Here is a 120,809-nt window from a genome sequence, read left to right on the forward strand (position 1 = left end):
TATATGACCAGACAAGGTACTGTTCACGGATGGGAGCAGTTATGTTCAGGATGGGATCCGATATGCAGGGGCAGCAGTAGTCACCCTGGACCGCACCATTTGGGTGCAGTCCCTGAATAGGGGGGCATCAGCACAAAAAGCCGAACTTTTGGCCTTAATCCAGGCCCTCCGATGGGGACACAGTGCCATCCACCGGGAAAGAGGGTTACCAACTTCAGCCGGAAAGGACATTAAAAATAAGGCTTAGCCTTATTAGAGGCCATCTGGCTCCCAAGGGCAGTTGCAATAGTGCACTGCACAGGACATCAGAAAGGGGAGGCAATTGAAGCCAGAGGAAATAGAGCCGTAGACCTAACTGCCAAGGAAGCCGCCCTAAAACCAATGGGGCCTTTACAAGTCTTAGTAACCCTGCCGGACCTTGACCTACAGCAGACCCATCCTACACCAAACAAGAGGAGCAATTGGCAGAACAGAAGCAAGCCATCAAAGGACCAGATGGTTGGTGGACCTTACCAGATGACAGACTGTTGGTCCCAGAGGCTCTAGGTCAGACGTTAGTTGCCCAGTTACACCAGGCTACCCACCTAGGCGACACCAAGACTTCTGGACTTCTGCGAGGCAGGTACTACATACCAAGCTTAGATAAGATAATTAAAAGCATAGTCACTAGAAGTACTGTCTGTGCACAGGTAAATGCTAAGCAAGGTAAGAGGGTCCCCCTGGGAATTCGGGCCTGGGGGAAATTCCCCAGGAGAGCATTGGGAGGTGGATTTCACAGAGATTAAGCCACCAGCGTCAGGGTACAAGTACCTGCTAGTTCTTATAGACACCTTCTCGGGTTGGGTTGAAGCATACCCCACTAAGACCTAGATTTTGGCTACCAGTATCAGATAATGGCCCCGCCTTTGTAGCCAAGGTATCTCAAAGTATAGCTCAAGCCATAGGCATAAATTAGAAACTCCATTGTGCATACCAGCCACAAAGTTCAGGACAGGCATGAGCAGGACTCTAAAAAGGAGTTTAATTAAATTTGTCCTAGGAACCGGTGAAAACTGGACCAACCTCCTGCCCTTCGCCCTCTTATGGGCCAGGTGTACCCTCCACCGGGAGGGGTTCCCCCCTTTTTTGAGATCATGTATGGTAGACCTCCCCCCATCCTTCCCAGGGTCAGGGAGAAACTGAAAGCTGTAATTCATAACCATTCCTTGCTCAAGTCCTTACAGGCTCTGCAGTATACCCAGAGAGCCACCCATAAGCTTGTTTGAAACGCCCTGCCAGTGCCCACCGCGGACCCTGGACATCCCTTCCAGCCCGGGGACTCGGTGTGGGTAAAAAAGTTCACTGCCCAAGGACTCACCCCAACCTGAAAGGGACGCTACACTGTTATCCTGAGCACGCCCACGGCTGTTACAGTAGACGGCGTCCAGACCTGGCTACACCACTCCCAGCTCCTGCAGCAGGAAACAGCCTGGATCCTGGCAACCAGCAGCCTCACCCGTGAGATCCCTAGCCTGGGCTCCACACAGGCCAGGAGGAGACTCGACGCCTGCAGGAGGGGAACTGGACTTCAGTGAGGACAGTACTGACGGGGACCGTGGTACTAGGGGCCTTGGTAACTGTAAACATTTTTGCTAGCCAGTGAGAAAGTCCAGGGCCAAGTAGGGCTAGATGTGCTAGGGGACAGAAGAGCAGAAACAGAACAGAGAATGCCCTTAAAGGAGGTGGGGTGAGTAAATAGAAAACTAATTGTGCCAAGTAGGTAGTTTAGAAAAATTAATGCAGTCAAACTACTTGAAGTTAGGGGGCAGTACAATCCCCTAACCAATGAGGGTGAGTCCATGATTTGACTCATGCACATAAAACCAGTGGGGAATGAAGTATGGTAGCAACCATACTTGGGTAAAAATTGCTGTTTAATATTTTAACCTTGCTGTTTTGGGTTCTGTACTCATTTAAAAGTTATGTTGATTTTCTGAACTTATGTATGATTGAATACTCCCTTGATGGCGGTTTGAATATCCCATTGATTGTGATCTCACTGGTCATCGAAGCACATTCTTCTGGGACCCAGGACAGATAGTGATCCTAAATTGTCTCAGTAGCTACAGATAACTGAATTTCGGTTGACTCAGTGGTCCCGGAATCTGGACAGCACAATTATTCTAAATCGTCCAGGTGGTCCCAGATAATGTGTTTCTGTTGATTCAGTGATTCATAGATACTTTAGATAACTAAGTTGCTCAAATTCTGCTTCTGTAAAAATGCTTTTTCATGAAACAGGTTCCTCATTCCAGACCCAACGATGTAATCAATACCTTTGTGATATTCTGTCAATATAAGCCAGATGTGGCAAACTGTTCGGGGCTGCGAGGTCTGGAGCACTTTTGCTCCCTCGTATGCCGCTGGCTTTTAATAAATGACTCCATAATTCGACTTTTTGAGGCGTCCTTTGTAAGATGGGGGTTACACTACAACACCCTCCTCATTGGAGAATTGGGGAAAGCCCCCAGTCAGGAGTGTCTGCACCAGGCGTCCAGACCCTGCTGCTTCTCATCTGGACTTTCTGGCTGTATCTGAACAGCCTGACCTGAGCCCCTACCCTCCGCCCCACCAGGAACAGGACCTTCTCTTACACCTGGGTTTGGTCCTGGTCCAGAGCCCGACCTGCCTGTGTGCCTTTCACAGGGCGGACCCTTGTTCATTTGTCTGGGTCCCACCAGCCCTGGTTTCATCGAGGGCAGGAGCTGTGGCTTTGTCATGTCCGTATCCCGGGTGTCTAGCAGGCACACAGAACAGTCACTGCCATCACCAATGCTCCTCGGGCCGTCGGCTGTGGCTCGGGAACTGTCTGCTCTGCGGCAGGCACGCACACCTCAAACAGCAGGTAGCCAGCGAGGGTGAAGAGAGCTGGCTTGGGAGTCAGCCACCTAAGGGTGACCTTGAGAGGATGAGTTCCTCGTCATTAAAAAGGGGAAATAATTGCTCCTACCTCATTGGATGTTTTTATGGGGATTAATCGAGAAAATGCAACTAAAATGCCCAGCCTGGGGCCTGGAACATAGTAAATGCTCAGTAAATGCTAGCTGTGATGTTGGTGACTGCTAACATCTATTTGACTCTTTGTTAACCACTTAAATTGCGTCATTTAATCTCTTTTTGAGATTGAATGCTTTCCACTGTGACCTCTGTAAAAGCAAATCAAAACAAAAACAAAAAAACCTCCTGAAAAAGTAACTACAAAATGGGAATTCCCCAGCAGCTACTGAGGAAGCGGTGTCGGCCCCCTGCTTGGGAGAAGATGCCTGAGTGTATCGTTTCTCCTCATTTATCCTCCGCCCTTGCTTGTGAATGTTCCCAGACTCTAAAATGTAGTCGGGAAAACCTGTCCTCTCATTGATGACCTTGGGTCCGTATTTTTCTCTTTCATGCACACTGACATTTGACTAACAACCATTGTCCAGGTGTTTGGGGAACAACCTTGACCTTGCTTATCCAGAGGATGTTTTCCACGTTTCTGGGACAGTCCTTGGCACATACAGGGACACCTTGACAAATACCTTTTGGATTAAATATTTGTCAACAGAAACATAGCTACGACGCTTTGGAAGAGTGGTCCTCCTCTTATTTCAATGGCTCAGGAATATTAACAGGAAGGGGAAGTTGTCTGCGGGTCAGAAGGCAGGATTTCATGAGAAGGTGTGCGAAAAGCCAGCTTCACATTGGGAGCAAAGACGAGGGCCTGTGAAGCAAACCTGACTGGCTCCGTGGTTAGGGGCAGAGATAGAGTGTCGGGGACCGGCTAGAATTGTAAGAAATGTGAATCCTGCTCTGTTAACCGGGATTGTTTTGTTCTGATTAAAGAAGGCGCATTCGGACCTGGCTGGGAGTTGCAGTGGGACCTGGGAGCTCCCCTGGAAACGCAGCTCATCCTCCCCATCAGGGAGCTGCCTGTTATCCTGGAAAGATGACCAACTTTGTAGTGGAAAGGAAACAATGGATCCCGGATGGCCCTGCCCTTTGCAAACCCTCAGCCCACATTGTCCACCTTGCCTGTAACCTGTAACCATTATATCCCTTCTTATTCCTTTTGCCACTTCCCCATGAAATCTTTGTCTTGTACCCCATATAAGCAGCTGGCTTATGGGGGTACAGGGCAGATTTTTGTGGATGACATGCTGCCCTCCATGCTGCCAGCAGGATTGGAATAAACGCTCATATATGATTCCACCCTGCTTCGGCTGGATTGGCTCGAGTAGCGACAGGCAGCTCGGACCCCTTCCTTGGTTGTCCGGTTTCACAGGGACATACCCTAAACCCATGGGGACAGAGCCTCCTGCCTCCTGGACCTCATCCTGTGTACCTCTTCCCTGTCCATCTCTATCCTCGATTATAGTCTTTACTAGAGGCCTGGTGCATGACATTCATGCACTGGGGGCAGGGGTGGGGTCCCTCAGCCCAGCCTGCACCCTCTCACAGTCCGGGACCCCTTGAGGGATGTCCGCCAGGGATCGGGCCTAAGCTGGCAGTCAGACATCCCTCTTGCAGTCCAGGACCCCTTGCTCCTTACTGTCCCCCTGCAGCGGAGGCGGGAGAGGCTCCCGCCACCGCCACTGCACTCACCAGCTGTGAGCCTGCCTTCTGGCTGAGTGGTGCTCCCCCTGTAGGAGCGCACTGACCACCCAGGGCAGCTTCTTCATTGAGCGTCTGCCCCCTGGTGGTCAGTGTGCATCATAGCGACCCGTCATTCAGCTGTTCGTTCAATTTGCATGTTAGCCTTTTATTATATAGGATAATAAACAGGTAAACAAAGGGTTTCCCTGAGTTCTGTAACAAGTTATCAAACTTGGGGTAGGGGGTCATGGGAACCCTCGGTTTGTAGCCAAGCTGGAGAGAGGGTGGGTCACCGAGGGGCCCATTCCTTTTGATTGACATCTGAAGTGGGGGCTGTCTTGTGGAACTGAGCCCCTGACCTGGGGGGCCTGGGCTAACTCCAGTAGTTGGCGTCAGAGTTGAATGTAGACCTTGGTTGGTGCTGGAGATTGGGGAATTGGTTGATGTGGGAAAAACCCTGCAAATTTGGTATCAGAAGTGTTATGAGTAGAAGAAAGTTTTCCTTTAGCCATTGATGGGGGGGGGGGGGCGGTGGGAGGCAGGGTGTGTGTGTGAGAGAGAGAGAGAGAGAGAGAGAGAGGGGAGGTGGAGCAGAGCGATGGGGGTGGGGCACGTGGACTGACCTGGTGTAACTACCACACCTCATTGATCACTGTCTCCCCGTCTCCTCCCAGAGCCCTTCTGCCAGGACCTCTCCTGACACCACTGCCCTTGCAAGGGCACCTCGGTTTCTGCTGACCCTGCAGATGCATCTGTGGGGGCCACAGTGGCGGGCTCTGATTCCTGGCTGGGGTCCCTGGACATCTTCTGTGACACTGGGGCCCCATTTGTTTCATATTTTTTTAGATAGAGGCTGTGAGGACACTGGACCGAGGGTCAGCAATCTCACACTCAGCGCTCTGGACACACGAGGGCGCTGTGCCCCCAGTTTACAGTGTTCACAGTGCAACCACGTCTGTGGAACTCAGAGCTGAGAGCACCGAAGGCTTTGCTATGAGTTCTCGGCTGGTCGGGTTTTGTGGAACGGACGGGACACTTTCTAATGTACCAAAGGAACAATGACAAGGGTGTTGGAGCCTGCGAGCTGGCCTCCTGGCCACAGGGCTGCCGCTTGGAACCTCGCGGAGATCAGAACAGCTGCATCTCGTCTGTCTCGGAAGGACAGTTAGCACATGCAAACACCAGCTTTGGAGTCTGACCTCGAATCAGAGCTATGACCTGGAGCCAGGGGTTTAAACTCCGTCTAAAACAGGCCTGTGAGAGGAGCAAGAGGGGAGCTTCTATCTGAAACAAGTAACACAATGTGGCACATAGCGGGGACTCAATGAATAGCCACCGACGCTGTTTGTGACTTAGCAGTGCCGACAGGTGGCAGTGCCCAATACCTGTGTAAGCGAGCGAGTGGAAGAATGAATGCGGCTGTGGAACAGACAAGGTTATACTGGACTGAGGGGAACTAACATTTCAGAGCCTCCGGTGTGGAGTCAGCTGACTGACTCTCCAGGGGACAAAGTGTCCAGTCTGTCTGCAGGAGCACTCTAGGTCTGTCCGTCTGTCTGCTCTCCATTTGACCGGGGGGAAGGGAGGTCAGAGAAAAGCGCTGTGCCCAGGACTCAGGTCCTGAGTCAGTGAGCCCCTCGGCCTCAGGAAGCTGGGCCCTGGCACCCGCCTGCGGAGCTGGAGCTGAAGGGGGAGGACTGGGAGCCTTAGAGGACCAACCCTAGAACACAAATGGGCTCTGGGCCTGGTTTGGGGGTGCTTGTGAGGGGCACCCTTACCCAGCAGTGACCCTCGCGGGTGTGGAAAAAGCCAGAACCGCAAAGCCTGTTGGCCTGCTCCAGGGCCACCGGTGGTTGGCCTTGAAGCTGAGCGGATCTGCAGGGAGAGGTCTCACTTCCCCAAACATGCCTCTTCCGGTGTCACAAAGAGCCTTGGGTCACCTCCTTCCTTTGTGCAATGAGAGCAAAGCGCAGTTTCTGCCTCTCCTCCCCCTTTCCTGTCCCACTCGATTGTCTTTTCCTGACCGATTCCCAGGACGCAGTCCTGCGGCTGGCTGACCCCTGTGTCAGCAGCTTCCCCGGCTTCCCGCCTGGCCCCCGACCCCAGGACCCTCCCTTCCCTCGGCGGCACAGGCAGTCCTGGCCGCCCCGCTCTGTTGAACCGCCCGCAGGAAGCAATAAAAGGCCCTGTCCACGTGCCTGCTGGAACCGCATTTTCCAAATCCAAGAGCAGGACTCATTACCCAACCAGGACGCGAGCCTGTCTAAGGACTTTCAGTCAAAAGGCATGAAGCCGGACCACGCCAGGATGGTGGCAGCCAGGCACGCATCTCGTGGGAGTTCTCTCCTCTGGGGATGTCTGCCAAGGTGCCACCTGCATCTGCCGGACGCACTGCTGTGATCACGGCCCCGACACCACCCACGGGTCACCGGGAAGCCCTGCTCGGGCCTGCGGGGAGCCATGCGCAAACAGGAAACCTGCTTCGGTTCTACTCGCTGTGTTATCTCCACGGAGACCCTGCGAAGGCTTTGCAGGGTGCTCCAACTCCATCTCCCATGAGTCCTTAAAAATATGAGCCTTTAAAAAATACCGATACAACGACTTAAGTGTCTCCAGTTTCACAGGACAGGGGCCACGCTGTGCTCTGCCAGAGATAAATGATGGAACATGCCACTCGCGCTCACACCTTTGAGTCCCTATTGTGGGCATGAAATTATGAAGTGCTGGGGGAGGTGCTTGCCCACTCGGGCAGCCACCCACTCCTCAGCGATCAGTAGGAAGTAATAACACCTGCCTCCAAGCTGGGTGAGGGGTAAATGCTGGCTGGTTGTCTGTGTGACTTAATAGATGCTGATTTCCCTCCCTCCCTCCCTTCCTCCCTCCTGGAGCTTGGAGGCTGGCAGATAAGAGCAGGGTCTTCTATAACTAACATGTGCTGCAGACCGCCATACGGGCTCAACCAGGGGTGAGGTACGCCTTCTGTGGTTTGTGGCATACGGGTGGAGCGGAACTCTTCGATTGGCATCACCAGGGGCTGCTGGCCAGTTTCCTTCCTGGGCTCCACCCAACCCACTTGGCCAGGAGTCAGTTTCAGGGCCTTCATCAGCCATAAGTGATAGGACTCAGAAAGGTCCGTGGTCGGGTGGCCCGTGACCTCCCGCACCCCCAGGAGCTGGGCACAGGTGATTGGTCACAGCAGGCTCCCACCAGGGAGAGGTAGGACTGGGGAGTGGAAACACAATGCAGAGGAATTTCAGGAATGCGGTTTCACCCTGACCCAGCAGGCTCACAGTTTTAAAAATTCAAACAACAAAACGCACCTCTACCAAGCTTGCTGCCTCCCCTAGGCCCTCACAGAGAGTCTGGGCTCCTGGCATCCCAGCAAGGAGCCCGGGCAGGCGGGGTGGGGGTGGGGGAAATGGAGGTTCAGAGAAGGCACACAACTTGCCAAAAATCACAGCCAAGGGTCTTGCTGTGGGCGAAGCCAGGTGATATGACTCGCAGCCCAGACTTCTTAAAGGAAACACCGATGGCCTTGCCCCTCATGCAGAGCTGCCCAGCGCTCCGCGGCAGTGCTCTCTGCTCTTTATGGTGGTCCTCTGTTTCTATGGCAATGGGAGTTTTACTGCACATGTGGCAGCTCAGCTAAAAACTAGATTTCCCAACTTCCCTTGCAGCTACAGTTGCTCGTGCAGTTACGTTTGGGCCCACGTGAGATGAGTGGAAGTGATATGTGTCCTTTTCCAGGTAGTTACAATGAAGGCGTGGGAGGATCTATCATTAGAGATCTATCTGGCCTTGAATTCAGCACCTAGAGACACCTATGTCGCCAGAATCCTTGAGACCCTGGGTAGATGCCCCTGACGACGCCCCCTCTCAGCAGGAAATAACTACGGAAAACGGACCTTCACCCCCTGACCTTGCCCGGACTCTCAATTTTTTTAATATCACCAAAAGCCTGGAATGATAGATCCTCCCTTTCCCCAACTGGTGGGCAGAGTAATGACGTAACTGGCATCTGCCGCCAGGACATCCCCGAGACATTGAACCACCAATCAGCGTGTGCCGAGTGCCCTGGGCCCCACCCCTTCCCGTTCCTCCCCTCAAAAAGCGTGTTCACTGCTGCATGTGTTGCTGTCTCCCCGGTCTGCGAGGCAGTCCAGCTGGGTCCTCCTTCTCTTCCTCCTCCTCTAATCCTGGTTTTTCTACCCTCCTCCGTAATGAATCTCACTCTCGTTAGTGCGGAGTAAACTTCCTCTTTAACATGCCTTGGTCTCTGACTCCTGTTTCTTGCACCTTGAACCTTACACCCAGGAAGCCATTTCGGGGTGTGCCACCTCCCAGCTGCTCACATGGCATTTCATGGGAGAGAGAAATGAACCTAAGTTTAAGCTATTTCATGTCTCTTTGTTACAGCAGCCTCTATATCTGATAACAGTCACAGTAAGAAAAGATAAAACAGAACAAATGGAACGTAAAGTAGAGCATTCTTAGGCCTGTTACCAGCGGGTTTTGTCTGATGCAAGAGGACACACCCTTAGGCACACAGAAGTGTCCCCAAGTACTATTGCATTGAAAGGAGACCGTGATTGGCCTTCCCCTCAAAAGGATTTCAAGTGGCACAACTTGAAAGGGCCTGAGGTCTGACTCTAGCTGTTTTTTCTGCCTTATGTGAGTTACTTAATCTCTCTGAGTCTGAATTTCCTCTTCTGTAAAATAAAGAGGATGGGGCCAGCCTCCGGGATGCCTGTGAGGCATGGCTTAGCATAAGTTTGGCACATAAGAGACATTCACTACTGCCTCCTGCCCTGACCCCCCCACCCCAACAGCCTTGCGACCCTGGAGCATTGGATAGAGTGTCTGCCCCTCCCCGACTGTCTGTCTCACTGTCTCTGCAAAGAAAAGTACACAGGAGTCCATTGGCCCGTCCCACGGGGCCTGGCATTTGATGGGCACAGAGAGAGCGTGGCCTAACGCTGGCATAAAGGGGGCTTTCTGCAAGCCGGCTACCCATGAAGCCTGCAGGGAAACGCAAGCTGTGGCCAGGATGTGGCTGAAGTGCTGAACAGGACCACAGCCTCCGTGCTCTCAGCATGACCTTTGGGGTCAGAGGTGCCCAGGCAAGAATGGCCGGGTGGTTTGAGTTCAGGGCACCGCCATTGTGGGGGCTGCAGGGAGAGCCCTGAGGACAGCCCAGGACTGACATTGACCTGGACGGGGCGTGGCCAAGTATCAGGAGAAGCTTCCTTAACAATCGGGGTCAATGAGACACCCTCAGACAGGGAGAGAGCAGTCCTGGTCCAAACCCCTCAACTAAGAAATTTATGTCCTTGGTATCAGGGCACAGCCCCGGGGACAGGTGCTGTCCCACTGAGACCAAAACACCTCAACCCACCCTCCAGCCAAGTTCTTGGCCCCCACCCATCCTCATGCAGTGAGGCCCCACCACACCCAGCCTCTGCTCCTGGGGCCCCACTGGACCCCAGAGGCCCTCCCACCAATGCCACAGCCAAGGACAACTGTTATTCTGATGACCGGCGCCCTAGACAGTTGTGTCTGTTCTAAATGTCAGAGCATGGGTCTGGCTTCCGCTTGGCATTCTGGTTTGGAAATTCATCTGTGCAGCTGGGTGTGTGGCTGGTTTGTTTCTGTTTATTGCCGAGTGACGTCCTTTTGTACAAATGAGCCATGCTTTGTCTGTTTGTTGGTGTTTGGGTTCTTTCTAGTTCTGCACTCTGATGAATAAAGCTGATGCGGACATTCGTGTACACGTCTTTTGATGGGTTATATCCACCCATTTCTCTGGGGAGTGGACCTTGGTGTGGGGCTGCTGGGCCCCGGAGCTGACACTCAGAGTTTTGAAGAAATGAATGAAGTAAGTCTCCCACCACCTCGAGAAGAGGACGGCCGTGAAGCAAACCTCCAAGCAGTTAAAGATGTATTTATTCCTCTCCAGGCTCTTGGTGCCCTCCCCTCGGCACCCATCACCCTGTCTCTCCGTGTCCCCATTATTATGGAAATGTCTGAGAACACGCAGAGACCAGTGCTGCGAATTCCCACCCGTCCACCCTCAGCTTCAACAACCATCAATACATGCCCGTTCTTGCCAAATCTATCCCTCTAGCCAATTTGTCTTCCTGGAATATTTTAAAGAAAACCCCAGAGGTCACATAACAGCTGTGAATGCTTCAGGGTGTATCTCTGACAGATAAGAACTTTCCTGTTTAACATAAGCATGACAGCACTGCCCTGCGTCAGAAAGGGAACATGGTTTCTTAGCATTTTCCCAGTGTCTCAGAGACATCGGTGTTTGCACGAGGACCAGCAGTGAATTTGGCTCATACGTCTCTTGACGCTCCTTCTTTGTCTTTCTTTCTTTTTTAATGTCATTTCAGTTGAAGAAACCAGCTCCTTTGACCTATAGAAATGTCTCACATTCCAGGCTCTGCTGACTAAACCCTCCTGGGTCCTGCAGGGAACGCGTGCCGTGCTTCCTGTGAACTGGGACGTGGAACTGGCAGCTGGGTTAGACTTCGCTTTAATGTACCTATTTTTTCACTTTTGCAAAGATCACAGCCTGTGTGCGCCTCGCTGTCTCCTTGGGGAGGCGTGGGATTTGAAAGATGCTGAGATTGACAGTCGGCCTCCTCCCTCCCCTCCCTGCCACCTTCCCCCAGGGCTCTGCCAGCTTCCTGCTCTATTCCCGCCCTTCCCTCCACGGGAGTGCTGTGCACCCCACCCCCACCCAGCTCACCAGACGCCTCATGGAAGCTATCACACCCCTTACCCACTCAAACGGGCCTTCACCGTGGCTTCGACAGTTCATCGCGTGGCCCAATCGCAGAGAGTGAGATAAAAGGCCTCTGCCCCTGCTATCGCCACTCCTCAGCCCAATTCTGTGGTTTAATCTGAGAACCTCCCCACTGGAAGTTACTTTGAAAGTCTAGCAGTTCAACCCGAGGAGAACGGAGGCTTCCGTCCCGTCCCGAGCCTGCCCGAGGCTGGCTGTGCGCGCCTCTGCACCACGCCACCCTGCCGGCCGGCTCTCTCGTAACAGGTGCTCCCTTAGTTCATGCCAAATGGGCTCCTCTAGAACTTGTCACTGTTGCCACGGCGTGGCCTCTGAAGGAAGCCAGAGGGCGGTGCCGGAGGTCGCTGATGGTCTGGCTTATTCAGCGTTTATACTTTTACTTTTTTCTTCCTTTCCAGTTTCAATTGCGGTAAAACACACACGCACCATGAAAGGTCCCCTCTTTGCCATGTTTAAGTGTGCAGCTCGGTGTTCCCTGTGTACGTGCGGCTGTAGCACAGACTCCTGAACCTCTCCATCCTTCAAAACCAAGTCCGGACCCCCGACAGCCGCTCTCCTCTCCCCTCCCCTGCAGCCGCAGCCCGCTCTGCCTCCTGTTTCCCTGCAGTGGACCATGCCCCACCCTCCTGTCCGTGGGAGCACGCAGCATTTGTCCTTTCGGGACTGGCTTATTTCGCTCAGATGTGTAGCCTGCGACAGGGTTTCCTTCTTGTTTAAGGCTGAATAATACGCCACTATGAACAGGCGGCAGGCATGCACCACCTTTTCTTCGTCTGCTCATTTGTCAATGGGCATTCGCGCTTCTTTACTCTGGGACTTTTATAGTTTTAAGTCTTATGTTTAGGTCTTCAGTCCATTTTGGGTTAATTTTTGACGATGGTGTAAGGCAGTGGTCGGCAAACTGCGGCTCGCAAGCCACATGTGGCTCTTTGGCCCCTTGAGTGTGGCTCTTCCAGAAGATACCACGGCCTGGGCGAGTCTATTTTGAAGAAGAGGCGTTAGAAGAAGTTTAAGTTTAAAAAATTTGGCTCTCCAAAGAAATTTCAGCCGTTGTCCTGTTGATATTTGGCTCTGTTGACTAATGAGTTTGTCCACCACTGGTGTAAGGTCAAGGTCAAACTTCGATCTTTGGCACATGCTATCCAGTTTCCAAACCCTGCTGAAGAGAATGCCCTTTCCCCGTTGTGTGGCCTGGGACGCTGTTGAAGACCCTGCGACCGTGTTCACGAAGGGTATTCTGGGCTCTCTGTTCTGCCCCACTGGCCTGTCCACGTGTCTGTCTCTATGCCAGACCTCGCTGTTTTGATTACTGTAGTGTTGTACTATGTTCTGAATCCAGGAAGCATGAGGCCTCCAATTTTGTTCTTCATTTTTAAGGTTTCTTTTTTCTGGCAATATTGGGTTCTATTAGATTTCATACAGATTTTAGAGCTGTAAGCTTTTCATTGTTGAATATGCTGCTCACTGTGGCTTTATATAGCTTACCTTTTGAAAAATAGAATTCCTGGACTAATGTTGAAATATAATCTGGGCAGACACTAGCTGGCATCTGAAACCAGAGCCCAGGGTTACTCATGTGTAGATTTTTCTGGACGTGGCTTCCTGGAGACATGGCGCCACACCTGCCTTGAGGCTACGCTAGCTCGGATTTCCGTTTCAAACGCGCTGGCTGGAAGCGCATCCCACCCGCGTGACGCTCAGTCACTGCCTCCGGTGCTCCTTCAGAGCCAGCCCCGCAGCTCGCGCGTGTGAGTGCAGCGGGCCAGCTGCTGTCACGAATGGGGCACGCATCTGCCGGGAGGACTGGAGAATGACCACCGCTTTCCTTCTAGCCACTGGGTGGCTCGCGGGCCTCAGCGTCTCCACGTTTGGAGGTCTTCTCCTCCTAGACTTGAACAAGAGGCCGTAGAAGAAAAAGCAATGAAGACAGACCCGTGTGCTGTGAGTGAGAGCAGACCTCCTGGGTCCTACGGGCCCGGCATGTGAGCGGCTGCAGGGACTAAGGCATGTCGCCTCCAGGGGGCCAGCGGCACGTGGGAGCCGCGTGGGCTTCTTAAGTGACAGTGACTTGGGACAAAAGGACGGAGAGAAGCCGCCTTACCCACCTCTTCCCCAGCGAGAAGGTGCGAGAGTAAGGCCCCTGGTGAGCAGGCACCATGGGTACCGGCAGGAGGAGGGCTCACTCATCCCTGAGGCAGGAGGTCGGATAAGCACCCGGAGGGGTGAGGAGGGGTGGCAGTGGGTGAGGCACAGGCTTCAGGACTCAGGACTTGTCCTGAGCATCTCCTCCGTGGCCAGCCCTGGGCCAGCCGTCACCCTCCTTCGTCAACAGCTCCTGGCAGCCCGAGAGCTTCCTTACCACCCAGTCCTTCTCACCAGCCAGGGCCCCCTCTGGCCCACTGGGCTCACGGGGACCATGGCCTGTACATGCATGTGAGAGGCCAGGCCGACAGACAGACCCAAGACACACAGAGCCAGAGACACACTCATGGAGCCGAAACACAGCTGCAGAATGAAAACAAGAATGTCAGGGAACAGAGCGTTCTGGCTAACAGCTTCCTGTTGATAAGTCTCTGGGGCGGCGGGGGGAGGTCTGGAGTCCTGGGGCTGGGGTGGAGGGGGGCCTGGGCCCGGCGGGGTGGGGGCTGAACTCCTGCGCAGGCACAGCCTCTGGGGAGTAGGGGTCCATTTGCGAGGCTGTTGACCCTCACGTCCGAGCTGGCCGTGGTCAGGGGCGCTTTCTGTCCTGTGAGGGTGCCCCTCACAGAAAAACAGGATGTTAGCTCTCAGGCTGGTTTGGCCATGAGATGCAAATGCCCTCCCCATCGCCCCCACGCTCCCCGCCCCTGCCCCCACGCTCCCCGCCCCTGCCCCCACGCTCCCAGCACACCCACACATCCCCTTCCCCGCTGAGCTGCACCATCTCGCCTCCCTGCCTGACCTCCGCCAGGGCCTGGTGGCGGCATGCCTTTGGCTTCACTGCCAAGTGGGCTGTGCAAGGTCAGCTTTAGTGCTTAACCCGCTTCACGATGGTTCAGATTTATGTTCGTTCTGATTAGGAGTTCCTCACCACAGCCCGGGCCACGAGCAGAGCCTCAAAGAAGGAAGCAGAGCGGGACGTGACTTTGCCTTAGGAAGCGGGCGTGGCCCCTGGCTCCCCGGGCTCAGGGGCCCCTTCGGCAGGGCTCCTGCTCATTCCCACCACATCTCCCTCTCTTGTTGCTGCTTCACAGCCCCGCCATCTGCAATGAGGGAAACAGAAACGGAAAGTACAAGCCAGAGCAACTCTGCTCAAGGTCAGTGATCTTCAAAATGCAAATGTCATCTCTTTCTACAGAGGCCAGGACCGAGCATGAACATTCCAGAACAGCCTTCAGGGAATGAGGAGGCCGGGTGGGTTCCGAACGTCATGCCCCTCGCACAGACTAGCGTGTGCCCTGCTGGAGGGGTGCAGGCTGGGGACAGTCGGAGCTGGCCTCTGACAAACCCCAGGGCCCCTCTCCACTCCATCCTCAGACTCCTGGAGCCCTTTGCTCACGTGGTTCTTCCAGCTAGAGCCCCATCATCTCGTCTCCACCAAGCATGCCCGGGTCACTTCCTCTTCCCCTGGCCCCAGCCCTTCCTGAACCCTCCATTGGGGTCAGGACCCAGCAGCACCCAGTCTTACACGCTCAGGACATGTAGCATTTCGCTCGAGTTATGATTCAAACGGTCAAGGGTCTATAATTGCTCTATTGCCTTCTCAGATAAATGACACCTTATAAGATAGAGACCCCTTTCTTTGTGGGTCTAGGAATAGTCCCCAAGAAGAGGAACATCTAAAAAAGTCTCAGATGCAATCACAGGTCAGAAAGCAGGAAAGGGGAATGAAGATACACGTGTGGAGATTAACAACAACTCCAAAACCGTACAGAACCTGGCCAGACCTGGGCACCAGGAGGTGTGAGGGCACACACCGGCTGAGGGCTAGGGACCTGCTGCTAGGTGGTGACATTCAGGAAGGAGGTCAAACCCTTGCCGATGCCGGGAAAGCCCCATGGTGTCTGTACATGAAACCTATGCATTATTTAAATCAGAACAACTTAAAACTGGTTTCCAAGATTTAAAAAACACACCACTCAAGAAAGTGAAATTTATTCAGAATTGAGATGTGAAAGCCCCCTCCTCCCCTTTCCTTTGCGGCATGTGTGAGAAAAAACGCAGAACCAATGCGAACTCGGAGAACTCAGGACTGTGGGTGACGTACGGATGAGAAAAATGCGATGAGTCTTTGCTCCAAGGCCAGGCTGCAGCCAACTGAGAAACGTACAAAGTAGGTGGGATTCACAGGGCGGGCCTGGCAGTGAGATGAACAAGAGATCGCGTTGGCTGCTACCTAGACTATTCCTGTTGGAATCGTGGGACGTAATGGCCCGGCATTTATCACACTTACTGTTCGTTAGTACTCTTCTAAGCTTCACGTGTATTAACTCGTTTAATCCTTAAACGCTATGTGGCAAGTTCCTACCCTCATCTTACAGATGGAGGTACTGAGGGGCAAAGTGGTTCAGTACCTTGACCAAGGTCATGTCGGATCCAGGAAGTCGGTTTCAGGGTTGATTGTTAAGTCTGCTCTCCTCTAGGCTCCGAGTCTGTTTGTACTGCATTTGCGCCATTCGAGAACTGGATCGCAACGGGAATTCTCCATGTGGAGCCAGGGTCTGTTCATTCATCCACGTATTTACCAAACTTGAACCAGGAGCATAGAACATTGACCGAGACAGAAAGGAATGTGCCCTCATTAAGTTTAATGTTTGGAGGGAGGATGAGGAGTAAGGGACATATAACGTGCCCTTCGCAATGACGAACATCGCAGGCGCCGGTGCACGTGGGGTGCGCGTCTCTCCCGGGGCCTCGGGCAGGACAACACTGTGGGTCTACAGGGCACGTCTTCCTGTGCGTTTCCTCGTCAGAGGGAACACGTTTCCTCTCTGGTCCCATGGGCCAGAATTCCTCACTGACTTATCCCTCCCTGCACCAGCTTTTGGCAAGGGGAATAGTACCCACAATCGGCTTGGACTATTCTGGACGTGTCCCTTCACTGAGGCCAAAAAGACACTGACAGCAGGGTGCGTGTGTCACTGCCCATTGGTCTGGGGCGGGGCCAGGCATCGATCCCCGTGCTCTTCTACGTCATAGCAGGAGAGACATGCCCAGGGCTCTGCACAATGCACTCTGGGTTGGAAAGGTTTGAATTTCCTTTTAGCTGTGTCTAATTTTACTCCTAAACCTGGGATATGCCTCAGAAGGAGAAGGATGTCTCTGGGCATCCCCTTTGGTTTTTTCATCAACACTATTCCTTGTCCTCGGTGACCGGCCAGTGTTCTCCACCACCAGGTCCTCCCCACCCGAGCCCGTCCCAGGAAGTCCCTGGCTGGCCCTCCTCTTAGCTGTAGATGCCAGCTCCTTCCATAGGGTGCCTGGCTCGGTGCATGCAGGCTCCTGTTTCTGTCTCTCTCTCTCTTTCTTCCTAAATTAAAACTCTCCTCCAAAATTACGAAAATGCATGTGTTTATTGCAACCCCTGAAACAACACAAAGATATTTGTACAAAGAAAGATTTGAATAATCTTTTCTTTCTGTCTCCATTCTCCATCATCCCAAGAGACTGGGCCCTCTCTCAGCCTGCTGTCCCCCATGGTCACCAGCATCATCAGGCCTTGCCCATCCTGTGGGTTTCTGGGGGTGGGGGTGGGGTGGCAGGAACAGGTGATAAAGGGACGGGGGCAAGGAAGGGGTCAATCTGGAATCAAAGAAAATCAATTCTTACCCACACCTTTTTTCTTAACTTTTTAGTTTGATGTCATGTTAAACTTTAAGAAAAGTTGTAAGATTTATACGAGGAACTCCCATGTACCCTTCACCCAGGATCCCTTACAGTTTTGCCAATTGCCCTCATAATGTCTCTTTTTTCCAGGTTTATTGAGGTATAGCTGACAAATAAACTTGTCCTATGCAGTGTACACTGTGATGATTTGATATATGCATATATAATAATTCCCTTAATAGAGTCAGAGAACCAAGCCAGACCACACGTGGAACCCAATCATCATGTGGCTCTGGTCTCTAACCTGCACCCCCTCCCAGCCTTTCTTCGACCTTTCAGCATTGATGCTCTTAAAGATCACAGACCAGCGACTGGGAGGAATGTCTTCCCACGTGGCTTGCCCAGCGTTTCCTCACGATCAGGGACAGGTTGTGCACTTTCGCACAGAGTACCTTTCATTCCCATTCTTCAACACAAACCCCAAACCTGGTCGCTTCCCTTTCCACGTATTTGACTCCGCTCCTCAAGGACAGTCACTTGCAACATGGGTTGGTTTTTGCCCCATTCTCGGGATGTAGGGCTAAAGCACTGCATATATTTGAAAGTTCATATTTGTAGTCCTGAAAGAATACACTGAGTGGCCAGATTATTATGATCTCTGAACGCATAATAATCTGGCCACTCAGTGTATATCCTATATAATAAAAGGCTAATATGCAAATTGTCCCCTCGACCAGGAGTTCAATCAGCAAGCAGGCTGGCCAACCACCCATGTCCCCTCCCCCTGGCCAGGCTGGCCGGACCCCACACATGCACGAATTCATGCACCAGGCCCCGCCCCCCCCCCCCTCTCTCTCTCTCTCTCTCTCTCTCTCTCTCTCTCTCTATATATATATATATATATATATATATATATGTATGTATCTCCTATCTAATAAAAGAGTGATATGCAAATTGACCATCACTCCTACACACAAGATGGCTGCCCCCATGTAGACATAGATGGCTGCCACAAGATGGCCAGCAGGGGAGGGCAGTTGGGGGCTATACAGCCTGCAGGGGAGGGCAGTTAGGGGTGATCAGGCCAGCAGAGGAGGGAAGTTGGGGGCGACTGGGCCTGCAGGGGAGAGCAGTTGGGGGGGACCAGGCCTGCAGAGGAGGGCAGTTAGGGGTGACCAGGCCTGCAGGGGAGGGCAGTTAGGGGAAACAGGCTGGCAGGGTAGCAGTTAGGCATCAATCAGGCTGGCAGGGGAGTGGTTAGGGGGTGATCAGGCTGGCAGGCAGAAGCGGTTAGGGGCAATCAGGAAGGTAGGCAGGCGAGCAGTTGGGAGCCTACCGGGATCGGGCCTAAATGGGCAGTCGGACATCCCTTGAAGGGTCCCAGATGGGAGAGGGTGCAGGCTGGACTGAGGGACACCCCCCCATGCACGAATTTCGTGCACCGGAACTCTAGTATATACACACACACACACACACACACACACACACACACACACACACTGAGTGGCCAGATTATTATGCGTTCAGAGATCATAATAATCTGGCCACTCAGTGTATTTGCTTCTTGCTCTGAATTTTAACGCTGGATGGTCATCACAGTGTGAACGCTTACCAGGAGCTGACTGAAGCTCTTGGCAATTCTGCCTGAAAATGAATTAAGTTCCTGCCTAACTTATGGGGCTCTTTTCTGCACATTGGAGACTCCTCAAAGCCTCTGCCTTTGATGGAAAAGCAAAAATCCTACCCGTTGGCTTCAGTCAGTCAGTCAGTCAGTCAGTCGTCACCCATTCACCGAGTGTTTACTGAAGGCCTGCCGTGTGCTGGGGCACAGGGTCTCCCCTGCGGGGAGGGCTCCCTGCCTGGTGCCCGCACTGGCCTCTGTTCACTGCTCGTCTGGTTCCGATACCAGGGTGTGAAGGAGAAGTGAGGAAACGGGTCCTGGGGAGCCACCCAGCCCCAGAGAGGGCGAGGAGCCACCCGCTAGAGGCACTGTCCCTTCCCCTTGGGTTGGCTCCTCTCATCCACAGAGCCAGGATTCACACCCCAGGTGCCCCAGCAAAACTGGGTGTTTACCAGCTGTGTGGTCTCCATTCTGGGTTCTGGGGTCTCCTGGAGGGGCAGGAGGGGGGATAATGCCAGCACGGCCCCCGGCCTACCTGTGGCGGGGCTGCTGAAACTGAGGGTCCAGCCCTCTCCCCCATTTCCTCTCCTTCCTGCCATGAAGGTCTCTGCCCAAACAGCCCGGTGCAGCCGGGAGCAGGGGAGGCGAGCTGCTTGCCTGTGGGTGGGTCTGGTCCTCGCTGGCTGAGGGAGGGCCTGCACAGGGTGTGGGTGCATCTGCAAGCACCCTGGGTGGCGGCGATGCTATCTGGGCCTAACGGTTTCCTCTGGGTCGGCACTTCCGCCTCCCGTTGGTGAAGCCAGAAACCTGAGCTGGGGCAGCCCCATCTGAGCAGAAAGGACTCTGCGGAGGCAGAGAGGGAGGCCCCAAGAGTCAGGGCTCCGAGACGGGCGAGAGGCCAGGCTCCCGCACCAACTCAGTCCGCACCTTCACGAAAAGAAAGGAAACGAGACCACAAATGCAAGCACGCAGTGCAGGGTCCTAGGAAAGGCCTTCCTGCCGCCAACTCTGCCTGGCGCCCTCACCTCTGGCGCCCTCACCTCTGGCACCCTCACCTCTGGCGCCCTCACCTCTGGCGCCCTCACCTCTGGCGCCCTCACCTCTGGCGCCCTCACCTCTGGCGCCCTCACCTCTGGCGCTGTGCCAGAGGGAAGAGGACTCAGCATTAATTCCCAGCGTTGGGGACCCCAGAATGCCCAGCTCTAAATAAGAAAAATACCGGGTCCCTATTCATTTGAACTTGCACATGGGGCTAAGCATTATAAAAAGTTACTCTTTTCAGAGTGCCTACTAAACTGCATAGGTGAGGAAAACGAGGATCAGAGAGGTTAAGCGACTTGTCTATGGAAGCACAGCTAGAAAGTAACAGCTAGAATTCAACTCTCCATCTGTTTCTGAAATCCAGGGTCTTGGCCCATGCTCAGCTGAGTTCAATGAACGTGGGAAACACTTTGGCATTAGGGCTGTCTGTGTTCTAGAAGTTCAGGCCTTGCAAGGCTGTGTGACGGGAGGGAGGCCACGTTTCTGAGGCTGATGCTCAGAGCAGCCAGAGCCTGAACGTTGACATAGGAGCAGCATCCAGGCAGGGCTTTGTAGCGGGAGCAGCGCTCAGCACAGCGCTCAGCGTCCCCGGGGCCACTGTCAGCTCTGGGATGGCTCTTCCTTGCTGGGGTGGTGGGGGGTCAGGGCTTGGGGATGGGGGTGGGGTCACCGATGGCTGCGGGACCACACAGAGGCTTCCCTGCCAGCCCCCCTTCACCCAGTCTCAGAGGCGAGGGCTGGTGGCCAGTCTATACCCTGGTAGCAGGGAAAGAAGCTGCTCCAGATCCCAGGAGGGGAACCCCTTCCTTCCATGCAGCTTGCTCTTCGCCTCTTCGCTACCCTTCCGTCTATTTCACAGGCACAGCGAAGAGGCCCTTCAGCCAGCAGCCCACGGGAACTGAAATCCCCGCATCCATCAAGAGTCACTGCTGTGGGAGCTGGATACCTTGTTTCTCTCCCCTTCCTCCTCCTCCTCCTCCTCCTCCTCCTCCTCCTCCTCCTCCTCCTCCTCCAGTCCCTTCTCCTCCCCCCTCCCCCTCTTCCCTCTCCTCCTCCTCCTCCTGTCCCTTCTCCTCCCTCTCCTCCTCTCCCTCTCCTCCTCTCCCTCTCCCTCTCCCTCCTCCTCCTGCTCCTCCTCCTCCTCCTAGCATGCAGAAGAGGGATGGACAGGTTGGCTGTGAAAATGTGAGGCTGGGAGGCGGGGCGGTAGAGCTGAGAGGGGAAGGGTCCTGTCCCTCCGCACAGTGCGGGGCTCTGTGCACTGCTGTCTTCTGGGCCCGGGTTAACGCAGGCATCAGCCTCGCGCAGGCGTCAGCGGGCAGGGTCCTGCTCTCCAGCCGGGAAAACCATGTGTGACATGAATGCAATTAAAGGGAGAAAAGAGACGGAAAGGAAGCAGGAAGGATGTCCATAAAAGAGGGGAGATCAGAAGAGTGAAAGAACAACTCTAACTTTCGGAGCAGGAAAAAGGAAGAAGGCGCGTTGAAAGAGGGAGAGGCGGAGAAGGCTGAAACCGTGGCAGAGACCAGGGTCCGGGACACACTTCTCCAGAAAGAGGCGCCGGGCGGCTGTCCCATCCCATGTTTGGGCACATGAATGGAGCGAGGTGGCTCCCTCGCTGGAGCCCTGCCCTGGGAGGGGACAGTATCTGTTTAGATTTGTGTCTAAATTTAAACCCCGATGGCCGGCCTCCCTCCCCTGCTCCTCCTCCTCCCCCGCCCTGCCTCTCCACCTCCTCCTCCCCCTGCTCCTCCTCGCCTTTCCCTCCCCCGCCCCCCCACCCCCCTGTCCTCACCCAGAGGCCGGAGGCCGGCTGTCCCGCAGCAGCTTGCGAAGCGGCAGCCCACTAGCCCTGCCGCTGAGCGGGACCCGGTGGGGCAGGAGCGGGGACAGCGGAACCGTGAGCGTGGGCAGAGGAGTGAGGTGGCACCTGGAGGACATGGAGGTAACGCCGGGCTGGCGTGGTGGGCGGGCGCGGGCTGAGCAGGGCGCGTGGGGTGGCCCCACTGCCACCGGGGAGAAGGGCAATGCCTGCCGCTGGCCACCCCAGAGCATGCCCAGCCCACCTGGCAGACCCCTGGGGCAGGCGGGGCGGCGGGAGGGCCGCCAAGGGACAGGGGACTTCTAGGCTGCAGGCACTTTGGAGAGGAACTTACCCGCTCAGGACAAAACTCCATACGCGGGCGATCTGCGAGCCCAGACCTCAGAAAGCAGAAGCCCCTGAGTGTGGAGGCCGTTTTGAAAGAGAAACGGGGCTGGCAGCGAGGCCCTCCTCCTCCCGCTGCCTCCCGCGGAAGGTGGCCTGAACTCGGCTTCTCCGTCCCACAGTCACAGCTCTCAGAACTTTCTGCAAAGCTCCCTCGCGGGCAAATAGCACTGCTGATGATAAAACCTGAGACTTCGCTGCATAGCCCCGGGTGTGTGTGGGGGGGTGGGGGGGTGCTGGCCACCACTGTGGGGCGCACGGGGCGAGGCCCGCCCTTCTCAGCCTGGGATTTTCCTGGCACTGTTCCAACCAAAGGGGGTCCAGGAACCACCCTGCAGCGGAGGAGTAGCTGGCTGTATGCCCAGGAGTAGCGGGCTGTGTTCCCCTGCCTCCTTTCTCCAGGTCTCCAGGCTCCCTGGATTTCTCCCTTGAAGCTGAGACCTGACATTTAGCCCAAGTCCATCTCAGCAGGACCTGGGACTTTTGAAAGGAGCTTCTAAGGTGAAGCTCTGGGAGAGGAGACCAGCTCCCCCACGGCCGTGGCCATCACGTCTGCTTGTCTCCTCCCCACTCCAGCTCTACCCCGGAGCCCTGGTTGACTCGCTAAGCTAGCCCCACGCGTGGCCTGTGGCTCTGTGGATTCCCTGCAGGGCCCACGGTGTGTCCTGGGCAGGCACCCTGCATTCTTGTCTTCAAGGGCTGGGGGTCGCCTGCAGGGAGGCTTTATGAAGTCTGGGGGACTATGGGATCCGCAGGAGTCTGAGCTGGACCCTCTGTAGACACTTTGGTAAGTCAGGGAAACTGAGGCAGGTGAGGGCTGGGTGGAGTGGGGGTGATGCACAGACAGCAGCAAGTGGTGTTCAGAAGTCCTCTCAGAGGTCTCCAGGTGCCTCCGGCTTCAGGGCAGGAGGTGGAGATGCCAGGGATGCCCGCCTGGGGGGTGAGGCTGCTCTGGAAGTGGGTGCCCTCCCCTGGGAGCGCGGGCACCTCGGGCCCCAGGCCGCAGGTTCAGTCTGCTGTGCGCCCGCCTGGGCTCCTGTAGATGTGGGCGCGGGAAAGAGCAAAGCAAGTGGAACCAGGCTGCTGCTTGAGGACCAAATGCCAGTTTGACTCTTGTTCTAGGCAGACACAGAGAGACCCCCTGCGCCGGGCACTTCCTTCTCCCTCATTGAGGAAGGAAGTGTGTGTGGCACAAACCCTGAACCGTCACCCGAGCTGCTTCCGGGGGGAGGGAGGCCATGAAAAGCCCAGGCCGCAGGTCTGCACGGCGGGGGGTGTAGTGACCGATGGGCTCTACCAGGAGGGCAGCGGGCACGGCGGGGTGTGTAGTAACCGATGGGCTCTACCAGGAGGGCAGCGGGCACGGCGGGGGGGTGTAGTAACCGATGGGCTCCACCAGGAGGGCAGCGGGTGCAGTGGGCAGCCTTTGCCTGTCGGGGCGCCCCGAGCCCCACAAGCACAGATCTGCAGGGGCAGGGACTGCTTTTGAAGTTTCTTTGTGAAAACACCTGAGTGTGGAACAGCCGAGCCCGCGCCAGGAAGGAGTAAAGAGGAAACCAGGAGCCGGGCAGTGGGGACTCTTGGCAGGAAGTAACTCTCTGTGGGACGTGATAAGTGGGAGTGGGGGTTGGGAATTCCTGGACAATCTCAGAATGTCACCCTTTTCTGAGTGGCGAAACCCACTTTGGAGACATGAAGGGACCTCGACATTTGGGGAGGAGCGGAGTCATATTGTTTCCCACTGATAGGAACCCCAGTCAGGCCAGAGCGTCCCTTCCGGGGACCCACGTACCCGCCGGAAGTCTGGGACATCTTTTCTGCCCTAAGTCACTGTGACCGTGATGGACAATATTAATCTTCACTCAGCCCCATGGAGCCTCTGGCGGAAACAAGGTGCTGCGTGAAGGCTCACCGTCCCGCGGGGAGCGAGGCTCACTGTGTGCCATGGCACGGGGCCATTCTCAGTTGTGTAAGTGCCAGATGATGGCCGGAGTGGACCCTGAGTTCTTGCTATCGCAGACTCTCAAGAAGGAGGCCTGGGAGAAAGGAGGGTGGCGAGGAGGGGCAGCGGGTGCCGGGAGAACGCCGCCTTCCTCCGCGGAGCAGGCCGGGCTGGAGAGGGGGGTGGGAGCCGTGGAGAAGTGAACCGCAGGGCCTCCGCGTGGAGTGGACGCTGGCCAAGCGGCAGTGGACTCTCCGCCATTCGGAGGAAAGGGTTACTTTTTCTTCATGCAAAGTCTCCTTGCCTCGCTGCGCCCCAAAGGGGGGTTTTTTTCTGATTCAGACAGAGGCCAGCTCTAGTCTTCAAAGGCCAGATGGCGGATGGCCTGGACTCAGCTCGTGGGCAGCGGGCAACGCTGAGAGAACTCTGGGACCACGGCGTGGCCAGAATGACGCGGCGGGAATGCCAGTCATAGACCGAGCCAGGGAGCCAGGCAAGGTCTGACTTTGAGAGTTCGAGGGGAAGGTGGGAAGGAAAGCCTAGACGTGGTAGGAGGGATGAGAAATGACCTGTGGGTGGAGCTCGCCAGGAGCCCGGATGCTAGGGGGAGGGCGGTGCAGCCTCTGTGGCAGGGATGCTCACTGGTCTTAGGTCTCCAGAGAGCAGCGTGCCTACACGACAGCCATCAATCTCACCAGACAAGGCTGGTTGACAAATGAATTAACAAACAGGAGCTCCTACCCCTCTGTCCCTGGCCCCACAAGCCTCCCAGGCGTCCTCCGGCTCCACGGCTCCACGCCCCTCGGAGCCCTCTGTTCACACCAAGTTAGAGCGCCGGCAGCACCGTCCGCCTGGGCCTCTCCTGAAGGTTCCTTGAGTTTGGGAGCCGTAGCGCCTGTCCCCATGGCCTGATGGGCACACGATACTTGCTTGTTGAATGAGAAACGAATGCTTAAAGGTGGGAGAAGGATCGGGTGCTCTTTTTGAAAGCCAGGCTTAGATCTGTTGTTTTTGATTGCCCTTGGTAGGCATGTCCATGGGAAATAGGCCCCTGAGGGCGCAAATATGAATTCTCTCCAGCAGAGGTGGACGGTGACGCTGCTACGGCAGGCACGGAAGAGGGAAGTGTGTAGCAGAGAAAGGAGACTTAGGGCATGGAGGTTAAAGGGCACTCTTAGTTACTTACGCATGGGCGCCGAAGAGCCGGGGAGCACTTGCAAAAAGTCTGATTCTTGTGGACTAAGTCCTTTATTTGCTCAACAAAATAGTAGACACGTGAAATCGGTTACTATTTAGGTGAACAAGTGGGGGATTCAGTCGGTGAAAATTAGGTTTCATTGCCATTGGTTAAACAGTGTCTACTTTAGATGGGAAACATTAGCGAGCCCTTTCCTCTGAGGCAACTCCAAGTCCCTCCCAGCTGTTATCTGTCCTTCACCCATTTATTCTGTATTTATTGAGCACTGGTTACATGCTAGCGTTCGTGTTTCAAATGGCACCAAAAGATTATTGGGCTATCATATCTGTGTATCCTCAGACTATCGGTATCACTGATGAGAGAGAGAGAGAGAGAGAGGGGACATGTATTAGTATATATAATGTGTTCATTTTACTTCATGAAGTATTTTCTACCCCAATCTCACCAACAACCTTTGCTGTTTTGGGGTCCCTCCTCTCGCTGAGCCCTGGGTCATAACTAGGGCCTGTGTGGCCTCTGGGAGCTGCAGTCTGTGGTGTGGCTGCATACCCCTTTTCTGCCTGCCTCCCAGGCACTCTGAGGGACCCTCAGTAACAGTGGCTTCCACTAGGAGAACCTCCCATTGGCTGTCCGCAGTGACGGGGGAGTTTGGGGTAGAGGGACTGAAGGGCCCGGGGCCTGTCACGGAGGCCGGGCTGTTCTGGAAGGGGTCGGGTGTCAGAGCCTGCTGAGGCGTGGCCCCTCGCAGCCAGGCAGCCAGAGCTTGGCCGGTGCGTTGGTTCCGTGGGAAACCTGAACACTGGCAGCTCAGCGGCCCCGTAATCTTATCGGGGCCACAAGAGAAAGCATTCTGATTCCAGAGAAATCCGCAGGCAGCTCCGCCTGCCTCCAGTAATAGCTTCAGGTTTGCAGAGCCAGCTGGACCAACCCTGCTCACTCCCCAGCACGTAACAGCGCACGCTCTGGGTGGGAGGAAGCCATAGGGTCGAGGAGAACCTGAGACCCTGGGAGGGACACCGAGGCCCTGGGAGGGACACCGAGGCCCTGGGAGGGACACCGAGGCCGCAGGGACCAGGCTCCGTGGGCCTCTGCAAAGCTCGCAGCGTGTCTCTCGTCTGGGCAGTAGCTCAGCCTCAGCCCTGAGAAATGAGATTGTCAGTTTCATCACAAAAGCAGCATTCACTCCTGGTTGGCCTTCAGGGTGTACGTAGATATTTCCATCTCCATGGAAACAGGATACCGTCTATCACTGAGCACAGAAATGTAGCGGCTGCCAGGGCCCTCCTGAGCCAGACCAGAGAGGACACTACCTCATACCCCGGACTTTTGGGCAGTGAACTCCCCAATTTTTCCCTTTAGGCTTCCTGAATGCCTGTCTCCTGGGATTGTGGGACATGAGTGGGGAACCTGGGGGCTCAGCTGTGAAGTCCCACGTGGAGGGCAGGGACTCCCCAGGAAAGGTGAGGTGGACATGCAGGCCCCCCTCCTGGTGCCATCAGGGCCCATCCTCGATGGTCAGCGTGGGCCCAGGCTGGAATCCCTGAGAAGTCCAGACATTGGAGCTGGGCATTCTCTCCAGCCAAGAAGCGAAGTGTCGGCCTCATCGGATGCCCAGCCCCTGGTTTTGAACCTGCTTGCTCCAGGTCACGCCACCCTCCTGGAAGTCACAACCCTCCCAGGCAGGGTCTGCTATAGCGAGGCAGCAGCACGTCACAGGCCCCACAGACACGCATGGAGGGCCGCCCGCCTGCAGCCCTGGGGACACACAGGTGAGCGTGTCCCCTCTGGTCCTGGAAGGACTCGGGTTTAGCAGGCAGGTGCAGAACAGGGACTGAGCTCACCTGGACAGAGGGCTCGCCCTGCTGGGCCTCAGGCAGGGATCCCTGTTGCAGATGACTCTAAGTTGAGTCTTGAGGGAGGAGTGGGAGTTCAAAGACAGCTTCTCTAATGGGAGCTGGGGAAAACGCGCTTCCTCTGCGTGGGACTCCCCCATGCGAGGCCTCCTGGCAGCCCTGGGGGTGCCGGATCTGACCTCATCCTGATTTCAGCCCCCCACCCAGCCCCACACACTCTGCCTGTGGCCGACCTCCAACCGCAGCTGCTGAGGGGATGTGTGTGAAACAGGCCCAAGGGATTGCCTGTGGCCAAGCTCACCAAAAGCCACCCCAAGTCCTCCCACCTGCTCCCCTGGAGAGAGGCCCCTGGGAATAAACCCCACGGAGAAATCGCCTGGGCCCCCTCACACCTGGACCTTAGCCCGCTCATTCACGGGCACTGTGCTACCAGGTGAGACCGTGGACAGTCCCTGCTCTCGAGATCCATGCAGCTGGGTGGAGAGGTCCCGAACTGGGAGGACCGCTCAGCAACAGGCAACTGGCTCCATCCAGGCTCCATCCAGACTCGGTCCAGGTGGGAATAATCAGTCTAACGAAATAATCAGTCAAATGAGGACCTGCGGCTGCAAGGGGTCAGCTGGTGAGCTGCTGTGAGAGGCAGATCCACAGTGTTCGTGATGAACCGGCAGAGGGTTATTTCTACTCGGGCTCTGTGTCCGTCCCGGGTTGGCAGGGGCTCTGCTCCACATCACTGTGTCCCAAGGAATGGAGCAGCTGCCATAGGGAAGGAACATTCTGGAAGACTTGCCCCGCCATGGCCCTGGCCTGGGAGGGTCAGAACTGGCCAGCCACATGCTCCGCTCAACCGCATGGATGAGGAAGTCAGTCCGGCCAGGTGCCATGGCAGCAGCTGGAGACGCTTGGTGAGCATCGCTGGTGTCCTGGTCAGGAGACCTCGGAGCAGCGATCTGGGAGCTGGGTCTCGGGTTAGACCGCGTCTTTCAGGCCGGCAGGGAGACCGAGGGAGAACACGCGTGTCTGTGCACTCGGGACTCACTCACAGAGACTTGTGCAACTCGTGGTCAGGTTGCTCAAAAGCTGTCACAATGTTTTCAGTGATTTCCGTGGCTCTTTGTGCTTCGGGGTGTGACTAGGATGGGCAGGTAGGTTTGAGGGGAGTCCGGGGGTGCAGATATGCCCCATTTCTACAGGAAAGGTATCAGCGAAGCATAAACCTAAGCCATTAGAGGCAGCTGCTTCAAATGTTTCTCATGCATCTTAGCCCCAGAACAACCAATTTGATGGATCGAGCCATCCTTTCTGATTTGGGAATTTCCCCAAGTGAATAGGGAACTGAACCTTTTCTACATGGAGTTTACACAACAGTCAGAATTGCCCTCCCCCCACTAAGCCTTGGACAGGAGCCCTGCTCCTGTGCCTAAGGAAGTGGTGAGGGAAAGTGGCCTCAGGTAGCGTAGGAACCAGGGTTGGGTTTGAGGAAAACGGTAGTGACAGCGGCCCTCTGCCCCCTCCCTCTGGGTTAGTCTCCTCACGGCCTTTAGGACAGGCCAAGGGGGCTGCCTTGCAGAGCAATAAACCCAGAGACCTGGGTTCCAGGTCCAGCGTCAGGCACTCGCCTTGGGGTCCTGGCTGGCCCCTCCATCTGTCAAGCTGGCACCTGCTTCACTCACCTTGTGAGGCTATTTTGTGAGGAAGTAAGATCATGCATGCTACATGAGATAATCTATGAAAGTACCTTGGAAAATGAAAATATCCCATGAAACCATGGTGGTGTGGTTTTTAATAATAAGTGGATTTTGTGAGAAATTGTAACAACCCGGGGTGTCTTGTGTAAGAAAGTTCCAGCGTTCTCTGCCCCATGGAAGGTGGCAGAGGGTGTGCAAAGAAGGCGACGTTGATGAATATGAGCAAAGCTAAGGCTTCCATTACAGACCAAAGAGGATGCAAGGAAGAGGCTCTGAAAAGGAAAAGACTTCCCAATCCCAGCTCTCCTTCTCAAAGCGCTTTCCCTCATCTCAGAACCGAAACAGCACGTCTGAAAACCCCACCACTGGCCCTCTGCCTGCCACAAGCAGAATTCAACACACCCTTTCGAAGGAAGGCTGGGAGAAGGACGCAGGAGTTAAGAGCACAGGCCTGGAGCCAGACAGCTGGGCTTGCATCCTGACTGCCCATAACCAGCCTTGGTTTTCCCGTCTGTAAAATGGAATAGCAATAGGACCTTCGTGATTGGGTTGTTATGAGGATGAAATGAAGTCATCGTTGTGTGAAGTGTGCAGAGCTGTGCCTGCACATCACAGGCGTGGTAGCGTGTTTGTTGAGTAAGAAGGCTTTATAGTCATTTAGAGGGGAACGCCCTCCCTTGCTGTGGGTGCCGCTTTGACTGGGACCCAGGGTGGACAAGGGGACATCTGAGGTCCGCTTCCTGCTGAGAGTGTGGGGAGAGGGGTGGTTGGTGCACCTGGCGTGCAGACCTCTGCGGGGAAGCTCGGGCCTCCTCCAGGGGCTGGTCCTGGGGGCAGTGCTGGGACCACCACGTCCAGACGAGACCCTGGGAGAGGGGGAGCTAGGGAGACGGGGAGCTTGGGCCCTGGAAAAGTAGGTTCGAGCTGTAGGCCCCCAGGCAGCCAAGGCCTGGCTCAAGCAATGTGCTTTAAAGAAAGGGAGGGAGAGGTGTGTGTGGCTGCTCCCAGGTGGAGCCACGACATGAGCAGGTGGGAAGCGGCAAGGACATCAGTCCAGCTCACCTGACCCTGACGGAGTGCTTCCCTACCTCTTCCTCTCTCCCCGCACCTGGTTACCTCCTCCCTGCCCTGTGCTCGCCTGTCATCCCTGCAGGCGAGGCCCTGGACAGGTGGGATCCTGAGACAGCCGCAGGATTGAGAGCGAGACGCTAACCATTCACACCCGGCCCCTCTCAGCGGACATCCCGCCTGAGCTTCTCTAGGCTTACGAGTTGAGCGCTTTCATATGCCAACAGGGCGTTCGGATCTCTCAGCCACGCACGTTACTTGCGTCATGAGGATTTTTTGGCGAGATGCACGCAGCAGGTTGAGCCACCTGGCCCACAGGTAGCTGTGCACCTGGGAACGCAGGTCTGTCCCGAGGGCAGTCTCCAGGGACAGCCGCAGCGATCTGTCCTTGGCCCTCCCTTACTAAGTGTTTTTGTTAATGACTTGGTTGAAAAATAGAAAGACTCCAGATGACCCACAGCTGGGATGTTAATACGCCACATGACATATTCAAGTTCGAATGATTTACAGAGGAAGGGATGCTGGGCCAAAACCAACATGATGAAATTAAACAGGGACGGATGTAGAGTTCGCCGCTTAACTTTAGGAAAATGTCCTACGCCAGTGTAGGGAGACCTGCTGGGAATACATACCCACGCGTCCAGTCATTCCACAAATATGTACTGGGCCTCCTGATGGATTCTCGGAGGAGGTCAGATCTAAAGATGCTGTCTCCACACGCTGAGCGTGATGCAAGTGGCCTCTTATCTCCAAATCAGTGCAGGCGTCCTAAGTGGCAGGCAGGCGACAGCTGAGGGGCTGACGCGCCAGGGAGAGGTGGCCTGGATATTAGAAGGCACGGAGGCTGTGAGGAACCAGGGGAGGGTCCTCGGTATTTGGTGTCTGCCTGGAGGCTGCTGCGGGCGGTGGTGACACGGAAGGAGCCTGAGTGACTGAGTCTCAGGCCGGAGCAGGAAGAAGCATCTGCTGGTTTGGGACCAGAAGGGCTGAGTTTGATTGAGGCATTGGCAGGATGATCAAAATTGGGAATTCAGAACTGGAGATTGGAGGGCATTGGGCTGGAAGGTGGTCCCCCAGGCGGGGGGCGGTGAGAGGTGCCCAGAGAGAGACGGATACGCTGAAAACAACGCTGCGGACGTCTCTGATGTTTGAGGAGCACCAGGACAGCAGAGGACAGCGAAGGGCGCTTCTGTTTATATGCAAAGGGTTGGGTGTTTGTTCAGCTGACCACACACTTCACATAAACTAACACTTTTCAAAGAAAGATTCCATCTGGGGCTTTATCCCTGTATCCCACAGATGGAGGACGTGGGGTTTCTCCCCTGCCCACGCGCCCTCCCCACGACCCTGCCCCAGAATTCTCTCTCAAGCTCTAGGAGCACGGGCTGCGGGGGAACGGGCCTGACTCAGGGCTGACCTGAGCTGGGACTGCAGCCCAGGGGACAGGATGGCGGGAGGCGGCAGCATTATGTGTCCAATAGGCAAAGGTCTTGTAGGTGCTTTTCGTGGGACCAGGCTGTGGTCCCCATCGATCCCGCGTAGGCCCCCAGCCGCGCACGTCGGGAATGGTCTGCACCAGGCACATTCTGATTGTTTCTAAAATGACAAAACCCCGACGGACCAAAACTCCTCTCAGAAAACCCACGACTTCATGTTCTGGGTACTCTCCATAGTCTTCTAATATAAATTTATAATTCAGCTAACAGTAAACCTTCTAGGCAAAACTGTAAAAATGTATCATCCTAACACAACAATTTCTTTCTTTCTCACTTCTGATCCTCAATTTTATCCCTTTTGTCGTTAAAAAACTGGGAGAAAAAGACAATTCCGCTTCATGTAACTGCTTCCCATTTTGTGTGTCCTTATTATTTGTAGCCACACAGATCCTTCTTACAAAACTGTAGTCATAGCACACCGTAACTCGGCGCGCCACCTCTGCCCTCACGTCCGCAAGGCAGCGGCCTGTAGCCCTCCGCTGCTTCTTCGTGTGGGACGTCCGCATGGTATTCTGTTGTACAAATATGCCCGGAGCTACTTGATCATTTTTCTATTTCGGGGAATGGCCTTTGTTTCCACTTTCTCCGTATTATAAATAACATCGCTTTAAACAGTCCGTGGGTTGTTTCTTCTTTTGAATTACTCGGTTGGAAGCAATTCCCAGGAGCAGGATTATAGGGTGAAGGGTCTGGATGTTTTGATGGTTCTCAGTGAAGGCTGCCACATCGCCCGGCCTGCCTACCTTCCTTCCACAGCGTCTCAGTCTACCTGGTGAGCACAAATCTCAGGGTGCCTGGAAGGGACGTGAGGTGACAGCCATCGGCCAGGTCCAGCACAGAGCCCATCCTCCCAGGGCCCATGCTGTGGCCCCCTCCTCCAGCAGGGAGGGGTAGGGGTAGGAAAGGGGTGTGGACACCCTGGGAAATGAAGCAATCTGTGGCACTTCCTGCGGGACAGATGCAGATGGCGGGGGAGGGGGGAAATGACATACCAGCGGAGGGGGCAGGGCAGAGTGATCCGGGGACATGAAGATCGCCCCCCCCCCACCCCCGCCGTGGATGGAGGCAGAACCCTGAGAGTTTGCCCTGGCCTTAGGGAGCCACGGACTGGCGCCTGGGAAAGCTCTGGGTCACGGGCAAGAGTGGTCTGTGTGGTCACTCATCCGCCTGCTCACTGAGGATACATTTGATGAGTGTGTCCAGCTCTGTGCTGGGAGTTCTGGACACGAAAGGGAATAGAGCTTGGACCCTGCCCTCAGAGCTTGCAGTCCAGTCAGGAGTCAGAAGGATGATGGTGATGACCACAGGGTGAGCCAATGTCCAGTCACCTGTGCTCAGGACCCAGCTCAGGCCATGAGCCGGGGAGGAGGTGATGTCTGAGCTCCATCCAGCAAGGAGGGCGTGAAAGCTGGGGCGGGAGAGAGGAGAGTGTGGAGTAGGACAGGAGCAGCTGGCAGACCACGCGAGACCTGGGACTTGGCCTTGGAGGCGCCAGGATTCGCACCCCACAGAGCTGAGGAGCTCAGTCTCACTGCGGGGAGCATCCGAGGGGCTCAGTCTGACTGAGGGGAGCACCCGAGGGGCTCAGTCTCACTGTGGGGAGCACCCGAGGGGGTCAGTCTCACTGCGGGGAGCACCCGAGGGGCTCAGTCTCACTGCGGGGAGCACCTGAAGGGCTCAGTCTCACTGTGGGGAGCTCCCAAGGGGCTCAGTCTCACTGCGGGGAGCACCTGAGGGGCTCAGTCTCACTGTGGGGAGCACCTGAAGGGTTCAGTCTCACTGTGGGGAGCTCCCAAGGGGCTCAGTCTCACTGCGGGGAGCATCCGAGGGGCTCAGTCTCACTGTGGGGAGCACCTGAGGGGCTCAATCTCACTGCGGGGAGCATCCGAGGGGCTCAGTCTCACTGCGGGGAGCACCCAAGGGGCTCAGTCTCACTGTGGGGAGCACCCGAGGGGCTCAATCTCACTGTGGGGAGCACCCGAGGGGCTCAGTCTCACTGCGGGGAGCACCCGAGGGGCTCAGTCTCACTGTGGGGAGCTCCCAAGGGGCTCAGTCTCACTGTGGGGAGGACCCGAGGGGCTGGCCTTGAGCTGTGTCTTCCCGAAGCATTCGTCCAGCTTTAGTTTGGCCTGCTGGTGCGATGACGGGAAGTTAAAGCTCTTAAAAGCTGCCCCTGTGTTCTCAGAGCAATGGTGGGGGAGTCACGTGATCAGATTTCCACTTTAGAACAATTGCCGTGGCTGTGGTTCAGAGAATGGATTGGAGAGACATGTCATGGAGCTGTTAGGGGCTATTCGGTCATCCAGACTGAGGACCAGGCCAGCTGGGCTGCAGAAGGGACTGCGAATGCAGAGCAGAGCGGAGTCTAGAAGGCCCTTCCTCTGATGGCCGAGAACTTTCCTCCTGGGGCCTGGCTGCGGACTAAGGGAAAGGGCAGCGGGGTTCCCAGGGACCTGTGCTCAGGGCACGCCCTGGCGCAGCCATAGCCTCCAAAGGGCAGGCCGCCCTGGGAATGGGTGTCTCACATCCACAAAAGCAGCTCACCTGCGCCCCCGGGTACCTGTGCAGGTGCAGTGTGTGTGTGTGTGTGTGTGTGTGTGTGTGCGCGCAGGGGGCAGGGGGAGGGAGGTTGGAGCGAGTGTTCTGTGTAGCCAGAAGAAGCCAGGCATGGCGGCGCGGGAGTCTGGGCTCGGGATCAAACGCCATCGCCCGAATGCTGCGGGATCTTGACTCAACAGCACAGGATCTGGGGCCTCACCAGGACGGTAATTCCATCCGTGCCCGGCTCAGGGGATTAAATGAGATAACGTTCATAGCCAGGAGCTTGGAAAAGGAAGAAAGGACTCGACAGATGCAAGGTGTTGTCACCTCTGTGTTGGGAAAGCGCAGGGACATATCTGAAGTGACTTTCCCTTGGAGAGGAGCAGGCGCCCCGGAGCCGGCGTGTGGAGGGGGAGCTGTGGACACGCTTCCACCGGGCCTCTGCTTCCTCCTGCCGGCGTGGCCTCCCTTTGAAGCCGGAGCAGCTGCGTGGAGGACAGCCGGGCTGGGCCGGGCCCAGATCGCTCTGCTCAGAGGCAGAGGCTGTGTTTGAAGCCGCAGAGAGGAAGCCAGTGGTGGGCGGGCAGGACTTCCTGACTCTAGTGCTCGGGTCTGGCCTGAGGCCCCAGGCCCACCAGGAGGCCTGCTGTCCACACCAGGGGGCCCTGTCCCTCCTGCCTGGAGCCTGACTGTCCCAGCTACAGTCAAGAGTGAAATTCAGGAGCTACAGGGACGCCCCACCTGTCCAGCGAAGTGTTGCAAGTTTCAGAGACAAAAGCACCAATTAAGAACAGAGCAGGGAGGTGAGAGGCCGGGTGCCTGCCGGGCCCGTGGGCATGGCAGCTTGGGCAGTGCTCCCCGAGGAGGGAGAAGGATGCAGGTGCTTTCACCTTGCCACCGTGCCTGAGCACAAGCAGGTGTGGCATGAGGCGGGGTGGGGACGTGGGGGCGGCCCAGAGGCGGCTTCCACAGGCCAAGCTCAGCGCCTGCATCCAGTGCTCGAGCTGCCACCAGAAGAACCACAGGCTGGTGCTTAAACCACCGAGTCCCGCTCCCCATCCGAGGCTGGACCTCCCGAATGGGTGTCGGGGGGGGGGGGGGGCTGGCTCCTCCTCTCAGCTTTACGATGGGCGTCCCCCAGGGTCCTCCTTTCATGAGTGTCTGTCTCCTATAAGGACACCAGGCACACGGATCGGATCAGGGCCCCAGGACCTCGTTTGAACTTAACCACCTCTTTAAAGACCTTATCTCCAAATACAGCCTCACGCTGGGCTCAGGACATCAACACTGGGGACACAGTTCAGCATGTAAGAGCCCCAGCCCCGGAGCCTCACTTCCGGCCGTGGGTGAGAACAGAGAGGCCGCCCACCCTCCCCTTGGCGCCTGGCTACTCTGTCTGCCTGTCCCGGCCACATCCTAGCAAGAGCCCCAGGCGGCAGGGCGCATGCACCGCTGGGCGGCCTCCTGCAGGCCTCCTCACTGTCCCGCCCTCCGCACCCCACCGGTGCAGCTCCATCCCGCTGGGTGGATGGACTCAGGCCACCATCCTGCCCACTCAGAGCTCAAAGCCACGGACTGCGGCCACGGCGTCCCGGCCACTGAGCTACTTCCAGCCTCTGTCTTGGAGGCCTTGCTCTGCCGTCCCGCAGCCTGGAGCTGCCCTCTCTCCCCCTCACCCTGCGGGTAGTCTTGTTGCTATGGGGGTCTTACTCCTCACTCACTATTCCATTTGGAGGGCCACGTCTGCCCAGCCAAGATGAAGGGGGGAGACCTGGCAGGGACCAGCCCGCTCCCCATCTGCCCTCTGTCACGGGGGCACCAAGGGCCAGGGAGGGGGGAGGCTGGGCCTGTGACTGGCTTCCCACAGTTATTCCTGAGAGGGACTGCACTCCCCCGCCCCCAAGCCTTATCTGGGGGAGGCCCCAGATGTTTCCTCTCACCCAGACAGCCCCCTTCTCCCCCGAGGGAGGTGCCTGCGACCCGGCCCTGGGAGGTTTCCCACCGGCTCCTATCTCCTGACTCGTTCCTCTTGGAGCCTGGGAGCCAGCTTATCTGGACTGGAGAGCCTTTGAGGTGATCAGCAATGGGGCCCTTTAAAGCTGAACCAGCTCGGAGGTCGGGGTAAAAGTACAGCGGTGTCAGGGGGAGCCAGGCCTGCACCTCGGAGAGGCCCACCATCCCCGCCGGCCGGACACACATGTCTAATGAGGAAAACTCTGAACGCCCTCGGAGTTGGTGAACCCTGAGTCTTTGCCCTCCTTCCACATTCACTACCGGCTCTGTCACGTGTGTTTCTGTGTCTGTGCGGCCTCGTCACTGGCCTCTTCCCCCTTCCGCACGGCTCCAGGTGCTAGAAACGGGCCTTCGTTTTCAGTGGAGCTCCTGTGGCCTCCACGCTCCGCAGTTCCGCCAACTTGCTCTCTGAAATGTAACATTCAGGCCGTTCCTGATTTTCCACCTTTAGGAGACCAGTGATGCTACAGATAACCTTGGGTCAACTGCCTTTCCCTTCTTTATTTCCTTCGTGTCTGTTCTAATAATAGAGCAAAGCGTTTCCGAGCTCCCGTGTGTGGCCCGGCTCAGAGGCGGCTTAGGCGGTGCGCCATGCCACCAGCCGTGTGCGGGAGCGACGTCCCCACCGGCCTGGCAGCCCCGGCTCTCCCAGCGTTAGAACTTCTCCTCTGCTTCTGGCGCAGCAATCTCACAGCCACTGCGTTTTACTATTGACTAGGAAGTCCCATGTCTGCCCAAAGCGTAACGTCGGCTGTTGTCGCCCGGGCTTTGGACGTTTATCTGCTTTGTCACATGGGAAGTCATTTAGGCCTCAGCTCTGATTCTGCCATCTGCGCGGGATCGTAACGCTTGCCTGGCTGTTGCTTGGGACGTGACACCGTCTTCATTAAGACGTAAGGCCACCCATGCAACCTCCTCTCGGCACTTCCCTTGCCACCTGGCGCTGTCTGTCCTCTCACCAGAGTGTGAACCCCGTGAAGGCCTGTGCCATGGGCTGCACCTGTTTCCCTATTCTGAGCACAATGGCCAACTCATAATAGGTGTGCGATAAATATTTATTGGTTTAAACACATCAGCCACTGGATGACACTGAGGCTCCGGTTTCCGGACCAAGTCTCTGGGCCTCGGGGTCTCCATCTGTTGATGAGACCAACAATCTGCTTAGCACCTTCGTTTCCAATGAGGCCCCCATGTTAGTGGGACGCTAACATGCACCCAGGGTTCTGACCTAGAGGAGGCTGCCATGAACCCCAGGAAGCAGCTAAGCTTGGGTTGAACAGGGGGTTCTACATACAGCAGGTAAACCAAGCAAGGACATGCCCACACAGATTTCAGACATGGTTTGGGCAACAGCGGGGAGAACAGATGAGGCAGAGAAGAGCAGCAGCAAAGAAACCTCTCCCCACAGATCGAGAGAGGTGACAGGGCCTTCAAGCGCAGAGACCACAGCGAGGACAGAGGGGCCAGGCTGGAAATACGTGGAGAAGACGGAGTGCCTGGGCGTGGTCACCTAAAGCAGCGGTCGGCAACCTTTCGGACCTCACGGACCACCGGTTGGCAACCGCTGATCTAAAGGATGTCAGAAGGCGGGGGAGAGAGTAGAATCCGATGGGTGCTCATTCCACCAACTTCAGAGCTGCTCTGTGCTCGGCCCGGCCCCACAGACCAGCCATCACTCCTTCCTCGGTGGCTCCCGGCCTGGCTTCCTGGGACCGGAGACTGTGGAGGAAGAGCACAAGGACCCCTTGTTTCCAAAGTCAGATGGAGGCTACACCTCGCCCCGAGGAAAGGACTCAGCTTCCTCACGCCCTCCCTCCTGCAAAAGAAATCTCCAGCTGGAGACGGAGCCTGAGCCTGCTCGGGACCGGCCTGGCCACCCCTCTGGCATCCGCGTGTCCTGGGCTAGTGAAGCATGTGGCCCAGCCGTGTCTGCCGGGGTGGGTGCCTGCAGAGAGGAAATGGCTCAGACCAGATATCGCCTTGTTTGTTTTCCCTGTGAAGAAAAAAGAGTGCTTTGCTCATTTTGGGGGGATAAGGCAGATATTTTTAATCCCTCTAGTTTCCTGCCGCCTACAGGTGTTTCCTCTGGTGTCACTGCCCGAAGGACAGAGCCATGACATCATCCGCTTTGTCCCTGAGATTGCCAAAAAGTGTCCCTGCTCCGACCTGTGAGTGCCACCTCAAGTCCCTCAGGACAAGGTGAGGTGAATGCCATCCATCACCTGCCTGTTCTCCACGTTCACCTGTGGTGCAGGTGGGGCTCACTCCGAGGACCGGGTGGCCAGAGGTGCCCCTGGGCAGAGTGGAGAGGAGGAAGGCTCTGGTCTCCCGCAAGAATCCTCCGTGGCTGAGTCCCTCGCTAAGTGACGTTAGTGATAGCAGCTCGGTAGCTCCAAGTCATATACTCTACTTCTCACACGTGGGACCCACCCCACAAACAGTCTCCACAGCCTGTAGAACAGGCGAGGATGCCTGGGCCATTTAAAAGGCAGAATACTGTTTGTTTTTACCCCAAAAGTTACACATAAGCGAAAACTTTGGGGAACATCATGTTTTGCACGCCCCAGAGAATCCCTGGTGGGAGGTCCTCCATAAAGTGGAGAAACAGACATACCTCTCTCCGCTTGTCTACTTGACAGTCATGTGACTCCGTGGAGACCTGCATCTGTCTGCTAGAAGGAATGGAACATTTATTGAGTACGTTTGTTACACGGCTTACCTTAACTCTCAGGCCATTCATTCTGTGAGGTGGGAATTACCGAGCCCTTTTACTACGTAGGAGACCGTGGCTCGGACCAGGTGAGGGGTCTGGGGGCCGTGGAGCAGCGGGAGCTGAACTTGAACCCAGGTCTTCTCATCCCTTCTGGAGTCCTACCCCACAATCCCCATTAGAATTCGATGAGGGGGTAAGAATACCTTTGCTATTATTTAATATTCAGAACAGCGATCTAGTGTTGTACATGTAATAATTAAAAATAAATTCATCTATCACACCGCAGACACCTCCTGGGATTACCCAGGAAAACAGGTCAGACAGGATAAACACAGTCTTCACGTAAACACCGAGTAGCCAACCGCTGGCCTTCCGGACGCACTGCCGCAGGCAGGCTTGACCGAGGTTTGCCTTAAAAACAACAACACTGAGTTGGTGTGTTCAAAACAAAATCGATCTATTTTACCTAAAAATATGAATTTTAATCTTCTCTTGAAAAGTCAGATCATTTGGTGATGCTGGGCCTTGAGTGACCCTTTGAAAAGTCACCCCACGTGACCCAGTCTGTGGCTGGAGTTGAGTGGCAGCGGCCCCTCCCATTGGGGTGGGCAGGGTTCTCCCACCCCCGCCCACTGCTTGAGGTGACTGCTTGGCCTCTGAAGTTTGCAGCGCCCGCCCTAAACGATGGGGCAGAGGGAGTGGACACGGGTGCGAGGTGCCGCCAGGATCACGGCCTGGCACATCGGGAAACTCCATTTCCCAAATAGGCCCGAAAGCGGTTGTGGCTTCCAAGGCCAAGCGGGGCTCTTCCCTCCAAAACTGCCGCGTTGACATGCAGAGCTGAGAAGGATTTCACAGCAGGGAGGAGGGCTGTGCCGTCGGGAATGGCTGAGTCTGAGCCCAGCTGCGCGGCACCACGTGTGACGATGGGAAAGCTCTGCACACGTCCTTGTACAGCAGGATTAGTCACATAACACTCTCCCCCCGGGCTGCGGACAGCACGGAGCGAGCTGCACCTGTGATGTGCGTACACAGAGCGAGCTTCAGTCACTCCTTCCTATTATCCTTTTCCCTTCCCAAACGACCAGAGCTCGACTCCTCTGGGGGCACAGTCAGCTCGTCGCCAGGGACATGTGATACGTGCTGAGCTGTCCGGGACCTATAGAAGGTCAGGGCATGGGCCGACAGGAAGTCGCCCCTGTCTTTCTGCTTTCACGAGTCTCGTGATGTTCTTGTTCTAGAGTAGATGCTGAGACGGAAGGGGACGTGTTGGCTTTGAAGGGATTGTTTCCTGGAGCAGAGAGCAGGATTTGGGGAGTTAGAGCTTGAAACTCTCATTTCAGTGTCTTGGCAACGTGCTTTCTTTCCCTCGAGAACATGTCATGGCGCTAATTCGCTCTCTTAAACACATGTGCACAATCTCACATAACGGATGGAGCGGGCATGCTGGGGTTTTACAGGCACATAAAGATCTTTAGGTTTGCCTCCCTCAAACCAGCTCCCATCCCTGTATTATCATTAACATATACCCTCTGTAGCATATGCCATATCCTAGAGCTATATACATTCTTATATGTGTCATATACACACTCACATAGATACACACGGACATGCACATATAGGGGGAGGTGGTTAGTTGTTGCTTTATCAAACTGGGGTCACATTACATACACACTTCTCTGCATCTTGCTATTCTGACTTCACAGTTTCTCATGGAAATTTGGAGTACTCTAGTTCATTCTTTGTCATGGTTTCATCAGAGCCCGTTTTGTGGATGGACGGTAAAACCTCCCCCTGGTGCTGGGAGCTCACTGTGTTTCCGGTTTTTGCTGCTGTGCATGCTCCGTCGCTTCTGTGGCAGTGCACCAGGCTCTGTGTCTAAGGAGTGGGTTCTCAGGAGCATGGGGCTGAGTCAAAAATGCTACCAGGTCCAAAGGCTGCAACAACTCACATTCCCCCGGCAATATGGGGAGGACCATGGTTCCTTCTTCCTGTTTCCCAATAGCAAGAGCTGCTTCTCTAGCCCGCCCCTCCCCACCCCCCGCCTGCTTGATAAGCAGAAAGAAAAATCTTAGTGCAATTTAATTTGCATTTCCCTGACAACCTAGTGAGTTTGAGCATCTTTTTATGTGTACTGACTTTTTGAATTTGCTTTCCTATGAATTGCTTATTTATATCCTTTGTTATGTATTGTGAGAGCGCTTTATATAGCAGATACTATCTCCTTTTCATCTGTGTGACAACTTTTCAGATCTGCTGTTTTTGCTTTCCGTCATTTATAGTATCTTAGCCAAAAAAATGTTTTCCATTTTTATACAGGGTTTTTAAATATACGTATAAAGATATATATCTTCTGGGACCTCTCTTAGTTAACAGGAAAATGTTTCACGTTAACACTCTCTTATCCTGTACTCTGCTATTACATCTATGTTTTGGTTAATCTCAGTTTGCCTTCAAAATGTCATGAGCCAGGCGTGGGAATTCAGCAAAGCATGCTGGGACCTGCTATCACAGGCTCCCCTTAGACCACGTGTCCTTCCTCTCCAGATCCTAGACCTGATACCAGCCTGGAATTTTTCCATCTCCAGCTCTTAGCCTCCGTCTTTCTTCCCTCCCCCACAGCCCCCTCCTCCATTTGCTCCTTAAATGGAAGTTTTCCTCCCATTTTCCCAGCTTTCTTCTCTGTCCTGTCCTTCTTTCTGGCAGGATGATGTGGAATGTCCCTGAACTCTCCATGCCTGGCTCCAGGGCCTCCCGGGGTCACAGGGCCCTTTCCTGCCTTCTGAGCTGAGACGCCCACCCTTCCCGAAAGGATGCGTGCGGCACTGTGGGACTGCCTCCGTGCCTCTCCGCATGGACAGAACTCGGGACAAAGTTTCCCTTTAAACACCTTGCTGGATTCACCCTCAGGATAAATCCAAATACCTTGGCTTCCAGTCTAATAATCACCTGCGGCCCTGGCTGGTGTGCGCAGTGGTTAGAGCGCCAGCCTGCACACCGGAGGGTCTCAGGTTTGATACCCAGTCAAGGGCACAAATCTGGGTTTGGTTCTATCCCCAGCCCTGGTCAGGGTGCATGCAGGAGATAGCTAATCAATGTGTCTCTCTCACATAGATGCTTCTCTCTCTCCTCTCTCTCTCCCTCCCCCCCCCCACACTCTCTCTAAATGGAAAAAAATGTCCTTGGGTGAGGAGTAACAACAAAAAAACAAAAACAAAATCACCTGCATTTATTGAGCACTTACTATGTGCCACACCTGCGCTCTCTCACTGGAGCCCACACAGCCTGCGATGTCCATGTTGCCGTCCTCACTTTATAGACGAGGCATCTGAACGAACGTTCAGTTACCTGCCCACGGTCACCTGAGGAGCAGAGTGGGAGATGGCGCAGACATTCTGTCTCCGGGGCACTGTCCACACCTCCCTCTGAGCTGGTCTTCTCCGTCCTCACCCCGTGGCTCCTCCTTCCTGGGTCCTCCAATGCAGCCACAGGGCAGCCCACACTGCTCCTTGGGCCATTAATCACGCCCCACATGGACACAACATCTGAGCCACTGAATCCTCAACTCGCGCTTGAAGTGGTTGCTGGGACGTGAACCAGGCTGACCCTTAGCTTCCACAGAACAGGGACTGAGACTTAATTTCCCTGTAACCGCCCCCCAACCCCCAAAGTTGCTGATTGGTTTTATTTTCAGGAACTCCTCTGTCACTAAAATGTTTAGCCAAGACTTCCTACGTCACCCTTGGCTTTAAGATGCCTGCACCCATGAACCCACAGAAATTCCTGCTTAGTTTAGGGTCTCAACTACCAAACAGGTTGTAGCCCCAACATGGGCCAGCTGTTGGCCATATTAATTTAAAAAAGCAGGAAAGGGAGAGAGAGAATTGGCTGCTAAGGCACATCCCCCGCACATTTCACTCGCTGTGATAATGACCCTGTGTGGGAGGCATCACCCCCATTTTACAGACGAGGAAGTGAAGCCCAGAGGAGCGAGCCTGGGACGGGCCTAGCTGGGACAGAGTCCTCCCTGCCTCTGTGTTTGGGTGGCAGGCCGATTGCAGACAGGCCAGCCTGCCTCATCCCCAGCCCCACACTGCCCAGGGATGGGTGACCATTTCTACTCTCTACATTCTGTGTGGTTAAGGAGGTCCTTGTGCAATCCCAGGATCCTCTGTGGGAAGTGGCCCGGAAGCCAGGACGCATGGAGCCATATCCCCCTGGGAAAGGCCCAGCCGCCCCCGGGCAGGGCTCCCTGGAGGCGCCCGGGCTCCCCAGAGGCACGGGAGGTGTGCGGGGGCAGCGAGGGGGGAGCACTGCCAGGGCTGAGCACGGCTCCTCTGTCGATAAGAAAAGCAAATCACCTCTGAGTCATGGCCAGGCGCCTCCCAAGAGCAGCTGGCTGGTGCCCAGTGAGGCTGTGCCAGCACAGATGCTGCTGAGAGGGCGGCCAGGGGCAGCCGGGCTCCTTGAGGCTGGACCTCGCAGCGGTGCGTCCGGCCGGGGGCCAGGATATTTCTGTGCTCACTACCAGGAGGACCTTGCTTGGGTTTCCTGGGAGGAACGGCTGCTCAAAGGTTGGGAGCCCCTCCCATGGGGCCTCTAATCCTCACCCTGCCGAGGTGAAGAGCCGACTGTCCCTCGGGCCCCTGGTGTCCCCGAGGCCCCTGGTGTCTCTGAGGCCCCTGGTGTCCCCGAGGCCCCTGGTGTCCCTGAGGCCCCTGGTGTCTCTGAGGCCCCTGGTGTCTCTGAGGCCCCTGGTGTCCCCGAGGCCCCTGGTGTCCCCGAGGCCCCTGGTGTCCCCGAGGCCCCTGGTGTCTCTGAGGCCCATGGTGTCCCCGAGGCCCCTGGTGTCTCTGAGGCCCCTGGTGTCCCTGAGGCCCCTGGTGTCTCTGAGGCCCATGGTGTCCCCGAGGCCCCTGGTGTCCCTGAGGCCCCTGGTGTCCCTGAGGCCCCTGGTGTCCCTGAGGCCCCTGGTGTCTCTGAGGCCCGTGGTGTCTCTGAGGCCCCTGGTGTCTCTGAGAACCCTGGTGTCCCCGAGGCCCCTGGTGTCCCCAAGGCCCCTGGTGTCTCTGAGGCCCCTGGTGTTCCCGAGGCCCCTGGTGTCTCTGAGGCCCATGGTGTCCCCAAGGCCCCTGGTGTCCCTGAGGCCCCTGGTGTCTCTGAGGCCCCTGGTGTCCCCGAGGCCCCTGGTGTCTCTGAGGCCCCTGGTGTCTCTGAGAACCCTGGTGTCCCCAAGGCCCCTGGTGTCTCTGAGGCCCATGGTGTCTCTGAGGCCCATGGTGTCCCCGAGGCCCCTGGTGTCTCTGAGGCCCATGGTGTCTCTGAGGCCCATGGTGTCCCCGAGGCCCCTGGTGTCTCTGAGGCCCATGGTGTCTCTGAGGCCCATGGTGTCCCCAAGGCCCCTGGTGTCTCTGAGGCCCATGGTGTCTCTGAGGCCCATGGTGTCCCCGAGGCCCCTGGTGTCTCTGAGGCCCATGGTGTCTCTGAGGCCCATGGTGTCCCTGAGGCCCCTGGTGTCCCTGAGGCCCCTGGTGTCTCTGAGGCCCCTGGTGTCTCTGAGGCCCCTGGTGTCTCTGAGGCCCATGGTGTCCCCGAGGCCCCTGGTGTCTCTGAGGCCCCTGGTGTCCCTGAGGCCCCTGGTGTCTCTGAGGCCCATGGTGTCTCTGAGGCCCCTGGTGTCTCTGAGGCCCCTGGTGTCCCCGAGGCCCCTGGTGTCTCCGAGGCCCTGGTTCCCGAGCCCCTCCTGCTCCAGGACCGTGTGGCTCTCAGGCTGAGCACCCAGGGCTGAGCCTGTGCCTCAGAGGCCCTCCTGTCTCAGACAGCAAAACAGTAACATGCCCAAGGGTGTGAATGAAAGACATTCCTGCAGTCACCCCTTCTTCGCGGCATCATTCCCCATCATTCCCGGAGCCTGCAGCAGGCCAGGGGAGGGGCCCCGCCCCCAGCTTACTTTTCCTGTTTCAGTCACACTTCTTTCCGTCTAGAATCCCGCCCTCCAGCGTGGCCGTGGCTCTTTTTCATTCTTTTTCAAGTAGAGTTGGTATGCAATATCCGGTTGTCTTTCAGGTGTGCAATATAACGTTTGACAAGGTGCTCACTCCACTAAGTCTAGTAACCACCTGTTGCTGATGCAAACGTATCACAGTGCTATTGACTCCATTTTCCTTTGTTACCCATTGTCCCGCCTGTTTGCCTCCCTGCCGTGCGAGCTGCGCGGTCTCCTCGCCTGAAACTCGGCTTCTGAAGAGGGGCTGGCCTGGCGGCTCCTTTGGAATGAATGTTCATTGGATTCGAGTTTGAGAGTGGGTCCGGGTCACATATCATCATGTGTGAAGATGCTGGGGTGTAGGGCCGCATTTCCTTGGGGTTCCTGAGCTTCCCGGCAGAGCTTCCCCAATTCTGTCAGAGCCTAGTGACCCACCTCGGTGTTCTACACAAGCCAGAGAACCACAGTGTTGCCAGTTTCCTTCACCGGGGTGTCAAAGTGAAAAACAGAGTGAGCCAGCGGGAAGAGCCTTGGGCGGCATCTCTGCAAGCCCAGAGCTTCGAAGATGAGGACAGAAGGGCTGAGAGGGGCGGGAAGTTCACACAGCGCCCCCACCCCCACGGTGGGTCAGTGGCCTCCCCACCCCGGCTGCTCAGCTCTTGAAATAGCTCATCTGGATCTTCCCTCCTGACTCGGCAGGACAGAGCATGTTTGCCCAGAGGCTTAACCCCTTAGTCCCTCTGCCTGGACACATGCCTTTCCCTGGAGAGCTACTCAAGCCATCCGCCCCCTGTGGCCCCTGAGGGCCCCTGCCCCCACTTGACAAGCCAGCCTGGTCAGGCCTGCCGCAGACCAGCCTCAGGGCTGTCCCTTTATGACCCCTTCATGCCACAGGGCCCGGGGTGAAAGGCAAGACCCTTCCCCAAGCCAAAAGCAGTCCTCCCTCTCTGGCTGGTCCTGTCCCTGTTACCCCGCCAACAGCCTGAGACACACAAATGACCCCAGGGCAGGAATGGCCCTGCTATGAATTAGGCCACTCATATCTGGAGTCCAGAGTCACACCCCATTGGCCAGCCTGCTCCTTTGTGTGATGCAGAAGGTTCCCATTTGTAAATTGCTTCGAGTCTGAGTGCCCTCCCACCCAGCTCATCTCTGACTTGCTCTGCAGGAGGAGGTGAACAAGCCTGGCAGCAACAGACCCCTGCGCCCCCCTTGCTAAGTCTTCAGAACCGACTGGCAACAGCCTGAGGTCCCTACAAGGTGCAAGGAGCCCATGCTCCATCTGACACCTACTGGGTGGCGACCAGTCGTAGGTGGCAGCAATGACAGATAAAAGGGGAGGGAAAGCTTGTCGGGTGCAGGGCCATAGGTGCGTGATCTCATTTGGCCTCTCTGACAATCACAGGAGATAAGTGCTCTGTTTTACAAGTGGGAATACGGATGCTCAGCAAAGTTAAGTGTCTTGCCTGAGATCACACCTCTAGGAAGAGGCAGGGTTTGGATTTGGACCCACAATGATCAAACCCTGTCTCTGACCATCAGTAATAAAGATTTTTCTAAAAATCACTTGTATGCAAATATTTAGAGCAGCGTTACTAATAGTCCAGATCTAGAAACAACCCAAACACCCATCCCCATGGTCCCTCTCCACCCCGTTCCCGCTCCACCCCAGGCCTCACCACCCTATTGTCTGTCCATAGGTAATACATATATTCATGTAAGGTCTTTGGTTAATCTCTTTCTACTCCCTTTCCCCCTTCCCTCTGCGATTTGCCGGTCTATTCCATGTTGCCATGCCTCCGGCTCTATTTTATTCATCAGTTTATTTTGTTCATTAGGTTTCTTGTTTGTTTATTTTGATTTTTAGATTCAATTGTTCATAGATGTGTATTTATTGCCATTTTATTGTTCATATTTCTTCTTCTTCTTCTTCTTCCTCCTCCTCCTCCTCCTCCTCCTCCTTCTCCTCCTCCTCCTTCTCCTCCTCCTCCTCTTCTTCTTAAGGAATACCCTTCAATATTTCATGTAATACTGGTTTGGTGGTGATGAACTCCTTCAGCTTTTCCTTGTCTGTGAAGCTCTTTATCTGACTTGCAATTCTAAATGATAATGATAGCCTTTCTGGGCAGCGTAATCTTGGTTGTAGGTCCTTGCTAGTCAGCATTTTGATTATTTATTGCCCCTGCCTTATGGCCTGCAAAGTTTCTGTTGAGAAATCAGCTGACAGTCATATGGGCACTCCCTTGTAGGTAACTAAATGCTTTTTTCTTGCTGCCTTTATGATTCTCTCTTTGTTTTTAACCTTTGCCATTTTAATTATGATGTGTCTTGATATGGGCCTCTTTGGATTCATCTTGTTTGAGACTCTCTGCACTTCCTGGACTTGTAAGTCTATTTCGTTCACCAGGTGAGGGAAGTTTTCTGCCATTATTTCTTCAAATAGGCTTTCAATATCTTGCTTCCTCTCTTCCCCTTCTAGCACCCCATGATGTGAATGTTGTACACTTGAAATTGTCCCAGAGGCTCCTTACCCTGTCTTCATATTTTTTTATTCTTTTTTCTTTTGGCTTTTCTAATTGGGTGTTTTTTGCTTCCTCATATTCCAAATTGTTGAGTTGATTCTTGGAATTCTTTACTCTATTGTTGAATCCCTGTAAATTATTCTTCATTTCTGTTACTGTATGCTTAATTTTTGACTGGTGCTTTTTCATGTCTTTGACATTTTCACTAAGATCCTTGAAAATCTCACCAAGTCCCTTGAAGCTCTCATTAAGATCCTTGAGCATCCTTATAACCATTGTTTTGAACTCTGTATCTAGTAGTTTGCTTGCTTCCATGTCACTGAGTTCTTTTTCTGGAGATTTCTTCTGTTCTTTCATTTGTGACATGTTTCTTTGTCTCGACATTTTGGCTGCTTCCCTGTGTTTGTTTCTATGTATTAGGTAGAGCTGCTATGTCTCCTGGAATTGGCAGGGTGCCCTGTAGGGCCCAATGGCTCAGCCTCCCCAGTCACCTGAGCTGTGCACTCTAGGTGCACCCCTGTATGGGCTGTGTGCATTGTCTTGTTGTAGTTGAGCTTTGATTGCTGTTGGTGTCACTAGGAGGAATTGACCCCCAGGCCAATTGGCTGTGAGGACCAGGTGCTGCTACAGTGGAAGAGCTGCTGTGCAGGAGACGCCCCTATGGAGCAGGACTTGCTTCAGTGGGGCTTTGGTGCTCTCTGAGACTGCCCCTTGAGTGTATCACTCATGGATGGATGTGTAGAGTTGTAATCTGGTGTGGTCTGAAGCTGCCCAATGGGTGCACTGGCTCTGGGGCATCCCAGGAGGTGCAAAGTCAGCCACTGCCTGGGGCCACCCATCAAGAGCTACAGAGCCATCTGCAGATGGCTGCTACTTGTATTGGGCTTGGACATGCCCAGGAGAGGCCAAGCTGTAAAGCAAGTCAGGCTGCTGCTAGTGCAGGGTCTTGGGCCTCTTATTGATATGCATGGGGCACGCTGACACCAGCTGCTGCTTGTTTAAGAGATTTTGGGAAAGTCTAAAGCCTGAACCAGGACAGGCCATTCATATGGAAAAGCTACTGCAAACAGCTTGGGTGGGGCTGCAGATTGGATGGGGTGAGATCTCAGGGAGTCACTAGGACAGAGGGGTGAGCCAAGCTGATGGAAACTCAGATATGGCTACCAGTTAGCTCTGCTACAGGGGAGGTCCCAACACAGGAACAATGACCCCTATGAGCACCCCCATCTGGGAGAAAGCTGCCCCCAGTGCTTACCCTGATGCCAGACAATCCATTTTCTCCCTCAGTGTCCCAGGTTCCTTTCAAGCCACCGCCCCAGTGCTGGAGCTCAGAGGGATTGTGTCTGAGTAAGTCCATGTGCTGGCCCTTTAAGAGGAACTGCTGAGATTCCTGCAGCCTCCATGTCACTCAGCCACAATCCCTGCTGATTTTTACAGCCTGAAGTTTTACAGGGATTCTCTTCCCAGCTCTGGAACACTGGATGTGGGGCTGGGATCCCTTGCTCCTCATAGATGGCCTCTGCAGCCATGATATCCCTCCTGATTAAAAAAATGCCACATGTGGGTGTCAGACCAGCCCATTCCTCCTCCGCCCCTTCTACTGATATTGATGTGCTTTCTCCTTTACTTCTCTAATTGTAGCACTTCTTTTCAGCCAGATTTCAGTGATTTGAATGATGGTTATTCTGTATTTTAGTTCTAATTTTGATGTTGTGGGAGTCGGCAAGTCCACATTTACCTACACCACCATCTTGGTTTTCCATGCATACAAGTCTTCATGGAGACATATGTCTTCCTCTCTTGTGCAGATACCTAGGGGCGGGATTGCTGGGTCATGTGCTTGGTGTGTATTTAACCTAATGAGAAGCTGCCAAAATAATTTTCCAAGTAGTGTTCCCACCAACAGTGCGTGAGCATTCCAGTTGCCCTGCAGGCTTGCCAACACTTGGTGTTGTCAGTTTATTTCACTGTTGCCATTCTTGTGGGTAGGTAGTGGTATCTCTTTGCAGTCTTAATTTGTGTTCAGCTAATGACTAGTGTGCCTATGAGCCATTCCTATTATCTTCTTTCATGAAGTGCCTGTTCAAAACCTTGGCCCGTTTTTCTCTTGGGTTGTTGGTCTTACTGTCACTAAATTTGATGGGTGCCTTTTAACCCAAAATGTGACCTCCCAGTGCTCTGGCTTCTGGAGGCAGCGTGAAGCGGTGTTTAGGAACACAGCCTTTAGCAGACCATCTGAGCGTGGAACTAGGGAGGGCGGGCGGGCGGGCGGGCGTGGGGAGCCATTGTAACAGGAGAGTCCACAGCTGACTGGGAGGCGGGCCCAGGTCCTTGGGCAACTTGTTCTAATCTTAGAAGTTATGCCTCAGCTTTCTGCTGTGGCCTGAAGGACAAACATCCCAGACCTCAGGGCACAGACAGTCACTCCCACTCAGGAAGCAGAAATGGCCCCTGGTGACGGGGATTCCTCTGGGGCTTCCGGCAGTCACCACAGCCCCCAGGACTCTGCAGCCCTGGTGCAGTGGCTCCCTGGGCCCAGCCCACCCCTTGGACTCACAGGGGCCTTCAGTGGTACCAGGTTTCTTATGGGACTGACCTACATAAGAGGAGCACATGACAGGGAGCCCTACACTGACCCTGAAGAGCAATGGAGGGTCGGTTTACCTGCTGGCCTCAGAGCCAACCCGTCTCCATCACCCACCAGCCACACAGGGGCACTTTCCACACTCTCCTCTTTTCCCTAAAAAAAAAAAAAAAAAAAAAAAAAGCCTAGCCCAGCTGGAGTGGCTCGGTTGAGCATAAGCCTATGAATCAGGTCACATGTCAGAGCACATGCCCAAGTTGTGGGCTCGATCCCTAGGAGGCAGCCAATCAATGATTCTCTCTCATCACTGATGTTTCTATCTCTTTCCCTCTCCCTTCCTCTCTAAAATCAATAAAAATATATTTTAAAACAAGTTTTAAAAAACCGAGCTGTCCAGAGGCTGTCCGACTGACCAGGCTGACTTGATCGGCCACTCCGCCTCTGCGCACCATGGGTGGGAGGAGGGAGGAGGAGAGAAAAGCGGGGTGAGCAGCCCCAGCCCAGCAGAGTGGGGGCGCACCCAGCAGGCCCTCCGGCTCCATGCGGCCTCGCTCTCAGCCTGCACTTAGGCTCATCCTCACTCGAGCTTCAAACCCAGGTTTGTCTGCGCTTCAATCCCAAGCAGGTGCTTCAGGGTCCATCCTGGGCCCTCTGCTCCGTCCACTCGGTGAGGGCTTCCCGCACCCGGGGCTTTGTGTGAAATACTTGATGGGCCTCTTAGGAACTGGGAAAGAATGCGAGTCCTGGGGAAGCTCAAGGATCCCAGGAAAGTCCAGGGAAAGGCGGGACACAAAAGTCCTTCTCAGAACCAAGAGCAGAGCCCAGGTGAGAGCAGTGCTTAGCAAACCAGTCTCGGGACTGAGCGAGCTCCCAACACCTTAGCTCGCCAGCCTGGGGCCGGGATACTGTGCCCTGGGACCTCCGGCCTGGGTGGGGTGTCCTGGGACCCTGGGGGTTAGAAGTCACACCTGTAGGAACTGCAAGGCAGAAATCCATGCAGCGCCTCACACAGGCTGAGCTCCCCCACTCCCCCCCAGGCTTCTCTTGCTATGCCAGGCAACCCAGCGGCTATAGTTTCACTAGTTGTACAGCACTTTACAGTTTGCAAAGCACTTTCAGCAATCACACTGCTTAACTGGTGTGCATTGCTAGGCTATCAGGGGTTGAAGTCAGTTATTTCATAGATTATTCCGTTTGGCTTTCCTGTGTGACTCTGCCTAAGTTACTTGCCCTCTCTGGGCTGCAATGAGCCCAGCTGTGAGCAGGCAATACTAGTCCTCCACACAATGACTGAGAAGGGTCTGGAGAGTGGACTTGCTCGGCTCCAGCCAGCTCTGGAATCTGCAGACATTCTAAAGGAAGCCCATTCACTGGGCTCCAGCAAAGCAAACTCGGACGACCTGTAATCTTTCTTTCTTTAAGCCCTAAATGCTTCCAGAAGCCTCTCGTTCCCTGGCCTCCAAGCCCCTTGCCCAGCCCCATTCGGGACAGGGAAGTCCAGGAGGCCTTTGATCCCTGCGCGGCTCTATTTTTATCTGGAATGTGTCTCCCTGCACCGCAGCCCTGGGCGCCTCGAGCCGAGGTGAGGTGCACGGTCAGCAGGATCCGAGCAATAAATAGCAGCAGACAGAGAGACTGATCCCTGATGTGGGCAGGAAGTTAGGCAGATGCACAGACCGATGGGCGGCTGTGCCAGGAGCGGCTCAGCGAGTCTCACCATCCCGCAAGCCGCCCTTGTTCCAGGACAGGATGTTTGCCTCCTGGCGCTCCTAACGTGGGAGTGCTCACTGGTGCGGTCCTGTGAGCTCTGCCCCCGGGCCCTACCCCAGGCCTGGGGCTCCCCGCCTTCAGTGTTCTGGGGAACTCCGGTGTCTTCACTGGAGGTGACTCCCTTTGTGTCCGGTTTGCTGTTCAGGCTGGGACGGGTGAACTTGAACAAGAGCAGGACACAGTAAGAGGACCATCTCTTCTCCAGAGCCCGCTCCCAGGTCTGATGGCCCGTGGCCCCCGCAGTTTCTCCCCATCTCTGAACAAGCCTCTTCGCAGAGCTTGGTCCCGTGTGCTTAGCATCACTGCGGGAGCTCAGTGGGGTGGCATCTGCTCCCCCGCTCTGAGGCGGCACCATAGCAGGACCCCTCACATTCACTTTGGAGGGACACCCAGATCAGAAAGCGTGGAGAGGCCGTGGGGAGGCTTTTAGCATAAAAAGAGGGCCTAGGAAGTGAGTGTGTGTGTGCGTGTGCGTGTATGTATACATCTGTGTGTGTGCATATGTGTGCATGCACGTGTGTATGTGTGCATATGCATGAATGTGTATGTGTGTGTGCCTGTATGCACGTGTGTGTGCGTGTGTGTGGTGCACAGGGGGCGGACGTGCTGCTGCAGGGGTAGCCATGAGCCAGGGAGGGGAAGACAGAGCCGCCCAAACCCTGTGTCTGGGCAGCAGCTTGCCCGGAGGGAGCCTGACGTCTGTGCAATAAATGCCATCATCCTGGTCACAAAAAAGGCCTAATGTCTCTGAGACCAGACGTTTAACAACATGATTAAAACCAGGTGGTTATGTGACCTCACAGACGTGGGGTGGCACTTCCAGCGCTCACCGACTCACCCCGTGTCTGTGACAATTGGCCCAGGGGAGTGAGCTGAGTCCAGGGTGCATCTCGGCCTCTTCAGGGAGCCTGCAGGCCCCTGTGGGGGGACGGTCACTGTAACCCGAGGACCTCCCTGTGGGCAGAGCAGGGCAGGGACCAGCCTGCTTCCTCCCAAGGAAAGGAACATGGTGGGGGAGTCTCCCAGTGAGGACTCTGTGGAGGGAGTGGCATCGCATGCAGCCCCACCGGCCTCACCGAGGGCTCCGGGAAGGGCCCCGTCGCCTGAAGTGGTGACAACCCTTCTAAAGGCCTGTCCTGCACTTTCCATAGGAAAGCACTTCATCCACAGACCCTTTCGGGGGCTGCACTGCCACTGTCCTTGTCACAGCGCAGAAGGCGAAGGCCGTGCCTGCAGCCACTGAGCTAGCAGCACGCGGGGCAGCTCACGGTCGAGTGCAGCAGACAGGGCCTCCTCCGCCAGGCTGCTGCGCTCGCGCTGGGCGTTTATTAATTTGAAAAATGGGTACTGAGCACATCACCACCTGCACACCCTGTGAAGTGGGGGGACGAGGCCATACACATGTGAGAAGCTCAGCGGAGGGCACTGGTCACCCGTTTCATACACTTAAAGGCCCCTCTCTCCAGTGCCTGCCACCGGCATCCCTTCCCACAGCCCCCTTGGCCAGTGCTGCCAGTGATACAACAGAATGAAGGCCCGTCTGCACCCCAGACCCCTGGGCACCCTCCCAGACAGGGCCCGGTTTTATTTCCCTCAGCTCCCCAGAGCCACCCAGGGCCCAGCACATCTTAAAGATTCACTAAATGTGGTAGATTGAGTGTTATTGTTTTAATCTTTGCATGTAGGAGCCAATTGCAAAATGCAGTTCAAAGATCTCATGGTCACCACCTCTGGCTGTGGCCACAGAACAGGTGCCGGCATGGCCCCACCGTGGATGCTGAGCTGAGCCAGTGCCCGGCTCCCATTAACTGCTGCTTCCCCCTGTTTTGCCAGGAAAGACCCGCAGAGACCAATGCCAACGTGGACAGCTCGGCGTCCCCCTCGGTGGCTCAGCTGGCCGGGCGGTTTAGGGAGCAGGCAGCGGCGAAGGAGGTGAGTCAGGCGGCTCGCAGCCCTGCTCTGAGAGGGGCTGGCGGAAGGGGAAGTCTGGGTCAGGCGCAGAAGAGAGGGAGGGAGGAAGCGTGGCAATTACCAAATTAGGAAGAGAAGCCACAGAGGGTCCCCTGCATGTGAGGAATGTCATGGCCACTGCTGGGCCAGGCAGGATCTCCCAGCAGCAGCGAGGCCTCCACTCAGGGCGGGGGGAGCAGGGCCAGAGCCAGCTGCTGGCCAGCAGAGGTGGGGTCTGGGTCCCAGGCCGCCTCCATCACCCACTGATAGAGACCTAGTCGTGCGGGTCGGTGCCAGGCCTAGGCTGGCTCAGAATGAAGACCTCCCGCTGGCTCCTGCCTGGAGCTGAGGAATCCCAGCAGGGAAGCAGGAAACCAGGACCAGGAAAGGGAAGGGACCCAGGGGCCAGTGGATTCTAGAAGAATCCTGCTGGAGAGGACAGTGTGAAAAAGTGTCGTCAGGTGGAGATTCAAGCTAGGTTTTCCCGAGCGCCTGGTCTCACGTGCTCGCTGGAAGTGGGGAAGGGCACCGAGTGGGGAGGGTCTCAGGGCCTGGGGTCAGCGAGAGCGCTCTCCTCAGCCTGGTTTAGGCGCATTTATTTTGCTTTTATTTTCTGGTCTGAAAAAGCCGTCCATCGTTTCTAGACACATGGGAATGGCATGAAGGGCCAGGAAGATGGTATTGGTCAGAGGTGCTGGCGGTGCCGGGGGCTGGACGTGTGGTTTTGAGACATTTCAGGCCAGTGGCTGCAGCAGGCGGGCCCCACAGCCTGGAGGGAACAGGAGCCGGGGCTGACTGCATGTGGGTGGCGGGGAAGCGGAAGTCACCGATCCAGCTAACGCCAGTCTCACGGACATACCACCCCTGCCTCCATCCTTTCCTCCTCCCTAACATCCCTAAAACCACTTCCACTTCCTTCCTCCTCCTCCTCCCTGTTGCCTGACTTGCTCTCTTTTTCTGTGTGTCTGTCCATCACTCTCCCGCCCTCCAGATGCCAGCCAGTAAGCCTGCCAGGAGGAAACCGCCCTGCTCCCTCCCCCTGTTCCCCCCCAAGGTAGAGCTGGGCCAGAACGGAGAGGAGGTAAGTGCTGGGAGACACTGGGTATGTTTTCTTCCTCCTTCTCATAGGAAGGGGGGCAAAATCATCATGCTTAGACACCTGTGCAGGCAAGGTCCCCATTGTAGGCTCAGGGATGAACTTCCTGGATCCTTGTCTGACAATGAGGATTGGTCCATGCCCCCCTACTGAGCCTCATTTGTGGTTGGTCAGGGGCAGGGACGCTGTTTTTCAAGCCTGGGGATTTCAGCAAAGAGAACAGGCCCTGTAGTTTCACCCCACCCCCGCCTGCATCCAAGGGCCCGGAGAGTCATGCTTGCCCCCCAGGTCTGACCTACACGGTCTCGCACGCAGAGACGCACCTGGAGGGAGGGCTGTGCTTACCCTCCGGCCGAACTGCAGCGTGGGAACCACGACAGGCCATGTTCTGGATCACGAAGCAGCCCAGAGCGCACAGCAGGCTCACTGCCCTCAGAGAGAAATCGCCCACGTTACCAGCACAGGAGAGGCCCTCGTGTCATAGGTCATGCCAGCGTTGGAGGCCCAGGCAGGAAGGCAGGACCCAGTCGGCCCCTCGGTTCCTAGTGTGCAGTGCAGAAAGGGTCTCCCACCTCTCGCACCCCTGCCTCTCCCTGTGCCTGCGCAGGCCTGAGACCATGGGGTTACCCCCTCTGGAAGGCACAGCCAAAGGGTGTCTTAATGTGACCACAGACCCTGCCTTGTCTGCCCAGAGAAGGGCTGAAAACACTTCCATCTGAACGATCAGGTCCCTAACTTCTAGACATCACTAGAATGTCCAATATGGACATAGAAACATCCATATTGAGGGTGGACCCTGGCTTTTCTCCACCACCACCTCCCCCCACCCCCACCCTCACTTCCCTTCTCCAACCACTTGCCTGGAGCCACTTAAGTGGTAAAGGAAATGCTGCCCCCTGCTGCCGTTCGCAGGAACTGCATTAGTGGCGGATGTATTCCTAGAGCGGTCTTTCAAGGGCACTTGCGTCCTGAATTAGTGGCTACTTAGAATCCTGCTTTGCAGTTCAATTCAAATCAACAAGGATTTTGTGGATCCTGAGCTGGGTTCCCAGGCCTGTGCTATGGCAAAGGGGCCAGGTTTATGAAATTTCCACTCTTCAGAAGGTAGTGGTCAGCTGGGGAGGAGAAGGGTTCCGAGTACTATGTAAGGGGAGCTTTGTCAGCAGCATCGTAGCTGCCGTTTCTACAACAGCATCTTCAGAAACACTGGCTCCTGGGAAATGTCACCTTAAAGCACAGAGATTAAGGACAACACAGTCTGGGCTGGAAGCTCTTGTACTCACCATGGACACAAGTTCCTTGAAAGACCACTCCTGGAATACATCTGGGTGTGAAGTCACCGGGCCAGGGGCACCCTGGAGTTGCTCGGTGGAGCCTTAGACTCACTGACTCCACCTGCTGTTAGGCCCTGGCTGAGGAGGCTGAGGCGGGGCAGTCGGTGCTTCTGTCTGAAGCAGAATGAGAAGGGGCGGGGGCTCCTGGGTCTCAGCCAGTGACTGTCCCTCGCAGCCCCTCCCCTGAATGCTGGGCCTTACAAAGGTCCCAGGAGCTCAGAGTCCGTCTCCTCCTTCCTTCACTGAAATACAGCCATCTCACTCAGTACAGACCTCAGAACATTCTAGGGGCTGGAGTTATTCTTCCTATGATGCAGGAAAATTAGATCATGGGGGTGAGGGGTACAGACTAGGTGTTGGGCCCCCTATATCTGCCTCGGCCTCTGTTCAACATGAAGTGTCTCCTCCTCCTCCTCCTTCCTTCATTTTTCTTCTTCATCATCATCGCCATCATGCCTACGTGTGAGGATGAATATATCTGTGGAACCAGACTCAGTGGTAGGGATTTTGCACAAAACAGAAAGGAGTTCATCCTTTTGGATAACATCAAATCAAAGCAAGATAAGATTTCTACCTCCATTCATCACAAAAATATTTTCACCTAAAGAGTGCAACTTCGTGCAACCAGCACAAGGCCTGGAATGTGGTACATGTTCCATAAATGTCTGTTCACCAAAATGAATACTCAGTGCTTTGGAAAATAATAATTTTTTGTGGGATTTTCCAGAATACCACTAGTTCAAGGGGGGATTTCCAAAATACCTCTGTCAGGTTTCACTCCTGGTCTGTGGTTTCTTGTTTTGTTTGGGACCCACAGAATGGGATCATTTTGTCCTTTCTCTTTGAAATTCCCTCCGAGTGTTGTTGACGGTCATGAAGTCAGAGAAGTCCCCTCTCAGACACCGTCTGTTCCCTCAAAATGGACATGAGATCATCTTGCTGGTACAGGAGACCTCCTGTATTTTGGGTGTCTTTCCTGCCTGCTCTGATCCTGCTAGGGGAGAGATGGGGTGGGGGGAAGTCCGCCTCACCCAGGCCGTGGGGAGGAATGTGGGCCTCCAAAGCTGAGTGAAACCAACTCGTTCTCCTTCTCCACCGTGGCTTCTGGGTTCCCAGAACCCGGCCTTCCTCCACCCTACTCATTCCGTGGTTTTGGTCCGTTTGCTCCGCAGAAATCACCACCCAACACAAGCCACCTTCCCAAGGTGAAGGTGAAGAGCTCGCCTCTGATCGAGAAGCTTCAGGTGAGTGCAGCACCATTGCCCGTCTCAACCTCTTCCCCAGCCCCACCTCTTCCCAACATCTGCACGTCCCTGTGTCACCTGGAGAGTTGACCTCTGACCACCAGCTAGTGACCACACTGCCCTGAAGGACAAGGGCTCCGCCTGGAGCCAAAGGGCCAAACAAGGTCCCTGTCAAGAATGCGCTCAGGTGTTGACACCTAGCAGTGGTGATGGACAGTGGAGCGCCGCAAGAGTCCTCCGGAGAAGAAACACCCCGGGAATCGCAGGCCCTCTCCCCCAAGGCCTGAAGGCAGCCACCAGCCATGCCAGCCTAACACAGGCTGAAATTCGGCTGCTGGCCCTGGGATGGCCCGACCCCTCCACCGATCACAGTGTGCCCAGAGCCGAGCAGACTTCCCTGGGAAGTAGATGAAGCATACGTCGGGGCAGTGGAGCTCACAGTCTTGTTGGGAGACCAGATTTTCCCATGCGATACAGCAAAAGCCGTGTAGGAGGGTAAATACCGGAGATCTCCATTGTAACTGCCTGGCTCCTCCTGCCCAGACCGGGGTCCTCAGCCGTGGCATTGGCTGCGCTGGATCATTGTCTTTTTTATTTTATTGATTAAGGTATTACATATGTGTCCTCATCCCTCCATTAACCCCCCAACCCCCCCACTCATGCCCTCACCCCCCTGGTGTTCGTGTCCATTGGTTAGGCTTATATGCATGCATACAAGTCCTTTGGTTGATCTCTCCCCTTTCCCCCACCCTCCCCTACCTTCCCTCTGAGGTTTGGCAGTCTGATCAATGCTTCTCTGTCTCTGGATCTGTCCCTGTTCATCAGTTTATGTTGTTCATTATATTCCACAAATGAGTGAGATCATGTGGTATTTATCTTTCTCTGACTGGCTTATTTCACTTAGCATAATGCTCTCCAGTTCCATCCATGCTATTGCAAATGGTAAGAACTCCTTCTCTTTTACCGCAGCGTAGTATTCCATTGTGTAGATAAACCACAGTTTTTTAATCCACTCATCTGCTGATGGGCACTTAGGCTGTTTCCAAATCTTAGCTATGGTGAATTGTGCTGCTATGAACATAGGGGTACATATATCCTTTCTGATTCCTGTTTCTAGTTTCTTGGGATATATTCCTAGAAGTGGGATCACTGGGTCAAATGGGAGTTCCATTTTTAGTTTTTTGAAAGAAACTCCATACTGTTCTCCACAGTGGCTGCACCAGTCTGCATTCCCACCAGCAGTGCACGAGGGTTCCTTTTTCTCCGCATCCTCGCTAACACTTGTCGTTTGTTGATTTGCTGATGATAGCCATTCTGACAGGTGTGAGATGGTACCGCATTGTTGTTTTGAAATGCATCTCTCAGATAATTAGTGACTTTGAGCATGTTTTCATATGTCCCTTGGTCTTCCTTCTGTCCTCCTTCAAAAAGTGTCTATTTAGGTCCTTTGCCCATTTTTTGATTGGATTGTTTATCTTCCTTTTGTTAAGTTGTATGAGTTCCCTGTAAATGTTGGAGATTAAACCCTTATCGGTGATAACTTTGGCAAATATGTTCTCCCATGCAGTGGGCTTTCTTGTTGTTTGTTGATGGTTTCTATTGCTGTGCAAAAGCTTTTTATTTTGATGTAGTTCCATTTGTTTATTTTATCTTTAGTTTCCATTGCCCCTAGGAGCTGTATCGGTGAAGAAGTTCCTTCGGCATATGTCTGAGATTGCGCTGCCTGTGGATTCCTCTAGTATTTTTATGGTTTCCCGTCTTATGTTTAAGTCCTTTATCCATTTTGAGTTTATTTTTGTGTATGGTGTAAGTTGGTGATCTAGCTTCATTTTTTTGCATGTGTCTGTCCAATTTTCCGAACACCATCTGTTGAAGAGACTGTCTTGACTCCATTTTATGTTCATGCCTCCTTTGTCAAATATTAATTGAGCATAGTGGTTTGGGTCAATTTCTGGGTTCTCTATTCTATTCCATTGATCTATATGTCTGTTCTTGTGCCAGTACCAGGCTGTTTTAAGAACAGTGGCTTTGTAATACAGCTTGATATCTGGTGTTGAGATCCCACCTACTTTGTTCTTCTTTCTCAGGATTGCTGCAGCTATTCGGGGTCTTTTTTTTATTCCAGATGAATTTTTGGAAAGTTCATTGTAGGTCTGTGAAATATGCCATTGGTATTTTAATGGGGATTGCATTGAATCTGTAGATTGCTTTGGGTAGTATGGACATTTTGATGATATTGATTCTACCAATCCATGAACACAGTATGTTCTTCCATCTGTTTATGTCTTCCTCTATCTCTTTTTTCAGTGTCCTGTAGTTTTTCACATATAGGTCTTTTACCTCCTTAGTTAAGTTTATTTCTAGGTATCTTAATTTTTTTGGTGCAATGGTAAATGGGATTGCTTTTTTAGTCTCTCTTTCTGTAAGTTCACTATTGATGTAAAGAAATGCCATAGATTTCTTGGCATTAATTTTGTATCCTGCTACATTGCCAAATTTATTTATTAAGTCTAATAATTTTTTGATGGGGTCTTTAAGGTCTTCTATGTACAATATCATGTCATCTGCGAATAAGGACAGTTTTACTTCTTCTTTTCCAATTTGGATGCCTTTTATTTCTTCTTCTTGTCTGATAGCAATGGCTAGTACTTCCAGTACTATGTTGAACAGGAGTGGTGAGAGTGGGCATCCCTGTCTTGTTCCTGTTCTTAGGGGAAATGATTTTAGTTTTTGTCCATTGAGTATGATGTTGGCTGTGGGTTTTTCATATATGGCTTTTATTATGTTGAGTTATGATCCTTCTATTCCCACCTTGCTGAGAGTTTTTATTAAGAAGAGTTGTTGGATTTTGTCAAATGCTTTTTCTGCATCAATTGAAATGATTATGTGATTTTTATCTCTCAATTTGTTTATGCGATGTATCACGTTTATTGATTTGCGGATATTGTAGCATCCTTGCATCCCCGGGATAAATCCTACTTGGTCATGGTGTATGATCTTTCTGATGTATTGCTGGATTCAATTTGCTAAAATTTTGTTGAGGATTTTGGCATCTATGTTCATGAGGGATATTGGCCTATAATTCTCTTTCATTGTGTTGTCTTTATCTGGTTTTGATATTAGGGCGATGCTGGCTTCATAGAATGAGCTTGGAAGTGTTCCTTCCTCTTGAATTTTTTGGAATAGTCTGAGGAGGGTAGGTTTTAGTTCTTCCTTGAGTGTTTGGTATAACTCCCCTGTGAAGCCATCTGGCCCCGGGCTTTTGTTTGCTGGGAGCTTTTGGATGACTGCTTCAATTTCACCCATAGTTATCGGCCTATTGAGATTTTTAGAATCTTCCTGATTGAGTTTTGGAACGTTGTATTTTTTTTTAATATATTTTATTGATTTTTTTACAGAGAGGAAGGGAGAGAGATAAAGAGTTAGAAACATCTATGAGAGAGAAACATTGATCAGCTGCCTCCTGCACACCCCCTACTCGGGATGTGCCCACAACCAAGGTACATGCCCTTGACTAGAATCGAACCTGGGACCCTTCAGTCCGCAGGCTGATGCTCTATCCACTGAGCCAAACCAGTTTCGGCTGAAACATTGTATTTTTCTAGGAATATGTCCATTTCCTCCAGGTTGTCTAGTTTGCTGGAGTAGAGTTGTTCATAGTATTTTTTAACGATCCTTTGTATTTCTGTGGGGTCTGTTGTTATTTTGCCTCTCTCATTTCTGATTTTGTTTATTTGAGTCCTCTCTCTTTGCTTCTTGGTGAGCCTGGCTAGAGGTTCATCAATCTTGTTTATCCTTTCAAAGAACCAGCTCTTGGTTTCATTGATCTTTTGTATTGTTTTTTTTTGTGTGTGTGTGGCGGGGGGGGGGGGGGGGGGGGGTTGGTCTCTATGTCATTTATTTCTGCTCTAATCTTTATTATCTCCTTCCTTCTGCTCACTCTGGGCTTTTCTTGTTGCTCTCTTTCTAATTCTTTGAGTTGTAGAGTTAGATGATTTACCACCATTTTTTCTTGCTTTTTTTAGGCCTGTAGAGCTATGAACTTCCCTCTCAGGACTGCTTTCATTGTGTCCCATGGATTTTGGATTGTTGTGTTTTTGTTGTCATTCGTTTCCAGGATGCTTTTAATTTCTTCTTTGATCTCATTGGTAACCCAGTCATTATTTAATAGCATGCTATTCAGCTTCCAAGTGTTTAAGATTTTTGGATTGTTTTTATTGTAGTTTATTTCTAATTTTATGGCATTGTGGTCTGAGAAGATGCTTGGTATGATTTCAATTTTCTTGAATTTGGGGAGACTTTACTTGTGAACCAATACGTGGTCTATTTTTGAAAATGTCCCATGTGCACTTGAGAAGAACGTATATTCTGTGGCTTTGGGATGCAATGTTCTGAAGATGTCAGTTAAGTCCATCTGATCTAGTGAGTCATTTAGGATTGCTGTGTCTTTGCTGATTTTTTGTCTAGAGGATTTATCCAGTGATGTCAGTGATGTATTAAAGTCCCCTACTATGATTGTATTGTTGTTGATCTCTCCCTTGATATCTTCCAGGAGTTTTGTTATGTATTTGGGTGCTCCTGCATTGGGTGCATATATGTTTACCAGGGTTATATCCTCTTGTTGTATCAATCCCTTTAGTATTATGAAGTGGCCTTCCTTATCTCTTGTTATGGCCTTCACTTTGAGGTCTATTTTGTCAGATATAAGTATTGCTACCCCAGCTTTTTTTTTCATTTCCATTTGCCTGAAAGATATTTTTCCATCCCTTCACTTTCAATCTGTGTGAGTCCCTTGTTCTGAGGTGGGTCTCTTGCAGACAGCATATATATGGGTCGTGATTTTTTATCCATTCAGCCACTCGATGTCTTTTGATTGGAGCATTTAGTCTGTTTACATTTAAAGTTATTACTGAAAGATACTTGTTTGTAGTCATATCTATTTTTGTGCCTGTTTTCCTTCTTACTTTTTTATTTCTTCTTTTTACAGTATTCCCTTTAGCATTTCTTACATTGCTGGTTTGGTGGTGATAAACTCCCTTAGCCTTTTTTTGTCTGCAAAGCTCCTGATTTCCCCTTCAATTTTGATTGATAGTCTTGCTGAATAGAGTATTCTTGGATTCAGTCCTTTGCTTTGAAACACTTTGTATACCTCCTTCCATTCCCTTTTAGCTTGATGTGTTTCTGTTGAGAAATCATTTGATAATCTGATGGAGGATCCTTTGTAGGTAACCCTCTGTATCTCTCTTGCCGCCTTTAAGATTCTCTCTTCATTGTTAATATTTGCCATTGAAATTGTGACGTGTCTTGGTGTGGGTCTTTTGGGATTGATCCTGCTTGGGACTCTCTGTACTTGTGTAACTTTTTTCTTCCCCATATCTGGGAAGTTTTCTGTCATTATTTCTTCAAATACATTTTCTAATCCTTGCTGCTCTTCTTGTCCTTCTGGCAGCCCTATTATACGTATGTTACTTCGTTTCATGTTGTCCCAAAGCTCCCTTAGGCTTTCCTCCTGCTTTTTAATTTTTTTCTTCAGTTGCTGTTCAGATTGGGCTTTTTCTGTACTTGATCTTCTAACTCACTAATTCAGTCCTCTACTTTTTCTAGTCTACTGTTGAAATTTTCCATGGTGTTTTTGATTGTAGCTATATCACTTTTCATTTCTTCCTGATTCTTGCATAGGTTGTTGATTTTCTCATCCATCCGATGTATGAATTCCACAACCATTACTCTGAATTCTTCACATTCACTAATTTCCTTTCTTGGCAACTCCTCATTTTCTTTCCTCTGGGGATTGTGTTGTCTCCCCATTCTGACTATCACCAGAAGGTTCAAACTTCGAGTTGTGTGGACCTGGGCTGTGTGCCGTGGGATCTTCGCACCACCCAAGTGTCACTGAAGTGCTCCGACACTAGGACATGTGGCTGCCGTGGGTTGGTGGGAACCAGGCTAACCCAGGGTCAGTGTTACCAGTGTTCAGTGTGGTCTCGTGTGCACACCTAGAATCACGGACCCCGCCTGCACTGCGCTGTTGGCGTGTGCCGAAAATGAGTCCCCTAGCGCGTGCCAGGAGTCAGAGTTTCCCTGTGTCTGCACCAAGAATCGAGTATCAGAGTCTCTGTTGCCTTGTGCGGCTTCTCGCTGAGAATCAGTGTCCCCGTGTGTGCATGCACCAAGAATTGGAGTCACTGGCTCTTAGTGTGAATGCGCTGTGAGTCAGGGATCCCAGGCGCAACATGGTAAGAAACAGAGTCAAGTCAGTGGTGCTCAGTGCTGCCTCTTGCCGGGAGAATCTGGGTCCCAGTCACCATGGGGGACTGGGTTGCACAGTAGCACTGTGGCGTGCCTGCGCTGTGGAAAACAGACTTCCGTGTGTGCTGCGGAAAACAGGATCATTGTCTTGCATGGGCGAAACTGCCTTGTGCATTGAAAGATGTTCAGCAGCGTCTCTGATCCCTTCCCACAAGGTGCCAGTAGCACTTTCCCACAAGTGGTGACAGCAAAAAATGCCTCCAGATTTTGCCAATTATCTCCTGGGCACAAAATCGCCTACCCCTACCCCAGGTGCCACCACCACTCTAGAATTCTGGAGCTATGCAAGGCCAGGTAACCAATGAGCTAGAGCAGAAACTCACCTTCTCCCATCCCAATTTGAAATGTCTCATCTCCTCTCAACAGGCCAACCTAGCCTTTGATCCTGCCGCCCTGCTGCCTGGGGCCTCACCCAAGAGCCCTGGACTCAAGGCCATGGTGTCACCATTTCACAGCCCACCTTCCACTCCCAGCAGCCCTGGCGTGCGGTCTCAGGCCAGTGAGCCAGAGGAGGTGCCCATCAGCTTCGACCAGCCTCCAGAGGGTAGCCACCTGCCCTGTTACAACAAGGTACTGTCTGGGTCCAGAGTCTGTGGTCCGTCTGTGGAAACGTGGGCACTGGGAGTTCCTGACCCAGTTCCACCCTGTGGTTTTCCCGGAGAGAGGAGGACACATTGGAGCTGTGGTCAGGACTGGTTATTAACAGGAGGAAATGTCCCTGGGCCAAGGTCAGCCCTCTCCCTGCCTGCCTGTCTCCTCCCCGCTGTAACTGTCACCAGAAAGGCAGGCTTAGGGGTGGCGAGCACTATCCTTGGTGGAAGGAGGGTGGGAACTTGGGACTGAGCCCACCTGCACAGAGTTATGTCAAAGCTGAAAACCAAAGCTAAAGACCTGGTCAGTGACTCATGCAGAAGGCTGGGCAGGGTCACTAGGACTTGAAAATACCCTGCTCTGGCCTGGTGTGACTACACCTAAGTGCCCAGTATGGGCTCAAAGCGTTATTCCTGTGGTAAGAATTCTTGCCCCAGTTAAAGACTATCCAGACTGGTCCCTCTGCCAAAAGCTGTGAGGCCGGGCTGGTTTCCGTAGATGCTGCCCCCACACTCTGTGCTCTCTTTCATTGGATCCCTGGCCCTACCAAGAGGTGGAAAGTTTCAGAGATATGGTGCAAGCAGGTGCCCAACAAATGTGGGGTGGAGCCAGGCAGGGGCTAATGCCAGGGAATGGCATTGGGTGTGACTTTGGAACTATGAATGGAGGAAGCAGCACCTTCTGGGCCATTCCAGAAAACCTAGCTGGGGAAAAAAGGTCAAGTGTGCAGAAACAGGTGGGGCCCAAGGAAGCAAACTGGTGTGTAGAGGTGATGGGCGGGCTTGAGCCTGCTAGCTGGGAGTCAGGAGATCCTGCAGCCCAGAGTGATAGGCAGAGGGGCCCAGGGGACAGCCTTGTCTCTCACAGGTGTCGGTAGGGAGTAGGGGCAGGGAGGGAGGTGATGGCACCTGGTCATATATCAGACTTCAGTGTTCTGATGGCAGCAAGGGAGCAGGACAGATTAGTTCTGAGATCTCCTGGCCATGAGGGCTGGGCCCTGATCCCCTGCAGGGCTGGCCTCCTGTGGTCTCAGGACAGGCCTGGGAAGCCTTCTAAACCACAATATTCATTCCAAACCCCTGAGATGGAATTAGGATTGACCAATAATGAAAGTCAGTAGGAAAATAAACTTTATGAAAATAAGGTTCAATTGACATCATTAAAGGATGCATCCCTTGAGTGAAGTCAGGCATAAACATTTCCAGGGAACTTCTGACAAAGTCCGGAAGGCCACGGTGAGTCCTGACTCTCAGGTCCACATGCTTCCTGGGGAGGAAAGGATCTGCACCCCGCTCTGCTGGGTGCTTCCGAGACACAGCTTCTGGTCACGGTGAGCCTGACGCCCAGAAAGGAAAGACCTGGCTGCTCAGCTCTCCCAGGGTCACCCAGCCTTGTGTGGACAGGAAGGGTTGAGCTGGGGGAAGGAAGGAAGCTGGTCACCAGCTGCCCACCTCTGCCCCTCTGAGGTTGCTGTGCCAGGGCTGGGCCACCAGCAGGTTCCAACCCTCTTCTCTGTTGGGTTTACCTTTGTCAAAGTATAATTTTCAAAATATTAAAACATGTCTCATACAAAACAGGTATCAATTTTATCCTCAATTTATGAGGGAACCCGCAAGATGGCGACCCTCATTCAAAGAACATTAGAAGAGGAATAGGACCAAGATGGCAGCGTAGGTAAACGTGGTAGTCACCGGCTCCCACAACCACATCAAAATCACAACTAAAATACAAAACAACCATCATTTAGAATCACCTGAAATCTGGCCGAATGGAAGTCCTACAACTAGAGAACTGAGGAAGAAAGCATATTGAGACTGGTGGGAGGGGCAGAGGCATGAAACAGGCTGGTCTGACACCCATCTGTGTCCCCAGGCAGTGGCTGACATTGCATTTCCTGGGAGGCCCAGAGCCAGTCCACTCAGTGGACAGCTTCAGACCACACCAGATTACAACTCTACACATCCATCCATGAGTGATACACTCAAGGGGCAGTCTCAGAGAGCACCAAAGCCCCACTGAAGCAAGTCCTGCTCCATAGGGGTGTCTCCTGCACAGCAGCTCTTCCACTGTAGTTGCAGCTGGTCCTCACAATTGGCCTGGGGGTCAGTTCCTCCCAGTGACACAAACAGCAATCAAGGTTCAACTGCAACAAGGCAGTGCACACAGCCCACACAGAAGTCACCTAGAGTGTGCAGCTCAGGTGACTGGAGAGGCTGAGCCACTGGGCCCTACAGGACACCTACTACACAAGGCCACTCTACCAATTCCAGGAGACATAGCAGCTCTATCTAATACGTAGAAACAAGCACAGGGAAGCAGCCAAAATGTGGAGACAAAAAACCATGTCACAAATGAAAGAACAGAAGAAATCTCCAGAAAAAGAACTCAATGAAATGTAAGCAAGCAAATTATTAGATACAGAGTTCAAAACAAATGGTTATAAGGATGCTCAAGGATCTTAATGAGAGCTTCAAAGGACTTAGTGAGAATTTCAATGATCTTAGTGAGAATTTCAAGAAAATTAGTGAAAACATCAAAGACATGAAAAAAGGACCAGTCAGGAATGAAGGGTACACTAACAGAAATGAAGAATAATTTACAGAGAATCAGCAGTAGAGTAGAGGATGCTGATAATCAAATCAACAATTTGGAATATGAGGAAGCAAAAAACACCCAATCACAAGAGCCAAAAAATATGAAGATAGTGTAAGGAGCCTCTGGGACAACTTCAAGTTACCAGCATTCACATCATGGGGGTGCCAGAAGGAGAAGAGAGAAAGCAGGAGATTAAAAACCCATTAAAGAAATAATGACAGAAAACTTCTCCTATCTGGTGAAAGAAATAGACTTACAAGTCCAGGAAGTTCAGAGAGTCTCAAACAAGAGGAACCCAAAGAGGCCCACACCAAGACACATCATAATTAAAATGGCAAAGGTCAAAGACAAAGAGAGAATCATAAAGGCAGCAAGAGAAAAGCAGTTAGTTACCTACAAGCGAGCACCCATACTGTCAGCTGATTTTTCAACAGAAACTTTGCAGGCCAGAAGGGAGTGATGAATAGCAAGGACCTACAACCAAGATTACTCTAGCCAGCAAAGCTGTCATTTAGATTGAAGGTCAATTAAAGAGCTTCCCAGACAAGGAAAAGCTAAAGGAGTTCATCACCACTAAACCAGTATTACATGAAATTTTGAAGAGTATTCTTGAAGAAGAAGAAGAAGAAGAAGAAGAAGAAGAAGAAGAAGAAGAAGAAGAAGAAGAAGAAGGGAAATATGAACAATAAAATGGCAATAAATACATATCTATGAACAATTGAATCTAAAAATAAAAATAAATGAAAAAGGAATCTAATGAACAAAATACACTGATGAATAAAATAGAACCAGAGACATGGAACCATGGAACAGACTGACAAATCTCAGAGGGAATGAGGGGAGAGGGGGCAAGAGGGGGAAGAGATGAACCATAGAATTTACATGCATATATGCATTACCTAGGGACACAGCCAATAGGGTGGTGAAGGCCTAGGGCAGGGTGGCAACCGGGTGGAGGGGGCAATGGGGGGTAAAAGGAGGACATTTGTAATACTCTCAACAATAAAGATTTTTAAAAAAAGAACATTCAAAGAACTGGTTATTTAGAGGCAATTGAAAAAACAAAGGTTAGAATAAAATGGCTAAATTAGACACCAAACTGATGACTGTTTACAGGGCAATAAAATCATGGTTACATTTTTTTACTGGATGGTTAGGCAGCACCTTCATGAGAGGCTGCGTGGAATTTCACAGTCCCCGGCGCTGGCCTAAGGACAGGCCAGCTGGTCGGTTCTCCGGGAAAGCAGCAGTCCCTGGGCAGGCCGCGAGGTAGGAGGCTGGCGTTGAAGGAACCTGCGTTTTCTTCTTGGCATTTTGATGCGTTTGGGGTAATTTTCCTTTATATCTTCTCCCAGGTGCGCACGAGGGGCTCCATAAAGAGGCGACCTCCATCACGGCGGTTCCGGAAATCTCAGTCGGAATTCGGGGAGCTGGGAGATTTCAGGGCCCCAGAGTCGTCCCAGGAGAATGGAGCCCAGGAAGAAGCCGGGGACGAGGTGTTCCTGTCCAAGAACAAGGCCCCAGGCTCCCCTCAGCCCAGCGAGGAGGCAGGAAGGGCCCACGAGAGGCCCCCTCTGAGGAGGACGGATAAGCAGGAAGGGGAGGCCCAGGCCCCCGAAAAGCCCACCCCGGAGCAGCTCCCTGAGAAGGCCACCCCGAGTGCCCAGGAAGAGGCCACCCCACCACCCCTGGGCCCCAGCACAGAGGCCCCCAGCGCAGAGGCGGAGAGCGGGTGTGGGAGCCCCACGGAGGCAAGGCCGGCCACAGAGCAGAGGGAGGAGGCCGCAGAGCAGAGGGAGGAGGCCACAGAGCAGAGGAAGGAGGCCGCAGAGCAGAGGAAGGAGGCCGCAGCAGTGAAGGCGGAGAGGGCCAGCGGGGCAGGGGAGCCTGCACAGCAGAGCCTGGACATGCAGCGGCTGGAAGAGGGTGCTGGGGGGCAGGAGAGCCCCCAAAGTCCCCCTGGAGGCGCGGAGGGCAGCCTCACCCCTGCAGAGGGGAGTGGCAAGGGAAAGCAAGAGGAGGGGGCTGTCCTGGAGCCAGGCTGCCACCCCAGGACCGGCAGCAAGGTCCCGGAGAAGGAGGTAGGTGGCTCTGCTAGCGAATCCTCCCGACAGGAGGGACTCCGGACTCCGCTGTCCTGGGCCCTCGCCCCCCACTGCCATTTCCTGGCCGTTTCACAGGACACCTGTGGGCTGTGCCTGTGCACTGCAAGTGAGGGGTTTTACTAAGAGTGTCCGATGTGGTGGTTCTCCTGGTTCCTGCTCCTCACTAGCTCACTCCTTTCTGCCTGCAAACATGCTGAGTCTCCCTAACTGCCAGGGTTCTTGTCCCAGCAATAAGAAGGGTTCAGCAATCTGGAGAAAGGCTGTGTGTAGATTAAGCAAGAGTCCAAAGACGAAAGATAATTTTGAAAGGCATTGGGGGTCAGAGGAGCTTCAGCTAAAGGAGCTAAAGGATCTCCTTGTCTCAGGACCCTTGCTTTTTATTAACACAATTCGTCCTAAGGCAAGGTGGAGACATACACTTCAAAGGGTAGGGTTTACAGAGGCATTGTCAGATTGGGGAATAGCCTACAGCTGTTCAGGTGTTTGGCCAACAAGAGGCAATAACATGCAGATTAAGATGCCCTGAGCTGTCTGGCAGTAAACAATCATCCTATTCAGGTTTGGCAGAAGTGCCTTTTCAGCTGTTCCAACAGGTAATTACATATGTGACTCAGCCCTTGTTGAGCCCCCAAGTTTCATCAACCTTTTGATAGAACTCTTCTAATTATGACATGCTGGAATTGGCTTCCGGCACCTAACCCTGAAGAAAAGCCCCTCAACTCTGCCCCCACCACACCCCCGTGCTCTCTGTCCCTCTTGTTTCCCCGGCGACCTTGCTCTGATCGCTGACTTTGCAGCTCACCAATGCCCTCCCAGCCACCAAAGACTAATGGCCTCTTGGTTCTTGTCACCCTCACCTCTGCCATCTGCCCTGAAACCCCTCCCGCCTGTCCAGCGAGGCTGCCTGGCCCCTCCCCGCTCTGTCGTGGGAAAGAGTCCCCGCCTACTGAGCTTGGCCACGTGCTGACCGCTGCGTCTCCTCTGCTCCCACTGCCAGGCGGCAGCCCTGAATGACTGCGGGGCCTGGGCCTCACCGCCACCTGCTGGCGACTTCCATCGCTCAGCACCGGCCTGGCTCGAGCAGGGGCCTGACTGTGCACACAGACTTCTTACAGGGCCTTCCAGTCCCCTGCTCCCAGCACTCCCAGAGCCAAACTTATCTATCACTCAGCAGACTTTCTATGCATATTCAGCTGAAACCCAGCCCCCTTTGCCAGCCTTCCCTGTTTTTGCTGCTGAAGTACTGACCCCTTTCTCTGTCACCCTCCTCCCACCCGCCCCGCCCCGTCCACAGGCAATCAGTCCACGGGTCTTACTGAGTCCCCCATTGAGGGCCTTTGGTTTCTCCTCCTCACCACTGCCCAGACCCCATGTTATCCATCCCTCCTCACCTCCACAGTCACAGCGCTCCTCAGAGTCCTGGTCTCCAGGTCCACCCAGTGCACCGGCCCCGCATTCACCTTCCGGAGGCCAGCTCGATGCCTGCTCTCCCACCCACACCTCCCTGTCCTTTGGTTAACTGAGTTCATGTTTCTCTGCAAGCTGAGAGCTGGCGTCCCCAGCCTTCACCCGTCCCCATGACAGGGCCCAGGGCTCCATCCTTCCCCACCTACCATTCCACAATGGCCATCTCACCAGCTCCTGCCGGCCCTGCCCCAGAAACCCTGCACACCAGCCCAGATGCTCTGGGCAGCGTGGGCCACCTGGAGCCCACCCACCGCCTCTGGGTCTCCGCAGGCAACCCCTGGTTGCCCGGGGACAGACGCCCCCAGCTCCTTCCACACCTTCCACTCAGTGCGGTCCATGAGGATGGCCCACGCCACAAACACCTTGCACTGTGGATCCGTACATAAGTCTCTCAGCTTCTCAGCTGGAAACCTGATGGTGATGAGGCCCAAGCAGCTCCTAACACATGGGGAGCTGACAGCGGTGTTCCCACGAGCGCTCAATCAATAGCTGGCTACCTGGCCTTCCCTCCAGGGCCAGTCTTTTCGTTTCAGTTCTTTCTGTTAGTTTCCATTTTTGTGCTGACAAAGACTTCTGAGCAGTGTTTCAGGACAGAGAACTTGAGTGGGAATGTGCGAGTAGGTAAGAAGTAGGGCAGGGAGGATGTGGGAAGTCAGGCATCAAAGCAGAGGCGGCATCACCTCAATGTTGAAGGCTTAAGCTCTGGTCCCTGGGTTTAAATCCTGACTCTACCGCTTGCCAGCTGTGTGACCTTCGGGAAGTCACTTGACCTCTCTGTGCCTTAATTGCCCCATCTATGAAACAGAGCTAATAGAAGTATCTGAGTCATATTGCTTTTGTGAAGAATAACTGAGTTGACACATGTAAAAGATGCATCAGGCACATAGCATTATTATCACTATTACTACTACGGTTGCTATTGTTGTCTGACCTGGCATCCCTGAGGAGATGGCTGGTGTCAGGATTTCCCACTCTCCTCCCAATTCTTTCTTTCCTGCTCTGTTCACAGGACGACACCTCTGTCCAGGACACGAGGATGTAAAGAGAAAGCCCCTGTGCCGGGTGACGAAGGGGCTAGAGACGGCTCCTCAGACGTAGCAGCCGCAATGGTAGCAGCGAATGAAGACGCCAGAAGCGGACTACGGGCAGGAGTCCACCTGAAGACACGTATCCTGCTTCCTGGCCTCCACCCCGGCCCGGCATAGACTGGGTCTGAGGGCAGCAGATTTTATCAGCTTGAGTTTGTGTTATTTGATGGACTTGGTTTTAAAAACAAAACACTTATTTAAAACAACTTGCTAGAGTGACTACTCCCTGGTGATACTGGTCAACCCCTGGGTCCAGACACTGTCCACGCGCACCCACCCCTGCGCTGACCTCGGGACGGACTATGAGCTGATCGGGTTGTGTGTAAAGTGTTAGCCTTTTACTGCCCTAAAGTTTTTACCTGCTCGAATGTGAGTAAAACCCGATTTCAGGCGGCCAGAAACAAAAAGAAAACAGTACTGCTGAGAATGTGAATCCTGTGACAGAAAGACCTTAAATTGTGTCAAGACCCTGAGACAGCCTTTCAGCAGGGCCCAGATGTGAGCTAGCCAGTCAACTCTTAAAACGCCAGGTCCTAGCTGGTTTGGCTCCGTAGATAGAGCGCTGGCCTGCGGACTAAAGGGTCCTGGGTTCGATTCCAGCCAACGGAATGCCCGGTTGCAGACTCCGCCCTCAGTGGGGGGGGGGCATGCAGGAGGCAGCCAATCCATGACTCTCTCTCATCATTGATGTTTCTATCTCTCTCTCCCTCTCCCTTCCTCTCTGAAATCAACAAATATATATATATATATTAAAAAAAACAACAACACTGAGCTAGGAGAGATAATCATAGAAACATGAAAAAAAAAAAAACAATGCATCTGTGCCGGCAGCAGCCACTGGGTTTCCTAGGTGCCGGGCTCAGTCACCAGTCACCCCTTCTGCTGGGAGGAGGAGACGGCAGGCATGGACAGGCCTCTGTGGACAGGCCGAGCCGGCAGGTCTCTGGGCTCTGCTGTAGCTCTCCGTCCTGAAAGCAGACCAGTGTGGACAATGCCTGCCCGCTGACTCATCCAGGGAGGCCTTGAGCCGTTCCTGGGAGGTGCTTTGAGTGCTGGGATGTGCAAACCACATAATAAAAACGCCCTCCCCGCTTCCCTGGGAAGCTGTCCTCCAGGGAAACCCAGCTCCGCGGCCGCCTCCGGAGGACTGGCGGGCCTTCAGTCCATTCTCACGTAGCTCTTGCTATATGCTCTGTGGAGAGCACAGGAGGCTTTGCAAGGCCGCGGCCTGACTCCCCACTCCGTGGCTCATAGCCTCTCCCCCATAATGCACTCCTGCTGAAAGATGTTAATCCAAATAAATGTTTCATCTTTAGGCTTGGGTTTTATGAGTTCAGTGACTTAGCGGCTGAATCTGCTATTTCTCTGGAGGTCTGTGAGACCACACACGCTCCTCCCACTTTAAAAATCATCTCCCAGGTGAAGAGGCCTTATCTCACCGCTGGTACCTCAACTTTCATCCCATTCTCAGTTCTCCGAACTCCAGGATAGTGTTAATATTTGGGATATTTTTTAAAAACGTTTAAAATAGAATGCATTTTCTAACACAGGTAATGTAGTGAGGACTGGTGCTGTAATAGGCTTTGTATCTAGCAGAGTTCTGGAGCCACGGAGTGTCTATGAAGTATCTCTGTCCCTCTACCTGTCACCCATCATCTACCTATCCAGCCATTGACAGAGATGTATCCCCCTAAACAACACATGGTTTTATTTATATGTGCCTTTGGGTCATTTGTACACTCACACCAGAGCCAGGTAAGAATTCTGTGAATCGCCCTAGCTGGTGTGGCTCAGTGGCTAGCGCATCTGCCTGTGGACTGAAGGGTCCCGGGTTTGATTCTGGTCAAGGGCACATGCCCAGGTTGCAGGCTCCATCCCACCCAGTAGGGGCATAAAGGGGGCAGTCAATCAATGATTCTCTCTCATCATTGATGTTTCTATCTCTCTTTCCCTCTCCCTTCCTCTCTGAAATCAATAAAAAATATATTTTTTAAAAAGAGTCCTATGAATGTGTGCCTGGTTGTAAGTGTGTGTGACCAAAAGAAAAGGAGGGGAACAGACAGTGTGGGGCGTGGGTGTGAAAATAAAACTCCATTTTTCCACGGGAGGGTCTGTCCCGTATAGCTGCAGATGAGAAAGGAGCAATAACAATGGACAAGAATGTGACAGTGAAGGAGTGTGTGTCATGTGTCAAAATACCTTCCCACCTCCCCGTTCCCTATTAGTTACAGTATTTGATCTATTTTGTGAAAATGAAAAAGGAGGCCCCATTCCCAGGGTTGTTATATGACGGAGGAATTCACCAGGTGCCGCAGCCTGGCTGCTTACAGCTCTCCTTTCCCGAAAGGTGTCGCATTTCATGGTTGATCCCGGAATTTCATGGCTGGGCATGAAAGAAATCCATTGTGTCTTAGGTAGCAACCAGGAAGACTATTTCATTCAGACTTTCTTTTTCTTTTTTTTAAATATATATTTTTATTTACTTCAGAGAGGAAGGGAGAGGGAGAGAGAGATAGAAACATCAATGATGAGAGGAAATCGTTGATTGGCTGCCTCCTGCACGCTCCCTACTGGGGATGGAGCCTGCAGGCAGGCTTGGCTCATGCCCTGACCAGGAATGGAAGGTGACCTCCTGGTTCATGGGTCCATGCTCAACCACTGAGCCACGCCCGCCGGGCTCATTCAGACTTTCTTCATCACAGGACACAGAGGGAGCCATGGAATTGGGCTCGGATGCCCTTGGGTGCTCCTGTGAGTAATGAATGGCTCTGCCCCTTCATGCTGTCATTTCTCATAAAACTTTGAGAAAATTTCTTGGACTTAGATAAACCTCTCATGTCAGTTATCTCACTAACTGCTTCTGTTTTAAAGAAAACGTGAACTGAATAGCTCTTTAACCAGCATTCAGAGACAAAATTCTTCAGTGATTATGTGGTTGGTACTCAAAGAAGGGTATTACCGAGAGGCAGGCACTCCTTCCCCTTCAGGAAAACTCCAGGACGTCCAACACCAGTCGCTGCTGTTGGGGTGTCTAAGGAGCCCTGCGTGCCCAGTGGCGCCAGGCACTGCCCCTCAGGAGGGACAGCCCGCTCACTGCAGCCTCTGCAAGGAGTCAGAGCAGGAAGGCGCAGAAGGACCCGCCCTGCGCCCTGCGATGCCTCACGCTCTGTCTCCTTTCATTCCACCAACACAAGGGGACGCATAGTTGTAAGAACCCTGTTTTCTTTGTGATTTAAAAATGTTTGGTGCCAGATGGGTACTAGACTTCCAGGGGGATCACTTCATAAGGTCTATAAATGTCTAACCACTATGTTGTACACCTAAAACATATAATACTGTATGTCACCTATAATTGAAAAATTAAAAATAATAATAAAGGCCAATTATCTTAATTTTTCTCATTATAAAAGCCTATATTTTAGAAAATTTGTTGAGGAAAATAATATTTTAAGTGAATAAAAATTTATTCATAATTCCAGTACCCAGACATAACAATATTTTATGGATTTTCCTCTAGTTTTTTAATGCATGTATCCACGTTTTGTTTTTCTTGCTAATTCTTGGTTATTACAAAATTAGGATCTTACTCTATGAATCTGTGTATCTTTCTTTTTGGTAACACACTGTCCTCAACCCATCTTCACAAACAATCACAGTTTGTCCTTTTCTATTCACCCAGGAACATCCAGAGCAAGACCCAGTCTGTGTAAAACACGGGTCCTATGATCCCCGGGGGGAAATGAACCTGATCTAGACCTTAGACCCCTGTCACCTTTATGACCTCATGCACCCTCAAAACTTAAAACAAGGGACAACTTTTGAATGAAAAATGAAAGGACTGAAGCAACTCAAAGTTCATTCCTGGCGATTTAGTGTTTGCAAAATTCAAAGGGAGGCATGGCATCAGCCTTAGAAAAAAGGATCAGTGAGGGGAAACCACATAGAAATGTTTTTCGTAAAAGTAGCTGAAACTATCGTAGGACGTTAGACTGGAGTCTGGAAAAAGACACACATTTTCAGTCAGATCCAAGTTTCTGTTCGGATCAGGACATGGGGTTCAGTGGGCGAAGCAAATCTACCCTCTCTGACTTGGGGTGGCTGCGTGTCCGTCAGTGCCTCCCCCGACAGGCTGCAAACAAGGCCCAGCACAGCCTAGAGGCCAGTCCGGTGTGCCGGGTGAGCTGACCAGGCCGCCGGCTGCCGTTCCACTGATCCCGAATGGAAGGTCGCTAAGGATGGAAGAGGGCTTCAGAAACGGGGAGCCTCTGCAATGTGACCACAGACCGCAAGCAGAAAGGGAGGGGTCTGGGGAAGAAGGTGACGCTCAGGACTAAGGCAGACAAGGCCATGGGGAGCCCAGGCCAGGAACCCTGACGCCTGAGAACGAGTGCTCCCATTCCGCGGGGCCCGGGCCTCTGGGTCGGTTTCCTGCAGACGGGGGCGGGGTGGGGGGTGGGACGAAGGTCCTTACCACCGCCGCCGCTCCTCCCCTCCTCCCCTCCTCCTCCCCTCCTCCCCTCCTCCTCCCCTCCTCCCCTCCTCCCCTCCTCCTCACCTCCTCCCCTCCTCCCAGCTACCAGAGCACCCACCTCTGCTCCCTCCTCCACACCATTCAGACCAGCCTCTCAGGTCTCAGTGGTTCCTACGCCAGCGCCGCCTCTTCTTGCCAGTGGCCTCATGAGCTACCTAAGGTCTCTGGGCCTGATTCCCTCACTGCAAAATGAGGGTAACAGTAGCACCTCAGGGCCGATTGGTGTGAATGTCCAGTGAGTTCCATGCGCGCAAAGAGCTTAAAAGAAGGCATGGTCCATCCTGCACGTTAGGGAAAGTTGGCTGTTAATTCTTTTAGATTTTTTTTCTTCCCATCACCTTCCTAGCGGGGATAAGGGTGTCTTTCTCTCGCCCGTTCTTATTGCCCTCGTACCCAGACCCACCCACCAGCGGGCATCGGGTGGGGGTGCAGAGTGGAATGGGCCCTGGTCCGTGGGCGCACTAAGGGTGGTCTCAGGGGAGAGTGGGGGAGCTCCCCACAAGGGGCGAAAGCTGGAGGCGGGGAAACACTGGGCGGCGAGCACTCGGCGGCGTCCGGCGCCGTCCCAGAGGCTCTGCCTGCACCCTCCTAGCCGGGTTCCCAGCGCGCGGGCGCCCCACTGGTGGAAAGGCCCGGCGATCCCGGGCTCCGGGGCGGCAGCTTCCCGAACCAACAGTGTGCGGACGGCGCGCAATGAGCGCTCCCGCCGCTCCTCCTCCGCACGGCGGGAAGGGCTCCGCGCCCGCGCCTTGGGGAGGGAGCGTCGGGGCGGTGAAAAGGTCGCTGGCCGCCTCGGGGCGGAAATAAAGCGAAAGGCGGAAGGAGAGAGGCGGGGTGAGGCTGAAGGGAGGCGCCTCGAGCCCGTCTGCCGAGAGCGGCTCGTTGGTCTAGGGGTATGATTCTCGCTTCGGGTGCGAGAGGTCCCGGGTTCAAATCCCGGACGAGCCCAGGCTCTTAGGTTCTTTTCTTAAACCTATAAATTAAAAGCTTTTTTCTTTTTCACTCAGGCCATTTAGCCGTTTATATTCAACAACTCCAGCCTAGAGCTCGAACGTTGATCACCTTAATCTTGCGAAGCAGGGCATCGAATGAGGTCGGTTCGTACAAATATATGATTGCCGTGCGTCTGAGAGTGAGGCATGACAATTGCTTATAACCCTTCAAAACACAAGTGCTTGCCAAAGAGACGCCTCGTGCAGAATCCGGGGGCACCCCAACCCCTCCTAACCGGAGCAGAGGACGCCTGAGTTAGCAGGTCCCAGGTGAGGGCGGGCCAAGCTCCTCCAGCCGAAGCCCAGCCCCGCGGGCGGTGGACGTGCCCGGCTTGGGCAAGGGTAAGGCTCACCCACCTGCAGGCAACCCAGGTCGGAACTGTGCGCCCGCAGCGTGCGCGCTGCACTCAGGCACTGGCCGCGTGTGTAGCGTTTTCATGTTACATCTTTTAATGGTATTTAAATGTAAAGTGCGCTCTCAGTTCAGAAAGTCTCATCTTCGTGTTTTGCAACAATACGTATTTATAAGATGTATTGATGTAGTCTAAAGGAATTTATTTAGAAATTTTAAATTATTTAAGGAAGGAAAAGTGGGCTCGTCCGGGATTTGAACCCGGGACCTCTCGCACCCTAAGCGAGAATCATACCCCTAGACCAACGAGCCGGTGCGCTACGTTCTCGTCGCCATGACAAAGGAATGTGAAGCTACTTAGTCCCGCGCCCCCAAGCGGTTATTTTTATAATGGTGTTTATCTTTAGCTGTTCTTAATATTCTATCGTCAGTTTTCTATTTTATTTTCCCTTTTGATATTTGCAAATCAGTGACACAAAAGAAAACAGTGTCATTGCTGGTGTACTATTTACCTCATATAAAAAAACATAATTCTATGTATATTCGTGACTAACAAATTGCATGAGTGTGTGGCAATGCCTGTGGCAGCCAGATTCCACACTCTACTGAGTTCTGGTTGTTGCAGTTTCCAATAACAGTAAAATGGTCGGTTTCTAGCCTGTATCTGTTATCCTAGTGTTCAAAGCACCATCTTTCCAGCCTTGTGAATTCCCATCTCTGTTTTTACTCAAACTGTTCTCTTCAGCTGGAAAATCTCTTTCCTTTTGCATAAACCCCAAACTCTTACCTTTCCAGAAAAAAAGATACTTTAACATATTGAAACCAATTGTATGTGTCTCCTTTAATCACAATTTGCTGGAGGCCAAGACTCCAACACCAACACTGAATTCTGTAATTGGCAACCAATTTTATAATTGGTTATAATTGGTGCCCAGTTGTCCCAATATCTTTAAGGCTTGGCTTATTTATTATATGTAAAATTTTTAAATAGTATTGAGGTTTATGCTAGCAAAGCCAGCATTCAATGAATAATTGCTGAATGGCTGTAATTTGTTCCAAATCCATTAACAATGTAAATGTTGGTACTTGGACAATCAGTAATTATGAAGTGTCACTCTAGCAATAAGTAACCAGATAGGAAACAATAAATAGTGTGACTGATCTAAATAGACCTATTCATTTATTTTATTTCATATACCATTCATTTGCCAGCTTATTCATTTGTTCCCTAGCTCGTTTATTAAACAAACATTTAGAAGCTCTTCGTGCCAGACACTGAATTATCAACTTTCTGTGGTTTGACACCAGTAAATCACAGTGTGGAGCTCTAACATTCAGCCCCGCCCTAGTTTTATTTGAAACTGTCCTCTACTTCCCCTCCTACTCTTTCCTTCTTAGAGCTCAAGGCAAAGAGGATAATAAATACACTTTAAAATGTTAATTAGCTCTAGATGCCCGAATAGTTTACTCCTCAAACCTAACAAATGTGCCCTGAAAACTTAAGTTTATATTTCCCCAGAATGAGGAAACTACAAAATATAACTTACGTAAAATAATGTAACCACTTCAGATTTCTGAAAACCCCAGTCTCTGTAGTTATTAAGAGGGCTCTGTGCTCTCCTTTCCCACTTGAACTTACTAGAGCTGATTATCATTTTTTTGGTTTTTCTTTTTCTTCCACCGACTTCTCTCTAGTGGTTGAAAAAGAGTTTGCCTTTTACTCTGCAGGCTCCCCGAGAGTATCTCATTTGCCCCTCACAACAGAGATGCAGGAAGACTGACAGTAACAAAATTCAAGATGTCAATTGCCTATCATGGTGAGAAACCTCTCTTGGGTCAGAGCAGTGGTCGGCAAACTGCGGCTCGCGAGCCACGGTTTGCCGCTCTGTTGACTGAGTTTGCCGACCACTGCGTAAGGCATTACCCTTACCCAGTTTTGACTTCATGTTAAAGACATTAGTACATTATTAAAATGTTTTTTAAGTGTTTCTCCCTAAGGCAGTGGTCGGCAAACTTATTAGTCAACAGAGCGGCAAACCGCGGCTCGCGAGCCGCATGTGGCTCGCGAGCCGCAGTTTGCCGACCACTGGGTCAGAGGAATGCATGTGAGCCCTGCAAGAGGCATCCTTTCCCAGTGAGGGGATGTAGTACAGAGATGGCTGCAGGGTCTCCCAGTCACAGCCAACAGAGAAGCCTGGTGACATATCTCCCACGACGATGAACACCTCCCAAGGACTCCATTACTCTGGTTACCCAATGGTGCCTCTGTGCCCAGAGACATCAGAGCCAATAAAACTCAGATTTACAAAAATTTTAAATAAAAATGCAACCCTTCTCCTGGATTAAGATGTTTCTTTCTATAGCAATATCAATGAAACTGATTTAGCTTCAGGCAACCCTTTCTCCGTGTGGTCTGGCATTCACCTTTAACTCTGATCAAATTCTGTGTTCCAGGAGCCTCTGGTCATCACTGCCCACGGGCCGCAGCTTTCCAATTGTCCTCTGTCAACAAATCTCAGAACACATGGAGGGAGGGAATGGCAGTGAGAACATAGAGGGTGAAGAGGATTCTGCCACAGTCACCAAGATCTGTCGGAAACTTTGGTGCCTGTCACCCTCTTCCTGCTGTCTCCGCTACTTCCAGCTCTAGAAAATCCTGCTCAGATATCTTCATCAGCACCAGGTGATCCTGAGTGTCCCTTATCTTATCTCTAGGAAGAGAAAGCAAAAGCCCGAGAGGTTCCCAAGGTAGACTCCTTCTCAGGGTGTACTGGCGGGAGCAGGAACCCAGTGAGACCCACGGGCCATGCACAGGTAACTACCTACCAGCCAGAGGCTCTGCATGTGACTTTCCTTATTACTGATTCTGCGGGGGAAACTCTCCTCCAGGAGCCCATTCCTTTCAGAGGTAGTAGCCCTTTAACAAGGCCCTTTCTGACCTTACTGGAGTCTTCCTCCCATTCCATGTGCTGCCTCCACGGCTGGAGCTGGAAAGAGGAGTTTGCAGGATGGAGGAGGAGGCGTCTGAAAAGCAGGAGGGCTGTTGAACGATCCTCAGACGAACAATCATGAATGGAATCAGGGGTTTTGTTTTTGTTTTTTTCCATTTACTCTCTTAACAGAAGGATCAGAAACTACCGCGCAAGGACCGCACAGTGAAAACAACCTTGCATGGTATTCTGCCTCTGCAACCTCTCTAGACTAGTTCGGTCAACACTCACCTTTCCCTTCAACAAGCCGTTACTTTCTTTCTCCTGGTGGTCTGGCATTGTTTATCGTGGGAGCCTTTCGCTCCGGTTGCATGTTCGTCCTTCTGCGGCTGGACTGAGCTGCCGGCCTCTGCGGGACCACCTGCGGGCTTCGCCCTGGAGGCTCTGCCCGCGGCCCAGCGCACTGGCTTCCTCTCAGCCCAGGCCCGCCCGGGTTTCAGTCCCGGGAACCGGGAGCGCCCTTCTCCACTCCTGCTGGGAAGCGGAGGCCCCAGCTTTCTAGATGCTCTTCTCTTGCGGGAACTTTCCATCCGATGTATCCCCAGTTCTGCCATTCTTCTTCTGAACTGATTCTCCAGTCTGGTCCCTCACGCCCTCTGCCTCGCACCTGGATTTCACCCGCATCTTTCTCTCTCTCTGCCCCTCCGCCTCCCCTTTTGTCAGCTGTTCTAGGGACCCCTCCACACACTTTTCAGTCTCGACTGGGCAACCAGGACGCGGCGGACCCTGTTCTGGGCCCAGGTGACCACGCTCAGCGGGGCAGCCGGGCCCTGGAGAGTCCGGGTGAGGAACGTCCCCATCCCGTTTTCAGTGACAAATGGAGGGACGTTTTGTTGGCAAAAGCAAACCAAACAGAAAGCACCTTCCTTTGTCTTCCAGGTGGTAGGAGAGTTCCCGGTTCCCACCCCTCCTTAGGCCGAAAGGGGCTTCCCAAGGGGAGAGTCAGGCAAGATGGAGACTTCTTCAACCAGCAGATCTCTCTCAGTGTAGCAGCTCAGACATTACCCAGTCCACGCGAAGGACAGGCTTGGGGCAGGGCAAGGGGGGAGGGCCATTGAAGCGGAGTCTCTCCCCGCCGCCCCTTATTAACTTTGTAACTGAACTGCTGTTCCCTTAGGTGAGGCTCCCAGAAACCCACAAGAGCTGACTCAGAGGCAGGACCCCCGGCAAAGACCCGCGACGAGGAGACAAAGGAGAGATCTGTGGGCTGGGACCCTAAGAGAGGCGGCGGGGACACTGGTAGGGGTCAGGCGGCGGGGGCGGCAGGCGGGCAGCCACCCGGGCAGAGCGGTGCGCCGGGTGCTGGCCTCCCGCTCCGGGATGGGAGCCTGGGTGGAACCTGGGAGGCGCGGCCTCGCCTGACGAGAGGGGGGTGATGGACAGTCCTTATCTTCCAATAGCGTCTTTCCCGGGGCGCGAAGCCGACCAATGAGAGGACGGATGGGCGGGGCCTGGCCGGGGCAGGCGGTGGTGGCGGGGCCGTGAGTGGGGGCGCGGCGCGGAGGTGCCACTGGGCGCGGTGGTGGCGAGGCGGCACCGCGGAGCGGAGTGGAGCGAACGGCAGCCGGGCCCGGTGCGCGGCCGCGGGGCTGCAGCGGACGACGATGGCCGCGCCCGCCGGGGCCGGGGCGGAGACTGCGACCCTGGACCGCCGGCGCTGTCTGTGGTCGGTGCTGGCGGCGGCGCTCGGGCTGTGTGAGTGCGGCCGGGCCGGGAGGGGCTCAGGGCCGCGGGGACTCCGGCTGCGCTCGCCCCTCGCGGGGATCGGGCCCTGCGCGCTGGCGCCGAGGCGGGGGCCAGGCGCGGCCTGCGCGCACGGGGCTGGAATTCAGCCGGCGGGGAGCACGGCCCCGGAGGCCTGGGAGGTGCGGCGCCTCTCCCTCCTCCTTCCCTGGGTCCCCGCGTGTTGGGGAGGCGGGGAGCCTACCTGCTGGGTCCCGGGGTCGTGGGGGAGCGACCCTGCTCTGTGCTGCCGCCGAGCCCCCCGAGCGGTGACCCGGGCGCCCGGGCCCGCCTGGGAACCGGGTCAGGAGCCCGGGTTCTGCGTTCTGCACCTTTGGGGAGTGGCAGGCTTTTCATCGGTGGGGCCTTTGTTGTCGGTTCCTTTTCGTGTTTTCAGAGACAGTTTGCTTTGCTTTGTGAGTTTCCTTTCCACTGCTCCCCAGCCCATTTTTCAGCCTCTGGTGGAAGAGCCCTACAGTCTCCGGTCTCACCTCTGGAGCCTGCAGGGCACAGGGAGGAAATGCCCAGAAGGGGATTCGGGGTGAGGATGCAGAGACCTGGGCATGCCACTGAGGTGACCTGGCTGAAGAGACTTTGTTCAAATCCGTAATCATGCCAGTCATAGTCACCCTAGTTTGACAAGACCTAGGACATTTTTTTAATTTTTAGCACATTTTTCTTTTCTTTTTTAAGTCACTTTTTTTCCCCCCTTGAACCTCTGGCTCAATGTGCGGACATGGATGGTTGTTTTGTGGACTCTGGGGTGGCTCCGCCATGGGACCTCCGCGCTGCAGCAGCGAGGACTTGCTGCTGTCTCAGGATGTGCTTGAGTAATGGTGACAGAGGCCAACTCCTGAGAAACACACACTTTCATTTCTTTTGTTCTGCAAAAATGTCAGTTGCATCATTAATACGAGTATCTGAATACAAGTTTACTCATTAATTTCTTTCACGGAAAAAAAAAAGTCCTTAATGTAATTGCCGGAACCAGGAAATACAGGATTAAAGCAATGATTCCAGGAGCCATAAAGTATAAATGTGAAAGTTCCCCCACCCTCTGGAGGCTGACAGATAAGATACAATTCATTCTGTATAAATGTTTCTTCTGAGACAAAAAAAGGTTAAAAGTGTGGTGTGTTTTTTTGTTGTTGTTTTGTGGGGATTTTTTTTGGGGGGGGGTGAGGGGATGGTGATGGTGGTGTCATTTGTGTTTTAAGACAAGTAGGAAATAGCCTAACTCTAAGGTTTATCAGAAATCTGTGTGCTTCAGACAGAATTATGCATGAGAGGTCAGACATTGCTATTGAGGACAAGGCAGTTGGGCTGATCTTAAACCCAGGGTGTTAAAAGTGGTAAAACTGAAAAATTAAAAAACTTAATCTTAATGGATATTAATACAAAAAGATCATCAGAATCATAGCGACATACAGCTTGGACATACCTAGCTGTTCAATAATGAAAGATGAATGCCGGTATGTGAAAGTCAGCAGGTGTTGTTATTAGTTAATTTTAGAAAAATAAGCTTTCTTCTTGCCAAGTCACCTTTTCCTGATCATGGATACTGTATATAACAGTTCATGTCTTGTGGAAAACCTTATTGAGTTTGATCCAGGTTCAGTTATTCAACAAACATTCATTAAGCGCCTTTTAAATATTAAGCACCAAAAGTATTGTAGGAAGCAGATTCCTGCCCTCACATAATGTACAGTTCAGTGGGAGAAGCAATGTAAGAAGTCTTGATAAGGCGTGCTCTTAGGGCATGAAGGAGAGTCATCACTTCAGACCGAAGTTCGGGCCCTGGAGAAAGGTATGGGGAAGCTGAGTAGTTATGAAAGAAACCTTCCTACCTCAGCGTGGTGGGAGGTAGGAGTGCACAGGAGTTGGTGGGAGTTGAGGCAGGGAGCCAGCCAGAGGCACTACCTCGCAAAGGACCCTGCTGGCCATTGCTAAGGCTGGAATTTGCCCTGAAGTCTGTAGGAAGGAGGGGTTTATCTGTTCAGGTGTAAAGGCTGGGTTAGAGTGGTGTGAGGCTGACCAGAGGGCAATTGTAATAATCCAGAGGAAGGTAAAGACCTGAATTAAAGCAGTGTGATATGAGGAGAGGACATTTTCATGAGCCAATTAGAAAATAAATTTGATGGGGCTTGGAAATTGATTTGCTGTGGACTTAAAAGAGGGAGTGTATGATGATCCTGAGGTTGGGGTTTGGGAAGCTGGGCGTATTTTTGGAAAATGGGGCTTTTCCCAGAGGAAGAATATGGGATGAGGGATGGGAATCTTGGAGGAAGAAGATGATGAAGTTACTTTTGGATGTGTTGAGTTTAAGATGCTGTGGAAACATCCCAATAGCAATGGGCAGAAGACAGCTGGGAGATGGTCCTGGAGGTGAGAACATTCTGGTTGGAAACACAGATATGGGAGACTTTAAAACTATGGTTTGCTCGGATGAGGTCACCAAGCGATAGTGTACTGAAGGAACTAGCAGGGGCCAAGGACAGGACTACAGGAGTGCAGACCCTGAGAAGGGTGGTTGATGGCTGAGAGAAGAACCACGAGAGAGTGTGGTGTCTTGGAAACCAAGCGAGAACAGAGTTTTAGGGGAGAGCAAGTGGTTAATGGTGTCAGACGAAGGGACATTGGGTACAATAAGGACACACTGGATTTGGCAGTTGGAATGTCTTTGGTAACCCTTGGGTAGGAATGAACACAGAAGAAAAAGAAATCTCAGTAATTTGCACCACCCATTGCAAAAAATGACAGCACCATCTGTCTGGTTGCTCAGCCCAGAAACCTAGTCCATCCTTGATTCCTCCTTATCCGTCATCCTCCACATCCAATCAGTTCTCCTATCTCCAAAATGCATCTGGAATTCGACCACTCCTTTCTCATCAGCGGTCCACTCCTAGCATTTTAGTCAAAATCCCTGCCATTTTTGCCTGTATTCCTGCACTAGTCTCCCAACTGTGTCCCAATGCCCCCCCACCCCTTGCCTCTTTTTTAAAAAATCCTCATCTGAGGATGTTTATTGACTTGAGAGAGAGAGAGACTCATTGCCTCCTGTATGCATCCAGACCAGGGATCCAAACCACAATCTAGGCATGTGCCCTGGCTGGGAATCAAACCCGAAACCTGTTGGTGTGCAGGACTCTGTTCTAACCGAGGAGGCACCTCCTTAGGGCCCCTCTGACTCTTTTGAATCTGTTCTTCACACGCAAGAATTATTTTTATTAAAATGCAAATCAGATCATGTTGCTTTCTTGTTTAAAATCCTTAAACAAGAAATCCTTTCCCATTGCACTGCCGTTGCCATCCCAGCTTTTCCGCGTGCTGCGGTGGACTGTATGATCCCTTTTCTGCCTTCCTCTCTGACTCTTCGCCTGCTGCCTCTTGTCCCTTCCTGCCATCTTTCTGCTCTTTGACTCATTCCCACCTCCTCCTTTGCACTTGGAATGCTCTTTCCCCAGAACTGCCCAGTACTGTATCCTCTTCATCTTTGCATAAATGTCACTTCCTCAGAGGGACCTTCTCCAACCACCTTAGCCAGAAGAGTCCCCTGTTATCATTTCCTGGCCCCTTGCTTTCTTATTGTAATTTCTAACTCGTCGGTTTTTCTTTTCTTTTTCCCTCTACTAGAATCCAGGATGGACACCATGGTTGTCTTGTTCATAGAAGTATCTCTAGTGTTTGCTTCATGCGTATGATTGATGCATTTGTTAAATGGCAGGGGCTGTAGACTTGTCTTGGTAACAGTTTGTTAGTAGTTTGTAATATGTAGTTAGAATTATTGTCGGCACTCAATAATTTTTATTGGTAGAAAGAATATTTTTACCAAGTGTGATTTCATGCATTATCTGATTATTTTCATTCTTTACCGTTTCTTATTTTTTCAGAGACGTACAAAATGAATGAACTAACATTCTTTAACTACTTTAGACACCATAGCTTTGAAATGACTAGTTATTTCCTACTTAAGTTATTTTTTAATATATATTTATTGATTTCAGAGAGAAAGGGGGGGGGGAGAGAGAGAGAGAGAGAGAGAGAGAGAGAGAGAGAGAGAGAGAAAGAGAGAGAAACATCAATGATGATAGAGAATCATTGATTTGCTGCCTCTTGCACGCCACCCACTGGGGATCCAACTCGCAACCCAGGCATGTGCCCTTGACTGGAATCAAACTTGGGAACCTGCAGTCTGCTGGCCGACGCTCTATCCACTGAGCCAAACCAGCTAGGGCTTAAATTATTTTATCATGTTTGTGGTAGCACCTAAGTGTTTTATCAATAGGACTTTTCTATATTAAAAATATTTTATTTAATCCTCACTGGAGGAGTGGGAATATTTTTTCCATTGATTTTTAGAGAGAAAGGGAGGAGGGAAGGGGAGGGAGAGAGAGGAGAGAGAAACATAGATGTGAGAGAGACACATCAATTGTTTGTTTGTTTAGAGAGACAGGAAGGGAGAGGGACAGATATAAACATTGATGGGAGAGAAACATCATCAATCTGCTGCCTCCTGACTGCCCCCTATTGGGGATGGGGCCTGAAACCCAGGCATGTGCCCTGACCGGGAATGGAGCCATTGACCTCTTGGTTCATGGGTTGATGCTCAGCCACTGAGCCACACTGACCGAGACCTACTGAGTTTTAAAAATGTGATTTCATTGGAAAAAATTAATATACACAGTTTTTTACAAATTGTATTTCTGCCCTCCCCCCCACCCCTCTCCATCTAGAAAATGCTGATCTGCCTGCTAAATGTTCCTCAACTCCCTTTCTATCCCCACTGGGCTGTTTTCCTTCATTCAGTCGCATTTCTCCTGTATGATTAGAATCTGCCAACTGGAGCCTGAAGGCATTTTTATTTAAGTTGTATCTTTTATCTGAGAGTTTGAATTCTCCGTGTAAGTACATGCATCTCAGGTGTCCCTAAACCTTGAAAAGATTTTACTCTTGCTTCTAAGACCACTGGTGTCATTTAAAAAAGAATAAACGGCTTGCTTTGGCATAGAACTCATTATAGATGAGTTTGGTCTTTAACCCGCATCATAGGGAATCTCTCTATATAAAAGACTAATATGCAAAGTGTCCCCTCGGGAGTTCAACTGGGAAACCTGGAATTTGATTGCTTGCTATGATGTGCACGGGTCACCAGGGGGCGGCGTGGAACGAAGGAAGGCCCCAGCCGGCAGCTGGCAGCAGGGGAAGGAAAGCCTCGATTGGTCCTGATCACTGGCCAGGCCTAGGAACCCTACATGTGCACGAATTTCATGCACCGGGCCTCCAGTTTAATGATAACTAGAAGCATCTCCTGAGGTCTCACGTATCTGATGGCTATGGATCTTGGTCCCTAAGACTCGTGTGAGCGGAATATCTTGAGTGATATTCCTTTCTGCCTTTTCCACTTATTTTGCCAAGTGGTTTGACATTAGCAACGCCCCGGAGACAAAACCAAAGCCCTTGAATGTTGGGCGCTGTAGGAAGGCGGAGGTCAGTTGGCTTTGTGACCATTCACAGTGCCTGAACTGAGAAACTGTCTTCATCTCCTGGGACATTTATATCTGTGCCCTTAAACCTCCTTATTTATTCATTATCTTTTTGAATGCATTTGGCCCCTGTACTATTTTATTCACTTATAATTTTCCCTTGGTTCCATTAGGCCTTTATCCAGGAACGGAAGGATGACTTTGTTGATATATTCTCCTTCATTAATTTATTCTTTTTTTTGTATAAACTCTGAGTCTCTTTAGAAATGGCAAGACTTAGTGATACCCCTGGCCTACTGTGAGGGCCTGTAGCTTGAGTAGTTTTCTGGTCACTGTGGTACTTTGGATCCCATTCTTAAGTTTAACTAATTAAGTTTAGAAATGCTCTGTGTCTTTGCTGAGCCTCAGTTATTTATTGTTGCAGATAAGGTGGCCCCAGAGAATGAAACCAGGATCTGAGCTTTCTTAGTATTGTGTTGTAACCAACGAAACAAACGTTGCTCAGTTTACAATGAACATTTTCTATCCTGGGACTCAGATACTCTGCTTTGGGATCTGGGGAGTTTATTTTATGCAAATTTTTTTTTAAGTATTATCTCTGATTTTTATTTTATTTTTTATTTTTTAATTTTTTTATTAAGGTATCATATGTGTACATATCTTACCATTCCCCCACCCCCACCCCACTCCCATACATGCCCTCACCACCCAATGTTTTGCATCCGTTGGTTACTCTTATATGCATGCATGTAAGTCCTTCGGTTGATCTCTTATTATTTTATGCAATTTAGAATCATTTTTTAAAAATGCTTTTCTCAAAATTAAGAAATGTATTCCTTTCTCTTCAAATATTAAAGAAGACAGTGTGGAATTATGTAAATTTAACATAAACATGAGCTTCTTCCAGATAGCTAAATATAGATGTAGACACAGATGATCTATCTATCTGTCTATCTATATTTCTTTTTTTTTCAGCCAGGTGTAACTCCTGTTTCTTAGCCCATAGGAATTTGGACATAAAACTAAGTTTGTGCTATATCTTTTCCTCTTCCCTCATTTATTGAGTGCTTACTATGAGGCAAGCCTCTGCTAAATAACTTATTTATTTATTTTTTAATTTTTTTTCAAATGTATTTTATTGATTTTTTACAGAGAGGAAGGGAGAGGGATAGAGAGTCAGAAACATCAATGAGAGAGAAACATTAATCAGCTGCATCCTACACACTCCCCACTGGGGATGTGCCCGCAACCAAGGTACATGCCCTTGACTGGAATCGAACCTGCAACCCTTCAGTCCACAGGCCGACGCTCTATCCACTGAGCCAAACCGGTTAGGGCTGCTAAATAATTTATATGCATATCTCATACAGTCCTTAGCAACACTGTGTGATAATGAGTATTGTTATTAATGTCACAGATGAGGAAACTAAGACTCAGGCAGGTTGTGTAACTTGTCCGAGGTCACACAGCTCGTATATGGTAGGGTTAGGCCCCTCCTCCAAAGTATGTATTTGCAACCACTCTGCTATATTGTAGAATTTCTCTTTCCAAGTCTCCAACCATATGGAGGAAAGGCTTCTGGATGCCTTAAATGTTTACAGAGAGCCTTTAACTGCCCCAGGGCATCCACCCATTTCTTTCTTTGTGTAGTGACCTTTGTACAGGGAACTCATGCCCTGCAGCTGCTGACTCCCTGGGGCAGCGGGGTGGGGGGTGGGGGGTGGAAGGAAGCTAACACGTTGGAGCGGTCCTCACCACCCAAAGCTCTGACTGCTCCTCAGGATTTTAATAGTGTGGTTCTTGCAGGTTCTTCTCTTTCTTCTGCTGCTCCCTCTGGCTAGGATCCAGCCTGACTCCATTTAACTGAGTGGCTGACACCATACTAGACTCAGGAGGCAATACTGTGGACCAAGCCACTGACCACGGAGCCTTACTTCTTCTCCTCAAGCTTTGTATGTTCCAAACTGTGCCTTCCTGCCTCTCCCCTACCTACTCCTCTCCCCTCCCCTCACCCCTCCCCTCTCCCTTCCTCCCTCCCCCCTCCCCTCCCTGGCCATTGTTCTCAAAAACACTCAGGGGTGCCCACTTCCCACAGGATCCGGTTCCAGCATCTCAGCCTACATTTTCAACTTTCAGGTTTTCTTCTGCCCCAGCCCGATGAATCTACATACTTCATATTTACACATCATCCCGTGTGCTTCTCTCTGCTGAATGCCCTTCCCGTGTGTCTATCTTGATTCTTCTCAATTCCAGATGAAATTCAACTGTGTTTCCCATAAGACACTCCCTGACCTCTTCATTTTCAAACTTAGGGGAGGCTTTAGTAGAAACGATTTAGGGAAGAGAAGGTGTTGTAAACAAGAAGTGAAATGCAGGCTTGGGGCATGTGCTCACTCTTTGGGGGGTCTGTTGTTCTCATGCCTCCCGTGGACACTCAGTGTTTGCTGGGTACATTCCGTGGACGCATGTCTGTTCGCACCGAGTGTCTGAGTATTTACCCCCTGTCCTCAGGGGAGCGTTTGCACTTGAACTCTTCCCGGCCGTGATAAGTTGGTGCTGGTAAGTCTGGACTCTTTACCAGATTTTTCTAAGAGCCACAGAATGCTTGACTGGGGTTTGGTGCCCATTTAAGGGCAAGTTGGTTTCTTCCATTTATTTTAGGGGGCAGAAAGGTGTTACACATTTCATTAACCATAGCTTCCCTTTATAGGAATCCTAAAAATCCAGCTGCTATCAGTCTGTTTACTCCTTAAAGTCCTTGGAGAGCTTTCTGACCACCAGGAAGTATACTGTGTGTTGGCACACAAAGGCCAAGTGAGATGGAGTTCACCCCTGAAGGAGTCGTGAGCCTTGCAGGGGAGGTTGAGGTGACGGCCGTAGCAATACCTGTGCCCTAAAGACTGCCTCTCCCTTGAAGGAGAAGAGGCGGAGGCGGACGGGAGACACTGAGCCACGGGACCGAAGAGGTGGTCAGACAGGGAAGGCTTTGCCCAAGTCATGTTTGGGTGCAGTCATGAGATTATGCAGAATTTCGGAGGTGGGCCTCCTTCCAGGCCCAGAGAGTACATGCATCCGTGCTCAGAGGTAAGCCCCTTGCGTGGCATGTTGGGGGAGGGGAGCCAGCCAACCCCAGCTCACCAGCTGCAGCCCTCACTGTGCAGAGCAGGACATGGGCTGTCACGTTAAAGGCCTAGCCTGCCATGCTGAGGCCTGGGTTTTGTGAAACAGCAGGGGAGCTTTCAAACTGGGCTTTACAGAAGAATTTGGCATGGGCACATTTTCATTTGATTGAGAGGTTGCCCAACGGAGAGCCAGGTAGTAGCCACAGCTCTGAGAGCACCTGCCTATAGCTTGAAGAAGGATGAGGCATTTCCTCCCCTCCCATGTAGTTAAACTGTGGTTGGCCAGCCCAGCCTCAGGCCGCCATAGCAGCAGGTGCTGCCTTTACCCCTCTTCCTAGACTTGAACTTCTCAAAAACCAAGCAGAGCGCTGGCGTTCAAGCTCTCGTCACTAGATTCCTAGGGGTTAATGGCAACTCTGCTTTAGAGCTTTCAGATGTTTGGTGTACATTTCATTGGTTCCTACGGTGTATTATTTTAAATATATTTTTATTGATTTCAGAGAGGAAAGGGAGGGAGAGAGAGAGAAAGAGAAACATCAGTGATGAGAGAGAATCATTGATTGGCTGCCTCCTGCCTGGCCCCTACTGGGGATCGAGCCCACAACCCAGGCATGTGCCCTTGCCGGAATCAAACCCGGACTCTTCAGTCCACAGGCTGACTGATGCTCTATCCATTGAGCCAAACCAGCCAGCGTTTTTTTTAGCCATTAAAATAATAATATTTTTATTATTATTTTTAACCATTAAAATAATAATATTTTTATTCTTATTTTTAACCATTAAAATAATAATAAAGAACAACAAGCACAGATACGAAGTTCTGCACATAATCCAGCTGCTTTGGAGATCATTGCCGCATTAACTCCCGAAGCCAGTGCGCTCTTTAGGATGAAGCAGATTTAAATCTGTAAATGTGTGATTGATTAAGAAGGTAGTACAGCACTGCCCTCGTCTTTGGAAAAAGTCAGGTCCACGAATGTGCACTAATATATATTTCAAAAGTCAACATACCTCTTGGTAACACTCGGTCAAATGCCAGACAAGCATGGCTCATCGGCTTCAGGACCATCTCATCACAGTATCATAAGTGAAGTCCTGTCTCTCTTTGGTGTGCTGGATGGTGGTTGCAAGTGTAGAATCACCTGATGCTCAAGCCACGCCCCACACAAATTAAATCAGAAACCCTGGACATATGGGCAGGACCCAGGCATCAGTATATTTTTTAATAGACTTTATTTTTCACAGCAAAAATTGAGAGAAAGGTTATATATACCATATACCCATATTCCCCCCCACCCCTGCTCCCACACACACACAGCCTCCCCATTATCAGCATCCCCACCGGAGTGGTCCATTTATTACAATTGATGAACCTTCACTGACACATAATCCCCCAGAGTCCATCATTTACATTAGGTTCACTGGTGTACAGTCTCTGGGTTTGGACAAATGTCTGATGCCATGTACCTACCATTACAGTAGAATACGGAGTCTGTTCAGCGGGCACCACTCTTTTCTTTTTTAAAAAATATATTGGAGAGAGAGATAGAAGCATCAATGATGAGAGAGAATCATTAATTGGCAGCTTCCTGCATGCCTCACACTGGGGATCAAGCCCAACCCAGGCATGTGCCCTTGATGGTAATCGAGCCCGAGACCCTTCAGTCCACAGGCCGATGCTCTGTCCCCTGAGCCAAACTGGCTAGAGCAGGCGCCACTCTTTTCCATCGCTCTCTAGGTGGTCCCCATGCGCAACCAAGCTGGAGAGCCACTGTGCTGTGTTGTAGTTCTGGGCCTTAGTCATTACCATAAGTTCTGAGCGCCACTTGCCTGACTTGGGTGTGAAAACTGCCTGTCTTCTCTGTACCCTGGGTTCCCCACAGGATTCTGTTTGAACAGAGGTTCTGTTAAAGCTGCATAATCAGCTCGTGAAGAGCACTGGCCTTTGGAGTCAGAAGGTTCTAGATTGAACTGTTTGCTCCAGAGAAGACAGGCAGTTTGCTGGATAAGTAACTCAGGCAAGTTCCTTAGCCTCTCTGAGCGTCTATACAACGTGCAACCCCCAAACCTGTTGATGAGAACTAATAAATGTACCCAAGTTTAATAAGGTTTAACCCCAGCGAGCACTCGTCTGCAGTGGCTTTCCCATTGCTTCCTTTGCGAGGTGAGGAACCTTCTTCTTGTGAGGTGAGGTGGTAGCCTTTCCAATCTCTTGTTCTGATATTTTCTATTGGCCTCTCCTGGTTTGGATTAAATTTGGGTTCAAATATCTTCTGATGTATAGTAAACCTTCTGATATGATTGAGAGCTTGGAAAAATAGATTTAAGGTCCACTGGTCTTTGGCTTGAATAGAAATATGCCATTTTGACACCTGGGAAGTAGGAAACGTGAGAGCTAATATTGTCCTGTTATGTATCTGATATGCATGCCCCAGAGCTTTCAACATGTTCTTTATACTGAGCATAACCCGTCAGAAGTAAAATGATCCAGTTTCTTACCAAAAGCTCCGTATTATTTTCGTCCGCTCGCTGAGAACTGAGAACTGTGTGGACAGGATGCAGATGACACGGTTCAGGTTGGCTACACGTGTGGCATGTGCTGACTGCTTGACTGGACATCTTGGCCTTGAATGGGAGTCCTGGCACCCAGGTCACCGCACTCAGAGGCTCATGTACTTGTCCCCACAAGACTGCTGGTCCAGCCAGGGCAGGGCGAGTCCCAGCGTGGTTGGGAAGAATGAAGGGCTGATTGAAAACAGGAAAGCGGTGGACGGGAAGAAAGACGCACAGCACACACACAGGAGGGCAGAGAAGAAGCAGCAGGGCTTGCGGGAGTCAAGTGACTCGCTCAGTGACTGGCCTGATTCAGGACCTCTTGAATCCCTCTCATTTGAGAAACAGAAAGGTCTTTGTTGGTGCAGAAAAGGTTGAGGATGGAGAGGAGGCCAGCTGGACGTGGATCAGGGGAAGGAATGGACTCAGAAGAATTGGGTAATCCTGTGTATTAGGAAAAGTACATGCGTTCTTTTTATTGAGCATTTCAAGAGATGAGTCTCCTTTGGGATGCTCTCATCGAATAGGAAGATGGTGGGAAGAAAGTTAGCTAAGCCTCCCGTACGGGAGTGTCAGCATTCAAACTCGAGCTGAGGAATCTCTGCAACACCATGTGTTTGGGGCCATTATGGTGAAGCCATCTGTGGTGGAACAAGTGTAATTTTTATGGCTGAGCCCATCTCAGTATGGTGAGTTTTATTCTTCTCTCATTCATTCATTCATATCTTTTTTCTGACTTTCAACAAGTGTTTGTTGAACACGCTGCCAAAAGGCAGGCACCTGTGAGGTAATGAGAAGAGCATGGTGGACAAGGCGGACGCAGTCCCCGCACTCCTGGTCGTTCCAGCAGAGTGAGGGTGCCCTGACAGGGGGCCAGGCAGGATGGGGGAGCACAGCTCAGGGAGTTTGGGGCTGACACGGGGAGGAAGTCACTTCTGGAAGGAAGCAATCACGTGAGTTGCAGGGGGCCCTGCTCTGGGAGGGTGGACCATCTCCTCAGTACCATCCGCAGTGGCCGTGCCCCAGCCTGGTCATGTGCTGATGGCTTTCACTGGGCATACGAAGATTAAAGAAGCAAATCTTATAATTTTACTGATGTCTTCTCTCTTTAAAAAAGCGGTTTGTGTTATGAAAAATAAAATATATTAAAAATAAAATATATACTGAAAATGTGATTGAGTGTAGGTATGGGATGTGTGTGTAGAGTCGATGGAGGAACATTAAAATGAGCTCGCATACCCTGGCCGGCGGCTCAGTTGGTTGGAGTGTCCCATACACCAAAAGACTGTGAGTTCCATTCCCGGTCAGGGCACATACCTCAGCTGCAGATTTGATCGCCTGGTTAGGGTGTGTATGGGAGGCCACCAATTGATGTTTCTCTCTCACATTGACATTTCTCTCTGTCTCTCCCTTCCTTTCACTCTAAAATCAATAAAAAAATATCTTTCGGTGAGGATTAAAATAAAAAAAGCTTACCTGCTGTCATTCTAACCTAGGAAATTCACATTATCCTCAGTGGTGCCTTTTCATCCTGCCCCCCTGCTGCAGTCATGACCACTGGGTGAATTTTGTGTCCAGTGTTCTCTCTGGTTCCTCTCTTTTCATGTGATGTAAGAGGTCATGTCCATGCTTGTACCAGGAGACACTGCAGCCTCACCTCCCACTGTGTACCAATACCAGACAGACAGGCTGGAGAGCTATTTTTAAATAAATTGCTTTATTGCACTCTTTTAAGCAGGAGAATATACTGGTGACATCAAAGTGCTTCCAAAATTTTTCAAAACAAAAGCCTTCTTTTCATCTCAAGGAGAACCTTAACACAGTTTAACAGGATGAGGTCTTGACAAACAGGGTACTGCAATGGACCCAGTAGTGACAGGACCAGGAATTGCTTCCATGAGAACAGTTTCCAGCCCCCTCTAGGCCGTGAGAGTGTTGGTTCGCTCTAGCAACGCTACTCCAGGGTATTTCAGATGACTTCATGGTGTGCGAGTTTGAGTTCACTTAGAGTAAAATCATCTTGACAGCCTCGTTGGGAGGCGTTACTTATATTATATTAACGCAGTCATTTAAAGTACTGGATAGATCCTGTCCAGAATAGCCTCTTGGGCAAACCAGCCTGGAATGTGCTTTTTTCGTTGTGGCTGGGATGGATGTTGTTTTGTATTCTCCATTTGCTTCCCCCTCTCCTTCCCCCGCAAACTGTTCTGGTTCTCCATCCAAAATAGAAGAACATCAACTCATGGGTTTGATATTTGACCCCTGGTGAGTAGATTCCTTAAATTTTTTGATTACTTATCTAATTATTTTCAGACGCTTTTCATTGGACTCTGTCTCCTCCAAGAAGGGCTCTTTTCCTTTGTTTTCTTGCCCTTCAACTCTAGAAGCAAGATTCCTTCCTCAGGGAGAAAGTGAGCTCAGCGCCTGTTGCCATGGTGAAGCGTGTATATATACCCGGAATCCAGAGTTGGCAGGATAGGAAAACATTGGCATATCACTTCATCTTCTCATTTCATTTCATTTCATTTCATTTCATTTCATTTCATTTCATTTCATTTCATTTGTGTTTTTATTCCTGAGGCGATTGGTTCTTCTGGGATTCAACACTTTCCCTCCCATCTTTGGGTTGTTAAACTGAAGCTTTCGTATTTTTTGCAGCGATTGTTGCCACTATCCCCTGATTATTGATTCTTCAGCCTAAAAGAAACATATTTACTCTCCTATTCAGGCCGATTCCAGTGGCAGTGTCTGGAGGATGTAGGTTAGAACAATAGTTTCTCTACATCTCAGCGTTCTTTACATTCTCTGTTTTAACTAGCCCCTGAAAACTTTCTTATGACTCTGAAGACAAGCCCTCTGAATTGCACAGTGAGCTCAGTGTGTATGTCCATATACTCCCAAGTCCCTTAGAGAAAGTCTGGACAAAGCACATCGTTCCCCTTTTTAGCAGGCCAGCCAGCTCCTCCTGCTGGGGCTGCGGGGAATATGGCCCCAGAGGAAACCTGTGTTTAGTTCCTCTCATTACCCAGACGGGAGAAACCTCCCAGCTGTCTCCTTCAGGCCCCTCGTGGTTGGTCAGAAACCACAGCGCTGTGCTTGGTAAACGCACTTTGGGGTCTGTCCTGTGCGTGGTGACCGCGGGCAGTGTTACGCAAGGGTGTCCGCTGGACCTGCTCCCTGGGGTCAGCTGTGCAGAGACTCAGCATTTCAACAGGGGATCCCTCTCCCCTCGGTCTCACGCATCACGATCGCCTAGGACACCTCCAGTCTCTAGACTTGGGGTGCTCATCACAAGCAGAGGAGCCCAGGTGCCCAGCGTGATCGCTGCAGCGTGTTGAGGGGGACGCGTAGAAGAGGTCTGTGAGGTGGCCACGCCTTGAGGACTGTGGCCTGATCCTGGCTGATGTGAGGGACCCTGGAGGGTTCCGAGCAAAGGAGTGATGAGAGCTGCCAGGCATTCGGACCGGACCTCTCTGGCCTCTCCCTGGATTGGCTGCAGGTGAGTGGGTGAAGGCGGAAACAGCCACCAGTAGGAAGCCACTGAGATAACCAAGTGAAGGATGGTGGGGCCTGGACCACGACGGCAGCATAATTAAATCTGTCTTAACCCGGTTGTCCAAAGCCATTCGGGGATTTGGCTAGTCTTTGGTTAAAATTCCTGGCTGGGAACTTGGACACTTGGCCTAAGTCCACCTGTCAATCACATTCAGGGTGACCGTCTTTGCAGCCAGGCCTCGGGGCAGGTCTGGTTTGGGAAAATTCTTGAGAAACCTTATTTATTGACTTAAAGATGGGGTCTCCTTGCAGGGCTCCTCACTGTGGAGAACACTGGTTGGAATCACAGGGTAAACCAGGGTTGCCAGGCCATGCCGCTTCCTGGAATCGGGGGTCAGAGCGGCCAGCCTGGGCTCTGCCCTGCGTGGTGAACTCCAGGGCCCTGGGGCTGCTGTGCTGCTGCCCACAATGGCGAGGGACGCCTTTTGTTTGCTTCTGGTGTGAAAGGAGGGCTTGTTTTGAGGCTTGGACCACAAATAATAATCCATTGTTCCCTATAATAATAACCCACCCTCTTTAGCAGAAAAAAATCTGCTTGGTGTAGTGTGGCTATCGGCTTATTTGAAAGAATAGCCAAAAGTGCCCATTGTGTCCTGAGAATAAATATTTGGAAGGTGGTTGTGAGGGCTGGGAGTCCCAGTTAAGACTCAGGAAGGAGAACTTCTGACTGTGCCCCTCTGTCCCGGGACAGTCCCTCCTTACTCTGCTGGTCCGTGACATTCTGAGAATGATTGGGACACTCCAGATATGGATTCTCTCCAAGTGATTTCTTAGAAAAATATCTTATTTTGAACATGGGTGTTTTTAATCTTTTCTGAATTTGCTCTCCTGGTTTCCAATTTTAGGCCAAATAAGTTTTTTTCTAACCTTCATTGCTTCCATGAAAGTGTCTCTTTCTGAGGGAAGATTATTCTATTTTAGCAGCAATCCTTCATAATTCCTGCAATTGCCTCTAATTATGGATCTTGGGGCGGGGGGGCTATTTCTATATTCTAAGTGATAGGATTTTAAGTACTATTTCCTGGGCTTAGGCTAGCTGGAAAACTTTAACAGGTGAATTAAATGGGACTCAGTGTGGTCGACCACTTCCTGAGTATGCAAGGTACCTAGCACACTGTCTTCACCAGTGAAGGCCTGGTTCTGTGGGTAAGTTAAATAAAAAAGCATGGCTTTAAATGATATGTCATCTTACCTAGAATAGCTCTAATTGCTTTAGATATAGAAGATAAGCCCTGGCCGGGTAGCTCAGTTGATTAGAGCATCATTCTGATATGCCAAGATTGCAGGTTCCATCCCCAGTCAGGGAACATATAAGAAGCAACCAGTGAATGCATAAATAAGTAGAACAACAAATCAATGTTTCTTTCTTCCTTTCTCTCTAGTTCCCTCCCCCCTTCGCTTCCTCTCTCTCTCAAATCAATAAAAAAAAGGAAGATGAGAAAAGTTGAGTGTGCTAGCAACTACAGTGTAACACGTGAATGTGAGAACAATTTGAAGAAGAAAAGCCACCCTGGCTGGTGTGGCTCAGTTGGTTAGAGCATCATCCTGTGCACCAAAGGGTCATGGGTTCAGTTCTCCAGTCGGAGACAACCGATCAATGTTTCTCTCTCCCTCTCCTTTCCTCTCTCTTTAGAATTAATGAAAACCATACCCTCAGATGAGGATTTCAAAAAAAATTAAAGAAGTGAAACTATGGCCTCCACATCTTTAAAATCAGACCGTCAGAGCCCGGCCCTCATGGCTCAGTGGTTGAGTGCCGATTGCCAGTCTGTGAACCAGGCGATCACAGTCCCAGTCCCAGTCAGGGCACATGCCTGGGTTGTGGGCTAGATCCCCAGTAGGGGGTGTGCAGGAGGCAGCTGATCAATGATTCCCTCTCATCATTGATGTTTCTATCTCTCCTTCTCCTTTCCTCTCTCAATAAAAACATATTTAAAAAAATAAAGTCAGACCATCAGAGAAGCAGCCGAGATGTCCTTCAGCAAGTGACTGGATAAACTATAGTAGTACTAAAAACATATTGTTACTAAAAAATAAAATTATCCCAGACCATCAGCAGTTTATCCTGTTTGTAGGAAGTATATGGCTATAGAATATTTTGCCATAGATTTATCTAGATGGCAGCAGGTTACTGTGTGTGTGTGTGTGTGTGTGTGTGTGTGTGTGTGCGCGCGCGCATATACACACACACACACACACACACACATACATACACTAGTGGCCCGATGCACTAAATTCATGCACATTAAAAGGGGATTAATTAGAGGAAATATTTTAATATTGCTCTTTGCCCTTTCTCTATAATAGAAGTGTCAGAGATGAAAGAAAATTAGTAAAATGTATATTAAAATCTCCCTCCTGTCAGAGCCTGCGGTGCACCACGGAACCCAGAGTCAAGTCCCCGCCCACCCAAGTGTGCCTCAAAAATCGCATGAGACCCAGACCTGGCCGGACCCCCATTGGGCTAGATCTAGACCTGGCCGGTCCCATCCTTGTCAAGCCCTGCCAGGCAGGGGGAGCAGCCTCAGGTCCCCTGGCCCGGCACCCAGGCTAGGGCGGGGGAAGCACCTTGAGGTCCCCTGTCAAGCCCCACCGGGTGGGGGACGTGGCCTGAGATCCCTTGTCAAGTCCCGCCGAGCAGGGGGCATGGCCTCAGGTCCCCTGGCCCGGTGCCGGGGCAGGAGGCGCAGCCTGAGGTTCCCAGGCCTGGCGCTGGGGCAGGGGGCACAGCCTGAGGTCCCCCGTCAAGCCCCACTGGGTGGGGGGGTGCGGCCTCAGGTCCCCCGGCCTGGCGCTGGGGTGGGGAGGGTGGCCTCAGGTCTCCTGGCCCGGTGCCTGAGTGGGGGGCGTGGCCTGAGGTCCCCCATCAAGCCCTGCTGGGCAGGGGGTGCAGCCTGAGGTCCCCTGTCAAGCCCTGCTGGGTGGGGGGCATGGCCTGAGGTCCCTCGGCCTGGCGCCAGGGTGGGGGGCGTAGCCTGAAGTCCCCTGTCAAGCCCCACAGGAGCAGGTGGGGGGCACAGCCTCAGGTCCCTGCTGATTGCTTGTTAAGACTCGTTAGGGGAACTCAGCCATCTTGTGTTACAGAAACCCCGCCTCTGCTGTGGGCGCAGCCATCTTTTGTGGTGGAGTGATGGTCAATTTGCATATTCCCTCTTTATTATATAGGATATATATGTGTGTGTGTGTGTGTGTGTGTATGTGTATATATATATATATATATATATATATATATATATATAGTAATTTTCTTGTATCTTTGTCATCTTCTCTGATAAATATGCACTGTGGTATTCATGCTAAATTCTACTCTTTTTTTCTTTTGTTATTTATAGCTTTTAGAGAGAAAGACACAGAGGATGGGAGAGAGAGATAAAGAGAGAGAGAGAGAGAGAGAGAGAGAGAGAGAGAGAGAGAGAAAGAGGGATTTGTTCTACTTATTTACACATTCACTGGTTGATTCTTGTATGTTCCCTGAATGGAAGTGAACTGATAACTTCGGCTCTAACCAACTGAGCTACCCAGCCAGGGCCATGAAATCCTACTCTTAATCCCTCCTGTTTCTCTCTCTCCAGTGACTGCTGGCGTATCAGCCTTGGAGGTATACACCCCAAAAGAAATCTACGTGGCAAATGGGACACAAGGGAAGCTGACGTGCAAGTTCAAGTCTGCGAACACCACCAGCAGGTTGACCACAATCTCCTGGAGCTTCCAGCCAGAGGGATCCCACACCACCGTGTCGGTAGGAGTGCCTGACTGCTCTTGGCTAGTCCTGCCTCAGAGGGTTCCCTACCGCTGCAGGGTGTTCAGTGAGCCCTTCTTCTGACCCATCTCTTCCAAACCGAGTAAGGCTGCCATCTGGTGCAGACATCAGGGCGCTGCTCTTGCTTCCGATTCTCCAGGAAAAAAACAGTTCAGTTTCTCTTAAATGCAGCTTGTTTTCTCATGTTTGTGTATCACAGTCACCTGCCATCCTTCCCGTCTCCTCCACCATCACATCCCATTTTGAAATGTATCTTTTCCACAGAGCAGCCCCTGATTTACCTTGTTGACTCTAATCACGATTCATCCTGTATCTGTTCAGCTGCCATTTGCTTCACTTTTATTTGTATTTCTTTTAAGTATTTCTGCACACACACGTCCATTCGTTCCAGTGACAGTCTTTGGGAGCTCTCTGTGCAGCGAGTCTGTGAGGTCTTCAGAAATGTGGGATAGCAGCCTGTGCTCTCACCCGGGAACAATTAGGAGAAAGACTGTCGATGAGTCGCCCTGAGGAGGGTGGCAGAACAGAAGTGCAGGGCCGTGGGGTTGGAAGGAAGGTTAGTCACGAACCAGATGAGTGCTGGTTAGGCTGGGTGCTTATTAACCAGGACCCGACACTCCGCCTCTCTGTGGAGTGGAGACTATAGAACTTGCACAGAGAGTGTTAGGAGGAGAGCCTGGGGTGAAGACCTTTTATCTCCAGCGAGCGAGTCACTGAGTGCTGAGCCTCACGTCCTCCTTTGTGACTCTCTGGCTCCTCCTTTGTGACTCTCTGGCAGGACCGTTATCAGGTGTGACCCTGAGGAAATGGCGTGAGTCTCCCTTTTGTGTATAAACTATGCGTGGTTGTCCCTGTATCACCGGGGATGTCAAGAGGAGGAGAGAAGACACACAAGTGTGTTTGTCAACAGAAACAGGATGGAACACCTTGATTTCCAAATCCCTGTCTGGCTGAGATTCCGTGACATTTGCGTGGGACGTGTTTCTTCCCTCTGAAGCCTTTGTGAAGAGCCCGCACGGCACACTGCGCAGCGTTTAGAACTTCCGCCTTTGGGAAGAGCTCATGTGTCCTTTTTCTCTAATTGCAGTTTTTCCACTACTCCCAAGGGCAAGTGTACATCGGGGATTACCCACCGTTCAAGGACAGGATCACCTGGGCTGGAGACCTCGACAAGAAAGACGCATCGATCAACATAGAAAATATACAGTTTATCCATAACGGCACCTACATCTGTGATGTCAAAAACCCTCCCGACATCGTCGTCTACCCGGGATACATTCGCCTCTATGTTGTAGAGAAAGGTACCTCCGGAGTATTGGGGCAGCAATGGCGCGGTCCCCTTTGTCGCCTGTTGAGTGGCAAACGCGAGTTACGTTGTGGGGTGTGTGTGCCGGGAGCGTCCTGCCAGTGGCTGTGCGCCCTGTCTGGGAACCTGAGGGTGGGCACTGCTGCCCACATGCGGGGTGAGCAACCGGCCTCTCCATGTGTACATCTGCCGTCCGAAGCCTAGTGGCCCGGTCTCGGGAGGATTACTTTCTCATGTGAATTGGACGTAAGACCGGATTCACGACAGTCGATGGGCTGAGCCTGGGAAAGAAGGAGGTTAATACTGTTTCAGTATTCTCCAAGAGAAAGTTTTAGCATTCGTAAAAACAACACAGCGGTTTCTTCCATTTTTGGAGAAGCAGCAGGAAATGCAGGTTCTGGTGTCTCCTTTCGAGACGACGCCTGCTTTGTTGGTGAGTAGATGGAGGTAAAGCCACATCCCAGTTTTGCTTGGATCTTAGCGCATTGAGAGAGATTGTGTGTGCAGAAATGCTGAGTTCTGTATCTCATTTTCTATCAGCTGCTCTTTGCATTCCTTAGATACATAACAATAGAGTATGATAACTTGCTTCTTAATTGAATAAAATTCCATTTTCTTCTCTTTGTCACAATGGACCTTAACACTGTTTTGTTCTTTCTCTCCAGAGGTGTTGCCCATGTTTCCGGTTTGGGTGGTGGTGGGTATAGTGACCGCTGTGGTTGTGGGTCTCACGCTCCTCATCAGCATGATTCTGGCTGTCCTCTACAGAAGGAGAAGCTCAAAGCAAAATTACACCGGGTGAGAAACTGCTTCTGGGGAGGGGAGAGGGAAGGGATCAGGGTTTACAAAAACGTCTATTTTTTAGGGAGAAAAGAATTGTGAAGAGTTAGCTACTGTTTGCTTTAATGCCAGAATCAGACAGTCTGCTTAGGTGTTGAGAAACAGTGGCCTCCTAGTCAATGTGGGATTTGACGCGAATCCCTGTTTCCCAGTTTCTTCCCCAGGTTTGGTGCAGCCAGTGGCTCAGCAGTCTGGGCTCTGTTTCGGTACCAGCCACTCTGCCAGTGGCATTATTAAGCCACAGATATCACTTACCCAGTTTCAGAGTTTAATTTTTATCTCTTGGCAATAATCTCATAAGGTGCTTCTTTTCGGTTAGGCAGCTATGAAACGAATCAAGAAGAGTTGTGCTAGTAAACGACCCCCCACCCCCATGGATGGCACAGGGCTTCTCTTTTTTATGGTTTTGCTGGCAAGTGAATGGCTTTGATCTTTCTTGAATGTATGGTTGGACTCATCGCAATGGAGATAATAAGGGTTGAAAACCAACATATACCGGCAGTACAGAAACGTAGATCTTTTTGTTTATGTCTTCTCAAAGAGAATACCCTTGAACTCGGGGAGTGAGTCTAATTGCAGGACCTTCTCTTCTCTCCACGCCAGCTGGAAAGCTAACCCACATAAGCTAAGTAGGACTCACGTGGTAAGAGAGTGGAGGCCGATTGCTAACACGAGTTGGGCCACAGGTGCATGGGCTAACCACAGCCACCCAGAGGGCCTGTGCTCTGAGGCTTGCACGCCCAACTGCCTGCCTGGTGGATGCTAGGAACCTCCTTTCTCTCTCTCTCTCTCTCCCCCGCCCCCTCTGAGTTCTGAGGTTCTAGTTTTTAGGAGGAGTGCTGTGTTTTAACGAGCTTGAGTGTTCAAATTCAGATTTTACTTGCTTGGAATGCCTCTGTTCTGCTGACCTGTATCTACCCTCTTGCATGGTGAGTGTTTTTTGGTGACATGTATCTGGAGTGTTGGTTTTCAACATGAGACTAATCCAAAGTGGTGACATGCCGGACTCTGTAGTTCTTGCTCTTGGGTTAATAAAGGGGCGGAGTGCGTGCCTTAGAATCCTGCATGGCATCGTGAATGCTGCTGTTCTTCTTACTTAGGTTCCCCTCCCCTGCCTTTCCACCTCGTGTGCCGGGATAGATCCTGCTTATCCTCCACTTGTTCAGAAAAGCTGACCCTGGGACTGTAACAGGGCTGGCTCTCCTACTCTCACTAGACACATGGTAACTAATCCCATTGCCCGTTGCTGTTAATACTCATGTGTGTGTTTGGCCCATCTCCCTTGGTGGCAACTAACCAGCTAGCTCTGAGCTAACCTAGCAGCTGTTACGATTTGTCCACCAATATGTCCTGTGTCTGTTTTAGAAACATACTGAGCACACCATCCCAGTGAGATGGGGTTGTCAGGTTACATGGAGGCTTGAGATCATCGGAAAATGCACGTTCTTCATGTAAAATGCCTGTGTGTGTGTGTGTGTGTGTGTGTGTGTGTGTGTATGTGTGTATGTGTGTGTGTGTTTCAGTTTTCTTTTTTATATGTGAATTGTATTATTAATGATTAGGACACTCTTTGTGTTAGAATAGTCAAACCATTTTGATTTGGGTCATTAAACCTCCCGTTTCAGAGAAGCACAGTAGAGAATTCATTGGGTGCTTGAGTCTTAAGAGTGACACTTAAAATGGGATCCTCCCAAAAATTCCTCTAAGATTTAAAAAACATACATCATAAAAGGTTTAAGCTCTGCCAGTGACACATCCCATTAGGAAATCTCTAATGAGTTACCTCCCAGCATTCACTTCCCCTGATTTATTTATGAGATCGGCTTGCTGAGGATCCCCTGCCGTGTCATGGGCATTCCACAGCTGCTTGTCCTTCACACTGCCCTGGGTCTTCTTTAGTTTGGTGACTGTCTTGGTGGGAAAACAAAGTATGGGAGCCAGGGAATGGAAGGAATGAGACCAACCGAGACTCTGAGCCTGAGTGTATATCTGTAATTTTTGAAATGCATTCAGAAGAGGTTTGCCTCTGATGCTCACAAAAGTGAATTGCCTTTAGGAAGGTATAGCTGCTCCCTTAAATCTTTAACCCAAAGGAGGGTTGATGACAGAGGGAAAAGGCGAGGGGCCAAGGATACACAGCAAGGATCCATCCAGCTGATGTCGATCTTGCAAACAGGCCGAGGGCTCCCCCTCCCCAGCAGTAGCTTCACAGATATGGAACCACAAGCATCAGGGAGACAGTTTCAATATATGTGATTCTTTGGATACCATTGTTTTGTTGTTTTGTTCATATCCATCTGCTGCTGCTTTGCCTTGCCATCACTTGCATTTCTGTATTTTTGTTTCCATTTGTTTAAAAACATTTTTTTTTACATTTGTTCTCCAAATTGCCGACTTATCAGCTGCAGCACCTCAGAGAGTGTGTCACCGGTTAAGCAGGCTCCACGGAAGTTCCCCTCCGACACAGAGGGCCTGGTAAAGAGCCTGCCTTCTGGATCTCACCAGGTAACTCTGGCTGCCCCGGGGCTGTGCAGGTGGGCACTGTCACCCCCTGGGGCGGGAGGGAGTGCTGAGCCTCAACACATGGAGGAAGTGACAGCCAGATGGACAGACAGACAGATGGAGACAGAGAGAGGGAAAGGAGTTAAGGAATCAGACCTGAGCGAAGGTTCCCACCAAAGCACCATGGCCAACGCAGAGTCAGGAGGTGGCTTTGTCAGCCGTAAAAGGTTCCTTAATTGCTCAGGGAACTAAATCCAGTGAACTGCATTCCACACTGAGGTGCTTTAAAAGACAAGGAATTAGCAGGGAACATTGATCTTGATACTGATAATAAGCAGAAAAATTATTTTGCATGACTTCTTTAGAAGAAGTGGAAGGTCGGCCCGTAGCTGAGTAAGGAGTAGGCCCCATGAACAAGCAGAGGCTTACACTGCTCCTTCTTGTAGGGAGTACCGACGAGACATAACTTCATTGGGACCTGCACAGCATCCAGCGCTGTGGCTGGTGCCCTGGCTGTGCTATTATAGCTGTAATGGTGGCAGAGATCCCAAGCAGCCCGATTGGAATCTCAGAAGGAAAGGGAAGAGAAAAAAACGTTGAAGAAGTCATAGCCAAACACTTTCCATTCTTTCAGCCACTTCTTCTGGTATTTATCTTCATATTGTATTCCTATTTCTAGAGTTTGCCGTTTTAGATACTATTCATTGACTCCATATTATGGAAATGAGAATTTAGTTCTTTCTTCCCCCTCGCCCTTCCTCCCAACACACACATATCTACTGTATGCACACATGCCTCTTCCCAGGATGCTTAGCTCACTATATCGAGGTAGATGTTTTTCAATGTGACGTGTACCCGTTGTTTTCACCATTGTACCACATGTATTTGTTTCATGTACAATTGTCCTGTTTTTATGGAGCTAATATGTGCCTTTGTTTATTTGCTCAGTCTTCTCAGTACCTATCTGCATCTATCTCAGAGCTCTCCCATGAAAACCCCTGGGACCATCCAACCACCCACATGCACATGCTCCTTTGGTTTCCTTCTATTCCTGGAGACGGGCCTGTTCGCACCGCTGGCTCTGCTGTGCTTCGGGCTGCTGGGCCGCAGTCCTCCTGGGCCTCCCCTCTCAAGGAATTTCCTGGCCCCTCTTCTTTGGACCACGTGTCTTCACCTGTTTCGTTTATTCCCATGTTGTGGTGGAGCATATCCTCCATAACTTCTTGAGAAAGGGTGCATGGGAGATAAAGATTTTGAGGCAGCGTAATAACCTCCAAAAATGTCCACGTCCTTGCCCTGGAGCCTGTGGGATGTATGACCTCACCGGTCAGAAGGGGCCTTGCAGCTGTGTTAAGGATCTTGAGATGGGGAGATTTTCCTGAATGATCTGTGTGGGCCAAGGTTGACCACAGGGAGGCCGCAGGGTCAGATCCAGAGAGATTTGAAGAGGTTATGCTGTTGGCTTTGACAATGGAGGCTGGGCCAAGAGCCAAGGAATGCAGGCAGCTTTCATCTGCTGGGAGGGGCAGGAGACAGGTCCTCCCTGAAGCTCTGGCAGCGGGATCTCGGCCCTGCTGACCTTGATCACACGCAGCCCCGTGTCAGCCCCCTGACCTCCAACCTTGGGCTGATACATCTGTTTGCAGCATGTGTAACATGGTTTTCTCCTGCCTCGAGCTTGAATGAGGATCTGGTTGCGTAGATTCCAGGTGGGAAATCACTTCCCTCCTGCATTTGGCGGCGTGGCTGACTTCCGCTTCTAGTGCTGAGCTGCTACTGTTCTGATTTCTGCCTCTTCGCGTGCCCTTTCTCAGAATGGTTTTTATTCCTCCTGTTCTGAAACTGCACAAAACTGTGGGTCTTTTTTTATTCATTGTGCTGGCTATTCAGTGGGTTCTTTTAATTCGAAAACTATGTCCTTCAGTTTTAGGGTATTTTCTTCCATTATTCTCTGGAAATTTCCTCCTTTCATTTTCTCTCTTTTGGAAATTCCTATTAGGAATTGGACCATGTCCTACCTCAATCCTTTAGTTTTTTCCTTTTTTCTGTTTTGCTTTTTTTGTTCTTTCTAGAAACTTTCTCCAACTTTACCCTCCAACTTTTGTTGAGTATTTAATATCTGCTATCTTTTTAAAATATTTGCAAGAGCTATTTTTGGGGACTGCAAAAATAAATCTGGATGTTTATATGGGGAGGGGGGAGTAGAGAAAGCAGCCCCTATACTGGGCCCTCCTCAGTGGCAGCTTCCTGTTCCGTGGGGTTAAGGAAGACTGGGAGGAAGTAAAGGTTGTTGGGGGAAATCCAGGTGTAGTTGCTTTATATGCTGCGGTGGGTGGAAGTGTGGAGTGCACACCCTCCACCTTGCCTCAGACTGTGTCCGGGAACCTGGGGCCCAGCGAGCGCCACCTTCCTTCCTGCCTCTTGAGACCCACAGCAGGAAGAGCGACACGCCCGCGTGTTGGCTACAGATGGCGGATGGCGAGCTGCATCTGTGACGTCCTGACCGGCGGGCTCGGCTCTGACACCGTCTCAAGAGCGGTTTCCTATTCTCTGATTATAATATCCTGCATTTGTTTTCAGGGATGCATTGTCATATCTCTTTGAGTATATCATTTTCTCGTGTTTCGCAAGCTTATTTTTTAAAGCTTTCTTCTGATACTGATTTGGCTCTGTTTCTGTTGAATTCCCCTTTTCTCTTACAATTTCTTTGTCTCATGTCAGAAGCTTTCCTGAAATGCCCAGTGGTCCTGGGTTCTCCACTCAGACCCACGGCTGCAGATCTGAGCCGGAGCTCTGGGCGTGGCTTCGCGGTGTTAAAGGGCTGGCTGGCTGCTTTGGGGGCCTCCACGGTCAGTTGCTGAAGGTCCTTTCTCTGGAGTTGGTTGATGTCTCCACAGGGAGTTGAGCAGAGAATAAAGAGGGTTCACTGTTCAGTTCATTAACTTGCCCGCCCCAGCCTGTTTTCAGGGCCGACCCCTCCCCATGCTGGTCCATGGCCCCTGAGTCAGGACTGGCTCATCTCTCCTGGCGTCACTCCCCTGCCCGCCCATGCCTGCCTCTGGCATTTTCTGGAGGATGGTGAGAAGTAGTTCAACCCTTGTGTCAATTCATTGTCTTTTTTCAGCATTTGTCATGTAACACCAGAGCAGAGTTGAGAAAGGATTTGTAGCCATTTTTACGGTGTGTCTCATGTATAAGCTCCTTCTCCCACGAGCACACCCCAAAACTCCTTATGGGTCTTTATGAATTATGGTGGGGGTTGTTCTCTGGGAAGTTGCATACCAGTTTCAGGGGTGTCCTGTCCTTGGAAGTGACTGCAAACAGGGGTCAATTACTCGCAAGAGAACACTTTTTTTCCTTCTGGTCCTAGCACTGTTGACCCTGAAACAACGCTGGGTTAGGGGCTCCGGCACTCTGCACAGTGGAAAATTGGCATACAACTTTTGACTCCTCCAAAACTTAACTGCTCCCAGTCTGCTGTCTGTGACGGTGCCTGCCTTATGGCGGTAAATGACAAAATAGACTAGCATCCACACATGCTCCATGCATTCGTGCCATACCTTTTTCTTAATTTTTTTCAATGTATCTAGGCTACTCCATTCCTCTGTGTGGTTTTTCAAAGAGTCACAAATCTCCAAAAAGACTTTCCTGGATATTATTGAGAAAAATGTTCATGTAAGTGGACCCACGCAGTACAAGCCCGACACGTTCAAGGGTCAGCTGCAGGAGAAAATAGGTTGTGTGTTTTTCAGCTTCTTTTCCTTTTGGGCTTACATGTAACTTGCAGCTTCCTGGCATGAATGTAGAGTCTCTGACTCAGTATTAACAATGTAATGTGATATTACCTACAACAGATATGAGAGCATCACATACCAACCAGGGAGAGAGAGAGAGAGAGAGAGAGAGAGAGGGAGAGGGAGAGATCCGTCTGTTGTTGCACTTATTGATGTATTCATTGGTTGCTTCTTGTGTGTGCCCTGACCAGGGATTGAATCCAAAACCTTAATGTCATCAGGACGATGCTCTAACCCAGTGGTCGGCAAACTGCGGCTCGTGAACCGCGGTTTGCCGCTCTGTTGACTAATGAGTTTGCCGACCACTGGGATAGGGGCTTAATCACAAGGAACAATAACAGCCTGTAATTATTGGAATCGAGAGTCTAGGTCAGTGGTCAGCAAACTCATTAGTCAACAGGGCGGCAAACCGCGGCTCGCGAGCCGCATGTGGTTCGCGAGCCGCAGTATGCCGGTCACTACTCTAACCAATAGCTACCTGGCCAGGGCAAGGATGTTTATTTTAAACTACACGCTTTTAGCTACTGAGCTTATTAGTTCAAAGTTGAAAGCTTGAGTACAGCATTAGACTTCTCAAGGGGACTGTCCCTGGATCGCAGGTAGCTGGCTTTAGGCTCTATTGAACGCGTCTTCTGAAACCAGGGCTCTTTTGCTTTTCTTGTTGCTATTTGTATTTTAGAATCTCTGGTACTCTAAGGTCAGGATGTGCAGCCACCTGTCAGATGTTTGGACCCCTGACCTCGCCCCCAAGAGTCAGAAGACACCTCCCTGCCCCAGGCAGCCCCGCCCTCCCTGGCTCTCCTGCTGGGACCCCACAGTTCTCATCTCTCCTACCTCAGACCATCTAGGGTTTCTTTATGTGTCTATTGAACCTGACTTTTTAACTTTAAAATGGGAAAAACAGTTACATGATTTCAGATATCAAAGAAGCAATATTTTTATTAGTATGATAGGATGAGACTAAAAGAATCATACTTTTAAGTTGCTATGTGGAAGAATGTTGAAATGGAATACTACTCAGCCATAAAAATGAAGGCATTCTTACCCCTTGAGACACCATGGGTGGATCTGAAGAGTATTATGCTAAATGAAATGAGCCAAATACCATATAATTTCACTTATATGTGGAATCTAATGAACAAAATAAATGAACAAACAAAATAGAAATAAACTCATAGATACAGAGACAGACTGACAGCTGTCAGGGGGGCGGGAGAGGGTGAAAAAGATGAAAGGATTAAGCAAAACGACACAAAAAACCTCATAGACAGACAACAGTGCGGTGATTCCCGGAGGGAAGGGGAGGTTGCGGGGAGGTAGGAGAGGGCAAAGGGGGTCTAAATGGTGATGGAAGGAAACTTGGGGTGATAAACACACAGTATACAGATGATGTATTATAGAATTGTACCCCTGGAACCTATATTATTTTATTAACCAGTGTCACCCCAATAAATTCAATTTAAAAAAACCCTAAAAATACTAAAAAAAAAAAAAAAAAAAGAATATTTGAAATTTTTAAGTTCCTGTTTGCATGAAGTGACCAGTTCAGATTGTGTCTGTGGGTTGGTTTCTTAGCTGCAATGTGATTCCAGGGGGTCTCCATTTCGCAGAAGTGCCCGTCTTAGTCCCGGAGACTGTGATCCCAATACGAGGGTTGAGGAATTGTGTGACAGGTTTTTTAGAGAAGGATAATTCTTGAGAAGGAGTATTGCATAATTATAGACATTTCCAAACAGATACAGAAGTAGACAGAGTAATGTACCAGCTCTCCGTGTACCAGCTTTAACAGTGGCCGACAATCTTGTGTTAAAGTCCATCTGGGACATAGGGTTCCTGGGAAGCCTTCCTGAAGGCATTCTAAAGAGGAAACTGCTCTGGAACTGCCGGTCACTTTAGTCACTGCTTCTACCTGCACCGGAAGGGACCACCAGGTGTTCCAAACCTAACCCACCCTCTCTCCTCCAGGGCCCAGTCATATATGCGCAGTTAGACCACTCCGGCGGACATCACAGTGACAAGATTAACAAGTCAGAGTCTGTGGTGTACGCGGACATCCGGAAAAATTAAGAGAAGACCCAGATCATATCCTAAGCGAGAAACAAATTCAAACTGGACTCTTGTGCAGCAGAGTGGCCCACAGCACGTGTGGTCCGGACATGGACAGGCACGGAGAGAAGGAGATGTAAAGGATATGTATAAATCTTCTATTTAATCTTCGGATGGGAGGAGCAGTGGTGCATGATGAAAAGATGATATGATTCTACATATATGTAAATTGTCTCGCTGTTTTGTTTTTTTTTTTTTTTACTTTTTTGCATCCAGGGTCATTTACAGTTGGGGAAATTCAGCAACATTCCTGTCACCATCATTTGGATATGGTGTGCCTTAATGGTGATGTAGCGATCTCTTAGTATCCCTACAGACTTGGCCTTTTTGTCTAAGGGCTTAACCAGTCTTAGCATTTATTGTAGTTGGAGAATGAAGATACTGTGCCTGTCCCCCACTGTCTGCTCAGATTGTCTGGTTGTAGTTTTTAGGAAACACCCGTTAGCTATGCCACTTGGAGACAATTTGAGAAATTTTTGTCCATGTTTTTTCTCTCTAAAGCAGGGGTAGGGAACCTTTTTTCTGCCAAGTGCCACTTGGATATTTATAGTATCATTCTCGAGTCAGACAAAATTATCAACTTAAAAATTAGTCTGCTGTATTTGATCAAACATTTAATTAACTCACCCTGATGCCTTTTGCAAGCCTTATACGGCCCTTGGGTCAAAGGTTCCCCACCCCTGCTCTAAAGCAAAGGGCATTTTTGCTTCATAAGCTGTCACATGGACTTTAAGGTTACACCCTTTCCTGTCAACTTGTTCATCACAGCAAGATCAGCAGGGACAGCTGCCGGGGCCAGTCTCCTTAGGTCTCTCAGACAGAGCCCTGTACGCAAGACTGAAATAGGAGCCCGGCCTGGGAGGAGCTGGCGGCCTGGGGAGGAGAGCACGGGTGCCAGTTACTTTGCGGCTGGAAACGTCCCAGCAGCTGCAGGGGAGGAGTTCACTTCCTTCCAGGTGGGCAGGAGTGAGGTACATAGAACCTCCGTTCTCGCACTTAACTCGTCCCAGAAGACAGTTCGAAAACGGAATCATCTTTTCCTATTAGAAATCATGTAAACTGAATTAGTCCACTCCAGACCCCCAAATGATCCCTGTTTTAAGCGTTCTTATATACAGTACATGTCTAGTGCACTGTTTAATTTATAAATAAACACTTTTGAACAAAAAGGGCATGGAATGTAAATGAAAATTTAACAAAAAGGAGATGAAATGTACCATAAAAAAATGAAAACTTAATAATAATAAGCAGAAAAAAAAACCACCTACGAAAATATTCACAGGATGAATCTATATCAGGACCGAGATGTTAGCAATGTGAGGTTTAGTGGTAAACGAACTCAGACTCTCCCATCCTCTCCTTTGTTCGCCGCCTGAGAGACACGTGACTGATCACACAGGTTTCAGCAGGACAGGGTTGCCAGGTGGAGACGTGAATTGCTGGGGACGGGAGCCCCGGAGAGGCGAGCGTTGGCTGTAATTGGGGAGCTGGCTGGCAGATCCCAGAGTGCTCTCCAGGGAATCAGCTTCTTCTGACACTGTCACAGCTCACGCAGCTGCAGGGACCTCTGAGGCTCAAGGCCGCGGGAGTTTTCAGATCAGCAAGTAGGGCTCGTACTTCTTTGGGAATCTCTTCTCTGCTCCTGGTTGTTTTTGTTTGTTTTCCACATTTTCCCCCATCGATGGAATTGATGAACAACAAGATGAGGAAAAATCTAGACAGTTCAGGTCATTTATTTTGTCCCATCGACAACCCCCACCCCATCTCAAATCTATGATTTCTGTTATTACTGGGAATAAAAAGCAAAGTGAGATCATTAAACATTTATTTATATTTGCCATTCCTCCATTTCCTGGATTCTTTTGTATTAAAATAAGTGTTTTAAATGTGAAGTGATCTGAAAGCCCACAGTGGCAGGAGGTCAACAGGACATGTTTGGGGAAGTGGAGTGGCGGGCAATGTCCATTTCCCCCCTGTAGTGTGGGGTCCGCCACCAGCTGCTTCCTTTTCCTTCCGGCTTCTGTCGTCGTTGTGAGGCAGTTTGGCCGGGTTCCAGGAGGACTCTGAAGCGAGTCAAGCAGGGTTTGGGTGGAAAGGTGTGGAGGTGATCAAATGGGAGAGGACACGTGAGCCTCCAGGCTCTCCCGCAGACGCGTGGTCTTGTTTTCTGAGGAGCTGCTGGCTCTTCCCCAGTGTCCAGCCAACGTTTCATTTACATATCGCACGCAGGAGGGCTTTGTGGTCATGCCACACCCTCCGTGTCTGGAGGCTGGTGGCTGTGGTCTGCGCTGTGGGGGCTGGAGGGCCAGGGAGTACACGCCCTGAGGCCTCTCTCCTCCTGCTTAGGGCCCCAGCGCAAGCCCGGGCCCCGAGTCCGCCCGGAACCGGTCCGCCGGGTCGACCTTGCCTCCTAAAGCTTCCTGCGTCAGTTTGAAAACAAGCCCTCGTGGGTGTGGGGAGGGAGGATGGGTGTTGGGCTGTCCCCTCTCCAGACTGATTCCCAGGTAACGGTACTCGTGAGCCTTTGTTTTGAAGCCGGAAAGGACACGTCCAGAGGCAGGTGTGCGGTTAGATGTGGGGTGTTCCCTGACCCTGACGGCCACATTTTACAGAGAGAAGGGGCGTTCTCCTTTCTCTCCCTTCTCACCAGGCCCTGTGAATAAACTGTACATTCCTAACGGCCCAGGAGAGCAACAGCCCCAACTTCTCCTTTCGTTTTGAGGACCGAGAGCTGCCACCCAGAGCACCTGCCCGCACTCCCTCCAACGACACGGGTGGCCTCTCCCTCAGCTCCCCATGCGACCTCCTGCCTGACACGTCACCTCCCACCTAGCCAGCCCCTCAGATGGGTCAGCACTTGGCAGAGGGCCTCCCAGCCAGGCATCACCAGCCACCACTCTGGCTCACACCTGGCAGTGCTTCCTCCTCCCCTCACTCCACCTCCTGGGGGTCTGAGGGCCCTTGCTCCCGTGTCCCCGCGTCCCTGTCCCAGGCCACCCGCGGGGCTGCTTCTACTGGAAGAGCCCTTCCCACGTCCTCTTACCAGCACATGAGCCCTCCTGAAGTGACATGCGATTTGTGTAAGGCAGCGCTAAAAGGGGTTACCTGGAGATACAATTCCAGACCCTCTGTAGCTTTTCCATGGAAATGTATCCAGCTGGGAAAAACCATCACGTTCGTTGTTTTTTGTTTTCTTTTTCAATAGTTGTACTTTTGTGAATATTTTAATACACCTTTTTCAATGACTGAATTGTGTTGCGTGTTCATTTTTAATCAAAGAGAAAAAGAGTTAAAAGCCTTCTCATTCATCCTCCTCCCCGCCACTCCCCCACCCCCCACCCCCCGCAGCCGCAGTGCCTCCTGTTCCTCAAGCACCGAGCACGGCCTGCTCAGGCCCTTTGACATGCCATGGCCTCTGCCCAGAACACACGTAGACCCGCGGCTTCGCTCCCTCACGTCCTTTAAGTCTCTGCCCCAGTGTCACCTCAGAGAGACCTTGTCATATAAAAAGGGCAACCTCCCCTCCCCTGGCTCTCCTCAGCCCCTTCTTCCTGCTCTGTTTCCTCCTACTCACCGACATGTATGCCGTCCGACTCCCCCACCAGAACATAGCACGGAGGGGCCAGGACTCTGCTCTTCGGTCCACTGCCCCATCCTCTGCGCACAGCACAGCTCCTGGCCGCTCCTAGCAGGCGCTCAGTCAGTGGCAACTGGATGGGCGGACTCAGCCATTCAGCAAATCTACATGGAGCACTGTCCTGGGCCAGCGTAAGGAAACACCGAACAAGGTAGGCTCAGGGAGCTTGCCCAGAGTGGGGGTGACAGGTGACACGGTAATTACTGAATACTCGTGTGCCGCACTCCGCATGTCTCACCCTGCAGCACTGGTACGTTAACACTGGTACGAATCTCACGCCCACTGGAGGAAGACAGAATCAGGCTTAGGGTGTGTGACTGGCAAGGAGGCGGGGCTGGCGCTGGCACTGTCTGTCCAAGCTTAACCTCTCCCCAAACTCCCCAAAGCCTCACTTCCTCCCTGAAATAAACGTGGGGGGGGGGGGGGAAGGGCCTGACGTGCGGCTTCTCCCTAGGCCTCTGGAGCTGGAGCGGGAGACGAGGGAGGTGGTTGTGCAGGGGGTAGGAGCACAGGTGCCAGGGGCCTTCCTCTCGGTGACTTAATCTGTGGAGAGCTGTGTCACCGAGACCACGTTACTGACAAAGCACGGCGTTTTTCAGCGCCTTGTGAACTTCATAAATCCTTGTGCACTGAGTCAGGTTTGCGTAACTTTCTGGATCGGGGAGGAAGAGTTAGGGCTGCAGGGCCGCCCTTGGGGTGATCTCACGGGACCAGGACCACGGCCATCACAGGATTTGTTGAGAGCAGGGATGCTTCTCCGGCTGGGGCAGCAGTCACGGGACCCCTGGCTCCTCCGTCTCCCTCATCCCCACAGCTCCCCCGTCTCCACGCTCCTCCCACGTTGGAGCTAAGTGCTAGGGAGTGTCCTCTGGCTGCTGGGGCCAAGCTGCACCGATCATGCCCGCCACGTACATAACCACTGTGAGAGGGCGGCTTGCCCAGGGAGCTGGCCCAGCACCGGAGGAGAGGAAGCTCCAGATATGCTCAGGGCCGCAGGCTCCCCCCGAGCCCTGGGGGTGAGTGCTAACTGCTGACCCCATTCAGGAGCCAGTGAGGAACCCTCCAGCAGAGGAGGGCATTTGTAAGTGCAGAGGTCATGTTAGGGACTGACCGTCTGCTTTTACAGTGCCCCTCCCCCCACTTTCCCCTGTATATTCAAGATACGTTATTATGAAGAATTTTAGACATGCCCCAAAGAAGAGAGAATAGTCAAATCGACCTCTGCATACCCGTCTTCACTCCATCCATCCTTTTTGTCGTTTTCCTCTTTTCTGAATTATTTTAAAACCAATCCCCCAATCAGGCCCATTTACCCCTACATTCCCTGGTGTGCATCCATTAAAAAACAGGGGCATTTTCTGACATAACCATAGCATCTTGTCACTTTTAATGGAAACGTTTTAAAAACACATTTAAACAAACAATTCCTTCATGTCATCTCCTACCCAGTCCATCCTCAATGTCCTTGTCTCAAAAAGGACATTTCACAAATGGCTCCTTCAAATCAGGCTCACAGGGTTCTAGGAAAGCTGCCATGTGTATTTTATTTTACTTATTTATTTTTAAAATATATCTTTATTGATTTCAGAGAGGAAGGGAGAGGGAGAGAGAGAGATAGAAACATCAATGATGAGAATCATTGATTGGCTGCCTCCTGCACGCCCCACACTGGGGATCGAGCCCACAACCTGGGCCTGTGCCCTGACTGGGAATGGAGCCATGACTGGGCTGCTGTGCGTATTTTAAAGACAAACACGGGCCTCGGGGCCTGTAGCTGGCTTCCTCCTCAGCTTCCCTGTGGGCTCGGCAGGCACAGGCCATTGGCTCTTAACCCTGCAGGGCCTTCTCCTCCATAGATGGACCATCATGTTTTAGGCCATTTCTGAATTTCTGGGCATTTAGGTTGTTTCCAGTTTTCTTATTTTTGCCCATCACCAGTGATGTTGGAATAGTCATTTGTCCTTATTAAAGAAACAAACAAAAAAAGGCAAATGCAAGTCAAAGGCAGCTCAGGATGAGAGAAGCCTCCTGGCCCCTTGGCAATGGGGTCTCATGTCTGGGTGGTCCCGCCAGCTCCCAGGCCCAGCTCCCTCCTCACACCCTTCCTGGAGCCATCGGGAGCTGCTCCAGGGCTGGGCGGGAGCCCAGCGAGCCAGCACCTGCCGGAGACCAGGCTGTGTTTACAGGGAAGGAAACCCAAATCTCTCCAGCTCGGCAGCCCCTGGGGACTGCTGCTTCCACTTCCTCTCCCCCTGCAAACCGGGTGAAGCCATTGTCCATTGTCCCTTCCTCGGGGGCCTGTGCGCTGGCCGTTAGCGTTCCAGAAGGCGGGGAGGGCTGGGTGTTCTTTGATCTCCCTGCATCTGGAAGAGGAAGTCTGCAGGTCTGCTGCCACACTGGCGCTGGAGCCCTGCCCTCCATGGCTGCATGGCAGGCGCATGCGTGGTTTCTCCGTCCTTCAGGGCATGGTGATCTTGCGCATTGTGCCTGCCTGGCTGCCCCGCTGTGGGAGTGGGCACAGCAGGCACAGGGACCCGAGGGGTCCCTTCCCCTGATGAGCAAGGACTCCAAGGACACGGGGTTTTTAACCTAGATCCATTCTCTGTGCTTTCACTGGCTTTGGATTTTTTTTTAATGACAGTTTCTTTAAACCAGATAAAAAGAAACATAAAATCTAAATATATTTTTTAGGGAATCTCTTAGAATGTGTGCTTAGGCCCAGAGGGATGTGGGACATTTGCAAACCCCTGTCTCTGCTCCTGCTGACCCAGCAGCAGCCCAGGCGGCTCATTCAGCGCGTGTCTGGATGTGCTGGAGTTAAAGGCCGGCCTTTTCTTCCATTGGAAGCCATTGCTGAGCGAGGCATTGGGGGGGGGGGGGGGGCAGAGGGGGGAGGGGGGAGGCGCGGAGGCGGGGTGTTGTTTCTGAGAGCTTGCTCCAGGATTTGGTTTCCAAGAATGTACAACCTCCGCGGAACCCACGGGGAACCCACGGGTGAGGCAGCCAGAGGGCCCCACGCACTCCGTGAGCCCAGGAAGCGGAGCCCAGGCCTGCAGCGCCGGTGCCTCTGCCACAGGGCGCCTCAGGACACACCGGCTCTGGGCGGGGAGGCCGAGCTCGTGATTTCATGTTGGCTCACTGAGGTGGAGCAGCAGAGGACAAGCCCACGGGGAGAAGCAAGTAACTTCGGAGCAGAACTACTTGGCTGGAAACGAAGGGCTTCCGTCCACGTCCTCTGAAAACCCCACAAGAGAAAACGGGATGTTGGTTCCTGCTGTAAGCTTCATGTCTGGTTCAACCCAAGCTTAGAGGATGCTCTTCAGGCCCCTGGCCCCGCCCTGGCCCTGCACTAACCTCACTGGAACACAGTCCCTTCCTGTGGATGCAAAGGCCCCGGAATGGAAGCTGCCCCTCCAGAGGGCGAGGAGGCGGCGGATTAACATGGAACTTACTGTCCAGCACCAGTTAGGCGCCCCAAATCACGTTAGTGATTCAGAAGTGGTTTACTTATCTGGCCGGATTCGCTTTCTCATCTATTACTATCTCCCCTCCACTCCAAGCTGGTCTTACCTTCTCCTAAGCAATGACCCTGTCCAACCTTCAGTGGCTCTGCGGTGGCATTTTAAGATGATTGCAGTCATTACTGCGCGGGCCACCCACAGCCGTTACAATTGATGTTAATTAAAGTGAAAGCAGAGGTAAAGTTCTGACCCTCAGTCCTGAGCACGCCTCGATGCCAGCAGTGGCATGTGGAAGGACGGGAGGTTCCTTGTCACCGGCAGTTCTGTTGGGCGGGGCTGGAGTGGCGTGCAGGAGTTGGCAGCCTCTGGATGGGTGTGCCAGGTTACATGCGCGCTGCAGAATCCCCGCACCCCCTTTTCTCTCGCTATGGTGGGTGGGAGGGGACACCTCACAAGGGTGCTCCCGGTGACTGCCGCTTTCTGGGGGTGGAGAGCACACTCCATCACTCACTCGCTCGGCGTATTCAGTGCTGCTGTGCCCCACACACTGTGCAGCACTGGGTGCCACTGCGAACAAGACAGAGCATGCTGAGGCCTTGGAACGCTTGCCCCTGCCAAGTGCTGGGAGACCAGCTGAGGGAGCAGAATCCTGCCCTTGAGGAGCTCAGAGAGGACACAGGCCCAAACAAACTGAGCCAGGGGTCCCGTGAGAGCAGCAGGAGGGGAAGGACAGACGGCCGGGGAATAGCAGGGTGGACTGATGAGCAGATCCTTGGCTTTCAGGGAGAAGAAGCATTTGAAAGCTGGTTGGGAGGAACCAGAAGACTCTGGTAAAGACCCCGCCAGCTGGAGGGACCAGCCAAAGGTCCAGGGTGGGAGAGAGTGAGGCGCTGTGGTCGGGCATCGGACAAGGCAGGAGCCTCACATTCCAGGCTGGGAAGCTGGGATGGCCGGAAAGCAAAGAGGATTTTAAGTGGAGGAGTGGCCAGTGGGGGGTTGCTTGTTAGCAAGCTCACCCTGCCAGCTGGTGGAGGGTGCAAATCTGAAAGCGAGATGAATCAATTATGTGGATACTGCAGAGCTTAGAGATGGGGACCTGAGTGGGAATAACGAGGAAGGATCTGAGTGGAATTAGGAGAATGTTAAAGGGCATGGGCAGGATGCGAGGGCGGCAGGGGCTTGAGAATCATGAGCAGCAGTGAGTGGTCGGGAGGTGGGGAAGCTGGGCTGCAAGGCTGGAGTGGGTTGGCATAGGGAAAGGGGAGGGAATGTGATCGTCCATTTAGCAGGTGCTTGGCACGGCTCCGTCCTTGTTGACCGGCCTCTCTCCATGTCTTTGTTACTTTTCTGAGCATCCTCCATCAGAAGCCAGTCTCTGATTTCCATATGTTCCACCTCCTCCACCATCTTTCAGACCAAAGCGCTGATCTCTATCTCCACACAGGCCACCCTGGTCCCAGGCTCGCAGCAGCAACCATCTCCCAGCCTGCACCTGGGCCCCGCCCTCTTCCAGTCATTCTCCACAAAGGGGAGGTTTTTCTAAAAGAGAAGCCTGGTCCATGCACATCCTCCGTAAAGGACATGCTCAGTGACTCCTCTATTGCTGGCAGGTTAAGGTCCCAACCCTGACACCACCTGGCCCACAGGCTCTAGTCACCCAGATTCTACCCACCCACTATGTCATCACTCACACACCTCCTCTCCCTCCAAACGCCGACCAGACCAGGTGGGAGGACCCAGGCTTTCCCCCCTCCCCAAACTTCTCCAGGTCCCAACCTGGAAAGTTTTCACCTGGCTGAGTTTTATTTCCCCTTCCAGGAAGCTTTCTAAAGCCACGTTAAGGTGCGTGTCTCTACAATTTGTTCTCCAGCAGTACCCTTTTTATTTTTTTTAATTTTTTTAAATAAACCTTTATTGTTCAGATTATTACAGGTGTTCCTCTTTTTTCCCCCCCCCATAGCCCCCTCCACCTGATTCCCCACCCCACCCCATGCCCTTACCCCCGCCCCCCCGCCACTGTCTTCATCCATAGGTGTAAGATTTTTGTCCAATCTCTTCCCGCACCCCTCACACCCCTTTCCCCCTGAGAATTGTCAGTCCACTCCCTTTCTATGTCCCTGATTCTATTATATTCACCAGTCCATTCTGTTCTTCAGATTTTTTACTCACTTGATTTTTAGATTCACTTGTTGGTAGGTATGTATTTGATGTCATTTTGTTGTTCATAATTTTTATCTTTACCTTTTTCTTCTTCTTCCTCTTCTTAAAGAATACCCTTCAGCATTTCATGTAATCCTGGTTTGGTGGTGATGAACTCCTTTAGCTTTTTCTTGTCTGTGAAGCTCTTTATCTGACCTTCAACTCTGAATGATAGCTTTGCTGGGTAGAGTAATCTTGGTTGTAGGTTCTTGCTATCATCACTTTGAATATTTCTTGCCACTCCCTTCTGGCCTGCATAGTTTCTGTTGAGAAATCAGCTGACAGTCGTATGGGTGTTCCCTTGTAGGTAACTAACAGTTTTTCTCTTGCTGCTTTCAAGATTCTCTCTTTGTCTTTTGCCCTTGGCATTTTAATTATGATGTGTCTTGGTGTGGTCCTCTTTAGATTCTCTTGTATGGGGTTTTGTGTGCTTCCTGGACTTGTAAGTCTATTTCTTTCACCAGGTAGGGAAAGTTTTCTGTCATTATTTCTTCTAATAGGTTTTCAATATTTTGCTCTCTCTCTTCTTCTGGCACCCCAAAAATTTGGATGTTGGTACACTTAAAGTTGTCCCAGAGGCTCCTTACACTATCTTCATATTTTTGGATTCTTTTTTCTTTTTGTTTTTCTGGTTGGGTGTTTTTTTGTTTCCTCAT

At 51.8% G+C, this 120,809-nt stretch overlaps 2 protein-coding genes across 8 annotated transcripts; both read left to right on the forward strand.

Moving 5' to 3' along the window:
* Window positions 1-21,682: 21,682 nt before the first annotated feature.
* RCSD1 (RCSD domain containing 1) lies at window positions 21,683-73,240 on the forward strand. Of its 2 annotated transcripts, XM_080648889.1 has the most exons (7): window positions 21,683-21,834; window positions 53,303-53,401; window positions 54,411-54,500; window positions 57,022-57,093; window positions 63,769-63,972; window positions 67,944-68,669; window positions 71,170-73,240. In XM_080648889.1, the coding sequence occupies exons 1-7, from the start codon at window positions 21,829-21,831 to the stop codon at window positions 71,200-71,202; spliced, it is 1,230 nt and encodes a 409-aa protein (XP_080505015.1). In that variant the 5' UTR covers window positions 21,683-21,828; the 3' UTR covers window positions 71,203-73,240. The 2 variants fall into 2 exon arrangements, with proteins under 2 accessions (XP_080505015.1, XP_080505016.1); XM_080648890.1 differs by lacking the exon at window positions 54,411-54,500 and having other exon boundaries at window positions 21,711-21,834.
* An 8,363-nt stretch (window positions 73,241-81,603) lies between these two features.
* On the forward strand, window positions 81,604-112,699 carry MPZL1 (myelin protein zero like 1). 6 transcript variants are annotated; one of them, XR_013959470.1, is made up of 8 exons: window positions 81,604-81,808; window positions 100,121-100,287; window positions 101,396-101,609; window positions 102,280-102,412; window positions 103,058-103,097; window positions 103,555-103,677; window positions 104,857-104,959; window positions 110,716-112,699. XR_013959470.1 is itself a non-coding variant. In XM_080648891.1 (6 exons), exons 1-6 carry the CDS (start codon window positions 81,718-81,720, stop codon window positions 110,815-110,817), a joined length of 810 nt encoding a protein of 269 aa, XP_080505017.1. In that variant the 5' UTR covers window positions 81,604-81,717; the 3' UTR covers window positions 110,818-112,699. The 6 variants fall into 6 exon arrangements, 3 of the variants coding, with proteins under 3 accessions (XP_080505017.1, XP_080505018.1, XP_080505019.1); XR_013959472.1 differs by having other exon boundaries at window positions 103,058-103,383; window positions 110,716-110,752; XR_013959471.1 differs by having other exon boundaries at window positions 103,058-103,677; window positions 110,716-110,752.
* The last annotated feature ends 8,110 nt before the right edge of the window (window positions 112,700-120,809 follow it).

The sequence above is a fragment of the Plecotus auritus genome (genome assembly GCF_963455305.1).
Source record: "Plecotus auritus genome assembly, chromosome: 12".
Lineage (NCBI taxonomy): Eukaryota > Metazoa > Chordata > Mammalia > Chiroptera > Vespertilionidae > Plecotus > Plecotus auritus.

What these genes read in the sequence shown, in the direction of transcription:
- RCSD1 (XM_080648889.1), top strand. An exon ending in TGGGCCAGAACGGAGAGGAG is followed by an intron (nt 54,501 to 57,021) that starts GTAAGTGCTGGG and finishes TTTGCTCCGCAG; the next exon opens with AAATCACCACCCAACACAAG. An exon ending in ACCTGCCCTGTTACAACAAG is followed by an intron (nt 63,973 to 67,943) that starts GTACTGTCTGGG and finishes ATCTTCTCCCAG; the next exon opens with GTGCGCACGAGGGGCTCCAT.
- MPZL1 (XM_080648891.1), top strand. Translation starts at nt 81,718, where the DNA reads ATGGCCGCGCCCGCCGGGGCCGGGGCGGAGACTGCGACCCTGGACCGC. An exon ending in CCTCTATGTTGTAGAGAAAG is followed by an intron (nt 101,610 to 102,279) that starts GTACCTCCGGAG and finishes CTTTCTCTCCAG; the next exon opens with AGGTGTTGCCCATGTTTCCG. An exon ending in TCAAAGCAAAATTACACCGG is followed by an intron (nt 102,413 to 104,856) that starts GTGAGAAACTGC and finishes CCGACTTATCAG; the next exon opens with CTGCAGCACCTCAGAGAGTG.